This window comes from Heterocephalus glaber, unplaced genomic scaffold (genome assembly GCF_053883595.1).
Source record: "Heterocephalus glaber isolate CG9 unplaced genomic scaffold, H.glaber_assembly_v1.0 deba00001757, whole genome shotgun sequence".
Lineage (NCBI taxonomy): Eukaryota > Metazoa > Chordata > Mammalia > Rodentia > Bathyergidae > Heterocephalus > Heterocephalus glaber.
This window is the reverse complement of record NW_028258454.1, coordinates 1,188,098-1,332,276: the sequence shown is the minus strand read 5'-3', so window position 1 is coordinate 1,332,276 and position 144,179 is coordinate 1,188,098. Positions and strand designations below refer to the sequence as shown.

General features: G+C 40.7%; 1 protein-coding gene and 1 pseudogene across 2 annotated transcripts; one reads left to right on the top strand and one right to left on the bottom strand.

Annotated features, from left to right (window-relative positions):
• The first annotated feature begins 32,531 nt into the window (after positions 1 to 32,531).
• On the top strand, positions 32,532 to 143,712 carry Jmy (junction mediating and regulatory protein, p53 cofactor). 2 transcript variants are annotated; one of them, XM_021248539.2, is made up of 11 exons: positions 32,532 to 33,626; positions 62,446 to 62,619; positions 84,337 to 84,487; positions 88,545 to 88,714; positions 108,190 to 108,355; positions 108,833 to 109,020; positions 113,414 to 113,500; positions 130,214 to 130,309; positions 132,360 to 132,954; positions 134,242 to 134,552; positions 138,436 to 143,712. In XM_021248539.2, exons 1-10 carry the CDS (start codon positions 32,841 to 32,843, stop codon positions 134,547 to 134,549), a joined length of 2,721 nt encoding a protein of 906 aa, XP_021104198.2. In that variant the 5' UTR covers positions 32,532 to 32,840; the 3' UTR covers positions 134,550 to 134,552; positions 138,436 to 143,712. The 2 variants fall into 2 exon arrangements, with proteins under 2 accessions (XP_021104198.2, XP_004870281.2); XM_004870224.4 differs by having other exon boundaries at positions 134,242 to 134,559.
• On the bottom strand, positions 47,375 to 48,624 carry LOC101723962 (galectin-8 pseudogene; annotated as a pseudogene).
• Positions 143,713 to 144,179: the final 467 nt, after the last annotated feature.

The following is a 144,179-nucleotide window of genomic DNA, read 5'->3' as shown; positions in this document are numbered from 1 at the left end:
GCCCAGCCCTGTAGAACCCACTGTGATATTTATAACTAACTTATCTGTCTACAATACCAAGAGCCCCCAGTAACCTTCCAGCAAATCCCCTGGCTTAGGTTGGTCTGTCCCTTTCTGTGCATACAGCCAGGAAGTCTAATTGATGTGGTGCTGTGGTTTGTTTCACCTTTGTCCTGGCCTTCTCGAGGACTTAGCCCTATCTGACTGCCTATAATATTTCTGCCTAGCTCATCTATCTATAATACTATGACATTCTTCACAAGATGCTACAGTCATTCAATGTACTGTTTCCCTGAGGTTACATAAGTGAGCCACTTGTAATCATGGCACAATCCATGATTGGTTATGTGGAAAAGTACGTAAAATCTCAAAATCCAAAAAAAAAAAAAAAAAGAAGACTGAAGATGTTACTCAGTGTGCAGAGCCCTGAGTCCACCCTCAGCAACACCCCCACCCCCCGCCACACACACATGCTGGATAGATAACGTGCCCTTTAAACAAACTGTACTACACGTTCTTTCTGTCTCCTTAGATTTTGAAAAGTTCAAAATTTTCAAATGTTGAAACTCCAAGCCTATTTATTCTTCAGCTAGATAGAATCTAGTGTTTGGGTTTATACTGATGAGATAGAAAATACATCAGTCTTGGCAATACGGCAAGTAGGTGGTGAGACTGACATCCTGTTAGGCAGGTTGAAAAACCTGCCCACAGCTCTCTGCTCTGAGGGAAGGTGGATTGCAGAACATCTAGGCCAGGGTCAGAATTTTCCTTCAAGAAACACCTTTGCCTTCATTCTAGTAACTGCTAGAAACCATGAAGTCTCTTGAATTTCAAGGGACTCATTTCCAAGGATCAAACTTTCACAGCACCTGGTGGACATAAGCTTGACATGGAAAACTTTCAAGCAGGTCACTGCAGTTTTGACCCTCAGCCATAGAAAACAGCCTGGCCCTGCTCCTGAGGAATGTCTGACTCTGACCAGCATTGATTCCTGATGTGCCTGCTGGAGGGAATTAACCAAAGGATGCAGCCAGCCCATAGATTTCCCTCCAATTTAGGGTGGCTGCTGTATATAATAGCTACCTTCTTTCCAACACGCCCCTACCCCCACCAAAAGAGTAACCTGACGCTTGCTCTCCTCCTGGCAACTAGTGACATCACAGGCTCCTCCAGTCCCTAGCCACTACCTCACTTAACCCCACCTCAGCTCCTAAAAGCCCCTATAAAAGGCACTTGTTGCCCCAGCCATATTGCTTTTGTCTCTCCTTTGTTCAGAGACAGCCCAGCAGATCTGTTCCCCTAATAAAGGCTTGTTGTGGCCTGGTCTGGTCTTGGTTTTCGGCCTTTTACCTGACACCAGGCACCTGCAAAACATGACCTGCTGCATGGAGTTACTAAACCCTGGTAGATACCCAGGGAAGCAGAAACTGACATGTAGGCCATCCTTCCTGGCAGACATTAGGTATACTTGAATGATTGCTTGAAGAGTCATATAACATTAAAATGGTACCATAATCACAGCTCCTCAGGAAGCCAAAGCAAGCAGATCACACATTCAAGGCCACGCTGGCCAATTTAGCAAGACCTTGTCTCAAAAGAGAAAATAAAAAGAACTAGGAATTGTCAGTAAAAGGGCTGAAGATCAAGACCAGACCAGGCCACAACAAGCCTTTATTAGGGGAATAGATCTGCTGGGCTGTCTCTGAACAAAGGAGAGACAAAAGCGATCTGGCTGGGGCAGGGAGAGTCTTTTATAGAGACTGGGGTGGGGTTTGTAGGGGCTGAGGTGGGGTTGAGTGAGGTAGTGACTAGGGAATGGAGGAGCTGGTGATGTCACTAGGTGGTAGGAGGTGAGTGAGTATTAGGTTACTCTCTAGGCGGGAACAGGTGCATGCTGGGAAGAAGGGTTTATTCTTTGGTGGGAGCAACCATTTTGGCATGACATCACACAGGGGAAGGGGCAAGGCACCATAGGAAGAGGGCAGCTACTATACATAATAGCTGCTGAGGTAGCGGGAGACCTATCAGGAATGTACTTCAGTGGCACAATACCTCTGAGTTCAAGCCTCAGTATTGCAAGAAACAAACAAATGTACAAAAAGTTGGGGTGGGAGATTTAGCTCAGTGGCACCGCACCTGCCTTGCAAGTCCAAGGTCCGGAGTTCAATCCTCAGCACCACCAAAAAAACCCAAAACTGTACAAACAAATGTTAAAAACACCAGAACTAACCATAAGCATATAGAGGCAGCCCTATGTGATTCACTTTTATTGTAGATAGGTAAGTTAATTAGATATCTTGTAGGCAGTTACTCATGGCCAGCCCACGAAGAGCCAACATGGAGGACAGTGAAGACACATTTACTGAAAGGCAGCATAGTAAAAGGAGAGGAAGCTACCACACCCAAGTAGGATAAATAGCAGTTATTGATATTCTAAATTGATATCAATCACCTGGGTGGCAGACCAAGATCTCTGACCCAGTCTTTACCCAAAATCCTCCTCAGTTCCTTGTACACTTGCTGTGTGACTTGCTTCCTCATTGGATCCCCATTTAATCAATATTACCTAAACAACTGAACTTGTAATCTTACCAGTTGACTATAGTTTTGTCCCACCTTGAACTCCCCTCGTAGCTTTATTCCATAAAACACCTTTGAGAAGTTGGGTGAGCAGGTAAACCATTTTCCGGTCTCCCTTCTGTCTCTCTCAGACAGAAGCTATCTTTCTCTCAATAAATTCTTCTTACTCTTAACCTCTGTTGTCCCTAGAATTCATTCTTTGATTTTAGAGAACATGAACTCACTTTTTGGATATTAGCAGGTTTGGGAGTTATATCTATTCCCCCTATATCACTTTGACAAAAGGGCTTGCAGTTCAGCTATCTAAAAGTGACCTCCAGGCCAGGGATTTAGCTCCGTGGTTCCACCTTCTGCCTCAAAAGGGCAAGGACTAGAGTTGGATCCCCGGCAACAACAACAACAACAAAAAGTAACCTCCAGAAACCAGAAGTGGAATGACAGAGGGGTAGGTCCCGGAGTAGCTGGGCCTCTTTGAATAACAAGTAATATGCAAAAAAAAAACCAAAAAAGTGGCCTCCCATGAAAGAAGCATAAGTAGATAAAACACAGTTCCGTGGTTTGGTTTGGTTTCGTGACCCTGTAGCAGTAACTTTGCTTCCTCAATTAACTAAACACAAAACACAAAAGGAATTCCCTTTCCTCCACACAAATAGGATAGGTGGCTGCTGCATCTCCACAACTCGTTTCTGACACAGAGTCCCACAGATCATTCATCCATAGTTTCCCTTGTTTCTTCTCCCTTCACTGTTCAGAGAGTGGGAGTTGGTTGTTGCACTGTTCTTACAGTTGCTGTTTATAAAGATTTGTTCTATCATCCCAGGATACTTGAGAAGCTGAGGCAGGAGAAAGTTCAAGGCCAGCCTAGGCAATGTAGTGACGTAGTGAGATCCTGCTCACAAAATAAAGAGTAAGGGCAGGGGATGTAGCTCAGCATGAAGGCCCTGGGTTCAATCCCCAGTACTAAGTAAATAAATAAAAATAAAAACCATAGCACACACATTTTTTTCTGCCTTATGACCTTTTTTTTCTTTTTTTGAAATGGGATCTCAAAATATGATCCTCCTGCTTTAAGGCTAGGATTACAGGCACGCCCCACCACACCTTGCTCTGCATTAGACTCTTTAACAATACATCTGTGTAGCCATTTTATATTAGCCCAAATCTGCTTTTTTAAATTAGGTAAGGTGGTGCCCAAGCCCCTCAAGCCTAGTAGGTAAATGCCGTATCACTGAGTTATACTCTCAGCTCCACTTCATTCATTTTAAAAGTTTCCTGCATTTCCTCTCACATCTGGACCATCATTAGTCAGTCCAAACTGGTGAACATTTCGTTTTCTTCCTTTGCTGTTCCTTGCTACCTAGGAGGCAGCCAATCACCAGGAGGGGCTGTTGAGAAGGGATTGTCTGCTAGGTGGTTGGAAAGCAGTCACATTCAGAGATTAGGAAAGGACAGAATCCTAATTTAAATTAGATTAATTTTTTTTCTCTTTTTCTTTCTTTCTTTCTTTTTTTTTTTTTGGTACCAGGGATCAAACTGGGGTCCTTTTGCTTGCTCAGCAGGCAGTGAAACCACTGAGCTAAATCCCCAGCCCTTTCTCTTTTTCTTTTAGTGCTGGGAAAGGAGAACAATGCATGACAAGGGCTCTACCACTGGGCTGTATCCTAGCCCCAGACTAACAAGCAATCTGCAATCTGTTCCAATTTGGATCCCATGTTTGCAACAGTTCAGCAAGTCATTGCTGAGACAGAGGATGGGAGTCTGAAGGTGGCTCTCTGGTAACAGGGGAGTTATCTAAGTCTTTGGGGAAGGGTGGTTCTTTGAAAGAAACTAGGATTAAGAGCACAATGAGTGGGAGGATTTCTTTTCCCCTCACTGTTTTCCAGGATCAGAGGGCTCAGGTAACACTCAGTGGTGAACTGGAGTCCAAGCATTTTAACGTGGCTATCTAATTTAACCCTCTCCACCTCAATCTGTATGTACAGTAGAGTGATTAAGGGAGTGGCAAAAACAAATCTGGGCAACCACTTCCATTAAATAAACCTGTCATTATTGCTTACTTTGATTTAAAAAAAAAATAGGTGAGCTGGGGATTTAGCTCAGTGGTTTCCCTGCCTGCTGCGCAAGCGCAAGGACCTGAGTTTGATCCCCAGTACCAAAAAAAAAAAAAAAAAAAGAAAGAGAAAAAAATGGGTGAATAATTGTTGTGAGGGTTAAACAAGCTATTACACAGGAAGTGCTTATAGGTAGCTCTGGGGTGTAGTAAGCATCCAGGGTGTGATTCTAGGGAGGGAACCTTATTATACCTGATTTTCTAATGTAGGCCTAGAGGCACTGGGAGGGATAAATAATTTACCCAAGTAAGTAAAAATTCAGACCTTCTCAGAGCCTAAACTGGTGGCACCCACCTGTAACCTAGCACTCTGGATGCTGGGAGGCGAGAGAATTGTGAGTTGGAGCCCAGCTGAGGTTACACAGCAAGGTCAAGGCCAGCCTGGGCTACCTTGGAGAGAACTTCCCTCAAAAAATAAAATAAGATCAAAAGATCTACTCAAATGCAGGCTTTTCCCCTCTCTCTCCTATTGCACCCCCAAGGGTGGGGGTGGAGGGTAATTGGTAGCACTTCCTATGATTAAAGAAAAAAAGGAAGAAACTGCATCCTTTTAAAAATTCTTCTCAAACCTTAAGGTCATCTTGGGAGTTGCAGAAAGAAAACGTTCTTTCTGCTGTCAAAAGACAAAATTACAATAAATTTGGTTCAGGGTCTTGGTCAGCCTTTGCCAGCAGTTCTGGAGTCAGGCGATGTGTCCTGATGAGCTTGGCAGAGGTTGGTTTCATCAACAGAAAGGAGCTGAGAGGAGCTAGAATAGAGAACACACAAACAGCTGTTCATTTCAAAGTGACCTCACTGGTAAAGAGGAAGCAGGGAGAACCTCACTGTCACGCTGGCTAAAACGGATCTGCTGAGGACAGGCTATTCTTCTGAGGCCTTGGAAGATCTGGTAATCTGCTTCATCTCAGCTCAGGGTGGTGGAACCTTAGTGGGGTGACTCCATTTTGATTTATAGCTAGGCTGTTGGAGCCTTGTACAGCTGAGTTCAAAGCAATGGCCTCCAGTACTTTTTATTTAATAGTGGTAAAACTGGGCCAGGGATTTAGCTCAGTGGCTTCACAGCCTGCTGCACAAGCTCAAGAACCCAAGTTCGATTCCCAGTACCAAAAAAAAAAATTTTTTTCTTTTCTTTTTTCCTGTGCTGCTGATCAAACTTAGGTCCTTGTGCATGCTAGGCAAGTGCTCAAATACTAGCTACAACCCCAGCCTTCCAGATAATATTTTTTAGAAAAAAAGAGTTCTAAAATTGAAAACATCAGCATAGTGGAAGGGTAAAATAGGAGGATCGAAAATTTAAGCTCAACTCAGCCTTGGCAAGTTAGCAAGACCCTGCATCAAAAAATGGGATGGGGATGTAGCTCAGTGTGGAAGCTGTAGGTTCAATCTGCAGTACTAAAATGGAAAGAGGGAGAGAGAGACAGAGAAGACAGGAAGCAGGAAAGAAAATATCAGTATTGACCCTTTTTTGGGTTCTTTGAGACAAGGTTTCTTGAAGTAGTCTAAACGGACCTTGAACTTGCTGTGTAACCCAGGCTGCCTCAAACTCAAGAACTTCCTACAGCAACCTCCTGAATGGAGCTGGGATTACAAGCACATGCCACACAGCTGGCTCAGGATTGGCTTTATTTTTTGACTTGAATTTACTTCCAACTCTGCCAGTAAATCCTCTCATAATGGGCTTCTTTTATACTATTTTTTCCCCAGCACTTGGGATTGCATTGAACTATATCTCCAGCCCCCTTTTTTAATGCTTATACGCCATTTGATTTTCACCTTTGTAGGGGCCAGTGGGCTGAAGGGAGGCCCAGTCAGGTGAGGTTTCCAAAGAAAAGAACACCTATGGAGCAGACATTACAAAGCAGGAACCAAACTTTAAATGTACAGCATACCACTTATAGTGGCCGTTGTCAGTTTTTCTGAGACACAGCAAGACAGAACAGCTGTGGTTGTCCATGCTGATTGATTATTATTATAACGAAGTCCAGGGTGCACCTGAGCTAAATGACAGAGTTGTGTTTTCAGGTGCCCTCAAGAGCCCTCAGACAGGCTTTGACATATCTCACAGCAGCCCCCTACAACCTTTTAAAAATTTTTTATTGGTATGTTACAGATATATATAATGATCATATTCATCATAGGGAATTTGTACCTATACATGATATATCTTGCTTCTTCTTTTTTTCCTGTTCCACTCCCCTCCTTTCAACCCTTCTTCCCCTCCTTGTTTACAAAAGTTTTGTTTCCATTTTTTTCTTTGTCCCTTTTTTCCTTTTCCCCTTCCCTCTCCCTTGTTTCTCTTCCCACTTAAATATTTTCTTCCTATTTCACAGTATCTATTAAACATTTTGGGCCTTATTTACACTTTCAGCTTCTCACACCAGAGAAATACTGTGGTATTTAAACATGTGTGTCCAATCCTAGGCCTTTTTTTCCCCTTAGGATCTCCCTATGTAGTTCAGGCTGGCTTTGAACTCATTATATGCCAGGCATAGTGGCCCAGGCCTAGAATCCCAGCACTCAGGAGGCTGAGACAGGAGGATCACCACAAATTCAAGGCCAGAGTGAACTACATAGCAAGATCTTGTTTCAAAGAACCAAAAACAAAGAAAAAAAGAAAGAAAGAAAAAATTATTTTGAGATAAGGGCTTACTGAGTCACTATGTTGCCCTAGCTGGGCTCTAACTTGGGATTCTCCTGCCTCAGCCTCCCAGAAACAATTTTGCAGGGAAATAGATTTTTGCAAATGAGAAGGGGACCAAGAGATGGAGGGAAGGGGAGAGAATAGAAGGGTAAGTGTCATACAAAGCATTAAGATGTGTTATTGTTATGTACATGCATCAACTCCTCACAATTAATGTAATCATTATACACTGCAAACATGTACTAATAAAAATAAAAGAGAGGGTTTTGCTTTGTTGCCTAAATTCCTGGGGGCAAGCAATTCTCTTGTCTCAGCTTCTCGAGTAATTAGGACTTCAGGCACACATTACTGCCACTGTTTCTGACACATTTCTCATCTTTAACCTGATATTTCTTTTTTTCTTTTTTGAGACAGGGTCCTGCTATACAGTTCAGGCTGGTCTTGAACTCATTACATAGCCCAGGCTGGCCTCAAACTCATGGAGATCTTCCTGCTTCAGCCTCTTGAGTCATGGAATTACAGGAAAACTGATATTTTCTATGCTTTAAATAAAAATGAGTCTGTAGGCAAGCAACTGCATCATTTCTAGGTAGGAAAAGAGAAGTCAAGAAGACAGAAACATGTACAATAGTAAAACATTTCCTTTCTAAGAATTAAGTTCTTGGCTTTAGGAGAGACAGACTTGTTAGCTATATTATTTGTATGTCTAATTTCTCTAATTTGCTAGATTTCATAATGAAAGTCTATGGTCCTTCCTTCAAAAAACTTGAATACTGGGCTGGGGATTTAGCTCAGTGGTGCTGCCGGCTGCCTTGCAAGCGCAAGGTCCCAAGTTTGAACCCCAGTACCAAAAAAAAACAAACAAAAAAACTTGAATACTAAAAAAGATAATTATTGCTATAGGGAGGATTTCTGGAGCCCATCCTGGAATTGGAGAACGGCCTAGGCAACGTGGTGGGACCCACCTCCAAAGTAAGAAAAATCACTCAGCTATCAGTATGTTGAAAGATTTTGTTTGGATAAAACTGAAGTGATGACTTTTATTTTTAAAAATTAATTCCTTTATCTTGGTGGTGTGATGGCTTGAACTTAAGAGCTTAAGCACGTGAGGCAAACACTCTACCACTGAGCAGCACCCCAGCTGTGAAGATCTGTATCACTGGATATTTTATACAGTCCAGTCATGAAAGATAGCATTCTCAGTGTAGCAGACTACATTTCCAAACAGTAATTAAGAAAAAAGTGAATGTAACATTGGTCTTTTTGATTTTTTATACCTATTTTAAATTCTGTTAGTTGTTTACTTCATTGTAAATATTTTTGAGGGTACCCTTGCATTTGCTTTTGACTTTGGTTCTATTATTTGGATGTCGACAACTTTCCTAAAAAGCACCAGTATGTGAAGTTCTAATGTCATGATCCCAATATGTTATTCATCTTTAACCCTGGTTTCAGTTTCTATGTGTACAGCAATATTTTTAATAATTACAGAGAAAATTTGTCTTTTTTTACAGAGGGTATCTGTTCATATAACAAAATATTTGTCTTATAATAGGGTTTTTAAAGGTTATATACTGCCTTTGTGTTTTGACAAATTTTTGTTTGGGGATGAATTGTTCACAGATTTACTCATTAATATATCAGATGTTTGTTAAATGCCTAAAAAAGAAAAAGTGAGCCAGTCATGGTGGTGCACACCTGTAATCCCTCACTAAGGAGGCTGAGGTAAGCAACCTGGGCTACATAGTGAAGTCAAGGCCAGCCTGAACTACACAGGGAGAGTCAATCTGAAAAAAACAAAAAAGCAACAACAACAAAAATCCAAGGGAAAAAAAAATGTGTCTAGAGCAGCGTGCACCAAAGTGGATACTGGTGAACATATTCTGCAAAAAAGACACAGGGTCCCCCAAAAGAGGCACAAGGTCAAACAGGGTTAGATATCCTGAAGATGCTACATTTCCCCTGGAGCATGCAGTATGCTTTGTATGTTAAAGGGTCTAGGAAGTCCTGAAGTATAGAAATGTCTTTCATGCTTTCTAGCACACTGTTTTCCAAATGTATTTTCTTCTGTCATAATAATGATTTCCTGCTCAACCAGATTTGAGAAATATCATGCTGGCAGGCCAGGCATAGTGGTGCATGCCTATAATCTTAAAACTAGGCAGGCTGAGGCAAGAGGATCTCAGTGAGTTCCAGGCCCGAGGGGGTTATATAGTGAGTTCAAGGCCAGCCTGATCTACAAAGCAAAACGGTCTCAAAAACAAAAAGAAAAGAAAGGAGAATATCATGCTTGAAAACACTAATTCAGAGAGTGACTAGGGTACTATGGGTGTCTAAGGAATGAAGGAACTGGGACTGGGAAAAAATGTGGACCTTGGACTCAGACCTGTTTTCTGTAGCTTTTGCTTTTTGTTTGTTTGTTTGTTTTTCTTTTGCTGGAGGCACTACTGGGTTAGAACCCAGAACCATGCACATGCCAGGCAAACCCTCTGCTCACGAGCTACACCTCCACCCAAGACTTGTTTTCTATGCCCAGCTCAGCCACTTGGGAGTTTTGTGACCTTCCTCATCTAGAAAATGGAAATGAAAACACTGGTCTCATAAAGCTTTTTTTCTTTTTTGGCAGTAATGAGGACTGACTCAAGCACCTGGCTCTACCACTGAGCTGTCCCCCCAGCCCTTCATAATGTTTTGGGCCCGGTGTCTGGTTCCTAGTGGGCCAACACAACATGAGGCCTGTCTTTTATTATTGTTGTTAAGTACCTCACCAGGATAAAAGAAAGCTGAAAGAAAGAGGAAGGATAATATTGAGAAAGGGGAAATTGACTACTCTAAGTCTGACCAAATGGCAGAAAAAGAATTGCTGGAGACATGCTCACTCCCAATTATGATGCCTTGTGTTTGGAGAACAGCAGAAGCAGGAAGGTCTCTCTGACCCTCTCATCACCCTGCTCCCCTAAGCAGGTCATAAAATCTTTATTCCAGAGGGGCCTCCCTAATTTGGCAGGAAGTGAACATGCTTATCCTCAAAGGCATGAGGACAAGAACGCTAAGAAGAATCTGCCCAGACGGGCTGGCTGAGTTCTCTCCATTTTATTGTGGTTGGATGATCCTCCCTCTGCACAATCAGGCGACTGTGAGACTGCCAGCTCCGCGTCAAACCCATAAAAACACAGGTGGCCCTGTTCTTTTGAGTCTTAATTGCTGAGGCCCCCATGGCACATGAAACTGGTATTAAATACATTTATATGTTTTTTCTTCTGTTAACCTCTTTTGTCATAAGTGCCTCAGGCATGAATCTTGGAATAAATAAGGAACAATATTACTTTTTTTCTCGTACAGATCCAATGAGCAGATGTAAAAATGTATCTCTGCCCACAGGAAAGAGCACAGTAATCATTAATGAGGCAAAAAGTAGCAATAATGCCAAATCAAATATCGAACTCCTTTATCAAGGCTGGGTTTAAAGGACTAGAAAGGTACATGGTGAGAATGTTAAATTCAGGTGTAAATCAGGATCTTATAATGATGGAAGAGCCTTTGTAAATCTCAGGCTTGGGATTCTAAGATCACTGAGCTTTCTCCTCTCCACACATCCACATTTCAGAGGCTTTCTGGCTGGAAAAATCAAGAAATACTGGGTACTAAGCCTTCACCCAAAGAGCCCCTCCCTGTCTCCCAGGTTGGAAAGAGATACCATTTATTGACAATGTTTAGCAAGGATGAAGATTTGGAGAACTGATCCAACCACTCATTTCTTGTGTTAAAAACACTCACATATGCAGCTTTTTTTTTTCCTTTGTGGTACTTGGGGTAAAATCCAAAGCCTGAGAGCTACATCCTGAGACTTTTTTTTGGCGGGTGTGTGTGAGTGTGTGAGTGCTGGATTACAGGTGTGTACTGCTTCAATAAGCCCCAGACATGCACCTTGAATGATTCAACCTCTCCTCCACATCTGTTCTTTCCTTTCACCCACTTTGGGTCCTAGAGTTCAAAGCCCATTTCTGTTTCTGAACCTTCTCCAATGCTGCACTGTAGGTATAGGGCAGTGGTGGTATAGGGGGCCACTGTGAGATGTGTCAAAGCCTGGGTGTTTGAGGACACCTAAGGACACAATCACATCACTTAGAGCAGGCACACCATGGTGCTTCATTGTATAATAATGAATCAGCATAGACAACCACAAATGCGTGCGTATGGCCTGCAAGGTCATCCAGAATGTTTTGTCTTACTATGTCTTAGTAGGCTGATAAAAACTACTATAAGTGCTTTCCTGGAAAATAAAGATGGGTTCCTGCTTTTTTGTGATGTCTGCTCCATGTGTGTTATTTTCTTTGGGACTCTCGCCTGACAAGGCCTCCCTTCAGCCCTCTGGCCCCGACAGGGGGTGAATCTATGCCACTTGTGCCACAGCAAGCATGCACAGGCCTCTCTGTTGGCACCTGAGCCAAGTCACCCCAGCATCCCCCGCCCCGGCAGCCAAGTATCAGATAATAGCACTTTTAGGGGCACTGTTGACACTTGGCTATAAATAAGTGAGTTTTGGGCACTCAGTCTCACCATTACTGCACTAGAACATTCACATCTTTCCCTAACTTAGCTACCTAAACTTCTGTTAGCCCATTTCCTCCACTACTTTTAAATAAAATCATCAAGAAATCACTTTTTGGTTTTGTTTTATTTTTTGGTAATCCAGGCTGGCCTTGAACTCACTATGTAGCCCAGGCTTCCCTTGAACTCCTGGTGATTCACGTGCCTCAGCCTCCTGAGAGCTGAGATTACAGGCATGCGCTGCTGTGCCTGGCTCTAATTCTACCTTAGTAAACAGGCTGTATCTCACTGACTTTGAAGTAGCATTTGTTTGCCTGCTTGCTTGCTTGTTTGTTTGTTTGTTTATTGTAGTGTTGGAAACAAATCCAAGGTTGTGCATATTATAGGCAGCTAAATTAGATAGAAATTAATAGGCAGACAAGGCTAGGCCCTCAAGGCAATCAGTGCAGAAGATAAGACACATCAAAACTGTGACTGGAGATGCATCTGAAGAAGGCAAGACCTCGGAGATTAAAGTCACAATGGCCAGATTTACATACTTCCCTAAAGGATGAATAGAAACTTGAGATTATACTGTAATTGGTGTCACCCTTTGGGATTTCCCATAGAAATAGACTCATCTCACTGAGGGTGGGCCACCCTCTCTCACTCACTAAGACTAAAGACAACACCAAGACTATAGATTATCAAATTCCACAGATTTCCCCCTCCCAAAACACGTAAAAGATCCCCAGTTCCCCAACTGTGTGTGCCTCATTCCTCTTGAACGTGTCCTCTCTCTTTTTTCTTCTTTTTTTTTTTGGTACCAGGGATTGAACTCGGATCCTTGCGCTTGCACAGCAGGTGGTGAAACCACTGAGCTAAAAATCCCCAGCCCTCCTATATCTCTCTTAATAAATCCTACTCTTCACATCCATTGTTCCTTGGAATTTATTCTTTGATTTCAGGGAACATGCACCTGACACACCTGATATCTAGCAGGTTGGATGTTAGATCTCTCCTAAGTCATGCTTACCGGGCAAGCACTCTACACTGAACTGTGCCTTAGCCCTGAGGGTTTCAGGATAAAGCTGGTGTATGGTGTGTGCCTGTAGTGCCAGCCACATAATCACAACCTTCTCACCATATAATTTTCCAGCCACTTAAAGGTGACCCATGATGAAGGGGCCCAATGTTTCAACTGGCATCTTTTCCACATTTGGCCTCCCTAATCACTATAAAGATACTGGAGAGGCTAAGGCAGGAGGATTATGTAAGCTCCTGAGTTCAAGATCAGCCTGAATCCTGTCAGGATCACCTTGTGCAAGCAGTAGATGGGTAACAGTACCAGGTGTCTCCCATTTCTCTGCATCCATTCCCAACCCATGCACTCTCCATCCCAGCAGGCCAACCTCAGAAAGGCATGTCAGCAGCTCTCTGCCCTCTGGTTTTGTGTTGCCCTTGGCCAGCAGGAAGTGTGATAGCCAACCCAACTCCATCTTGTGCCTCAATGCCATTTTGTACCTGTGCTTGAACAAAGTGCTTGCACATGAAAAAAGCCCCCAAAGCCCCCACATCCTGCTTGGCAGTAAACTTGCTGCAGTTGCAGGATGTTTTGTAGCTCACCTAGTGTGTGTGAAACTTCCTTGGGCCCGCCACTAACCTGGCATGGTTCTGCTTCTGTAAGATTCCGCTTGCTGCCCCCTGAACTCTCCCCAACTGAAAGCATGATTTAAAAGGAGAAATCAAACTGTTTCCCATTGCCTAGGAAACTTCTGGATGCTAGCCCCTCCTCGGCCACCAGCTATAATAAAGGGGCTCAAATCTGGCACAGAATGTGGCATATCTCTATTCTTCAAACTCGCTTGTCCATAACAAAAGCACTGGTCAGAGATGGTCCAGGAGCAGGTTCCTTCCTGTGGAGGCACCAAGGACGGGTGTCTGCCCCTGATCTCAGCTGCTTGGAGGCAGTTCTCTCTGGCTCTAGGTCCTGTGTTGAGGTGGGTGACAGCCTCTGCATGTTGACCCCACACTTGCCTCATGGCTCTGCATCTGGTCCCCTTATTCACACTCCCCGAACCAGCATGTTTAAATATGCAGCCTCCTTCATGTCCAAAGCCTGATTCATATCATACAAACGTCTCAATAGGGATTTAGCCCAGTGGTTCTGCTGCCTGCCCCGAAAGCACAAGGTCCCAAGTTCAATTCCCAGTACAAAAAAAATGTCTCACACTGAGTACCTTCAAGGGTTTGGGCTGTGGTTCTCAAGCAGCTTGAATCTTGTGTCATGGGACACTGAGTGGGACACATGACAGAATAGAGGATGTAAGAGAATGTGTACAAACCTGCAATCTCAGCTCCTCCAGAGGCTGAAGCCGGAGGTCTGTGAGTTCAAGGCTACCCTGGGCAACTTAGCAAGACACCATCTCAAAATAAAATTTAAAAGTCTGGGAATTTGCTCAGTGGTAAGACACTGTGCAAGGCCCAGGTTCAATCCCTAACATGATCAAAACCAAACAAACAAAAATAGTGTCTAGCAAAAGCTGAGCATAATCTTGCTGGAATATAGACAAATTTGGCCTCTTGAGTTTGAGTGAACAGAGAGGGAACACTAAGTTGTGTTGCTCAAACAGCAGCACAGAGCAGGCAGGAGGCTGAGGTAGGAACAAAACAAGTTCAAGGCCAGCCTGGGCTACATAGCAAATTCAAGCCTGGTCTGGACTCCACAGGGAGACTCAGTCTAAAAAACAGAAAAAAAGGGGCCAGTAGTTTGGGGCCAAAGGTAACCAAAGAAAGGAGTAGCATGTGTGTTGGGAGAAACATTCATGGACAGGCTATACTAAGGAGCAATTGGGTTATAATCATTTTTAGCTTGCTTAGTGTTCATTTAGTCTTTTAACTGCTTTAAGCACACCACCATGTTATAATACTTGAAATAATGTCTTCAACTCAAAAACATCAATAATCTCCAGGCTCCATGTTTAAACCCTGGACATTAGTTATTACTTTAAATCTTAGAAATTTGAACAAAAATACAAATATATTGGGAAAAAGTAATACTAATGGATTAATATCACAAGATAGTAATTCTTACATTTAAGAGTGCACAAGAGGGCCGGGGATTTAGCTCAGTGGTTCCGACCCCTGCCTCACAAGCACAAGGTCCAGAGTTCGATCCCCGGTACCAAAAAAACAAAATGCACAAGAATCACCCTGGATGTTTGTTAACAATATAAATTGTTGGCTCTTCCTCCAAAGAGGTTTTCATTCAGATGGGACCTTGGAATTGCATGTTAAGTAAGCTCTCCAGAGGATTCGGATACAGATCATATGCATTAAGTATCTGCATATTAAGTATGTGCATAAGTTGCTGCATAACAGATTACCCAGTTTTATCAACTTCAAAGAGCACACATTCAATGTCTTGCACAATTCCAGTGGGTCAGGAATGTGGCAGGGCTCAGCTGGATGACACCAACTCAGGGTCTCTCATGAGGTTGTGACTATGCATTTATGCTATTTGCAGAGCTCAGTTTGTCTCCAGGCTCTAGAGAATCATTTGACTTCCAAGTTCCTGTTCATACTTGTTGCCCAGAGCCTGTAGCCTCTGCCGTGTGGGCCTCTCCACACAGCAGCACGCCTGCTTCCGTCCAAGTGGTCACGGATGGATAGAGAAAGATGGGAGGTGAGTGGTAAGAGAGAAGGTCTAAGACTTTGAAAATTTAACCTTGGAAAGGACATGTTGTGACTCTGGCCATATCTGCTAGTCGAACCGCCATTCTTCACACAGTTTGAGGGGGAACTGGACAAGAGGATAAATAAGAGAAGTAGGATCATGGGGTCATCTTAAAGCCTGGTTTCCACATCACATTTTGAGTAATTTTAGGAAAGAAATGATTATCATCAGCTCATACTAAGAGCTGCTTCCTTTTACAAAAGAGGGTAGACAGGATCAATGATCTAAGAAGGAAATAGAAATGATACAGAGGGAATAGATGTAACTGCCAAACCTACTAGATGTCAGATGTGCCAAGTTTGTGTTCCCTGAATTCAAAGAATGAATTCTCAGGAACAATGGAGGTTAAGAAACTGAAAGTGGAAATAAAGATTAAAATGTATAACAGGTGGGAAATGGGAAAAAAATGCTCAAATGGGGAACAAGGGAGGAGAGAGGGAGAAAGGAAGGAAGGGACAAGAAAAAAAGTGAAAATAGAAGCAAAAAATGGAAACAAAGCTTTTGTACACGGGGGGGGAACCTAATGGGAGGGGGGATGGGATAAAATAAAATTTATTAATAAAAAGAGTAGGCAAATTTATTGGGGAATAGCAATAGCTCCTGAGAGATGGGAGGGGTCCCAAATGGTTTGCCAATGAGCCCACTTATCAAAGGAAGTTTACTTATTTATTTATTCCAATAAATTTTATTTTGCCCCTCAAACCCCTTCCCCTCCCTATATACAAAAGCTTTGTTTCCATTTTTTCCTTCTATTTTCTTTTTTTTTCTCATCCCTTCATCAAAGGAAGTTTTATAGAGCAAAATCACAAGGGGTGGGTACAATGTGAGTAAAAACTATAATCAAGCAATATGATTACAATTACAGTTGCAGGGTCAGGGATTTAGCTCAGTGGCACCATGCCTGCCTCATAAGTTCGATCCTGGTACTGGAAGAAAAAAAAGTAATGGACAAGTACAGTCACTTAGGTAATATTGACCCATTAGTAACAAGGGATATGTGGATATATAAGGGATATATGGATGACATCATTAACTTTGGGCGATAATCTGTAGTCTTAGTCTTCAATCTTCTTAGTCTTAGTGGTTCTAGACTTAGTGGTCTTAGTGGGCGGAGAAGGATGGCCCAAACCCAATGAGATAATGGTCTAACTATATGAAAAAGTCCAAACGGGTGGTACCAATAATCTCAAGCTTCTATTCATACGGAATTGTGGCCATTGTGACTTTCATCTTCTTCAGATGAGCCTCCAGCCACAGCTTCCAAGTCTGACTTCCTGCAATGTTTCTACCTAATTTAGCTGTCTATATCAGAGGGACCCTGAGATTGGAAGAGGGGAAGGGCTCTGGAAGGACACACAAGAGCACCCTAGCACTCTTCCCACTTCCTCCTTCTGCCTGGATAGAGCTCCAGACTGAACTGTGTCCCTGACAGCTAATACAAACATCAAGTGTGCTACATAATAGGAGGATAGATTTGAGCATGAACAGCAGAGCTAGAGCTATACACGGTTATTCATTTGGCAACTTGGGAAACTCAGCTTGTGTTCTTTTTTTATCACTTATAAGATAAAGATTTTGGGTCAGTATAAGATGGCTGGGGGATTTAGCTCGGTGGTTCTGGTGCCTGCCTTGGAAGTGCAAGGTCCCAAGTTCGATCCCTGGTACCAAAAAAAAAGATGGCTGGGGCACCATGATGAAACCCAGAAATGGGAGGGTAAGCATCATTCACCCTTCTGGCATTACTGATCAAAGGGAGGATAAAGGCTTCTACTTGGGCAGACTCTTCAGGAACTGCTGGCCTCTGGCTTCCTTGTTCCTCTACTCCAGCAAGCTGGGTGTGGTGACACAGGCCTGTAATCCCAGCAGACAGGAGGCTGAGGCAGAAGGATCACTGAGAGTTTGAGGCTAGCCTGGGCTACATAGCGAGACCCTGTCTCAAAAAAGAAAACCTACCAACCAATAACATAGCTATACCAGTCTCCCTTTTTTTGTACTGGGGATCGAACTCGGGACCTTGCGCTTGCGCGGAAGGCAGTGGAACCACTGAGCTAAATCCTGGCCACTTCCCACTTTTTAATAACATAAAACTTTCTTTTTAATTAACTAAGAGAAGCTAGCAGTATAAAGGAAACAAATTAGCATATACCCTGAAATATTTTTGAAACAATAGAATAAATAATTTGGGGAATTATTTTAACTTCTCCCTACTGCCTATTTCTCTATCTTCCATTTTGAACCCTCTTCATATTTGTACATTGAGTTTCTCATATAACAGAAACCAGCAACACCCAAGTTTATGTGTCTGATCATTTCACTCAACACTGTGGTCTCAAGCTGCATCCATCTGACTACAAATCTCAAGTCTCTCCTACTGTATGTCACAGTAGTGTGCCACCATGTGTAAATACTACTTTTTGTTTATCCATGCATCTAGGTGTCTTCCCAAAAGAGTTAAGGCCATCACCTTACAGGGATACATGCATGCCTATGTTTGTAGCAGCACAACTTATAGAGCAAATCTTGGAAACCAGTCTCCTGGGGGGGATCTACTCTGAGCAAAGTTGAGCAAAGCTACAGGCCCAGCTCACCAGTATCCTTTGTGGGCTGAGTCCTGGTACCATCCAAGATTATGTTTGCCCTGTATTGGGGATGGAAGGGGAGCTCTCGGAAGGCCGTCCACCCTCTGTGTCCATAGATTCAACCAAGCTTGGATTTAAAATATTAAAAACAAAGAGGGTGGGAAGGGGGGAAAGGAGAAAATTTAAAAAATTAAAATGTATTACCCACATGTACCAACTCCCCATGATGGATGTGATCATTATGTACTGCAAATATGTACTAATACAATAATTTTTTTTTTTGTACCAGTGATCGAACTCAGGACCTTGCACTTGCGAGGCAGGCAGCAGAACTACTGAGCTAAATCCCTGGCCTGTCAAACATGTACTAATACAATAAAAATGTGGCCAGGTGTCATGGTACACATCTACAATTCCAGCACTCAAGAGACTGACGCAAGAGGATCACTGCCAGTTCAAGGCCAGTCTTCCCTACATAGTGAGTTCAAGGCCAGCCTGAACTACATAGCCAGACCCTGTTTTAAAAAACAAAACAACCCCTGCCCCCAAAGCCGGAGTGTGGGCCTTAAGAAGGGCGGGGGTTATAGTCTGGAGCTGAGAATATTTACAAATTTCTGAGTGTTTGGTTTTGTTTTGTTTTTGAGACTGGGTCTCACTAGGTAGTTCAGGTTGGCCTTGAACTCACTATGTAGTCCAGGCTGTGCTAGAACTCTCAGTGATCTTCCTGACTCAGCCTCCTGAGTGCTGGGACTACAGGCGTACCCTACCATCCTTGGCTATGTACATGTGTTTGGCAGTGGAAACATGTGGTATTTGTGAATTACAGGATGTTCCTCCCTGGTATTGGATTGTAGAAGAAAAGGAATGGCACATGAAAAAGATGATGACCCATTTTATAAGAGAGAAAGGCAAGGCCCAGAATTTTTTTAAAGATGTATGCTACATGATCTAAGATGTTTTGCCTAAAAACATTCTTTGAAGTCTCTCAATCTGTTCCTTTAACATTTTAACACGTCATTTTTGTTTGTTTGGTTGGTTGGTTTTTTGAAATAAGGTCTCCCTTGTAGTGCTGGCTGGCCTTGAACTATGCAGCTCATGAACCTCTTGCCTCAGCCTCCCAAGTGCTGGGATTACACTGAGAGCCAAAAGAGCTGAGGGTGAGGGTGGGGATTGAAGATGTGATCAAAGATGTAGCTCTAAGGCTGTAAGCAATGACAATTTAAAAGTTGTCTTGAAGGGATAAGTAAATTATTGTCAAAAAGCTCAATGGAGAGCTGGGTATGGAGGCTGAGGCAGGAGGATTACTGTGGGTTTCAGGCCAGCCTGGGCTACATAGTGAGTTTAAGAACAGCTTGAACTACATAGCAATACTTTGTCTCAGAAAACAAACACACACAGACACATACAGATACACACACACACACACACACACACACACACACATGCACACAAAGATTTCCTCAAAAGGATCTTTAACCAGGTACTTGAACACCTACTTGCTGGGTGCTGAGAATACTCAAATATTTCAAGGACTGTTGGAGACAGTCCCTGGCAACATACCAACAACCTGAAACTTCATTATGGGCTGTATTGGGATGGAAACATATAAGGACCAGGTGAAAAATGGACTGTAGGCCAAAGTACAAGTCTAAGAGGCCTGTGAAGTCACCTGGTGCCATTTTTCTGTCCTCTAACACAGAGTTGGTATAAGACACATACGGCAGATAGTTCAAGTTCCCAGCACATTGGACATGTTGGTGAGAGTCACCATGGTAGGAAGAGTCAGGTGGAAGCCTCCAAAACGGCCTCCTCCTCACCTGCCAAGATGCTGGACAGACTGCAGAGATCAGTACCCTTCCTAAAGAGTCCCTCTCAGATCACGAGAAATCTATCCAGCAGCTGCTAGATGATGCAAAGAAGAATAACATAAGACTGATAGGAGTCCACAAAAAAACAGGAGAAAGCACAATTGACATAAAAAACCTGTTCAGTGTAGTAATAGTAGAAAACTTCCCAGACAGAGGTGAAGAATTGGACATACAGATAAGTGAGGCATATAGAACTCCACCCAGCCATGATCAAAAAAAATCTACACCTAAACATGTAATAGTCAAGATCCCAGAAACCCAACAGAAAAACAAAATCCTACAAGCACTTAGAGGAAAGAAACAAATCATCTACAGAGGAAAGCCGATCAGAATCACAGCAGACTTCTCAACACAAACTCTCAAATCAAGGAGAGCCTGGAGTGAAGTATTTCAAGCCCTAAAAGAAAATAACTTCCAACCTAGACTGCTGTATCCTGAAAAATTATCTTTCAAAATCAATGGGCAAATTAGATACTTCCACAACACAGAACACCTGAGAAATTTCATGAACACCAAACCAGCACTCCAAACAATTATAAGCAATACCCTAGAAAAAGACAGTGAAGGTCACAACTCCATGAGGCCCACTAGAGGTAAGCCACCAGGCAAGGTAAGAAACTAAAGGAAAACGGGGGGGAAAAAAAAAAGAAATGAAAGCACCAACAACAGCAAAACATCATGACAAGGATGAGTCAGTATCTATCAATTATAACTCAATGTCAATGTCCTCGATTCACCAATCAAAAGAAATAGACTGGCAGAATGGATTAAGAAGCAAAACCCAGCAATATGCTGTATACAAGAAACACACCTAACTCAAAAGGAAATTCATAGACTGAAAGTAAAAGGATGGAAAACAGTTCTCCATGCCACAGGAACCCAGAAGAAAGCAGGGGTAGCAATCTTATTTGCAGACAAAGTAGATTACAAACCAAAACTAATTTAGAGAGACAAAGATGTTCACTACATCCTTGTGAAGGGAACAATCCAAGAGGAAGAGATGACAATCCTAAATATATATGCACCAAATACGAATGCCCCCAACTATACAAAACAAATATTAATAGACATGAAAAACCAAATAAACACTAACACAATTGTAGTGGGGGACCTCAATACCCCACTATCACAAATACACAGATCATCTAGACAAAAAGTTAACAAGGAAATTCTAGAACTGAACCAAGCGATTGAACAAATGGACTTAATAGATGTTTACGGAGTGTTCCACCCCACAAAATCGGAATACACATTCTTTTCGGCTGCACACGGGTCATTCTCCAGAATAGACCACATGCTAGCTCATAGGACATGTCTAAGTAAATGGAAAAGAACTGAAATTATCCCCTGTATATTATCAGACCATAGTGCAATAAAATTGGAGATCAATAACATAAGAAACTGCAAAACCCCATCAAACACATGGAAACTGAATAACATCCTCTTGAACAACCAATGGGTCACAGAAGTAATTAAAGAAGAAATTTAACAGTTTCTACAAGTAAATGAAAATGTCAGTGCAACACACAAGAATCTATGGGACACAATGAAAGCAGTTCTATGCAGGAAATTCATAGCAGTGAAGGCCCATATTAGGAAAACAGAGAAAACTCAGATAAATAACCTAATGCAGAACCTCAAGCTCCTAGAAAAAGAAGAGCATAATGAATCCAAAGCTCGGACAAGAGAGGAAATTATAAAGATCAGGGCAGAAATCAATGCAATGGAGACTAAGAGAACAATACAAAAAAATCAATGAATCAAAGAGTTGGTTTTTTGAAAGAATAAATAAAATCGATAAACCTTTAGCCAACCTTATCAAAAAAAGGAAAGAAAAGGCTCAAATCCATGCAATTAAGAATGAAAAAGGGGAAGTCACAACAGATCCAACAGAAATCCAGAGGATCATCAATACCTACTTCTAGAACCTCTACTCCAACAAAATGGAAAACACAGAAGAAATGGGCAGATTACAAGATACATACGAATTGCCAAAGTCAAATGAAGAAGATATAGAAATTCTAAACACCCCAATTACAATGAGTGAAACTGAAAATGTAATAAAATATTTATCAACGAAGAAAAGCCCAGGTCTGGATGGCTTCACTGCTGAATTTTACAAGACATTTAAAGAAGAACTAATGCCATTACTCTTTAAACTCATCAAGGAAATTGAAAGGGAGGCAATACTTCCAAATTCATTCCTGGAAGCAAGTGTTACTTTGATTCCAAAACCAGGGAAAGACCCAACCCAAAAAGAGAACTACAGACCAATCTCCCTAATGGACATAGATGCAAAAATAATCAACAAGATACTGGCAAACAGAATACAGAGGGTCATCAAGAAGATCATACACCCTAACCAAGTTGGATTTATCCCAGGGATGCAAGGATGGTTCAACATTCATAAATCAGTAACAGTAATACACCATATTAACAGAGTCAAGGACAAAAACCATATGATCATCTCAAGAGATGCAGAAAAAGCATTCGACAAAATCCAGCAGCCATTCATGATAAAAACCCTACAGAAAATTGGAATAGAAGGTCTTTATCTTAACCTGATTAAGGCTATCTGTGAAAAACCAACAGCCAACATCATACTAAATGGTCAAAAACTGAAAACTTTCACACTAAAATCAGGAACAAGACAAGGATGCCCACTATCACCACTCCTGTTCAATATTGTTCTGGAAACATTAGCCACAGCAATTAGAAAAGAGAAAGAAATAAAAGGAATAAAGATAGGAAAAGAAGAAGTTAAACTGTCATTATTTGCTGACAATATGATACTTTACATAGAAGACCCAAAAACCTCTGCCAGAAGACTTCTAGACTTAATTGACAGATTCAGAAGAGTAGCTGGATACAAGGTCAACACTCAAAAAACAATAGCCTTCTTGTACACAAATAACAGACTCACTGAGAGAGAAATTAGGAAACAATTCCTTTTACAATAGCATCCAAAACAATGAAATATCTAGGAATCAATCTAACAAAGGAAACAAAAGACCTCTACACTGAAAACTATAGCACTCTGAAAAAGGAGATCAAGGAGGATATAAGAAAATGGAAAGACATCCCCTCTTCCTGGGTAGGAAGAATCAACATAGTGAAAATGGCCATACTTCCAAAACTGCTGTATAGATTCAATGCAATGCCAATTGAAATGCCAACAATATACTTCACAGAACTAGACAAAACAGTCCAAAAATTCATTTGGAACTAGAAGAGACCTAGAATAACAAAAGCAATTCTAAGCAACAGAGACATGGCTGAGGGTATCACAATCCCCAACTTGAAATGATACTACAAAGCTACTGTGATAAAAACAGCATGGTACTGGCAAAGAAACAGACTCGAGGATCAGTGGAATAGATTAGAAGATGCAGAAACAACTCCAGACATACTCAGCCACCTCATCTTTGACAAAGGAGCCAACCACTCTCATTGGAGGAAAGATAGCCTATATAATAAATGGTGTTGGAAAAACTGGATTTCAACCTGCCAAAGATTAAAACTAGACCCATACCTATCATCATGCACTAAACTAAGACTGAAGTGGATTAAAGATCTAAATATCAAGACAGAAACACTAAACTTGCTGGAAGATAAGTTAGGTAGAATTCTTGAAGACATTGCAATAGGAAAAGGCTCTATGAACTTTATGAACTTTAATTCCCTCAGTAGCATGGGAACTAGCAGAAAGAATCAACAACTGGAATCTCATCTTATTAAAAAGCTTCTGCACTGCAAGAGAGACCATCAACAGAGCTAAGAGACAATCTACAATGTGGGAAAAAAATTTTAACAACTGTACCTCAGACAAAGGACTACTATCTAGAATATATAAAGAACTGAAAAAAATTAGACACCCTCAAATTCAAAGACCTAGTTCAAAAATGGGCATCTGAAATGAACAGACACTTCTCAGACAAAGAAGTATAAGCAGCAAATAAATATATAAAAAAATGTTCAGCATCAGTGGTCATTCGAGAGATGCAGATGAAAACAACACTGAGATTCCACCTCACCCCACAAAGAATGGATGCTATCAAGAAATCAACCAATAACAAATGCTGGCGGGGCTGTGGGGAGAAAGGAACCCTTCTCCATTGTTGGTGGGAGTGCAGACTGGTGCAACCACTGTGGAAATCAGTATGGACATACTTCAAACAACTAGGATTAGAGGTCCCATTTGGCCCAGCTATTCTCCTGCTGAGTATCTTCCCAAAAGAATTAAAAGAATCATACCACAGTGATATATGGTCACCCATGTTTATAGCGGCACAGTTTGTAATAGCTAAAGCTTGGAAACAGCCCAAGTGCCCATCAACTGGAAACTGGATAAAGAAGATGTGGGTTTTTTTTAAAATAAAATGGAGTACTACTCAGCCACAAAGGAGAAACTAGAGTCATTTATAGCTAAATGGATGCATATTGAGGCCATACTCTTTTTTTTTTTGTACCGGGGATCGAACTTGGGTCCTTGCGCTTGCGCAGCAGGCAGTGAAACCACTGAGCTAAATCCTCGGCCCAAGGCCATACTCTTAAGTGAAATAAATAGGACACACATGTGTAAATACCGAATTATTTCTCTAGTGTGAGAAACTGAAAGTGTAAATAAGGATTAAAAGGATTAAAATGAATAATTGATATTTTGAAATAGGATGAAGAGGTCCAAAGGCATAGGGGAAGTCTGAGGGGAAGGGGAAAGGAAAGAAGGGAAAGGAAAAATTATGAGAAAAGAAAAAAAAATGGAAAAGAAGTCTTTGTAAATAGGGAAGGGGGGGAAGGGCACACAGGTAATGGTGGACAAAAAAGAACCAAGATACATCATGTACAGGTACAAGCACCCAATGATAAATGTAAACGTATTGTATACTTAAAATGTACCAATCAAAGAATTTAAGGAGGAAAAAAAAAAGGAGTCTCTGTCATGTCTCTGTTTAATTTGCTGGTCTACGCCTTTGCAGAACCAGATGGATCCTCCAGACAATTGCTAGCTCAACCCAAAACAGCCTGAACCCAGCTGCACAGCCAGCTGTTGTCTCTTTGCTAGGGCAAATAATATAATCTCTGGGTATGCAGACTGAAGCCATTGATTTGGCAAATTGTTTGTGTCTATCTCAGCCAGGAAAGAAGATTGCAAACAGTTTGCTTCTCTGGCCATTTGTCACAACATTGCCCACGGCATCTGGGCTATCACTGCAGAAGATCATGCTGATTCAATGCATCCACAACATCATGCTGATCCAGGACAAGTGACAGGGTGCTAATGTGCCGAGTCCTTGGGAAGGCTCATGAGTTCCAGAGGGAGAGCTGAATTCTACACACATTACATTCGGGCACTTCCCCTGCAGTACGTTCTGCATATTCTGAGGTCAGGCAAACACCCAGACATTCACTTAAAAATCAAAGACAACTGCTGCATCTCGTACCCACTACTAGATGGAAGCAAGCAGAGAGGCCTGGAGGCTTCTTTGGGCTTTGGATGCAACACATTCCACACCTAGAACTTCTCTAGCTTGTATGTCAGGTGATACAAGGCTTTGAGTGGGACCCAAAATAGACGGCTCTGCAGCAGCCCCGGCTACAGGGCATTGCAACCTTGCTTCTTAGGACAAGGGATCCCCACACTCTAGTTATTCCAGATGCCAGGAGCAGGAAAAGTGATGATGTGAAGTTCATGATGATCCCCAGGAGAAGAATCAAACACCAAGACCCCAGGGTTGTAGAGAAAGGTCACACCCTCTACCACAGATCATTACACATCTTCTGTGAAACAAAACCTTAGTGGGTCCAGATAGGACTGGAACTCCTGATCTTGGGGTACCAAGCAACCATAAATCTGCAATTGACCATCCATGAATTGGGGAAAAGGCGCCAAGTCAAGTGGGCCCAGGGGCAAGCCAGCATGAGTTGGAGATGGCATCTGGAATGGAACATGGACAGGAGGAAGTGACACACACACCTGTGGCACAAGCAATGAGTCCAGAGTGCCTGACACCCACAGGGCGACATCACAATATCTGCTATGGAACAGTGTCCCTCTTCAGCTCACACCCACTAGGGGAAAGTTGGACACATGAAAGTGGGTAAAAGGTGTGAAGGTTTTTTGCTTTGTCTTGCCCCCCCCACCCCCCACCCCATACCAGGAATCAAACTCAAGACCTTGTGCTTGCCAGGCAGGCACTGTGCCACTGAACAAAATCCCTGGGCCTGGTTTGGGTTTTTTTGAGGCAGAGTCTTGCTATGCAGTTTGGGCTGATGTTGAACTCACCTATGTAGCCCAGGCTGGCTTTAAAGCTTGATGTCACCATGTAACCAAGGCTGCCCTCAAACCCTCCAAGATCCTCCTGCCTCAAACTCCCCAGTGCTGGGACTACAGGTGTGTGCCACCACTCATGGCACTGAGTTTTTTTTGTTTTATTTATTTATTTATTTATTTATTTATTTTGGTACCGGAGATTGAACTCAGGACCTTGTGCTTTTGAGGCAGGTGGCGGAACCACTGAGCTAAATCCCCAGCCCCTGTCACTGAGTTTTTAAAATGTAACACAGCACTGGGCCACAGAGGCCCCCTGCCCAATGTCCTCTCCTATGTGAAGGATTAATCTGCTCTAAGGCGACACTGTCCAATAAACCTAAATTAATTAAAATAAATAAATTAAATGTAAGAGATCTCAGACCATGTAACATGGCATGGGAACAGGTCACATGATCAGTACCAAATTAAAAAAAATTTTTTTTTTTTTTGCAATACAATACTGGAGATTGAACCCAGGGCATTTTCACTGAGCTACATTCCCAGCCCTTTTTTTTTTGAGGCAGAATCTCACCAAATCACCAAATTGCCCAGGGCGGGCTCAAACTTGCCTCAGCCTCCCCAATGTTTTTTGTTTTTTGAACCCAGGGTCTTTCACTGAATTATATTTCAGCCCCTCCTATTTTGGCAGTACTAGGATTAAACCCAGGGTCTTCACATCGAGTTACATCTTCAGCCCTTTTCAATTTTTTTTATGCTGATATTACAAGCATATGTCATCACCTCCAGCTCCAGTCCTTTATATGTTTTATTTTGAGATGAGATCTTTTTATTTTATTTATTTATTTATTTATTTATTTATTTATTTATTTTGGTACTGGGGATTGAACTCGGGACCTTGCGCTTTCAAGGCAGGCGCCAGAACCACTGAGCTAAATCCCCGGCCCTGAGATGAGATCTTTTTTAGAAAAAAAAAAAATTAATTTTAGCCCCAGGTGGTGGTGCACACCTGCAATCCCAGCACTGGGGAGGTTGAAGCAGGAGGATTGCACTGAGTTCAAGGCCAGCCTGGACTACATAGCAAGACCCTGTGTCAAAAAAATTTTTTTTAATTTTTTTTTTTTAGATTTTTTTTTTTTTTTTTTTTTTTTGGTCCTGGGGATCGGGACCTTGAGCCTTTGAGGCAGGCGCTGGAAACACTGAGCTAAATCCCCGGCCCTATTTTTTTAGATTTTTGAAATGGTCTCACTATGTAGTTCAAACTGGCCTTGAACTCACTCACTATATAGCCTGAAACTCACAGTGATCCTCCTGCCTCAGCCTCCCAAGTGCTGGGATCACAGGTGTGCACCACCACACCTGATTTGAGATAGGATCTTGCTCAATTGTCCAGGTTGGCCTTGAATTTATGATCTTCCTGCCTCATCCTCCCAAGCAGATTACAGGTGTGTACCAGTGTACCTGGCTTGTGAATGTATTTTAGTCACGTTAATGTCCATCAGAAAGCCCTATGGCATGGGTCCCAAACACCCAAATGAATGAAATAACTTGACCCAATGATGGGTATCAGAACTGAGAGAAGACAGGGCCTCAGGGGCAGAGCTGGAGGCTGAGCAGGGGTCGACGAACATGGATTCCTATTACCAAGGCCAATCTAGCAGTTCCTGGCTTTCGAAGGTTCCAGTGGCTGGCATTAGATGACAGTGGTGAGCCTCTAGCACAGCACTAGTCCTTGAGAAGATGTTCACTCCTCAGTCACAAGTGGACTGCTACACAGGGCACCTTCCTTTCCTCCTGCAAGAGCCGATGTTTTCCTCACAGGAACAGATGTTTCCTCTGGGTCTGGTTTGCCTTCCCATCTGCAGGGCTCAGCTGGCATCGTGAAGCCATGAGAAAATGTTCAGTCTGCGGACTTGCAACGAGGTGGTTCCCACTGTGGAAGGGAAGAGCTCCTTCACAGACCTCGGCTGTGCCACACGCCACCTTCTGTAGAAGCTGCCGGCTGGACCCCAGCCACACAGAATTCCCAACAGGAAGAACACAAGACCTGGCCATAAACGGAGCACACAGGAGTGGCCGAAGTCAATGCACTCTTAGTGACTCCCCTGCCCGGGGCTCCCTCGGGGTCAGACCCTGAAGATGAGAGCTCCTGATCCCCAAGCTGAGTGCATTCTCACCAGGAGACACAGAAAAGTTCCCATGGATGGGCTGCTTCCACCTGGGCATGTGGGGCTCTCCAGTCATCATCTCGGCAGGGTTCACTGACCCTCATCAGGATTGCTACTGAATGAGGGGAGCAGAGAGGGTGTGCACAGAACTCACCGAGGGTAACAAGTGCAGTGCTGCAGTCACAGAGGCCAGATTCCTTACTTTGCACAGAAGTAAGTGGTGGGTTGGACTGCATTTTACTCCTGGGGAAATGCACACCTTGGGCTAAAAGGCACATACAAAGCCAGGTGTGGTGGTACATACCTCTCAGTACTCTGGGAGTCTGAGGCAGGGGGATTACAAGTTTGAGCCCAGCCTGGACAAGTGAATGATTTAGTGGGGGTGGGGGGGAGGGAAGAGAGAGAGAGAGAGAGAGAAAAGAGTGAAAAGGTCCTGGGTTCAATTCTGAGTACTGAAAGGAAATTAAAAAGTCCTCTTTCAACAAAGTCCTCAGTCCTCAGCACTGTAAGTAGGGTGGTAATTGACAGTTCCTAGCTGTTAGTGTCTAAATCAGCTCAGATTTTCATCTTATCTTTTCTCAGGGTGGTCCCCAGCCCATGACCGGGCAAGACCCACCTATTTCCATCCACTGGGGAACTCATTTAAGCAGGACCCTCTTTGTAGGTTCAGTCTGTTGATCCTGCTAATGTGTCTTTTCTGTCACGGATGTCCCCACTCACAATAAACTTCTCTATTCCTTCTTTTCCATGTCTACTGCTAGGACCATCTACTCAGCACAGCAGTATTTGGAATCAGACTTCTGAACTGAACTCGTCATTCTCTGCTCCTAATCTTGGGATGTATAACCTAATGAATCAGAACTGCTATTTTCTCCTATAAAAAAAAATTGTTTTTGGCAGGGTTGAGACAGGGTCTCCTTACATAGTCCAGGCTAGCCTCAAATTCGCAGCAATCCTGCTTCAGCCTCCCAAGTGCTGGGACTACAGGTATGTGCTGTCATGCCCAGCCTCATATATGAAATTTCTTTTTTCTTTCGTACCGGGGATCAAACTCAGGACCTTGGGCTTGCAAGGCAGGCGGTGGAACCACTGAGCTAAATACCCTGCCCTCTCACATATAAAATTAAAGATACTTATTCTTTTCATACATTACATGGTCACTCTGAGGATAACACGAACATATTCAGGAAATTGTTATGCAATTTAAAAATCACTATATGATTTTTATTAAAAGGCCTAATGTTTTTGTTAAAAAGTTTTATTAAAAAGTCATAAATGCTGGGTGTGGTGGTGCATGCCTGTAATCCCAGCACTCGGGAGGCTGAGGTAGGAGGATCGCTGAGAGTTGGAGGCCAACCTGGGCTAAGTGAAATTCTGTCTTGAAACAAACAAACAGTCGTAAAGCATTTCCCAGATTACCAAACAATCCTCAACAGTTTAAAAAAACTTCAAACAGACGATAGTTTTCAAGCCTTTTTCTTTTCTTTCTTTTTTTTTTTTTTTGTACCGGGGATTGAACTCGGATCCTTCCGCTTGCAAGGCAGGCGGCGGAACCACTGTTTTCTTTTCTTTTTTGCTAAGCCCTTTCAAAGCTAGTACAGTGTTTGTGGGTCTTTTGTAGCTTTATTTATTCCCAGACAGTAATTTATACACTTAGATATCTTACTTGACAGTCAGATAAAGACCTAAAGAATTGTAGAGTACCACAGTAACCTGCCCTGGAAAAATGTTGGTTTGTTTCTTTTCATTTCAAGGATGTTACTAAAGTAGAGGAAACAAGAAACATTGAAACATTTTTTTTGAGAAAACACAGTGGCTAGAGTATTGGGGGAAATACTTAGCATCCTGTTACCATGAAACCTTTCGCGTGTGTGTGTGTGTGTGTGTGTGTGTGTGTGTGTGCGCGCGCGCGCGCGCGCCAGCGTGAGTCAGGTAAAAAGGAACTTTGTATACATGGATAAATATTATAATTTTAATTACATGTACATAAAACCCATTTTTTTTTTTTTTTGTACCAGGGATTGAATTCCAGACCTTACGCTTGCGAGGCAGGTAGTGGAACCACTGAGCTAAATCCCCGGCCCCAGTAAAACATTTCTTAAAAACATTTTTAGCACTTGTTCTCTGGGTGCATACTTACATGTGTATTGAAGAGAGCTAGTGATTGATTAGGTCAATGCTTTTTGTCAGAAAAACTTTTAGCAGTTACTTTTTCACAAAAAAGAAAGTAATTTTTTTCTATAATCTGCTGTTTGCTTGGCTGGTAATTCCAAATTACAGTCAGTTTTCTCTCTTCCAGTCCCCCCCCCCCACCCGCCCCTTTTCCCCCCCAGGTACTGGGGATTCAACCCAGGGCCTTCGCACTGACCTGTATCCGTAGCTTCTTTTAAAATTTTTAAATTTTGAAACAGGATCTCCCTAGGTTGTTAAATTGCCCAGGCTGGGCTGAAACTTGTGATCTTCCTGCCTCAGCCTTCCAGGGTGCTGGGATTACAGGCAGGAACCACACTCAGCTTTTCTGTCTTTTAAAAGGCATATCTCTGATTCGAATTTGAAAGTGACACATGTTCAGTTATAAGTTTTGAGAAATTGTAGTTTCATATAAACAACTGTAAGAAGGCTACTGACCAAAGTCCATTTGCTTTTTTGCTCATGCTGCCCAAAGCGCTTTTTCAGAAGAAGGCATGGTGCGTCAAAGCAGATCTATAGGCCTAAAATGCCCAGCTGAGTGGCAGGGCTAAAATTTTTCCCTATTTATTCAGATGTCAGAACAATATTAACTGTGGCTGAAAAGGCAGGGTTAATCTAAATAGTTTTACACATTTTTTTTTTTTTTGGAGGCAGCGTCTCACTGTGTAGTTCAGGTCTCACTGTGTAGTTCAGGCTGGCCTTGAGCTCACAGTGATACTCTCGTCTCAGCCTCCTGAGTGCTGGAATTACAGCTGAGGAGGCTGAGGCAGGAGGACAGCTGCGAGTTCGAGGACAGCCTGGACTATAGTGAGATCCTGTCTTTAAAAAAAAGTTTCATCCTAGTTTAGCATGCCTAGCAGAGTTTTGATTGATTTGACTTCCTGGAAGCTCTACAATTGAACAGAACTTGAAACAGGCTGAAGCCCGGTGACATCCCTCCAGACAAAGTTCCCTAAACAGTACACAATGACGAAACTCAGGCAATAAAACCCTGAAGAACAGGAATATAAACGGTAGTGTTCCTAGGATATTGCTGAGTTTTCATTTCGCTGTTTTAGAGTTCCACTGAGCTTCTTTTTTTAAATCTTATTCTCAACCTCTATTTTTAAATTTATTTATATATATATTTATTGGTACATTTTAGGTATAAAATACATTTACATTTATCATTGAGTGTTTGTACCAGAACATCATGTATCTTAGTTTTTATTTTTTCTCCCATTACCCGTGCACTCTTTACCCCCTCCACCCTTCCCTATTTACACAGAGTTTGATTCCATTTTTTTTTCTTTCTCATAATTTTTCCTTTCCCTTCTTCCCTTTCCCCTTCCCCTCCCACCATCCCCTAACCCTTGGGCCTTTTCTAATTTCAAATTATCAATTATTCATTTTAATCGTTTTCATCCTTATTTACACTTTCAATTTCTCACACTAGAGAAACTATTCGGTATTCAACCTCTATTTTTATGTTGCATATTGGCTGCATACGATTCCTTCGGTGGGGCAGCTGGAGTAGGCACAGAATCCTTTTCTCTCTAGTTTTCTCAAGGCCGCCAGGAGAACCCACTGTGTGTACAGCCCAGCACATCTGAGCACAGTTTGCCCACAGACACTGTCGCTCGAGACCAAGGGAACACGGTCTCAGGTGAAGGTGCCCTGAGAGTCTGGAGTTCCAGCAGCCCAAGATCCTCCTTCCCCCGAGCCCGCCGCCTGCGCTGAACTCACACCTGCGTTCTAGGGCCCAGCAGACAGCCGGCGGGGGCGTCAGGGGGCGGGGCTTGCGTGGGGCGGAGGCTCCAGGGCGGGGCTTGCGTGGGGCGGAGCGGCGGGTGCGTCACCGGCGTGCGGCACGTGCCCGTGTTTACGTCCCTCGTGGAGCGCCGACGTCAGCGGGCTATGGCAACATTGTAGCGAGGCTGAGGCTCAGAGTGGAGTGGCGGTATCCGCGTATTAGGCAGCTCAACTTGGGAGGGCCTCAGGGCCAGTGCGCAGAGTACTGGCCCGCGCAGGCACTGGCCTTGTTCCGGGCGGGTTCGGCGGGAAGCGGGCGAAGTGAGAGGCCCCGCGGCGCGCGCATTGTCTCCGAGCCGCGCCACTTGGCGGAGTGGGGAGGGGGAGCGGCCAAGATGGCTGCGGGCGCCCGGCACGGCTGACGGGGCGGCGCGACACCATGGCCTTCGCTTTGGAGGAGACGCTCGAGGCCGACTGGGTGGCCGTACGGCCCCATGTGTTCGACGAACGCGAGAAGCACAAGTTCGTCTTTATCGTGGCCTGGAACGAGATTGAGGGCAAGTTCGCCATCACCTGCCACAACCGGACGGCGCAGCGGCAGCGCAGCGGCTCCCGGGAGCAGGCGGGGGCGTCAGGCCCGGCCCGGCCCGAGGCCTCGGCTCCCGCCACGCCGGTCGTCAGTCCGGGACCCCGCAGGAGCGCGGCCGGCGGAGGGGCGGGCCGCCCCGGGGACAGCCCGGCGCGCAGGGCCCCGGATCCTGGAGATGCCCGGCCGGCGGCCTCCGCGCGCGTGCTGAGCGCCTGCGGGGCGGCCGCCGAGGAGATCGAGGTACTTGACGCGGGCGCGGAGCCCGAGCCGCCGGGCGAGGAGTGCAGCTGGGCCGGGCTTTTCTCCTTCCAGGACCTTCGCGCCGTACACCAGCAGCTGTGCTCCGTGAACTCTCAGCTGGAACCCTGCCTGCCCGTGTTCCCCGAGGAGCCCTCCGGCATGTGGACCGTGCTGTTCGGGGGCGCCCCCGAGATGACGGAGCAGGAGGTGGATGCGCTGTGCTACCAGCTGCAGGTCTACCTGGGCCACGGCCTGGACACCTGCGGCTGGAAGATACTGTCCCAGGTACTCTTTACCGAGCCCGATGACCCGGAGGAGTACTACGAGAGCCTCAGCGAGCTGCGCCAGAAGGGCTACGAGGAGGTGCTGCAGCGGGCCCGGAAGCGCATCCAAGAGGTGAGGACCAGACCGGCGCCGGCACGGCTTCCGGTTCTTCTGCCTGCCGCAGTCTAAGCGCGGCAGAGGGCTGGGTTCCTGGTCGTGTCTCGGCTTTTCTCTTTTCAGTGGTTTTTTTACTTGCTCTATGAGAATAGGTTCTGTGCAGCAAGTACATTCTGTTTACTACTTAGCATTGGTAACGAGATTGCTCAAAAAAGGAAGAAAAAGAAAAGATATCCTGTAAACGTAGGCTAAATGAGCATTACTCTTGTCCCTGAAGGTTTTTCCACAGTAACCGCTGAGATACCAACTCTTATTGCCTGGTGTCGCTTTTATTGACTCAAAATAGTTTGCCTTATGGAGCCAGGTTGATTGTGTTTATTTTCTTTATGCATTCTGGCAACGTGGGCACATTTAAAATTCTTGTTATTTAGTTTGGATTTGGGGAATGGGTACTGCTGGAGGTGGAACCCAGAACAACGAGACTGCTGAGCAGGTGGTTTACTCCTGAGCTTCAGCTCTTAAATCCCTTTTTTGGAGGCAGGGTCTCTGTATAGTTCAGTGTGCACTTGAACTCACTTTGTTGTTGGTTTGTTTTTGGTTTTTGGTTTTTTTAAGCCAGGATTTCGCTCACTAGTTAAAACTGGCTATGTATCCCGGGGAGGCCTGGAACTCGTGGCGACCCTGTTGCCCAGCTGTGCTGGGATCACAGTTGTGAGCCACCAAACCTGGCTTTGAACTCACTTTGTACCCCAGGGTGGGTACAAACTTCCTGTCTCAGCCTCTGGAGTTCTGGGATAGTTGGCGAGCACCTCCACGCTCGGCCCTAAATTCATTTGTGTGTGGGGGGGGTGCGGTACTGGGGATTGAACTCAGGACCTTGCTGCCTGCAGCCCCGGTGCCACTGAGCTAAATCCCCAGCCCCCTAAATTCATTTTTAAATGAGTGGTCTCTGCGAATGAAAAAGAAGGGACTCAAAATTGGATGCACATGTACTTTTAGGATATCTCAAGTCTGTGCATCCATTTCAGGTTTCAGTCCTTCAAGTTTTAAGGAGAAAAACGTCTAGGGCAGGAATGCGCATTTTACTTTTGTACTTGGTGTAAGAGTGAAAGGAGCATAAAAACTTTGTCTCTCTCTCTCTATATATACAAATATATTAAGTATATAAATATATATAAAATTTAATTTTTGAGACAGGTTCTCCTAGAGTTGCCCAGGCTTGCCTTGAGCTGGAGATCTTTCAGCAGTCTCCAGAGTAGATGGGATTACAGGTGTGTAATACCACACCTGGCTATACATAATACTTTTTTATGAGACAGGGTCTCACTATATAGTTCCACCTGGCTTGTTTTGGTTGTTCTCTTCTGTTCTTTTCCTTTTTTTTGGTACCAGGGATCGAACCTCAGAACCTTGTGCTTGTGAGGCAGGTGAGCACCAGCCCTAGGCTGGCTTTGAAAATCCTCTGGCCTCAGCCTCTCTAGTGCTGGGATTATAGGTGTGTACCACCACACCTAGCAATACCAAAATACTTATATATCTTCTGTTATCCATATTTTGGTTTACAGTACTTTATCCTAAATGTTACCCATCATAAAGTGATCCTAGAGTTCCAGGGATCTCTTTTAACCCCGCCCCCTTTTTACAGTAGGGATTGAACCCAGGGCTTTCATACTCATCATCGACACCCCAACCGTTTTTAATTTTTGAGACAGTCACGCCAAGTTGCAAAATTGCCCAGGCTGGCTTGAATTTGCCATCCTTCTGCCTCAGCCTTCCAGAGTGTTGGGATTACAGGCATACACCATCATTTATTTCCTTCTGGAGTCTTTCTGAAATTCTTTTTGGAAGAATGTGACAGAATTCACAGGTATTCCTTATAGTGTTTTGTGAAAATTGACTGTTCTTTCCTTTGTTTATATATATATATATGTGTGTGTGTGTATATATATATGTATATATATATGTGTGTATATATATGTGTGTATATATATATGTGTATATATATATATATATTTTTTTGTACGGGAATCGAACTCATGACCTTGCACTTTAGAGGCAGGCAGTGGAACCACTGAGCTAAATCCCTGGCCCTCCTTTGTTTATATTTTTGAGCCAAGGTCTCACCGTGTAGGTTGACCTTGAACTCCCAGTCCTGCCTCTGCTTCCAGAGTGCTGGGATTACAAGCATTCACCACCATGCCTGGTTACTGTGCAGTATTTTAAACTGCAGGAACAAAATTAGTGATTCTTTAACTTAATACAGATTACATATATGGAAACTAGCTTTTTACACAGTAGCAATATTTTCATCCGTTAATGAGTAGAACTTTTATTTTTTTAACTTTAGTGATACCCAGAAAAAGTGACTGTCTCTGGTATTTCAATTCAAATGGGGCAAAAGCGGGGGAAAAAAGTGAGATACTGGTTCAATCCCCATTATCACAAACATAACAAAACTGCCAAAAAATAGAGCTTGCTAATGAAGGAGATATGTTTTGTGTGTGTGTGTGTGTGTGTGTGTGTGTGTGCGCGCGCGCGCTAGGGACTGAACCCAGGGTCTTGCATGTGCTAGGTAAGTACCGCACCACGGAGGTACATTCTCAGCCCATTTTTAAATTTTGAGACAGAGTCTCATTAAATTGCCCATGCTGGCCTGAAGCTTGTGATCCTCTTGCCTCAGCCTGCAGAGTAGCTAGGATTATGTAGAGGTGTGCACCACCACACGTAGCGGGAGGGGGAGTTTACAGTTTTTATTTATTTATTTATTTTTGTGCTGGGGATCAAACTCGGTCCTTGCACCTTGCGCAGCAGGTGGCAAAACCACCTGAACTAAATCCCCAGCCGGAGTTTACAGTTTTTGAAACAATAACCTTTCCTAATTAAAGTTCTTTTGATCATATTCGATATTCTTTGAGAGAAAAAAGTTAAATTTTAAATTGTATTTTGTATTTAGGAAACAACTCAATGTTTACTATAAATGTGTTAAACAATAAATTATATTTTTTTGTCTTTTATTATAATTGACTTGAATATTTGAAAAACAGTCATCAAAGACATCAGATAAGTTTGCTTATAATCCCTGTCCTGTTTAGTGGTAGTGGGGATTGAACCCAGTGTCTTCCCACTGAGCGACAGGGTCTCTAGTTCAGGCTTGCCTCTGTGGAGCCCAGGCTGGCCTTGAATTTACTATGAGCCTATCTTCCTGCCTACCCTTGTTTGTACTGTATTGGGAGACGATATGAGAAGTTGAGAGACTGTGGAAAGTGTGATGTGATGAGGAATGGTGTCCTCTATGGGCAGGCAAGAAGATGGACACACATAGGGAACCACCATGTATTTGTGTTCTCTAGCTCCATACATTTTTTGTTGTCTCAGTAGTTTCCAGTAACTGTTTTTGCAGGGCTGGGGATGGAACTGGGGTCCTTGGATGTTGCTGCCATTAGGAGTTTGAACAGAGTGCTGAGTTACACCCCCAGATCCTCCCTCCTTTTAAAAATTTTATTTTGAAACAGGATCTTTCTTTTTGAGACAAGGTCTCACTATGTAGTTCAGGCTGGCTTTGAACTTCTGGTGATCCTCTTGACTCAGCCTCCCAAGCTCTGGGATCACAGGCATGCACCACCATGCCCAGCTGAAAGGTCTTGGAGTATCAGGATAGGTTTGAATTTGAGATCCTTGTGCCTCATACAACAGCTTGTCAATCTAGATATATCTGGTAATCAAAGACATTTTAACAGATAATATTAGAAAATTTAGCTGGGCGTGGTGGCACATGGCTGTAATCCCAGCACTAGGGAGCCTGAGGCAGGAGGATCTCAGTGAGTTTGAGGACAGCCTGGGCTACATAGTGAGACCCTGTCTCAAAGAAAAGAAAAATTTAGTCCTGTGATCATTTTTAAAAAAAATTTCTGTGGTTCTATTTTTTAGTCTTTTGTTCTATAGGATTCCTTTATCTATGGAATTCAGACCTATGGGGGTTGGGTTTTTTTTTTTTCCCCAAAAGTGGTCAATAATTGTTGAAAGAATTAAAAAATAAAACTGACTGTACAACTAGATTGTTAAGGTCATTGGCCTTGACAGTATCTTGGAATTCTCTTTATCACTCCTAGTTCAGAACCACACATTTTACAAGCTCTCTTTAATATTAGTATATATAAAGAACACCAGAGGTTTTTTGTTTTGTTTTTCTACAACAAGAGTTTAAAGGGTATGGAAGATGTTTTATTTATTTTTGTAGTGCTGGGGATTGAACCCAGGGCCTCATATTTACTCAGCCAAGTGCTTTACCACTGAACTACATTCCCAGCCCAAGATGTATACTTTTAAGGTATAGTTGTTCTTAAATACAGTTTTTACAAATTGATAAATGTAAATTCTTCAAGGGAATCCTGCTTTAAAAAGTAGGAGAAAATCTCCTGTAATTGTTACTAACTTTATTTATTTATTTTTTGCGACAAGGTCTCACTATGTAGTCCAGGCTGGCCTTGGACGAACTCGAAGCAGTCCTTCTGCCTAGCCTCCCAAGTGCTGGGATTACAGGCATGCTACACCACACCTGGCCAATAACTTTAAATTAAAGTGGCCTTTTTCAGGGTGGTGAGTTCCTTGTAAGAAAGGCTATGGTTGGGTTTTCATGGGGTTCCTTAAGTAGCATGCAAAGTTTTATATGTGGGCATATTTAGAGAAAAAGGCTTTCATCAAGCTTTTAAAGATGTTTCTCAAAAAAGAGTTTTAAGGCCGGGGATTTAGCTCAGTGGTTCCGCTGCCTGCCTCACAAGTGCAAAGACCTGACTTCGATCCCCGATACCAAAAAAAAAAAGTTTTAAAATTGCCATTGTGAATTATCTTTGTGAGGTTATAGGACCTCTGTTAGTGTTTAATTTTTGTAATATACTTAAGATTTAATGTGAAATCATAAAATTACTCCCATATTTTTTTCTTCTTAAAGTTTGTGTTAATACTTCACTGTCCGGGCATGGTAGTACATGGCACATGCCTATAATTCCAGCACTCTGAGAGGCTGAGGCAGGAGGATCGATAATTCAGGCCCAGCCTGGGCAAATTATCGAGACCCTGTGTCAAAATGCAAAATAAAAGAAGTAGGATGTAGTTCAGTGCCAAAATCCTGGGTTCAGTCACCAGTACTACAAAAGTAAAAGATTCACAGCTTCGCTCAACTCGCTGAGAATTATTTAATCTTGTAAGGACTTAATAATATCAACAAATTATATTTAGGTAATAGAAGAATTGTAAGGTTATATATTACTGAAAGCCTCAAAGGAAATCTGAAATTTGTTACTGGCAGGTTTGCCTTGGACTTTTATGAGGGTTTAATGTAGGAAGTGCCATTTATGAAGCAGGCACTTGATCCTGTATGAATGAATGCAAGTGCCATCAGAGCCTCTTTATTTTTTATTTATTTTTGGTTTTGTTTTTGAGACAGGAAAACAGGGCCTCACTATGTAGTTCAGACTGGCTTTGAATTCACTTAGTAGCCCAGGTTGGCCTTGAACTCACAGGAGTCCTGTGGCCTAAGCCTTCTGAATGCTGGGATTGTAAGTAGGCCTTGGTTATTGGTTAGAGCAAGGTTTACATCACAGTATGTGTGCATAGATGTTCCATACTGAGGCTTACCTTTGAGGCTTACCTCTGTTGACTTGGATTTTGTAAATAATGGTTTATGTATAAGGACAGCTATTCTTGAAATGATTAGTTATGGTACTTTAGAGAGTAAATTTTAATAATGGTGGTAGGTCAGTACTACTTTGGAATTAATTATGTTTACAAAAATGTGTTCAATTCCATTTTCTTTCCCTTTTAAACCACTGTTTCAGAGTAGTGTGTGCTTTCAAAAAGGCATGCTGTACACGTTACCCAAGCATTTGAAATCAGAAAGACCTGGATTTGAAGATTCATTTCTGATAATCTGCTCAGTTATTTAATCTTTTTAAAATAGGAAAATGATGGCTGGGGATTTAGCTCAGTGGTTCCGGAGCCTGCCTCGAAAGCGCAAGGTGCTGAGTTCGATCACCAGTACCAAAAAGAAAATAGCAAAAATACCAGAAGACTTTCATCTTTTTTTTTTTTTTTTGAGACAAGGTCTCACTATGTAGCAGTCTAGGTTGGCCTTGAACTTGAAGTGATTCTCCTGCTTCAGCCTCCTGAGTTCTGGGGTTACAGGCCTGTGTCACCATGCCTGGCCAAAAAAGGCTTTTATCTTAAGAATTAAGTAAGACCATGAAAAAGTACCTAGCAAAGTGCCTGGCATTTACAAAAGAGCCTTTGTGAAAATATTATTTTTCTATTTCATATAATTAGGATTCTCTAGAGTTTTTCATTCAACCCTTCTTTTGGAGGTTTTAACTTGTATTTATTGGCACCCCTTAGGTATTGGTCTCTTCATGTTACCTTTGTTTATCTTCACCACTGTCTTCCAAGATAAGTAGACAAGCTGTTTTGTTTTGTTGTTTGTTTGCAATAGGGTCTGGCTGTGTAGCCCAGGCTTGCCTTGGCACTTCCTCAGCCTCCTCATGCTGGGATCACAGGTGTGTGTCCTATAGAAACTTGGTGGTTCTGTGTGTGTGTGTTGCCCTGCTGGGAAAGGATCCCAGGGCCTCAGACATGTCAGTTAAACACTACCACTGAGCTACATCTCCAGCACAAATGGGTGTTTGATGCCTGTTTTACTGAAGCAGAAGTTGAGATGTCAAGAGGATATAGTGACCAAACTCAGTCAAGCCTAGATTTGTCTTAATTCCGATTTGTTCCTTTTCTGTCAGGCCTTGCCACCTGTTGAGTGTCTTAATGCAGAGGATCCAGAGGCCTATTATTCTTTCCTTTGAAGACATTAGAAGACATGTCAGTCTCTATTTCAAGTCAAGTAGGGGTATAGCTTGATGGTAGAGCACTTGCTTGGTATGAGAAGTCCTGGGCTTGACCCCCAGCATTGGGGAAAAGGAAAGAAAAATTACTTTTGCACTTTTTTTTTGTATCGGGTATCGAACTCAGGTCCTTGCACTTGCGGGGCAGGTGGCAGCACCACTGAGCTAAATCCCTGGCCCTAGAAAAATTATTATTTTTTTTTTTTGGTACTGGGGATGAACTCGGGTCCTTGGGCTTGCTCAGCAGGCAGCGAAACCACTGAGCTAAATCCCCAGCCCTAGAAAAATTACTTTTAGGTAACTCATTTCACATTAATGACAAGGTGGGGAGCAGTCTGCATGTTGTGTTTTAGAAGAAAGAGGTTTTCTGGAGATGGAAGGATAGGTTTTTATTAGAGTGCCCAGTCAGTTTGTTGGTGGTCCTCCTTCTCTTTAGTGGTGGCTAGGAACCTGTCCTAGGCTTGGTATACTGTATGTTAGGCAAACACTACTGCTGAGTGATACTCCTGGCTGTTGGTCACATTTTATATTTTCAAATGACTCAGCGAGGCTGGGCATGTTGGCACTTGTAGTCCCAGCTACCCTAGAGGCTGAGGTAGGTGGATTGCAAGTTTGAGGCTATGCTGGGCAATTTAGCGAAACCCTGAGGTTGTGGCTCAGTGATAGAGTTTAATCCTCATACCTCTAACAAAAAAAAGCACTGCCAGAAACAGCTCCTAACTTTGGAGGTTATTTAACAGAAACAACAAGGTGCTGTTAGAGCACTATTTGCCAACTAATCCTTTTCCCAATTCTGACTTTCTTGATTTCCTTAGAAATCTAAGATTAGTTTTGCAGGTCTGGTGCCCTGTTGAAACTACAACTACTGTATATACATCTAAGGTATTGTTAGCAGTTGATGGGTGCCCCGGGGTATTTTTTCCAGGTTCTTCGTATCCTGAACAGAGAATTGGACAAGACATATAGAAAAGGTAATTGGGATGTGCATTTATTGAAGGTGGCAAAGAAGTACACAATTCAGGGTAAGAGCAAGCCTTGAGGATAAAGGAGAGGGATCTGTTGTGTCTGGAGTTGTTTATCTAGACTAGCTTCTCCCTCTTGTAGAGAAGGCATTGGTATGCTTGTCCTATTGAAAACCCACTTAGCTTGTTGCCAAATTTAGTGTCCTCTGCTTGGTTTTGCACCAGCCCTAATTTCCTGTCTCTATGACAGAATTTTATTTTGTTTAGAGAAACATTTATTTGTACATTTTATATGATACCTAATAGCATTCATAGTAAGGAATTTGCACCTGTACATGATATATACCCCCCCCCCATTTCTGTGACAATTGTAGAAGGCCTAGGATGCTGTTGCACTGGGCAAACAAGCCATGACCCATGATTAGGTATAAACAAGTAGTAGAAGCAGGCTCAGGGTGTGACACACTGGTTACAATGCAGAGAGCTGTCCTATCTGACAACTTTTGTCTAGAGACATCAAAAGTCAGGGCAGGGGGCCAGGGGTTTAGCTCAGTGGTTCCACCGCCTGCCCTGCAAGCACAAGGACCCGAGTTCGATCCCCAGTACCAAAAAAAAAAAAAAGTCAGGGCATTACATGTTGAGGAGTGAGGGAGTTGCAGCCTTGTAGGACCTAGGTATTGTAGCTTGACCCCTTGTCTGATCATATAGCCCGATGAAAACAGGGCAAACTGCTGTGACTGTGAAGCAGTAATAAAGCAAAGTGAATTTTTTAAGATTATTAACTAATGATGAAAGGTTTATGTTGGAAGCTACTAAGATAATGATTTTGATGCTAATTATTTTCTTCATTCTTTTGTCCAAGTGAATGTTTGGCCATTTTTCAATATCTCTGACAAAAGAGTAAGTGTAGGAAAAAAGGTGAATGTATGCTTTTAGGTTAGCACTTCAGTAAAGTGGAAACATGGAGGCTAATGGCAGGGTGGTGGCCTTCCTGATAACTAATTTATGTGGTGGTTTAACATCACATGATGTCCAGTCCACCAGGTATTTCAGACATCAAATCTGGCCATATTTCTTCCTTGCTAAAACAGGTCAACTTGAACAAACACTTTTATATTGTGATTATTGGTGTGTGTGTGTGTGTTGGGAGAGGGCAGATAGGTGAGAGGAGTGATTTTCAAACATAGCAGCTGAGGTGGGCATGGTGTTGCACACATGCCTATAATCCCAACATTCTGCATTCTGAGAAACTGAGGCAGGAACGTAAATTCAAGCCCAGCCTGATGAGACCCTGTCTAATAAATTTAAAAAGTCTTTGAAGGCCCTTGTTTCATTCACCAGTACCACCACAAAACAATTATTTATTTGAAATTAGCTGCCATCACTTATATAACTTTAAGTAATTAATTAGTCTGTTCCTGTTCTCTGTTGGGTAGCCCAGGCTGGCCTTGAATTCTCAGTGCTCCTCTGTCAGCCTCCTGAGTGCTGGGATCACAAGCGTGTGCCGTCAAACTTGGCTTGTTCTCTTTTGTTTTTATTTGGCCCTTTGGTTGGCTATAAAATACTGTATTATTGCCTTGGAAGTACAAGGATGGGCAGTTCCTTGATGGTTAAATATATGTGTGTGTGTGTGTGTATGTATATGTATTTTTTTTTTTCTCTTTTTTTTTTTCTTTTTTTTTTTGGTCTTTTGAGACAGTCTCACTATGTAGTTCAGGCTGGCCTTGAATTTGGGTCAATCCTCCTGTCTCAGTATCCCAAGTGCTGGGATTACAAGTGTGCACCACCATGCCTGGCAGCCTTGATTGTTAAATTGTATTTTTTATTTTATTTTGTTTTGTTTTGTTTTGTTTTGTTACTAAGGAGTCTTTTCCTGTGGCTCTTTTAACTTTGACAGGCAGGCATCTGCTCTCTGAATCTGCCCAGTACCCTCAGTTGTTGATGGTGGAAAAATTAATTTGCATAAGTTAGAGGCATAGGCATTGAAGACTAATGGTTCTTGGTGCTTTTAGTTTTTGATGGAGATAGTGAAGCTGATTTGACTTTTCAGGGTTCTTGTAAGATAGTAACTAAAATAGCACACACAGGGCCCAAGAAGTATTTGTTCACCAATAAGCTTAGAAGTAAGTATTTGTTCACCTATAAGCTTAGAACCAATAAACTTTTCCTTTTTTTTTTTTTTTTTGGTACCGGGGATCGAACTTGGGACCTTTTGCTTGTGAGGCAGGCGTTGAAACCACTGAGCTAAATCCCCAGCCCGCAATAAGATTTGAAGGTTTTTTTGGTTCTGTTTTTGTGTTGCTGGAGCTCATGCGTGGTAGGCAAGTGCTGTATCCTTGACCTAGGCCCCCAGGCCCTGAAATGTTTTCTTACATGTGGAGAATTACCTTTCTATGCTTATCCTTGAGGTTATTTTGTTTTAAATTTTTAAAAAAATTTTGGGTTGTTTTGTTTTGTTTTGTTTTGAGACAGAATCTTACTATGCAGGCCAGGCTGGTGTTGAACTCACTAATGGAGCCCAGGATGGCCTTGAACTTGTGATCCTGCTTCAGCCTTTTGAGGGCTTAGCCCTGGGATTAGGGATGTGCATGCCTAGCTTGTCCTTGAATTTTAAACTATGTATGATTATAATTTCATGTAGTAGACTTTTCAGACTGTAGTAAAGTTTTCTAAAATAGGCCTGATGGAATAGACGTATCATAGAAGAGTATTATCTATATGACTCTGTCAATTGCTGTTAAATTGAAATATCTGTGGTCAGTGTCTACCAGTAAAAGTACTTGGCTGATGACTGTGGCTTTTGGAAAGCTTTGATCATGTACATATATTGTAATTGTCTATTTTGTCTGGGTTTAGAGATTATTGTAATTCCAAAGGCTACTTTGAATTTGTGCCTCCTTATGTGATTCATAAAGCTCTGAATCAGAATGCATATTCCTTTCCTATATGTAAAACTCATTTTTAAGAATATAATTCTTTGTGCCTAGCATGACTGAAGCTCTGGGTTTGGCCCCCACCACTGCAGACAATATATGTGAAATTTTCTTTAACCACAGGATGAACTCATCATACAGATTGAGTATTCTAAGCTCTATTCTCTATCAGCTTGGTAAAGCTGCTGTGGTAATTCTGAAAAGATGTCTTGGGTTGTGCCATTTGAAGGGGATTTATCTTTTCATATTAGCATTGGCTGATCTCTCCCCTTCTCCAGGAGAATTTAGGGATTTGGTATATTCTAAACTGATGTCTAAAATCTACCTCCTTCCTGCTATCAGTTATGCCCATTTAAATAATTACTCCATAGCACTGAGTACAATCTTATACTGTGCTTCCCTTCTTTTTGTTTTGTTTTGTTTGGTTTGGTTTTTTGAGACAGGGTCTCACTATGTAGTCCAGGCTAGTGTCTAACTTGCGATCCTTGTGCTTCAGTCTCCCAGGTGCTGGCGTTAAAAGGTGTGTGCCACCATGCCTGGCTTCCCTTCTTAATTGTAAACATTCTTTACTGGCTAGGCCATAAAGGGGAGAGGGAGAATAAAGGTGTTAACTTTTCCTGGGTTTTTTTGTGTTTTCTTTTTTGTTTTTTTGTTTTTGAGATGGTCTCATCATATATATTTTTTTCCTTCAGTACCAAGTATTGAACTTGGGACCTTGCGCTTGCAAGGCAGGTGGTAGCACCACTGAGCTAAATCTCCGGCCCTGGTTATATGGTTCAGGCTAGCCTTGAACTCACTGTGTATTCCAGGCTGGCCTTGAACTCATGGTGATCCTCCTGCCTCAGCCTCCCGAGTGCTGTGATTATAGGGGTGCACCACCACACCTGGCTCTAACTTCTCCTGTTTTATTTTTAGTTTGGAAATCCTGTTTTTTTGTTTTGTTTTTCTGTTAATTGAATGGATTTTGGTATTGGGATTGCTAAGGGAAAATGAAAGGTTATGACATAGAAGGTTAATGAAGAGTTAATAGAGATAGTGTATGAATTAATTTACAGTAGCAGTATTTAAGCTGGAAAATTTCATGGGAATGAGTAGTATTATTTTACTGAAACACAATTATGTGCCAGCTCACAGTAAAGCCAGCCATGATGCTTGCTTTTGTAAACAATATGTTATAAAGTCCTGGTTCCCTGGAATTTTTTGGAGTTGAATCATGTGCATGTGTTATAATGGGGATTGAATTTGGGGCCTTCATCACTAAGCTACAGCCCCAGTCCTTTTTGTTTTTATTTGTTTAGTAATATATTTTTTGATCTTGAGACAAGGTCTCTCACTATGTCACCCAGGCTTGCCTTGAACTTGGGATTCTCTTGCTCTCCTCCTAAATAGCTGAAATTATGGGGCTGCACCATTTCTGGGATGCACTACCTTTTTCTTTGAGTCCTGAGTTTTAAAAATTTTATATACATAAAAATTGTGTTTAAGGCCCCCCGCACCACTGCCCTTTAGATTTTTTTTTTCCCCCTCCAATACTGGGGATTAAACCCAGGGCCTTGAGCATGCTTGGAAAGTTCTCTGACATTGAACTACAACCCCAGCCGTACGTGTTTTTCTTTTTTGCATTACTAGGGATTGAACCCAGGGTCTTTGAACTGAGTTACATTCCCTGGCCCTTTTTAAATTTTTTATTTTGAGGTAGTGTTTGCTAATGTGCCTGGGTGAGGCTCTAACTTGGCAGTCTTCCTGCTGCCTAATTTCCCTGAGCGCTGGAATTTACAAGTGTGAACCACCATGCTTGGCTTCAAGATTTTAAATTTTTCTTTGTTGTTGTTAAAGCTAAGATATAACACACACATTAGCTTGGGGCTACACAGGATCAGGATCATCACAGTCATTGTTTTCCTCAGCTATATTTTGTCCCACAGAGGCTCTTAAGAAGGAATAACATGGATGGAGCAATCATACCCTATAATAAGTGTCTTCTTCTGGAATATTGCTTTAGGACTTATATGAGGCTGTTTCACAGTTACCTTTTGTTATTTTAATAAGTAGAAGGAGCACACTGTGAACTAATCAGAGAAAGTGCAGTATAGTATAGCAATATGTAAACCTGTTATCTAGTATGTACTGTACATATTGGAGTGTTGTACTTTTAGACAGCTGGCAGCACAGTAGGTTTCTTTGCACCAGCATCATCACAAAGAGTACTGATGTGTTGCATTATTTTACATTTTTGCTATGACTTCATGAGGCAATAGGAGTTTTTCAGCAATCTTACAGTTTTTTTTTTTTTTCCAACATGATGGGTTTATTGTTTGCTTTGGGGTTGTTTTTTGGTTGGTTGGTTGGTTTTGGGGGTGGGGGTGTTTGCTTTTGGCCTTAACTTTTCTGCTGAGCTCAGGTGTCATATTCATGATAATTATTTGGTAAAGCTTATAGCAAGGAGAGCAGTATGTTTATTGTGCTACAGATTCACTGGCAAATGAAAGTTGACAACAGTCCTCTTGACTGGGATACCGTAGATGCTCATTGTGAAAGGAGTCTCTGGGGAAGGAGTAGTGTCTTCTGGAAATTAGTATTTTATGTGACTGAATAGCTGCATGACCCTTAATCCAATGGACCCAACAAGGCAGGCAGTGTACACGGGCAGAACACCAAAGTCCAAGCCCCAGAGAAGAGGGGACACTGGCTCCGAACCACCATGTGTGTGCATCTACTATCACTGCTGATGAAAATGTGCTCAATGCCAGTTAGTGGCTGTGTTACAGTAGGCACTTAATAAATAAATACTTCTTGAGTGTGGTTCTAAAAGAGGCTATATGGGGAGAAAGCCGTCGCCTCAGATTCCCCTCTCAGGGCAGTGGGACAACAGTGGGACTTAATGCTACTGAAGTGCAATTTAAACAAGGCAGGAACAGTGAGGTGTGCTTTGACACAGCCAGGATCACACAGCCATTCTGTATTTGGGTTTGTGGCACTCCTGGTGGTTACCAGTTCCTTACTTGCAGTAAGTGGATATCACCATTGATGGCCACTGTGTCGGTGCTGCCCAGGTCCAAAAATCTGTGCTTGTACTCCAGGCTGTGTGCTCCATTGATTGCAACCTTGAAATCTCTAGCATCACAATAAATTACCATCTCAAAGTACATCCCAGGACTGAATGGGAAGAAGGTAATATTTCTCTCTTCTTCTCCCCAGGCATCATTAAGAAAAGAATTTCTTACAAATGCTTTAATATTCAGGCGTGGGTTCAAGTGTAGAGCAATATCCTTTCATTTTCCTGCTATTAGATCAATGTTAAAGCTTTTGGCCTTCGTATTCACTTCTCCTTTAATGACAACAGTTCGTCCAGGGCCCATGGGGGAATTCAGCTTTGCTTCGAAGGGCAGGGTAAACTGAAATGCCAGACTTTTGTACATTTTCTCTATTTATGTTTGTCAGTCCTAGAGTAGATGCTTGGGTACTTTGTAAATCTGAGCTGAATCTAAAGCCAACTGAGTGAACATTCACGTGGTCATAAATGCCCAGTGTGTCTTATTTCCTCTAGCTTAATCCTGTGGGCATAGAGCAGAGTATGTTTTCCATTCACAGCCACCTGGAATTTGTCCTTCAGCACCGTGATCACGATTTCAAAAGATTTTTCCTTTTGGAAGGGCATGTCATAGGTAATCTCTTCCCATCCCCACCTTTCATTTGTCAAGAGTGTTGCAGACAATGTAGTTGGCCCACTTGAAGTGGGGGTTGAAGTGAAAGGCCACATCGGCCCGGGGCTTCATGCTGCTGCCACACTGCAGGTCCACCTGGAATCGCTCAGCATGACTAGGAATGTGGCCATTGATGACAATCAAGAATCCAGGTTCCAACTGCTCAGAAATGGTGCCAACATAGGGGATGGTCGGGTTATGGATGACATTTTGAAGGTTGTTTAAGGATAGCATAATTCTTTTCCAATTTAGTGTAGATTTTGTTGATTGGAATCTCTTTTCAGTAAGATTTTAACTATGTTCCATTTAAAGGTTATCCAGATTATTTGCCCTGGACTGAGATCGTAGGCGCTCCAGCAATCTTATAATCTCAAGGGATCACCCTCATATATGGCCTATAACTGACTGAAAGACTGTCTGTGGCAGATGACTATAAGGGTTTTTTTGTTTGTTTTTTTTATTACTGGGATTGAACCCAGCCCTTTTTATTTTATTCTGAGAGAGGGTCTCACTAGTTGCCCGGGCAGCCTGGAACTTTTTTTTTTTGGTACCAGAGATCAAACTCAGGACCTTGTGCTTTTGAGGCAAGTGTCGGAACCACTGAACTAAATCCCTGGCCCCTGGAACTTTTTATATCATACCTCAGCCCCCTGAATAGCTGGGATTACAGAAGTGTGCCACCACACCAGGCACATAGTGTGCATTTCCGTTGGTCTGGTTTCTTGAGACAGGGTCTCATTACATAGATCAGGCTGGCCTTAAATTCATTATTTAGCCCAGGCTGACCTGAAATTCAAAGTGATCCTCCTGTCTTCATTTCCTGAGTGATGGGATTACAGGCGTGTGCCACCATGCCTGGTGGATTTCTATGTATAGGAATAATATTGGATTTTGTAAATTTTTATTCCAGGAAAGGCCAAAGTGTGAGTGTAGCTTTTGCTTCATCCCATTCCTGAATTGCATGTATAAATATAGGTAAACTAACTGAACCAGTCTCCTAATGCTTTGAAATGTGAAGCCATTATAGAAGAGTATGTGCCAAATTTAAGAGTCTCATTACCGACAGAGAACGCTGCAGTGCTTTTAAGAGCAAGTATAATTTTTCTGCCATCCAGACTACGTATATATGTATGTATATACAGAGCCTGCCAAAAAATGTATACACACTTCAGGAAAAGAAAAACTTGTGTAAATATTTTAATATTAAATTTATTGAGACATGAGATTAATACAAGTTACCTTTGGCCTCTACAATTGCTAGAGGTGTTCAGAGTGATGGCCATTATCTTCCAGACATTTATTAATATGGCAAACTGCTGCTTGGGTAACCTTGGTCATTGAGATTACTCCATATTCATTTTCTTTCATTCTTTTTTTTTTTTTTTTTTGCACGTTCATTTTTGATTTCTTTTCTAAGGGCTGGTAGCGTAGTGGGTTTTCTTTGATTATACTGCATCTTCTAGGGTCTCCCATACAAGGGTAACAGCATCTGGTGAAAAAAATAACATACTGTTTTCCTTTTTCTGAAGTATGTATACTTTGTTTTGGTGGTTTCTGTGTATGTGTATGTGCATATATATGTATATATATACAGTGGTGCCTCGGTTCACAAACTTAATTCTTTCCACGATTCTGGTTATAAACCGAATTGAACAAGTACTGAATCAAATTCAGTGGTTAGGTTCATTGTTGACCATATGGGGAAATTTGTATATAGTTTGACTTTTCTTAAGCTGCTGAGTTTTGTCAGTGTGAAAGTTTGATACTTCTTCAGTGAAATTTTTTTCTTAACTTAAATTTCAGTCTCCTCCTGCTCTGTGCCAAGGGAAAGTTGGAAATACAGAACTAGAGCTCTGTCATACGCAAAGGTCTAGTTCTGTATTTCCAACTTTCCCTTGGCACCGGGATGGTCCTGCCTTTTTCTCTTTTCTAGCTTTGCTTACCCCAGAGCATGTCCTCCACCTGCCACTTCTGACTTGGCCTGTGGCTCTTTGTGGAGCAGCCGCCTTTAGTCTGAGTCTCCTGTTTCCCTAGAATTTTCCTGATCACACTCATTCCTAGAATTACTTAATTCTTCCAAATGTGGTATTGATTCTGAGAAGTTATTCATTATGATCCAGGATTGGTTTTACAGTAGATTTATTTTTAGTGTGGAGTAAACAGTGTTTTATGTGCACATTGATTTGTGAATGCACACTGACTCAGAAATGTTAATTGTGAAGTTTAGAACTGAAGGGACATGGAATAGCTCACATTTTGCCTTGTTGCCTGTGTACTCACCCTAGTCTCATCTCTCACGATGGGGACTCTGGACTGGTTTTACTTTTCCTCTAATATCTTTGCATTGTAACCTTTGTGTACCTAGCTCTCTAACCACTTTGCATAGGTTATTACCCACTTCTCCAGCTCTAGCAAATATGCACCAGCAACAGACAGCCTTTCTCTGACAGATCTTGTCTTGTAGACAGAGTCCAAACCAGGCTGTAAGCCCAAACCAGATCGTGGTTAGCCTACTGGTCTCATTCTCACTCTGTTCTCAACACAAGTATACTGTTCCACCCATCACCCACATGCGCTTGCTTTCCCTCCATTGTTTGAGGTGCCCCCTCTCCAATCCTTGGGGTAGGGGTGTCCATGTTCTACCCTTCTTTCCAGGCCAGATCAAGTCGAGTGCCTCTGATAAGTCATTTCTAACCAGTGGGAGAAGCTGGGAATTCCTTTTAGAATTTCTAAAATCAAATTTCTTTTAGAAATCAGAGAGGCCTTATGTTAGAACTCATATTGTTTGTGACTGCTGTCTTAGATTTTCACTTTTTATAGACTCTTCCTTTAAAATATAAGTCTCTAGAGACAGATTCTGTTGTTTTCAAACACCTCAATCCAGTTTACTAAGTATGGATTAAGTAAATGTTCTTTGATCAGTTTTTTTTGGTGCTGGGGATCGAACTAGGGACCTTGTACTTACAAGGCAGATGCCGGAACAACTGATCTAAATCCCCAGCCCCCCTTTGATCAATTTTAAAGTTGGTTTCTGTACATGACATTTTATAATAGAACAAATTTGTATCTTTTCATGGAAGGTATGTATTTTTCCAGCAGTAAAATGTAAAATTTATCACTTACCTTTAAAGTTTAGAATCTGAAAATCATTTTGAGATATCAGTTTGGGTCATTAGTATCAAGGCCAGCCTGGCTGGGCAACATAGCAAGACCCTGTCTCAAAAATAAAATGAAAGGAGCTGGGGATGTAGTTTAGTGGTAGAGCAACATTGGGCTTAATGCCCAGCATCGTGTGCAAAAAAAAAAAGAAAGACCAATCTGGATACATTAGAGAAACAAAGTTATGAAACTACGTATAAAAGATTGTAGCTTCAAGTTTATATTAGGACCTTTGAAAACTTACTCCAGGATCTCTAAGGATAGTGCTGTGGTTTGGATCTTAAGTATCCAAGAAGCCCTACATGGTGCATGCTTGCTTGCGAAATGCTGTTGAGAAATGGAGGAGCCTTTGGAATGTAGGAGGTGGAAAGTGAGTCACCAATGCTGCTCCTACAGGGTGTACTGGGATACTGACCCTTGCTCACTCTGTGGGGCAAGCAGTTTTGTCCCCTGAACACTCTCTACCATGATGTTCTACCTCAACCTTGGCCAAAACAGTGGAGCAGCTGACTGTGGCCTGAAACCATGAGTCAAATATATTTTTTCTCCTTTAAGTTAATTTTCCCAGGTATTTTGTCACAGTAATGGAGAGCCAATACAATAGTAACAGTTTTTTTGTTTGTTTGCCTGTTTTTAGTAATAACAGTTTTTAAATCCAAAAATGAGGTGATGACTCTAGCACCATCTCCCAAGGAGTTACTGGTATAGGTCACTCAGTGGTCTTCTCTTTTGCTGTGATTTTTAGGGAGTTTAAAAAAATTTTTATTGAAAGATGCTAATTGTAGATGTTTGTATGATTCTATGTAATATTTTGGTTCATTTAAACATTGTATATTCTTTTTTTTTGGTACCAGGAATTGAACTCGGGTCCTTGCGCTTGCAAGGCAGGCAGTAGAACCACTAGCTAAATCCCTGGCCCTCATTTAAACATTGTATATTGATCTCTACTTAGAATACTTAGGTTATTTATCTCAAACATTTATCATTTCTTTGTGATAAGAATTTTCGAAAGTCCTCTCTTCTAGCTGTTTTGAGTTTATAATACAATGTTGTTTACTGGAAGCACCTTCTTGTCTGGCTATGACTTTGTATTCTTTCTTTTTTATGACTTTGTATTCTTTAAGCAGTTTCTTCCCATCCCCTTTTCCCCCTCCCCAGCTGTGGTAGCTACCCAATATTCTGCTCACTGGTTTTAAGAACTAAGCTAGAAAGAAGATTTTTCAAGTTGTTGTCATTTCCTTGAGAACCTGGTGAAAATTGTGAGTCCTTATGCTGTAGAACTTTGTGCAGTAAGCAGAATTTTGTTTTAGATATCAGGTAGTGGATATCTTTTAGGTTAAGGGCCCATTCTTTCTAGAATTTGATTGGGATGGGAAACAAAAAGGTATCAATTAGGGAAAGTAAAAAGGAGAAGAAATTTTACTTCATGTCTTTTGTGTGATTCAGTAGAGCAAACTAATTTTCACAAATTGCACAAGAGACTTTATTTTTTTGAGACAGTCTCATTATATGTAGTTCAGATTGCCCCTGAACTCACTATGTAGCCTACACTGGCCTTGAGCTCATGGCAGTCCTCCTGCTTCAGCCTCCCAAGTGCTGGGATTACAGCACAAGAAATTTTAAAGGCAAAATAATCCAAGACTTTCTTGGTGTGGTGGCCCATGCCTGTAATTCCAGCATTCCGGAGTTTGAGGCAGGAGGATCGCTGTGAGTTTTAGGCCAGCCTAGGCTACAGAGTTGAGTTCAGGGTCAGCCTGAACTACAAAGACCTTGTCTCAAAAAACAAAAACAAAAGCAAAAAGACCAGGAAAAAAAAAAAAGACCAAAAAACCCCCAAAACTTTGCTTTGCAGGTCTCCACTCCTCATCTGTCCTTTCTCCTGTACATTCTGTTGGGAGAGTCTCTATGTTGTGTGGGTTGCTCTTGAGCCCTTCTGAACCTTTTGCAGGCATGTTGTATTTTGTTCCTTCTCAGTGTCTCAGGGAATCCTCTCAAAACTAACAGATCTACATCTTCTTTGTTTAAACCCCATCTCCTCCTCCTCCTCCTCCTCCACCTCCCCCCCCTCCCCCCTCCCCCCCCTTCTCTTCCCCCTCCTTTGTCTTGTGATGTAGTCCAGCTGGGCTTGAAATAACTGTGTAGCCTAGAGTGTCCTCAAAATTGCCATGATCCTCTTGCCTCAGCCTCCCAAAGTGCTGGGATTACAGGCATGTCCTACCATTCCTGGCTGCCTGTTCCACATTTTAACCTTCAGAGCATAACGCTGGGTTCCACAAACCCATCCCTTACTTTTCTACTGAAAATTTTTACTTTAGTGTTATAGTAGCCGGCTGTGCATCTCTGTACCTTTGCCTGAGGGATACAGGAAACAATGTTTGTGTTTACTCACTTAGTACAATGCAACGCAAAGTATGTGCATATGTGCAAAAGTGTCAAACCAGAATTTACACCCCCCCCTTACACTCCACCTGACAGGTTTTGTTTATGTTTACCTGAGCAGCACAGAGGATATAATACACCCACATCACTCTAAGATTTTTTTTTTGTATGGGGGATTGAGCTCAGGACCTTGCGCATGTGAGGCAGGTGGCGGCAGCACTGAGCTAAATCCCTGGCCCTCTAAGATTTGTTTTTTTAAAGTTTTCTTTTAATTTTTCTGGCAGAAGTAGTCCAATTCAGTACAATGACACATGAAAAACCAGATTTGCAAGTTTTGGGGGAGGTCAAATGAATCATCAGATTACTCATGCATAGATGATGAAGATGATCCTTTATGGTAAAATACATGTTTTCATAACAGAAGAGTGGTGTGGGTGTATGATGATGGTGACTTTGACATTGGCTTTTTGAGCCAAAGTTCCTGTGACAGTGAAATGGAACAAGAATCAGCTGATACAGACACAGGGAATTAAGACCTCCATGATTCAGATAATAAAGAAAATACCAATTTGAGTACATATTTGACTAGCCGAAATGTTGCAAAATGGTCTTGCAACCAAAAGGAACAATCCAGTGTTAGAACTAGGTCCGAAAATATAGTGAAGGTCTTGGCAGGGGCGAAACCTATGGGACAGAATGACGGTACTGCCATTCAATGTTGGAAGTTGTAACAGCTACAAGATGCAACTGGGTGTGGTGCTGCACTTGGGAGGCTGAGGCAGGAGGATCACCACAAGTTTGAGGCCAGCCTGAACTACATAGTAAGACCCTGTCTCAAAAAAACAAAACAAGAAATGCTGCAAGATCCTGTGAAATGCACAGATTCTGAAATACAATTAAAACATTTTATATGCACCAGTAGCCATATTCAAAAATGTATTTATTATGACACCTCACTAGCTGAAGGGAAAGCATTTATAAGTTTGCTGTACTTAGCAGGGATTTCTCATGGTAATCACAGGAATGTAAAAGACTTATGGAAAAGTGATGGGTCAAAATATGGCATAAAAATTTATGCCCTTGTAGATGCAAAGACTTTTTTTTTGAGGCGATAAAACAGTTTTAATGTCCATTAATATGTTATACAAAAAAGCCCCTAGAAATACAATTTTTTTTAGTTTAGAAATTCTGAAACTCAGCCATCAAGTCCTTATTTGTATAATAAGCTGAGTGATGTTGCGAACAGACTTACTGCTCCCATCTCCCAAATTAATCGGAATGTGACATTCAACAACCAGTTTCCAATTGATATTACCTTTGCTAACAGCAGAAGTTGAAGCGTAGGAACTTACTCAGGAACGAAGCAGAAATTCCAAAGGAAATCTTGCAATTTCAAGACAGAGAATTGTATAGTACAATCTTTGGATTTCAGAAAGATTTACGCTGGCCTTGTATATGGCAAAGAATAACAAACTGGTACTGCTGATGTCAACACTACACCATGGTGGAAATATTGATAGGAAAACCTTGGCAAAATGGAAGCCTGAGACAGAAACTTTCCTCAACAAAACCAAAGGTGGAGTAGATGTTGTTGATGAGTTATGCAGCAATTACGATGTCACTCGAAACACAAAGCATTGGCTAATGATTGTGTTTTACTCAATCCTAAACATGTAGCATAGTTTGATAGTTTATAAAGAAAATAACAAGTGCAAAATACCATGGAGAAATTTTCATAGAAGATTGGGACTGGAACTCATGAGATCGTTCACAGCAGAGGAAAAACAAAATGTTTCTGCCCAGGGAATCATGCAAAAAAAAAAAAATTGTGGAGCACACTCGTGAGCTAACAGGTGAACAGGCAGGCATAGCATCCCAAAGACCTACTACAACAACAGGAAAACCAAAAAGATGTCAACTTTGCCTTACAAGAAAGGACAGGAAATCAAAATGTGCTATCAGTGTAAACTATACTTGTATATGGACCATGCAGTTTTCATGTGTGAAAACTGTGTGGGTGTGACAGCTATTTCTGTGGTAGACTTTTATGTTTATAGAGTAATTCACGTAGGGTTGTTGTTGTTTTCTTATTTAGTTACTGGGGATTGAACTCTGGACCTTTTGATTGGGAGGCAGGCGGAACCACTGAGCTAAATCCCCAGCCCACACATACATTTTTATTTCTGATGTTATCTCTTAGGTTTTGTAAGCGGGTAAACAGCTAATGTGAAAACGTTGATGTCTATTCTAAACACACAATACATATTAATAGTTTAATGCTTTATTTTATTGATATTTTTCTTGTTATCTATACATTGCATCATACAATAAGAACCCCCTGACAAAACCGTAAGACAAGCAAGATGTTAAGTATGTCCTACAAAAAGACCAGGAAAGTAAAACACGTGCTGTCAGTATAAGCGATAAGTGTGTATGGAACGTGCTGTTGCTATGTGTGAAGACTACCTTAGGTGTGATAATTGAAGTAAAAAATTTTTTTTGGTACAGTGCTATTGGTATTTTCATTGTAGTTCATATAGGAATTTATTTCTGTTGATATTTTTCAGACTTTGTACACCAAAAAAGTCAGTGTTGAAAATTTTGATGCTTTTTTATAAACAATAAATATTAAAAATTCAATACTTTATTTTTGTGATTTTTTTTTTGTTAAGTACTCATTGTTTAATGTAATAAAACTCAAAATTAAAATTGACTCATCAATAGAAATAGTCTAAAGAATAAACATGGTGTGACACACCCATGTTACCCATGTTTATGCAAAACTCTCTATGACAAAATTTGTGTTATGCTGCATGGGAGTAGGCTGTTCTCCATCTCTGTGAACCTGAATAATCCAATTATTATTATAATTTCTTTCTGCCTTTTTTTTTTTTTTTGGTACCGGGGATCGAACTCAGGTCCTTGCGCTTGCGCAGCAGGTGGCAAAACCACTGAGCTAAATCCCCGGCTCCTCTTTCTGCCTTTTTTTAAAAACTAGATTTCACTTTGTAGTTCATGCTGGCCTTGAACTCATTATATAGCCTGAAGTCACTGATCCTCCTGCCTCAACCTCTGGAGTGCCAGGATTACAGGTGTGTGCCACCATGCTTGGCTTCTGCTCTTTTGGGAGCTTTATTTATAGCATCTTGCACATTTCATAGTTCAGAACTTTTGAATGTCCAAAGCTCAGTTTATTCCCTGTACTTTGTCAGCATTTGCTTAGCAAAATAGAAAATTAAATTATGTAATTATAGCAGGTTAGTGATTCTTTCCCTTGTTAAACCACCCCCCCCCCTTTCCTTTTTGCAGTGATGGGCATCAAACCCAAGGCCTCTCGCATTCTAGGCAAGCACTCTACCACTAAGCCATACACCCAGACCTCCTGTTGAAGAATTTTACAGTTAATTGTAGGAAATAACTTAATGGTAATTTAGTAACTGCATCTTTTGAAATGTAGCTTTAAAGTACGTTTCATCTAAGATTATTTTCAGATACTTAGTGATAGGTCTCCCACCACCTCAGCAGCTATTATGTATAGTAGCTGCCCTCTTCCTATGGTGCCTTGCCCCCTCCCCTGTGTGACATCATGCCAAGATGGTTGCTCCCACCAAAGAACAAACCCTTCTTCCCAGCATGCCCCTGTTCCCACCTAGACAGTAACCTAATACTTGCTCACCTCCTACCACCTAGTGACATCACCGGCTCCTCCATTCCCTAGTCACTACCTCACTCAACCCCGCCTCAGCCCCTACAAGCCCCACCCCAGTCTCTATAAAAGACTCTCCCTGCCCCAGCCGTATTGCTTTTGTCTCTCCTTTGTTCAGAGACAGCCCGGCAGATCTATTCCCCTAATAAAGGCTTGTTGTGGCCTGGTCTGGTCTTGGTCTTCGGCCCTTTTACCTGACATTTAGATTAAAATAGATGGGCCAAATGAAGTTATGATTGCTTTAGAAATAATCTAGTATTGAAAAAACATGAAACTATAGCAAAGACAGGTTAATAAATTAGCAGTGGTAGGTGAGATGTCCTGAGCTTCCAGTATTAAGTTTAGTTGGTGCACAATAGCTTTGTTCAGTACTATTCTGTCTGAGGATAAAAGGCATGTGGGAAATAACAGGTTAATATTTGAAAACAGCTGATTTTCTTGTTGCACATATTTGTGTAGAGTTTATTGTGATTAATAAGCATATGGTGACTTGATATTTTGTTTTGGCAGGAAATAGCATCAGTTGTCTATATTACATTTACTTTAGTGCCTCTGAAAGAAGAGCTTCAAGAGGTATCAGAGAGTTTTTCATTTTTTTCCCCCTGAGGGTGGGGTGTTTTTTTTATTTTGTACTGGGGATCGAACTCGGGTCCTTGCCCTTTCAGGGCAGGCTGCAGAAGCACTGAGCTAAATCCCTGGCTCGCCTAAGGGTTTCTTTTTAATTGTGGCATTTGATTACTTCTAAATGACTCAGGGGAAGTTTATATTGGGACATGTTACTAGCTTTTTGTTGTTATTCTTTTAACAGTTTAAGAAAATGAAAGTTTCATTATTCAAGTAGAATAAAAGGTAAAGGACTTCTGTGAATATACTTTTTCTTGCAAAGAGAGAATTACTGACTTTAAAACTGTGAAAAGGTAGTTTATGATTCATTGTAAAGATTCATTTTTGTATTACACATTAATGTGTTTTTTTAGTTTTCTTGTCCTGTTTTGGGGTTTTGTTTTGTGGTACTGGGGATTGCTGACCTCTAGGGCCTTCCACCTATTCTGCAAATGCTCTACCAGTGAGCTACAGCCCCCCTCCCCCCTTTTCATTTTGGGACTATGTCTTGCCAAGTTGCCCAGGCTGGCCTCCTTAGATCTTCCTGCCTCGACCTCCCCAACAGCTTGTTACATGCATGAGTCAGCACACTGCTCTATTTGTCCTTCATATATTTGCTCTACTTTTGATGTGCTGTGTGTGGCCTTGAGGTGATCAGCCCTGGTGGAGGTGAGCACCCTGACTTCCAGTTGTGATAGGTCTCCCACCACCTCAGCAGCTATTATGTATAGTAGCTGCCCTCTTCCTATCCTGCCTTGCCCCCTCCCCTGTGTGACATCATGCCAAGATGGTTGCTCCCACCAAAGAATAAACCCTTCTTCCCAGCATGCCCCTGTTCCCGCCTAGAGAGTAACCTAATACTCGCTCACCTCCTACCACCTAGTGACATCACCGGCTCCTCCATTCCCTAGTCACTACCTCACTCAACCCCACCTCAGCCCCTACAAACCCCACCCCAGTCTCTATAAAAGACTCTCCCTGCCCCGGCCATATTGCTTTTGTCTCTCCTTTGTTCAGAGACAGCCCGGCAGATCTATTCCCCTAATAAAGGCTTGTTGTGGCCTGGTCTGGTCTTGGTCTTCGGCCCTTTTACCTGACAAGTTGGAACTGATTTCTGGGACCAGAGAAAAGCTTTGTGATTTGAAAGTGATCACTTCACAGTAGGCACTACCTTCAAGACTCCACATCTGACTTTAGCCACTTCTGAATAATAGTGGTATAATCCTATCACTTTTGATAACAGGGAAAGTTCTAAAATTTTCAGACTTCTCATAGCTCATCTTTTGGAAAAGTTGTTAGATATTATAGTGAAGGGGATAATTTAATTTCTTTTTTTTTTTTGATGTGTAAACAAGAATACCTTTGGATTGGGGAAGTGGAGAAGAAATGGAGTATAAAACTTTTCTTTTTAAAAATGTATATGTGTTTACTGGATGGGTGATGATATAAAAAGTGTAGGTGAGCCAGGTGTGGTGGTACACTCCTATAATCCTGTTACTCTAGAGGCTGGGGCAGGAGGAATCCAAGTTCAGGGCAGCCTAGACAACAGTATATAGCAAGCTTGAAGCCATCCTGGGCTATATTTTTAAGTTTTAGGCCAGCCTAGATTACAGACTGAGACCCTGTCTCAAAACAAACAAAACTAGAGAGAGAGGATAAGTGTAATATATCTATCTTCATCCCCTCTTTGGTTCCTTTGTTCTTTTTTTTTTTTTTCCTTTGTTCTTGTGTTCTCCTTAAAGGCAGCCATTCATAACAGTGGGTGTCGTTGCTCTCTCTTGAGGGAGACCTGGAACCCCGGAAAGCACCGACTTTTAAAGAAAGAAAAGGAGACAGCCTGGGGGAGGAACAGCAGTTTAATTCCTCTGGCACTATTCAACAATCACAAAGGAAAGAAGCAAGGCTTTTATACATGCAGGAAAGCAGTTTAGTTATTCTGGCTATTGTCTTTCTGATTTTCACCAGTGGGGAATTTTAATCTTTCAGATGAAGTCACAAATACAGAGATCTATAGATAAAACTTTTTTTTTTTTTGAGACAGGGACTCACTATGTAGTTGAGGCTAGCCTTGAACTCACTAAGTAACCCAGGCTGGCCTTGAAGTTGCCATCCTCTTGCCTCATTCTCCCCAGTGCTGGGATTACAGGTGCCCGGCACTGTGTCTGGTATTATTGTTTGTTTATTTTTGGTACTGGGGATTGAACACTGTGCTACATTCTCCAGTCCTTTTTTTATTTTTTATTTTGAGGCAGGAGTTTGCTAGATACTCAGTTCCCCAGCCTGGGCTCAAACTTTAATCCTCTCTCACCCTCTTAGTGTGCTAGGATTACAGACATGTGCCACCAGGCCTTGCGTGTGCTACTGTTTTTAACTTTATCTGTTCAATCAGTTAAGGAAAAGAAAAGTTATGCTCATTTTGTTCCTTTTGTAGCATTTTTTCATGTAGGTCCAAGTTTCAGGCCTAAATTATTTTTTCTTTTAAAAAATTTTATATTTTGAAATGGGTTGAACCACAAGTTGGGTATTTTTCTTCTATCAAAATTTTTATTTCATCCATTTGCAGTGGTAGTACTGAGCATTGAATTCAGGATCTTTTGTTCTTTGTATTCTGAGTCAGGGTCTTGTTATGAGATAGGGCCTCAGCCTCCTAAGTGCCTTCTGCTTCAGCTGAGTGCTGGGATTGCAGCATTTGCCACCACACCTGGCTGAATCCAGGATCATCTTTAAACATGCCAGGCGGGGGGTGAGGGGGGATTTAGCTCAGTGGTTATACCGCCTGCCTCGCAAGCGCAAGGTTCCTAGTTCGGTCCCCTGTACAAAAAAAAAAACATGCCAGGCAAGCGCTCAACCATTGTGCTACATCTCCACCCTTTTAAAAATTAACTGCTTTTAGATTTTGAAATTGGTTCTTACCAAGTTGCCCAGGCCAGACTCAACTTTTTTTTTTTGGTACCAGAGATTGAACTCTGGAGCTTGTGCTTGCGAGGCAGGTGGGAAAACCACTGAGCTGAATTCCCATCCCCAGACTCAACTTTTGATCCTCCTACCCCAGCTTCCCCAGTAGCTAGATTACTGGTTCACCACTATGCCCAAGAAAAAACATTTTTAACATGTCTTGGAAAGCAAGCCTACTGGCAACAAATCCTCTCAATTTATATTTATCTGAGAAAATCTTAATTTTACTTTAATTTTGAAGATAATTTCATTGAATATAGAATTCTAGGTTGGGCATTTATTTTTTTTTGAATACTATTTTCATTTCCTTGCCTGGATTCTGAGAAGAATCCTGTTTTTGTTTTTGTTTTTTTTAATCTTTGCTGTTCTATAGACAAAGTGACTTTTTCCCTTCTAACCTTAGGTGTGGGTAGTTTTTTTCTTTGAAGCAAAATATTTATGTGGGTTTTTTAAAAGGGTTATCCTGCTTGATGTTCTGTCCTGGATTTGTGGTTTGTTGCTCAGAGGCTCAGGCTGCACTTGAATTTGGGATCTTCAACCTGCCTCTGCATCCAGAGTAGAATCCTCCTGGGGTTAGAGGTATGTGCTGCTGTACCTTGGTTTTTTGTTTGTTTAATTTTTTTTAAAGACAGTGTTACAATGTTACTAGGTTTTAGGGTGCCGAAATCTCCTTCTGGAGGTGGTTTCTAGGCTCTTTCCATCCTGAGCAAAGAATTGGTTGAGACAAGCACAAACAGCAAAGTTTTATTTAAAGGTAGAAAAAGAAACAGGCTTTGCAGAGCTAGTTTGGGCCAAGTACATAAAAGTAGGAAAAGAAGTACACCCTGCAGGGTGAGAGCGGGCCACCATGAAAGAGAGAACGTAGTGGCCTCAAAATATTTTCTTAAAACTGAAAATAAAGCTGGGTATGGTGGCGCACACCTGTAATCCCAGTGCTTGGGAGGCTGAAGCAAACGGATCTTCACAAGTTTGACACCACCCTGTGCCACAAAGTGAGATCAAGGCCACCTTGAACTACACAGCAAGACTGTCTCCCAAAAAACGAGCAAACAAAAAAACTGAAGGGTTCACACCTTACCTTTAAATACAAGAGTCTTTGTGTGTCAATCACCTCTTGAGGGAGGTGATGCACATAAATTGAAGAAAGTTATCAAAGGAAAGTTCCAAATTGGCATGAAGAAAGAGTGACACGAATTTGGGAATTATTAAAGTAGTATTAGGAAGGAAGAGCTGATGCGTTACTTTGAATTAGTAATGAAATGGTTTGTTAAGTTGTTGTTTTCCATATGTTTGGAACAGTGTTTGTTATAGGGTTAAACTTGGCCAGGAGAATGGAGCATCCTCACGTTCAAATGAATCAGGCTGGGATCTTTAGTGAGATGCTCAGAGCGTGGGAATTAGTGGTAAAAGCAGTCAGTGCTTTTAGTTCCTTCTGCTTCTGTGTATTAAGAGCCCAAGGGCCTAAAATGACCGCAGGGAAGTTCAAAGCAAGTGCAGTATTTTATCAGTTATAAAATTCGGTTTGTTAATATTGAAACATTTTTTTTTTCAGCTCTTGGATAAGCACAAGAATACCGAAAGCATGGTGGAGCTTCTGGACTTGTATCACCTGGAGGATGAGGCTTACAGTAGCCTTGCTGAAGCCACAACTGAGCTCTACCAGTACTTACTGCAGCCGTTCAGAGACATGAGGGAACTTGCCATGCTGCGGCGACAGCAGATTAAGGTCAGATTTTCTTAAAGCCTAGGTAGTAGGCTGCTAACTTCATAGTTTTAGGCCTGGCTGGCCATGCATCTTAATTACTAAAGGAGCTTTACAACCCTTGAACAGATACCTACCTGGTCCTTATGCCTCAAAGGGCCTAGTTGGGGATAGCCTTAGCACCTCATTTTAAAGCATCCCCAAAAGTGATTGTGCTAAGTAGCTGAAATTGAGAACAGCCTAGAAAGTAACTGTTCTGTTTAGCACAAAATTGTAAATACTTGGAAGATCCCCATTTTCCCTTACTTCTACTTGTGTCTCCTTTTTAATGTTTGGGCCTCTGAGTACTTCTAGACTTTATCAAAAATTTGGGAACATTTCTTTTGGGAAGAGCTTGGCATGAAAGCTACAGTGGTTTAATGGTAGAGCTTTAAAATTCACATTTAGTTTTCATTTATGAAGAAGTATGTATTACATTTCCTGAGACAAGCCTTTTAGGGTTGGGTTTTATAGCTGGCCTTATCAGTGTTTCTCTGTTTCATCCACATGGAAGTGTTAATGAACTGGGACATTAACTTTGTTTTTGCCTAATGAGTTAAATTGGGACATAATGTAAGAATGTGTATTTGAGAAAATTTGTGATTACTGAGTTGTGATTGGAGGCAAGGTGAGTGGTATATTTGAAAAAGGAAGGTGGATGTATATGTCTATGCCAGCACAGAGGAGGCTGAGGCAGGAGGATTGTGAGTTTGAGGCCAGACTAGGCTGCATATAACCTGGAGTTATAAGGCAAGACATTGTCTCAAAAAGCAAAAGGAAGGAAGGATGAACAGAGGCTAAAGCATGTCTTTGTGTTCTTTCCAGTTTTTTTTTTTTTTGGTACCGGGGATCAAACTTGGGTCCTTCCGCTGAAACCACCTGCTTCGCAAGCCCAAGGTCCTGGAGTTCGATCCCCAGTACCAAAAAAAAAAAAAAAAAAATCCCCAGCCCTCCATTTCTTGATCCCCTTACCATTTGAGAAAGAACTGTCTCCCTACTTTCTATCTTTTATTTTTCTCTTTATTAATATTTTGAGTTTCTCAATAAGAGGAACTATGCAATATTTCAGCTTGTGTGTCTGGTTTACTTCACTTAACATCATTATTTATACTTTTGCTAACATTAATGTCGCAATTTATTCTAGTGGCATGTTATTTTCTTATGTCCAGGGGAAAAAAGGTTTGTGTTGAATTGATAGTGTGTAAAACATTTTCTGAGTACTATTTTGCAGTGATTTTAATCCAAATTGCTGCTGCTTCTCCATCTTGGAAATGTTTGCTGTATGTATAGCCTAAGTATAGGAGGACTTTATTTTTTAGAATGATTTCCTTGGTTTTGAGTTTTCTTTTTCATATTCCTCTTGCTGCTTTTTCCTGTCTCCACCTGTTGGGGGAAGGGAACAGCTTAGGCCCATAAAGCTCAATCTGAACCTTTTACTAGACATCAAAGGGCGGAGCTACAGTTGTGCAGCAGGGGAGTTTAAGGCTCTAAGTGCTTGTATCAGAAGAAAGGTCCAAAATCATTGATCTAAGCATCTACCATAAAAACCTAGAAAAAGAATAAATTAAACCGAATTTAAATAGAAGTTTAAAAAATGAGAGTAGAAATCAATGAAAGAATAGGTGAAAAGGGAAACTCATAGAGTAGATTAAAAACAATAAAACCAAAACCTGATTATTTGAAAAACATATTTTGATATATTTTAGAAGCCTAGTTAAATTGATTAAATCAGTATATTTCAGCATGTTGCAAAAGGTATTTAAATGGAATGTAAATAAGTTTATGCCAACAAATTTTGTAACATAGATGAGATGGACACAGTTCCTAAAAAAATACAAATTATCAAAATGGAGTCATGAAGACAAGTGTTGGTAGCTCTGTGTCAGACTGCAAATGAAGACTTGGGAGTAGAATAACTTGATGCCTGCAACCAATGAAATTCAACCCTCTTCTTTTTTTTTTTTTCTTGTGGTACCGGGAATCAAACTCAGGTCCTTGCGCTTGCGAGGCAGTCGGTGAAACCACTGAGCTAAATCCCCAGCCCGGTTAGCTCAAGGTCTACAATTGAATTCACAATTTAAAATCTTTTCATAAAGAAAGTAAATGACTGGCCAGGGAATTTAGCTCAGTGGTTTCGCCATCTGCTGTGCAAGCGTGATCCTCGGTACCAAAAAAGAAAAACAAAAGAAAGCAAATGACGTCATTGGAGGATTCTGTCCAACATTAGAGGACAAAACAATACCAGTCTACACAAACTGAGAAAATAAGGGAATAAAAGCTGCAGTGGTAGGATGTACAGTGGCAGAGCACTTCAGTTACTTGGCAGAGCACATGTGAGACCCTGGTTTAATTCTCTCAGAACTGAGGGAAAAAAGGAAGAAGAAAGAAATATGAAAGGATGAAAGAATGCTTCCTATTTCATTTTATGAGGCCAGCATTTATCCTGATTTTAAATTAAAGTGAAGATGTTACTGAAAAAGAAAATTAGCAAAGGATCTCCTCATGAATTTTAGTCCTTAACATAATACAAGGAAATAGAATCCAGTAGTATATAAAAAGGATGATATGCTGTGGTCCAGTGGGGTTTATCTTAGAAATACAAGGTTGGTTTAATATTCAGACATAAATCAGTGTGCTAGATACAGCAGTAAAAAAGTATAAAACTTCATTGAAATTATAAGGTGCCTAAATAGAGATGTGGAGCATATTAATAATAGTTGGGAAGATCAATAATGTTTATATGTCAATGTGTTTGTTTTTGTTACTGTAATGGAATGGCCAGGGCAGGCTAACTTTATAAAGAAAGCGGATTTATTTAGTTTACAGTTTTAAAGGTTCATAGTCTTAAAAAGCATGGCGCAGGGTATGGTGAAGAGCCCCCTATGGTTATGTCACCTTATGGCAGGTACAGTAGAGGGAGCCCTCTGATGAGGAAGAGTTTAGGAAACCAGAAAGAATAGACTGCAGTGATGGCAAACCTTTTAGAGCTTTCAATGAAACAAACAGCCTGCTGTGGCATGGGTGCCATAGATTCTTCACCAGGGGATTAGAGTTTCACAGAGCTTTGGAAGGCACACCCCAAACTGAACTAAGGAGCTCCTGCTAGGCCCCACCCTACCCATCCTCTCCCTTCCCTTATCTCTTCTCTCTCCTCTCCTCCTCCTCCTTTCATTTCTTAGGTGGGAGCAGGGTCTTTGTTGTCAGCCTGGCTTGTGAACTTGCAGGCCTGCCTCAGCCACCCCCCAGTGCTGGTATTTTACACCCAATAGTCCCCGCCTCTTAAAGGACCCATCAGCTCTCAGTATCAGCACCCTGGAATCTAGACATCCAACACATAGTGTTGGGTGAATGCACTTAAACCATTTCCAAGTAATTGTACTCAGCTCTCAGTTGTCCTGTAGATTAACATTCCAGAGAGTTTTTAACATTTATATAATTTTTAATTGACATCATATATATTTATCATTTTCTTGTGAGAATGCTTCAAATTTGCTGTTAGTGACTTTCAAGAATATAGTATAACAGGGCCAGGGATTTAGCTCAGTTGTTCTCCCGCCTGCCTCGCAAGCACAAGGTCCCAAGTTTGATCCCCGGTGCCAAACAAAAAAAAAAGAATATAGTATAACAGTTACCACGTTGTAGTAAATCTTTTAAATTTATTCCTCCCATCTGCAAATTTTGTATCCTTTAACCAAACATCTTCCTGAGGCCATACACCACCCACTCTGCCCCCTCCAACCCTAATACCCCCCTTTTTGTAGGAATTTTCTGCTTTTATGAGTTTCACATTTTAGATTCCAAATGAGATTGTGTTTATTTATTTATTTATCTATTTATTTTTAGTTCTTTTATTGGTACATTTTAGGTATTCAATTTGTTTACATTTATCATTGGGTGTTTGTACCTGTACATGATATATCTTGGTTCTTATTTTTTTTCCCATTACCTGAGCGCCCTTCACCCCCTCCACCCTTCCCTATTTACATAGATTTCATATCCATTTTTTTTTTCTTTTCTTGTAGATTTTCCTTTCCCTCTTTTCCTTTCACCTTCCCCTCCCTTCACTCCTTCATCTTTGGACCTTTTTTCCTATTTCAAATTATCAATTATTCATTTTAATCATTTTAACCCTTGTATACACTATCAGTTTCTCACTCTAGAGAAACTATTCGGTGTTTACACATGTGTGTCCTATTTATTTCACTTAAGAGTATGGCCTCAATATGCATCCATTTAGCTATAAATGACTCTAGGTTTTCGTTCTTTATGGCTGAGTAGTACTCCATTTTATTAAAAAAAACCACATTTTCTTTATCTAGTTTCCAGTTGATGGGCACTTGGGCTGCTTCCAAGCTTTAGGTATTACAAACTGTGCAGCTATGAACATGGGTGCACATATATCACTGTGGTATGATTCTTTTAATTCTTTGGGGAAGAGACCCAGCAGGGGAATACGTGGGTCAAATGGGATCTCTAGTTCTAGTTCTTTGAGGAATCTCCATACTGACTTCCACAGTGGTTGCACCAGTCTGCACTCCCACCAACAGTGGACAAGGATTCCTTTCTCCCCACAACCCTGCCAGCATTTGTTGATTTCTTGATAGCAGCCATTCTTTGTGGGGTGAGGTGGAATCTCAGTGCTGTTTTCATCTGCATCTCTCGAATGACAAGTGATGTTGAACATTTTTTCATATGTTTGTTTGCTGCTTTTACCTCTTTGTCTGAGAAGTGTCTGTTCATTTCAGATGCCCATTTTTGAATTGGGTCTTTGAATTTGGGGAGTCTGATGTTTTTCAATTCTTTATATGTTCTAGATAGCAGTCCTTTGTCTGAGGTACAGCTGCTAAAATTTTTTTCCCATATTGTAGGTTGTCTGTTAGCTCTGTTGGTTTCTTTTGCAGTGCAGAAGCTTTTTAATAAGATGAGATGCCCCCCCCCCAAAAAAAGATGAGACCCCAGTTGTTGGTTCTTTCTGCTAGTTCCCGTGCTGCTGAAGTTTTCTTCATAAAGTCTTTTCCTATGCCAATATCTTCAAGAGTTCAACCTAACTTTTCTTCCAGCAGTTTTAGTGTTTCTGTCTTAATATTTAGATCTTTAATCCACTTCGATCTTAGTTTAGTGCATGGTGATAGGTATGGGTCTCTAGTTTTAATCTTTGGCAGGTTGAAATCCAGTTTTTCCAACACCATTTATTAAATAGGCTATCTTCCCTCCAATGAGGGTGGTTGGCTCCTTTGTCAAAGATGAGGTGGCTGAGTATGTCTGGAGTTGTTTCTGCATCTTCTAATCTATTCCATTGATCCTCGAGTCTGTTTCTTTGCCAGTAGTACCATGCTGTTTTTATCACAGTAGCATTGTAGTATTTTTTCAAGTTGGGGATTGTGATACCCCCAGCCATGTCTCTGTTGCTTAGAATTGCTTTAGCTATTGTAGGTCTCTTATGGTTCCAAATGAATTTTTGGATTGTTTTCTCTAGTTCTGTGAAGTATATTGTTGGAATTTCAATTGGCATTGCATTGAATCTATATAGTAGTTTTGGAAGTATGGCCATTTTCACCATATTGGTTCTTCCTACCCAGGAGCAAGGGATGTCTTTCCATTTTCTTGTATCCTCTTCGATCTCTAGAGTGCTGTAGTTTTCAGTGTAGAGGTCTTTTGCTTCCTTTGTTACATTGATTCCTAGATATTTCATATTTTTGGATGCTATTGTAAAAGGAATTGTTTCCCTAATTTCTCTCTCAGTGAGTCTGTTATTTGTGTACAAGAAGGCTATTGTTTTTTGAGTGTTGACCTTGTATCCTCCTACTCTTCTGAATCTGTCAATTAAGTCTAGACGTCTTCTGACAGAGGTTTTTGGGTCTTCTATGTAAAGTATCATATCGTCAGCAAATAATGACAGTTTAACTTCTTCTTTTCCTATCTTTATTCCTTTTATTTCTTTCTCTTTTCTAATTGCTATGGCTAATGTTTCCAGAACAGTATTGAACAGGAGTAGTGATAGTGGGCATCCTTGTCTTGTTCCTGACTTTAGCGTGAAAGTTGTCAATTTTTGACCATTTAGTATGATGTTGGCTGTTGGTTTTTCATAGATAACCTTAATCATCTTGAGATAAAGACCTTCTATTCCAATTTTCTGTAGGGTTTTTATCATGAATGGCTGCTGCATTTTGTCGAATGCTTTTTCTGCGTCTCTTGAGATGATCATATGGTTTTTGTCCTTGACTCTGTTAATATGGTGTAGTACTGTTATTGATTTATGAATGTTGAACCATCCTTGCATCCCTGGGATAAATCCGACTTGGTTAGGGTGTATGATCTTCTTGATGACCCTCTGTATTCTGTTTGCCAGTATCTTGTTGATTATTTTTGCATCTATGTCCATTAGGGAGATTGGTCTGTAGTTCTCTTTTTGGGTTGGGTCTTTCCCTGGTTTTGGAATCAAAGTAACACTTGCTTCCAGGAATGAATTTGGAAGTATTGCCTCCCTTTCAATTTCCTTGATGAGTTTAAAGAGTAATGGCATTAGTTCTTCTTTAAATGTCTTGTAGAATTCAGCAGTGAAGCCATCCAGACCTGGGCTTTTCTTTGTTGATAAATATTTTATTACATTTTCAGTTTCACTCATTGTAATTGGGGTGTTTAGAATTTCTATATCTTCTTCATTAAGTTTGGCAATTCGTATGTATCTTGGAATCTGCCCATTTCTTCTGTGTTTTCCATTTTGTTGGAGTAGAGGTTCTAGAAGTAGGTATTGATAATCCTCTGGATTTCTGTTGGATCTGTTGTGACTTCCCCTTTTTCATTCTTAATTGCATGGATTTGAGCCTTTTCTTTCCTTTTTTTGATAAGGTTGGCTAAAGGTTTATCGATTTTATTTATTCTTTCAAAAAACCAACTCTTTGATTCATTGATTTTTTTGTATTGTTCTCTTAGTCTCCATTGCATTGATTTCTGCCCTGATCTTTATAATTTCCTCTCTTGTCCGAGCTTTGGATTCATTATGCTCTTCTTTTTCTAGGAGCTTGAGGTTCTGCATTAGGTTATTTATCTGAGTTTTCTCTGTTTTCCTAATATGGGCCTTCACTGCTATGAATTTCCTGCATAGAACTGCTTTCATTGTGTCCCATAGATTCTTGTGTGTTGCACTGACATTTTCATTTACTTGTAGAAACTGTTAAATTTCTTCTTTAATTACTTCTGTGACCCATTGGTTGTTCAAGAGGATGTTATTCAGTTTCCATGTGTTTGATGGGGTTTTGCGGTTTCTTATGTTATTGATCTCCAATTTTATTGCACTATGGTCTGATAATATACAGGGGATAATTTCAGTTCTTTTCCATTTACTTAGACATGTCCTATGAGCTAGCATGTGGTCTATTCTGGAGAATGACCCGTGTGCATCCGAAAAGAATGTGTATTCCGATTTTGTGGGGTGGAACACTCCGTAAACATCTATTAAGTCCATTTGTTCAATCGCTTGGTTCAGTTCTAGAATTTCCTTGTTAACTTTTTGTCTAGATGATCTGTGTATTTGTGATAGTGGGGTATTGAGGTCCCCCACTACAATTGTGTTAGTGTTTATTTGGTTTTTCATGTCTATTAATATTTGTTTTGTATAGTTGGGGGCATTCGTATTTGGTGCATATATATTTAGGATTGTCATCTCTTCCTCTTGGATTGTTCCCTTCACAAGGATGTAGTGACCAACTTTGTCTCTCTAAATTAGTTTTGGTTTGTAATCTACTTTGTCTGCAAATAAGATTGCTACCCCTGCTTTCTTCTGGGTTCCTGTGGCATGGAGAACTGTTTTCCATCCTTTTACTTTCTGTCTATGAGTTTCTTTTTGAGTTAGGTGTGTTTCTTGTATACAGCATATTGTTGCATATTCCTTTTTAATCCATTCTGCCAGTCTATTTCTTTTGATTGGTGAATTGAGGACACTGACATTGAGTTATAATTGATAGATACTGACTCATCCTTGTCATGATGTTTTGCTGTTGTTGGCGCTTTCATTTCTTTTTTTTTCCCCCCCGTTTTCCTTTAGTTTCTTACCTTGCCTGGTGGCTTCCCTCTGTTGGACCTCAAGGAGTTGTGGCCTTCATTGCTTTTTTCTAGGATATTGTTTAGAATTGCTTGTAGTGCTGGTTTGGTGTTCATGAAATTTCTCAGGTGTTCTTTGTCGTGGAAGTATCTAATTTGCCCATTGATTTTGAAAGATAATTTTTCAGGATACAGCAGTCTAGGTTGGAAGTTATTTTCTTTTAGGGCTTGAAATACTTCACTCCAGGCTCTCCTTGATTTGAGAGTTTGTATTGAGAAGTCTGCTGTGATTCTGATGGGCTTTCCTTTGTAGGTGATTTGTTTCTTTTCTCTAAGTGCTTGTAGGATTTTGTTTTTCTGTTGGGTTTCTGGGATCTTGACTATTATATGTCTAGATGTAGATTTTTTTTTTTTTTTGTACCAGGGATCGAACTCGGGTCCTTGCGCTTGTGCAACAGGTGGCAAAACCACTGAGCTAAATCCCCGTCCCATAGATGTAGATTTTTTTTGATCATGGCTAGTTGGAGTTCTGCATGCCTCACTTATCTGTCTGTCCAATTCTCTATCTCTGTCTGGGAAGTTTTCCACTATTACTTTTGTGAACAGTTTTTTTAATGTCAATTGTGCTTTCTCCTGTTTTTTCATGGACTCCTATCAGTCTTATATTAGTTATTCTTTGCATCATCTAGCAGTTGTTGGATTGATTTCTTGTGGTCCCTTACTATTTTTAAGAAATCTCTATTTTCATGGTCTCTAACCATGATCCTGCCTTCTGTATCTGACATTCTATCTTCAGATTCCCTTAATCTGCTGTGAATACTTTCAGTGAAGTTTTTGATCTCCTGAATATCTGTTTGAATCTGTTTCATGGATTCCATTTCTTTCTTATGTTGGGCGATCATGGTTTCCATTTCTTTCTTATGCTGGGTATTCATGGCTTCCAGCATGTTTCTGAGCTCATCTATTTTTTTTATCTGTTTCTGTTCTAGATCCTCTAATCATATCTTTCACTCTGCTCACCATCTCTGTAGATATCTGGGAGATTATTGCTGCTTTGAATTTTTCTAGAGCCTCATTTCATCTATTTTGTTACTTCCTGTGCTACCAGTTCAGGGTATCCAGGTGGTTGGTTATGGGACTTTTCCATCTCATTTCCCCCAGGATTTACCCTTGGTGGGGTGGAAGTCTGAGTTTGTGCCTTACTTAAGTGTCTTCTCATTTTTGTTTTTGGTACTGTCCTTGGTTTAACTCATGGGTTGATAGTTTGAAATTGCTTATTGTAGGTATCTTTGTTGCTTGTAATTAGAACCCTTATGGAATGATTGCTTCTCAGAGGTGTCTTCCAGATATAGCTGGTCTTTAAGTTTTGAGTCTCTAATGACTGTAAGGCTATCTCATTTTCCTTATACTAGGAAGGTTCATTGACTAGATCAGTAACAACACCTTAGCCCAAGTGATACAATCAGCAACACCATTGCATCAAGTACATCTTCGAAAATGACATTTTGTGATAGTTATTAATCTGTCACCTTTAGCTGTGTGAATTAAATCAAGATTGAGGACCAACCCAACATATAGTGAATAAACTCTTCCATATATCAACTTTACCCTTTGGGATGGGGAGTTAGAAGGGGTTGGGGAGGGAGGGACAGATGGGAAGAAGGCTAGGGGAAGGTTAGCAGTGTGGCCAGAGGACACAGGTGAGAAGGAAAAAGAGAATAAAAGTAAAATAAAGAAGAACTCTGAATGAGGACCAAAACAGGGACAGAAAGGGAAGATGAACAATTTGGGAGGGCAAGAGAGTGAGTATAAGAGAGAGAGAAAGGAAAGAGAAAAGAAGAAAAGAAAAGAAAAAAGAAGAGAAAAACAAATATTTGCAAAGAGTAGGAAAAAAGTTAAAGATAAGAGGAGCAAAGGTAAAGAAAAAAAACTAATAATACTAATTTTGGGAATAAAAAATAACAATGAAGATGAAGGGCCTCTTTCAGAGACTGTCTCTGCTGTCACAATAGACCATGTGGGTAGCAGTGTGCAGGTATAAGTCAATGAGTCTCAGCAAGCTAGTCGCAGACCCGTGAGATTCAGGCAGATTTCTGGCTGCAAGTCCCAAGTTGAGCTCCCTGTCCTCCTGTAGGGTTGAACTCTGCAGAGTTGTATTGCAGGTTCCAGCTGCCCTTCCCCTTAAGATAGTCCCCGACCTGATGGGAGGTGAAGATGACTCCAACTTACCCAGTACAGTGCTCTGGTGGTCCAATGTCCTCTGTGTCTTTGTAATGTGGAACCAGGTGGCTGTACCGAGAAGAGGCCAGAGGAGCGGGGTGGGGGTGAGGGGTGGGGGGTGTCCAGTGGATTGCTGCCGAGGAGCAGGCTGATTTGGTGTGCGTGACTCACGACCTTGCTACGGCATCTGCAGACCTGCCTGTCTGCAGTGGGCTCCAAATGAGATTATGTATTATCTCTTTTATGTGCCTGGTTTATTTCCCTTGTAATGTCCTTCAGATTAATTCATATTGCCACAAGTGAGAGGATTTCCTCCTTTTAAGACGGGCCAGATGGCATTCCACTGTGTACAAAAGCACCTTTTCTTTTGCAGTTCATCTGTCTGCAAGCACTTACATCAATCCTATCTCTTTGCTGTTATGAACCCTCAACAGTGAACCTGAGAATGCAGATCTGTCATGTGCTGATTTTGAGTTGTTTGGATATGTACCTCAGAAGTGGAATTCCTGAATCACATGGGGAGTTTTATATTTAATTTTCTGAAGAACTTCAACACTGTTTTCCTTTCTTGCTGTACCAGTCTGCATCACAATGTACAAAGATCCCCTCCTTTCCAGTAGTTTGTGTGTTTGATGGTAGCCATTCTAGGTGTGATAACTCCCTGTGCTTTTAACTTGTTTTTCTCTGATGATTAGTGATGTTGAACATGTTTTCATATATTCGCTGACCATTTGCATATTTTGTCTGCTCAAGTCCTTTGTTCTTTTTAATTGGGTCCTGCTATTGAGTCCTTTTGTATTTTGGTATTAAACTCTTATCAAATATATGGCTTGTGCATATTTTTCCGGTTCCATAGATTGTGTCTTCACTCTCTTGGTAGATTCCTTTGCTGTGCAGAGCCTTTTGGTTTTGTCTATTTTCCCTTTAGTTATCATGTTCAAAATGATTTCCCAGACTGGTATCATTAGATGTTTTTCTCTTGTATTTTCTTCTGGAATATTACAGTTTCAGAATCTTTAATCCGTTTTGAGTTGATTTTTCTTTATGGTGTGAGATAATGTAATTTCATCCTTCTGTATATGGATATCCAGTCTTACTTATACCATTTATTGAAGAGGCTGATCTTACCCACTGTGTGTACTTGGCACTTTTGTTGAAAATCAGTGGGTGATTAATGTGTGGATTTATTTTGGGGTTCTCTGTTTTTCTGTTGGTCTCTGTCTGTTTTTATGCCGGTACCATAGTGTTTTGATCACTGTGCCTTTTTTTGGTATATTTAGAAATCACATGGTGTGATGCTTCCAGAGTCCTTGTTCTTCAGGATTATGTGGCCATTTGGGGACTTTGTGGTTCTACTTTCGATTATCTGATTCATTTATTGTTTTGTTGTTGTTTTCGTAGTTGTTCTTTTTTTTTTCCTTGAGACAAGGTCTCGCTTTGTAGTTCAGGCTGCCTCTGAATTCACTGTGTAACCCAGGCTGGCCTCTACTCATGCCAGTCCTCCTGCCTCAGCCTCCCGAGTGCTGGGATTACAGGCATCCACCATCATGCCCAGCTTAGTTCCATATTAATTTTACCATAGTATTTTCTACTTCTGTGAAAGTATCAATTGGAATGTTTGATAGGGACTATACTGAATCTAGATCTCATTGGGTAGTATAAACTACCCCTCTCCTCCCAGTGATACAGGGGATTGAACCCAGGGCCTTCACACTGAGCTACATCCCCAGGCCTTTTAAATTTTTTCATTTTCTTTCTTTCTTTTTTTTTTTTGGTACTGGGTATCAAACTCGGGACCTTGCGCTTGTGAGGCAGGCACCGGAACCACTGAGCTAAATCCCTGGCCCTAAAATTTCTCATTTTGAGACAGTGTCTGGCTGAGTTGCTTGGGGTGGACTCAAACTTATGACCCTCCTACCTCAGCCTCACAGAATGTTAGGATTACAAGTGTACATCACCACATCTGGCCTAGCATGAGCATTTTAATTATCTTCTCCTTTTCTTGTGTCACTTGGCAGGGCCAAAGAGGTCCTCTCAAAGTGGACATGGGGAACCTTGACGTACTCCACCCATGGGACAGGCTGCAGGGGTGCTGACTTTCATTCCAGAAAAGGGATTTTCAGTGCAAGACAATGAGAGGCACACATGGGTTTATTAGGCAGAATTTTAAAAGCACACACTCAGCGTGTGGGCCCTAGAGAGAGAGTGCACGGGGTGCACAGTATTCTGGAGCTGGGGATATTTTTGTGTTTGGGGGATGAAATCTGGAATTTGTAAGTCTGTAGGAACTTTGGCTTGGTCTATAGGAAAATGTGATAGCCCATTCACAGGTAGAAAGATAATGGCCCATTTTACAGGGTAAAAGGAGGGCCCAGTCCTTCTGTCTTGTTTCGTTGTATTTTTTAAGTTAAGTGATCTAAGATGTCTTCTCTAAGAAAATTTTTTGACTGTTTCTCTATTGTAACACCATGTTTCTGCCCTCTATCAACTAAGCTAATTTATGGACTTAAAAATATCTTTAAGGGAATTTGGAGTGTAATGGGCCTGGAATAAAGACAGCACAAATAAACCTAGGGAGTACAGATATGGATAACATTGGGTAACTTCTGTTGTGTCCCAGAGTTGCAGTATTCAAAGTACCCCCCCCCACACACACAAGGTTTTGCTATGTCCTTCAGCCTGACCTTGAACTCACTGTGTAGCTCAGGATGGCCTTGAACTCAGGATGGCAATCCTCCTCCAGAGGGCAACCTCTGGAGTGCTGGGACTACAGGTGTGTGCCACCATGCCTGGCTGAGACTGGGGTATTTATAAGGGGTTGAAGATGTGGACCAATGGTCTAGCAGCAAATGTGATTATCCAAGAATGTCTTCCTCGATCACTTAGAAACTTCTAGATGCAGGGAGCATCAGCATTGTTTGTTTTGTTTTGTTTTTTTTGGTACTAGGACTTGAACTCGGGTCCTTGCACTTGAGGACAGGCAGTGGAACCACTGAGTTAAATCCCTGGCCCCCAGCATTGTGTTTATATACAAAAGGCATTTAGCTCTAGGTAAGGAGGTTATAAGGAGGTGTACACATGTTTATCTTTTAGAGAAAATAAGTCCTACTCATTGGGAGGAATTAATGAGTTTTACATCAAAAGGCTCATTGGTACCCAGAACAGAATGGCTTTCTTGGAGTTCTGCTGTGAAGAACCAGAAGCACAGCCTGTTATTCAGTAAGTCTTTCCCCTGTCAAACATTACCCCCCAACACGCACACACACTAGGGATTGAACTCAGGATCTTGTGCTTGCAAGGCAGACACGGCACCACTGAGCTAAATTCCCGGCCCTGGCCAAACCACCTTTTATGTCAAGAATAGCCCTGGATTGGTGGGTGAGGAGGAGTTCTAGTTTTTGTCCCACAGTTTTGTAGCTTCTTTTAGCACAGCTGAGCTGTAGCTGCTGTTGCTCTCAGGAAAGGTAGCCATCCAGCAGCCACCTTGGCCTAACTTGTTTGAAAAGTATGCCGCTGGATGGGGTTCCAGCTTTTGGAACCCAAGACACCCAAAGAAATTCCTCTCTTTTCCCACACCTAGAGGAGGAGCAGTTTTCTTAATTCGGGTATTCCTAGTGCTGGAGCCTGAGTGAGGTCATGCTTTATTTCTTGAAAAGTGTTAGTCGCTTTTGTCCATTCTAAGGACTCAGATTCATGTAGAGGCTTGGCTTTGCCATTAGTTCAAAATTGAGCACCCAGATTCAGCAGAAGTTGGGCTTTCCTCAGGAAGAAATGAAGCTGTTGCTTGGTGGCAGGCGATCTGAGATCACAGCCTGGCACAGCCTGTTCCTAGACAGTTGTCATTCCCTTAGTGTAAGAATGTATTCCAAGTATTGGACTCTGAAGGGGTACCTGAGCCTTTTCCTGTGAGACTTTACATTTTCTTGTAGCTTTTGTGCAAGGTGCAGCTCACAATTATGTCATGTGATTGCTATGTTTTAAGACTTATCTCTTCCCTGAGTTGTATTTTCTTTGGCTTTCTTGCTTTTAGACTTCTCTCACATTTTCTTGCAGGTCTGAGGATCAAAGTCAGGACCTTATGCATAGTAGGCAAATGGTTTTACCACTGAGGCATACCTCCGGGCCCCTCATTTTTGGAGGGAGAGGGGTCTGAGGCCTCACTATATTGCCCAGGCTGGCCTTGAACTCTTACTCTTCCTCAGCCTCAGTAGCTGAGATCATAGGCACAGCCATGCCCAGTTCCCTTTTTTTTGAGACAGGGTGTCATTATGTAGTTCAGGCTGGCCTTGAACTCACTATGTAGCCCAGATTGGCCTGGAACTCACAGTGATCCTCCTACCTCAGCCTCCGGACTGCTGGGATTACAGGTGTGTGCCACCTCACCCAGTTCTAGTCACTAGTCTGAAAAAAAATACATTATTTTACTCTCTTGCCTGAATATCAAGAAACTCAATATTTGCTTATCATTGAAGAGTTACCATCAGTTATCTCTAGGCCTGGAAAATTAGCATTATGGATGCTACTGCATTGATATATTCACAGATTTATCTTGGCAAGTTAGGTTTCTTCCACTCTTGTATCCCACAACAGGTAGAAATAGCTTCTCATATAAAACCCAGTATCCCAGCAAGTGATACACTTTATAATAAATAATTTCACATCGAAAAATTTGTGTTTATAAACTAGTTTCACTCTCCTAACTACCTGAATTGACACACACTCTTTTCCATTTTAAAAACAGGCACTGTTTTCTTTCTAGCCCAGAAATTCAAAATAGAGGTGTCATGAGTTTTATTAGCACATGATCCAGCTGACCAGTGCTGTACATCTTTAAATTTGCCAAGTTAGGAAAAGAATTTAAGAGTACCCGTGCTTAATATCTTAGGTACAATAAACTGTTAAAACAAGATTCTTAACAGTTGGCTACAACATTATGGCTAAGCTTTAAAATCCAGTTAAAAAAAACAGCACGGAGAAATAAAGCATAGAAAACATGTCGTGTTCTATGTATTTGTGAAAATATAATCCAGTAATCTTCAAATGTAATCTTCAGGGGGCCAGGGGTTTAGCTCAGTGGTTCTGCCACCTGCCTCCCAAGCGCAAGGTCCCAAGTTCAATCCCCGGTACCAAAAAAAGAGAAAGTAACTCTTTAAGTTACCTCAGAGGAAGCAACTGTGAAAGAGCCACCATTTTGAGGGATGGGGAAACAAAGAGAAAGGTTTGAAATTCTTACAGTCTTAAGTATGGAGGGACAGGCCTGTAGAGCTGCCCTCCACTGAAGAGGATATTAGACCCAAATTTCTGGGGATGGAGTGCTTGTGTGGTGTTGCTCATGTTCCATAGAGGGAAGAGGTGAGAGTTGAAAAAACTGCAAACTGGATTGTTACTGCCTGGGAGGGAACAGCTGGTGCTGGCTGAAGAAGAATCTTGGATGATGCAGGAACAGCAAAGTCAAGGGACCCAGAAAGAAAACCAAGTCTTTTCTTCCTCCAGCCCTTCAGTTGGCTAAACAAAGGATTTGCAGACCCTAAGCCCTAGCATGACAAGGCAGAAGGATGACTTGGCAATGATGGATACAAATTCATGTACAGCTCTAGGCTCAATAGATGATACAGACGCTGAGTTTGAAAAGCAGCTTGAAAGAAAAGCATCCTGATTGCTTCAGGTTCTGTGCATTTTAATGTGTAAAGGTAGTGAAGTATAAATTGATTTCAAATAATTGAGGGGTCCCGACATAATACGACTTATTTCCACTTCTCCTTCTTTTCCAGTGTGAGTAAAAGAAAGTCACTTTGTTGAAAGACTCTTATCATAATTCCTCTTAAGTTAAAATTCTGACTGGAAGCATAATTAAACTTCTATTCCATAACTGTAAGTGCTGCTCTTCTGCAGTGGACCCTTGACTTAGGAACTCAATTCGTTCGTGAGGGCTGATTGTATCTCAAGTTGGCCAGTCTCCTCTACACAGCCTTCAAAGGCACTCTCCTATATAATTTTAGGCCACACTTTCTTCCAGGCAGATCTCAGTGTCCATAAAGAGATATTGGCCCAGGATTTACCCCACACAGGAAAGGGTGTTGGTAATGTTCTTCCAGAACCCTTTAAGGGTTAAATCTGTATTTGAGACCATCTGGAAGCACAGGTGGTGAGCATTCAGGTCAAAAATCAAGACTTTGGTCGTAAATTAAAACTAAAATTCTGGTTGTAACCCAACTTGTTCTTTGTCAGGACAGTCATAACTCGAGGGTCCACTGTGCTTTTAACATGTGTTTTTAATTCAGAGGTAATTACAACAAAAGAAAGAACAAATTTTGAGCTTGTTACAGCAGAAAAGTACTCTAGAACCCTAAATCTAAGATCAGTTCTAAATATGTCATCTACTACTGGGAACCTCACACTGGTTTCCTGTTGTCTGTCTGTTTAGCATCTGTTTGGACCTACCATGTGGTTTTAAAACCTGTTCTTTCTCCCTCTCCCTCTCTCCCTCTCTCCCTCTCTCCCTCTCTCCCTCTCTCCCTCTCTTCCTCTCTCCCTCTCTTCCTCTCTTCCTCCCTCCCTCTCTCCTCTCTACTCTCTCCCCTCTCCTCTCCCCTCTCTCCCCTCTCCCCTCTCACCTCTCCCCCCCTCCTCTCCTTTCCCCTCCTCTCCTCTCCTCTCTCCTCTCTCCTCTCTCTCCCTCCCTTCTTCGGCAGGGTTTCCCTATGTAGCCCAGAACTGATTGGCCTCGAACTTGGGGCAGTCCTCCTGCCTCAGCCTCCCACACCCGGCCTTTATTTTTTTGTACAGCACCTTGTTTATACAGTACTGTAATTTTTGCTGATTGTACTGTACAGTACAGTACTGTAGTTTTATGTTGTTATACATTACAGTACTGGATGTAAGAGTTTATGCAAATAGAAGCAAAGTCATCAAGTTGGGAGTTTCCTTTGACCATTTCTTTGTTCTGAATATTGCAATGTACATACTATGTATAATTCCTCATTTAGGGACCAATTCAATTAACAACCTAGCTGTAGGAAGAACAAGAAGTGTGTGGTATACTCTCTTCTCCCTAACGTTTAAAGACCTCAGGTGATCATAGCCTGTTCTCTTGTCTTACCTCCCCTTACTTGTACCTGTTTCACTTAAACTCCAGTCCAGCTGGACTTCCTAACATGGACTGCACACCTGCCTCTAGGCTTTTTGATGTTGATCTTTGCTTCCCCCATGCCTTTTTTTGGCAATCTATCCCCATGTTCTCTATACGTACCTGTCAAATCTTACACCCTTTAAAAAGCCATCTCCATTTATGAACCTCAGTCCAATCTGTCCTGATCTAAATGTGATCTTTTCCTCCTATATACTTTTTGTTTCAGTGGCCTTAAGATGCCTTTATTTTTTTACCCAGAGACATACCTCACCATCTTCTATATGTGGCTGAAATTTTTACTTATTCTCTTTGAATCCATTCTATAAGACCATTCCCTTAGAAGTTCTGTCTAGACTTTGTGAACCACCCCCTACTTCTGGTGTTGTCTTGGTATCTTAGGCACGCTCTTACAATGTTTTTTCATACTCTATTGCAATTACTTTGTAGATTAAGTGTACTTTGAGTCCTCAATTAGGTGATCTTGCTATCTCCAGGGTCTAGTACAATACTAGCACTGAGCAAATAGCTTAATACATCTGTGTGTTGAATGAATAATTAAGTAATTTGTCAAAGCTTTCACTGTAAGTAGTAGAGCCATGTCTTCTAATTTCAAAAGATTTCTGTATCTCAGATTTCTTTGCTACCTCCCCCCACTTAGATTATACATTTTTAGGAGGACAATATTTTTAATTATACATACCCTCGAAGCACCCAGTACACTGCTGTCTTTATTAAGATTATACAAGTTGTTGGGCATGGGAAAGTCTAAAAGGGAGAAAAGGAATCAACCATATCCATTGCATATATATGTTTAACTATTGAAGTTGGAGATCTTGTGAGAATTTTAAAAGAATTACAACAATAGAAACCCCAGCCCACGTGAAAAGGGAATTAACTATCAAGGACCCAAGGCCCCTAGCTGCCATTTCTAGCTTATAAATTCCTTTGCTTGGCACTGTGTTTATAGTCACAGATATGGAATTCATATAATTCCATTTTCTAACTATTGAGGGAGAGATTTAGGCTCTGATTGTATCTCCACTTCCTCTCCCTGCCCTGTACCCTGGAAAAAAAGAGGTAAGACTTAGCTTTACCTCTTGCAGGGCCTCACAGATGAAAACATGAGCTCATTGTTTGCTTGCCCAGAAACAGGAAACCCCTGGGAGAATGTGCCTTCAGGCTCTGTAGTTGGTATGGCTTGTGAACTGAAGAGAAAAAATTATTTTTTTCTGTGATTTTTTTTTTCCTGGAAATCTTTTTGTAATTAAAATTATATGTATGGTTTTGACCTGTCTCTACCTCTCATATCATAGCACAGTTTCCCATGACATTAAAAACTCTTCATAAACAATGCAAAGAATTATATTTTAGGAGAATATTAAATATATAACTTTTCAGATTTGGGGAATCAATTTTTTCCCTATATTTCTTTTTTCCCCCCTCTATTTCACACAACTTTATACTATGAACATCTCTAAGCTATTGTCATTCAAAGGTATTTTCTTAGGACCTTCCTCTAATCAGCCTCATCTCTTTCTTGGAGCTTCAGATTCTGCCACTGTTGGATACTTCTTTCTTATCATTTCTTTCTTACTCATTCTACTGTAGCATATCCCATTAAGATAGTACCAAAAAAAAAACCCAGACTAAAACAATTATTAAGAAGGCCCACCTGTAATCCCATATTTTTGCCCAAGAATACCCTTTTCTCTCTGTCATCCACATAATCATATTTCTCAGAGCTTTTTTTTTTTTTTTGTACCAGAGATGGAATTCAAGACCTTGCATTTGCAAGGCAGGCGTGGTGCCACTGAGCTAAATCCCCAGCCTCTCAGAGCATTTTTATATGGTTATGTTTTTCTGTGCATTACAAAAATATATGGAAGTGAGTTTTTAAAATTCATGTCAATCATTTAGGAAATATTTTATAATTTCCTGCTCATTCTAGGCAGTGTGTTAGTGGAAAACATGCCATGAAGCCTTTTCACTGAGGAGAAGCAGTCAGTATTTACTAGGTCACAAAATAATGTAATGTATGATTGTGATAAAAGCTATGAAGGGAAGGTGCAGGTAGTGCATGAGGAACTTCTTGTGGAAAGTCCAGAAACATTCATGATCAGTAATTGAGCTGAGATCTGAAAATGTGATGGAAATGACCAGGTAGGGGAGTTGCTTATCACCTGGTAACACTGTTGCCAAGGTCAGTGATGTTCATGCTGTTAGGTCCATGGACATGGACCACCACACAATACTACAGAGTGCATGGGCAGTTTCTCCTCCTGTGAGTCCTGTTGCTTCTTAGATTTCCTGTATCTCTGTCTTGCTTTCTATAGGCTCTTTTTCACCCAACTCAGAAGGTCAAAACTCCTCAGGGTTGTCATGAGCCTTTATTCTTCGGACTTTCTTTTACACCCACCCCCAACCCCTGTATTGGGAACTGAATGAACCCAGTGCCATCTCACTGAGTTACACCCCCAACCTGTGTTGTCTTGCTGTCTAGTTAAGGCTGGCTGTGAATTTACTAGGTAGCCCAGGCTGGCCTCAAACTCATGGTAATCCTCCTATCTCAGCCACCAGAGTGCTTGGACCTTAGCCATGTGCCACCACAGCTGACTTCTTTGTGTTATTTTGCATTGAAACTGGGTCTTCCTAGCTTGCTAAATTGCTAAGGCTGGGCTCTACTGCCTACCTCCCAGAGTGCTGGGATTACAGGTATGTGACACCAGGCCCAGCCTTTTCTCTGTTACTTTAATCAAGAGGGGCTGGGGTTGTAGCTCAGTGTTAGAGCATTTGCCAGGCATGTACAAAGTCCTGGGTTTGATCCCAAGAACAGGGCCAAAAGGGAGTATTTTTATCCAGAGGTTTTTTTTTTTTTTTTTGTACTGGGGATCGAACTCGGGACCTTGAGCTTGTGAGCCAGGCGATGGAACCACTGAGCTAAATCCCCAGCTATCCAGAGTTTTTTTAAGTGCACATACAGGCTGATTTTATATATTATCAATCTTTTTAAAAATAAAGTTTATTTTATCCTATTCCCCCCCTCAAGCCCCATCCCCTCCCCATGTACAAAAGCGTTGTTTCCATTTATTCCTTCTATTTTTACGTTTTTTCTTGTCCCTTCCTTCCTCCCTCCTCCCTCATTCCCCTTCCCATTTCCCAACACCCATTATACATTTCAGTCCTTATTTCCACATTTAGTTTCTCATGCCAGAGAAACAATGTGGTATTTAAACATGTGTGTCCGATTTATTTCACTTAAAAGTATGGTCTCAAAGGCCATCCATTTAGCTATAAATATCTGAAGCTCAACCTTCATTATGGCAGAGTAGTACTCCATTGTATAAAAAAACCACATCTTTATCTACTTCAATCTTTTTTTTTTTTTTAAGCAAAACATTTATTGGTAGATAAAAAACATTTTTTGGTAGAAAAAAAACAAAACATTTATTTTAGATATACATAATGATCACATTCATCATAGGGTATTTGTACCTGTGCACGGCATATCTTGCTGCTGCTTTTTCCCCTCATTCTCCCCTCCATCGACCCATCTTCCCCTCATTTACAAAAGTTTTGTTTCCATTTTCTCTTCCTATATTATCAGTTTTAACTCAGTTTACTGGGTGCCCCCAGAGCATCAGACCTTGTCAAACACTGCACACACAAGCCCTCATCCCCATAGTGATACCTGAGATGGTAGTACTGCTGAGATACTTAGATACAGGGTCACTACTGAGGTTTGGGTAAGTGTCCCCAAGGATCTGTGTGTTGAAGGCTTGGTCTGTAGACTGTGGCACTATTGGGATGTGATGGAACCTTTGGGACGTAGGAGCCAGTGAGAAGAATTCTTCAGGTCACTGGGGGCAAGACCTTGAAGAAAATGTTGGGACCTAGCTCTTCTTTCTCTCTCTTTGATCCTCTACTGCCATGAAGTAATCCACTTCTTCCTCCGTGCACTCCCACCACAATGTGCTTGCCACATAGGGCCAATGCAACAAGGTCAAGTGACCATGGACTGAAATCTCTGAAACCATGAGCCATATTAAATCTTTTTGACTTAAAAAAAAGAAAGAATGAAAGAAAACCAAGTTTCCCAACACCATTTGTTAAAAATGCTGTCTTCAACATATGTTTTGGTCCCTATGTCCAACCCTTGTTGAAATTGTATTTTTGAGACAAGGTCTTACTACATTGCCTAGGCTGACTCAAACTTGATCTTCCTGCCTCACATTCCCAAGTAGCTGTGCTTAAAAGCATGTGCCACGATACCCAGCTTAGAAATAAACTTACTTTTTACATTTTCTCTCTTAAAGATATCCATGGAGAATGATTATCTGGGACCCCGAAGAATTGAGAGTCTACAAAAAGAAGATGCTGATTGGCAGCGGAAAGCTCACATGGCTGTATTGTCTATTCAGGACCTTACTGTCAAATATTTTGAAATAACAGCAAAAGCTCAAAAAGGTAAGTTTTCCACTAAAATTTTTCTTGTTAGGCATTTTTGACACTGAATGCGGAAGTACTTTATGGTCAGAATTATACAGAAAAATACGTAAGGATCAATCATCCCAGCAGTTAGAAAAGACCACTGTTAGCAAATAAAGATATGTCCCTTTAGTCCTTTCTAGGCATGTATGTATACATGTACTCTTAAGTCAGTGGAAGAGAATGGAGGGCATGTAAATAGATACAAATTAGTCATTTAATCTTCGATAAACCAAGTTAAGGAGAAATAATAAATGCTATTCAGACAGTTGGCCATCTGTATGCAGAAAAATGAACCTTAACCTAAATGTCAAATCTTCGCAATCAAAATAGATCATAGATCCAAATATATAATGTAAAACTATAAAACTTCAGATGAAAATCTGTTCCCTGGAGTTATATAAATTTATATAATCATTTATATATAGATTTATATAATTTATATTTAGGCAGAGAAGTCTTAGTAATGATACAAAGAAGAAAACCCATAAAAATGATAAAGAGCACAGACTATAAGAAGTTTAATAAAAATGGATTTTATCAGAGTTTATTCTGCCAGACAGTGTCAAGAGGAAATGAAAAGATAAAGAGAGAATATTTGCAAATCGCATATCTGACAAAAGGAAAAAACCTTGTAACAAGGATATATAAAGAAATCCAAACTGAACAGTGATGACAATCCAATTAACAGATAGGATGACAGCAAGTAAGGATAGGAAAAGAAGTTCAACATCATTGCTCATTGTGGAAATGCAGATTGAAACCTTAATGAGCTAGGCACGTAGTAAAGTGGCTAAAACAAACACCGACAGTCCCAGGGGATAGTGAAGATGGCAGAGTAACTGCGACCCTTCCTACCTTGCTGATGAGAATGCAGAATGGTATAGTCACCCTAAAAAATGATTCTGTGGAGTGTAACGGTGCACTCTCATGTGACCCTGCAATCCTGGTGGTTTACCATAGAGCTGCATGAAAACTTTAAAAATAAAACATAAAAGGGCCGGGGATTTAGCTCAGTGGTTCCACCACCTGCCTCGCAAAGTGCAAGGTTCCGAGTTCCATCCCCAGTACAAAAAAGAAAATACTGTATTATATAAAGAATCACACCTTTTAAGCAACTTTAAATATGTTTTGATCTACTGTAGACTGCCTTTGTGATAGCTATAGAGTCTGCTTTTTAGATATATTCTCTTACTTTAAAAAAGTCTTTGGGGCTGGGGATTTAGCTCACTGGTTTCGTCGCCTGCTGTGCAAGTGCCAGGACCCAAGTTCAATCCTCGGTACCAAAAAAAATAAAAAATAAAAAAAAGTCTTTGTATTATGAGTACAAAATATTATAGAAAAAATTAAATATTACTAGGAAAAACTTCACTTCTTTTGTCTGTCAGGCCTTTTCCACATGGGGTTTATTGCATAAGTGCAATGATTCTATCTTTATTCATATATAATTCATAGTTGGTTCTGATTTTGTTTAAACAGTTTAGACTGTTGGTCTTATTTATAACTTGCTTCTCCAGTTTCAGGTAAAATGTTTTTCTATGTGATGAGTATCATTCTAGGACTCTACGTTTCATCAAATTCGTTTTAGAATTTGATATCTCAGTTCTGGTTATTTTATCCTACCAAAAAGCCTTTGGTCCTGAACAAGAAGAGATAACTTATTTGACTTTTTTGCTTCCCTTTTCTGAGCTTGTCCTTGTCCTCTCATGCTGGAGAAACATAATGGAGGGTCTCTGCAAGACTTTAAACTTGGGAGAGTAATGCCCTTCCTGTATGTCTCAGTCAGAGGGCAACATTTATTTGTTTCAGCTCTTTAGAGGAGGAGAAAAACAGGCCTCTGTATTTTTCTTCTTCTACAAAGCTAGAAATAACCTAATTTTGGTATGTTAAGCTTACCTGTTAAAAACACCCACCTTAGGCAGGCATGCTGGTGCACAAATGTAATCCAAGCACTAGGGAGGCTAAGGCAGGAGGATCACTTGGAGTTTGAGCCCAGCCTGGGCTACGTAGTGAATTGAAGCCCAGCTGGAACTACATAGGGAGACCTTGTCTCAGAACCAAACCAAACCATGGTCAGGGATTTAGCTCAGTGGTTCTGCCGCGCGAGGTCCTGAGTTTGAATCCCAGTACCAAAAAAAAAAAAAGAACCAAACCAAACCACACCACATCACATCACGCCACCTTAAATGGGCCTGTTTCTGACAAGATGTGTGATAGAGCATTATGTTTTAAAAATAGATTTAACCTGCTACCTTGTAAACACCAGGATTCTGTCATCTTCAGAGCTTTTGAAAAACATAGTTATAATAATTATATAAGAATATTATTACAGGGGTCGGGGTTTAGCTCAGTGGTTTTGGCACCTGCTTTGCAAGCGCAAGGTCCCGAGTTCAATCCCTGGTACCAAAACAGACAAACAAACAAATTAATAGGGCATTTGAACATTTGAGTACTACTGTGCATGTGTAACCTTGTTTTAAGTTACCAGAACTCCTCAGTTTCTCATTTCGGGACAGCAGGTGTTGATAATACATATTTTGCCTATTCTCTGGGGTTGCTGGGCAAATTGATAGATTAAAAATCTGAAAAAGTGCTTTGAAATAATACCAATATTGATGGTTGTGATAGGCTACATGAGAGAGCAAAAGAAAAAAAAACATCCTTTCTTGGATTAATGTTGCTAGACAAAGTGGGAGAGACAATTTAGTTACTTACTCTTATTAAACCATATTATTTAGCCCTCTGGTTAGGTACTAACACCTCACCCCACCCCACCCCCACCCCCGGGTGTTGAGCCCAAGAATAGTTAAGTTTCTTGACAAAAGATACATGCTAGCTATGGGTAGGCCTAGAATTTTAATGGAAATCTGTGTATTAGGGCCCAAGCTGTTTTTCCCTTACAGAGCACTACTGTGTTGGTCTTAGGGTTTTAAAAGATGTACAGAAATTTAAAAACTGAGAAATTTTATCTTATGTTCACCAAACATGGGTAGATTTTGTTAGAGACCTTGAAATTGGAGTTCAGAGAGATCGTGAATTGGAAACATTGCTTCCTGTTAGCGTTCATGTGGCCACCAAAAACAATAGGAGCAGCAAAATTCAGAGAACCAAAAAAAGGTGATGTATCTGATGAAGATTCTAAGCAAGCAGATTCCTCATCTGTCATATAGGAATAGATAATTCTTTTTATTTTTATTAGTATGTGTTTCTAGTACATAATGATTACATTCATCATGAATAAAATGATTTGTAAAGACTATAAATCAAGAAATAGCAATATTCCTCTATGAACGTGGCTAAAATTTAGTTGCATTTGGGCAGTGGTGCTAGAGATGGGAGAGAGCTGAGCACAGGAACTAGTTGTACAGTTTCAATTTTTAACCATGTATATGCATTATTTTTTAAAAAGGAGGCATTTTATAAAAGGTTCCTGAATTGTACTGTCTTATAAAAGATACTCAGGGCATAGTACAAAACAAATTATTACTTTTGAAAATATAAATCACCAGTGAATATGTCCCCACGATTACATTTGGTACTAATTTAGTTCTCTATTTCTTTTATTCATTGAAGTGTCTTATCAGTTATTAAAGTGTAGTTAGGCATGATGATGATGAGGGCCATGGTGGTTATCTGATTTATTTCCCTCCACATCATGTTATTACATTGAGGGACACAGTGATAACACCTGGAATGTGGATTTGAGTGTTTTTAATCTTGACTGAATTCAATTAACATACCTAGAAGAAAGGATAAAGTCTTCACAGAATAAATTGTTATAAACATTTGGAAAGTTAAAAACACTATGTGCAAGTATTTCTTAAGTTATTTGAATAATTAAGTTTCATCTATAGAACATTATTTCTGAGGATGAACTGGGATATGCTATCTTTGAATAACATTTTAGAGATGTTTTATAGGTGATTTATCGTGGAGGTAAAATTCATGTGTGTCTAGTGAAATCTAAGATTTTTCAGTTCTTTAGCATCAAGTTATTTTATGTTTTAATGTCTCTTTAAAAATTATTATTTAATAGCTGTCTATGATCGAATGAGAGCTGATCAGAAGAAATTTGGTAAAGCATCATGGGCAGCAGCCGCTGAACGAATGGAAAAACTCCAGTATGCAGTTTCCAAAGAGACTTTACAGATGATGAGAGCTAAAGAGATCTGTTTGGAACAAAGGAAACATGCACTAAAAGAAGAGGTAATGAAAACCACCAGAAAATTTTATAAAATAAAAAGAGCTAAGACTTAACCATTTTGCCTTTGTACAAAACAATGCCTTTTGGATTGTATGGGCTTGTTAATTTGTACTTTCTCCATAAGATAAACATTTATGATAAGGTCAGTGACTTGATTGCCATTACTAGAAGAGCTAGGCACACCAGTATTCCATACCCACTCTGTGATGCTTGACATCAGCATGCTGTTGAAACAGAAAGAGGCCTAGGTCAGAATTTTGTTGCCTTTAAAGTTTTGTATGTATGTGCGTTTCATTTTTTACTGTAAAAGTTTACAGCACTTTAGCACTTAAAGCCTCACTGCCCAGAGAAGTTTTTTTTGTTTTTTTTTTCAGGGAAGTTTAATAAAAATCCTCAGGCAGTAGCATTGTGTTTAAATTGACTGAAAAGTGTTCGTACCTTTACCTGTTGGAACTCTGTTTTAGTCCCACTGAACCTAAATAGGGTTAATAAAGACTGGTTTTTTGCCTATGCTTCATTAAGTAAATGTCTCCATGGAGGCAGAACTTAAGAAAGATGTTTTGTTCCTATGAGACCTTATTTGAACTAGGAATAGTCTTAAAAATCCTTGAAGAGTGGCTGATTTTTTTATTCAAAATATACCTAAGTGGTATTTTAAAATTTTTAACCACTTTTTTCCTTATCTACTTGTTCATCCTTTCAGTGTTTCTCATTGTGCAAAGTACAGCACTGAATGTACCACTGGTGCTGGAATTGTGCTTCAGAGCATTGAGTTACTGAAGTGGGACACAACTGTCTTTTTGTTCATCTCCTATGTTACTATTTCCAAATTCTGTATTTCACTATAATGAAACTGGGCCAGAACAAATTGGTCTTACTGAAAAGGCAAATAAATATATATAATTTAGTCATCTGCTGATAGTTTTTTAAGTATTACTAGAAGCAGCAAATGTTAGAGACCAGAAGTACAATATTTTTGGAAATGAAGATGTATCATAACTTTAGTAGTGTGAAGATTGAAGGTCGTGTGAGAGATGACCTTCAAAGGGAGATCAAGGTGGCATATAGTAAGACTTTATTGTTCAGATTCAACTATTCAGGACACACCTTTTATTTTTTAAATTTTATTGGTACATTTTAGGTATACAATACGTTTACATTTATCATTGGGTGCTTGTACCTGTACATGATGTATCTTGGTTCTTATTTTTTTCCCATTACCTGTGCACCCTACACCCCCTCAACCCTTCCCTATTTATATAGATTACGTTTCCATTTTTTTTCTTTTCTCATAATTTTTCCTTTCCCTTCTTTCCTTTCCCCTTCCCCTCCCACCAACCCTACACCTTTGGACCTTTTCCTATTTCAAATTATCAGTTATTCTTTTTAATCATTTTAATCCTTATTTACACTTTCAGTTTCTCACACTAGAGAAACTATTTGGTATTTACACATGTGTTTCCTTTTTTTTTTTTTTTTGGTACCGGGTATCGAACTCGGGTACTTGTGCTTGCACAGCAGGTGGAGACACATGTGTGTCCTATTGATTTCACTTAAGAGTATGGCCTCAATATGCATCCATTTAGCTATAAATATCTCTAGTTTCTCATTCTTTATGGCTGAGTAGTACTCCATTTTATTTAAAAACCACGTCTTCTTTGTCCAGTTTCCAGTTGATGGGCACTTGGGCTGTTTCCAAGCTTTAGATATTACAAACTGTGCCGCTGTAAACATGGGTGCACATATATCTCTGTGGTATGATTCTTTTAATTCTTTTGGGAAAATTCTCAGTAGGGGAATAGCTGGGTCAAATGGGACCTCTAGCCCTAGTTCTTTGAGGTATCTCCATACTGATTTCCACAGTGGTTGGACCAGTCTGCACTCCCACCTACAATGGAAAAGGGTTCCTTTCTCCCCACAACCCCACCAGCATTTGTTATTAGTTGATTTCTTGATAGCAGCCATTCTTTGTGGGGTGAGGTGGAATCTCAGTGTGGTTTTCATCTGCATCTCTCAAATGACCACTGATGCTGAACATTTTTTCATATATTTATTTGCTGCTTTTACCTTTTTTTGTCTGAGAAGTGTCTGTTCATTTCAGATGCCCATTTTTGAATTGGTTCTTTGAATTTGGGGGCTCTGATGGTTTTCAGTTCTTTATGTATTTAGTCCTTTGTCTGAGGTACAGCTGCTAAAAATTTTTTCGCACATTGTAGGTTGTCTCTTAGCTCTGTTGGTTCTTTTTCTCTCAGTGCAAAAGCTTTTTAATAAGATGAGATCCCAGTTGTTGATTCTTTGTGCTAGTTCCCGTGCTACTGAGGTTTTGTTCATAAAGTCTTTTCCTACACCAGTGTCTTCAAGAGTTCTACCTAATTTATCTTCCAGGAAGTTTAGTGTTTCTATCTTAATATTTAGATCTTTAATCCACTTAGATCTTAGTTTAGTGCATGGTGATAGGTATGGGTCTAGTTTTAATCTTTGGCAGATTGAAATCCAGTTTTTCCAACACCATTTGTTAAATAGGCTATCTTTTTAATAGGTGGTTGGCTCCTTTGTCAAAGATGAGGTGGCTGAGTATGTCTGGAGTTGTTTCTGCATCTTCTAATCTATTCCACTGATCTTTAGGTCTGTTTCTTTGCCAGTACCATGCTGTTTTTATCACAGTAGCTTTGAAATATAGTTTCAAGTTGGGGATTGTAATACCCCTAGCCAGGTCTCTGTTGCCTAGAATTGCTTTTGCTATTCTAGGTCTCTTCTAGTTCCAAATGAATTTTTGGATTGTTTTCTCTAGTTCTATGAAGTATATTGTTGGAATTTCAATCGACATTGCATTAAATCCATATAGTAGTTTGTGGAAGTATGGTCATTTTCACTATATTAGTTCTTTCTACCCGGGAACAAGGGATGTCTTTCCATTTTCTTATATCCACCTCAATCTCCTTTATCAGAGTGCTATAGTTTTCAGTGTAGAGGTCTTTCACTTCCTTTGTTAGGTTGATTCCTAGATATTTCATTTTTTTGGATGCTATTGTGAAAGGAATTGTTTCCCTAATTTCTCTCTCAGTGAGTCTGCTATTTGTGTATAAGAAGGCTATTGTTTTTTGAGTGTTGACCTTATATCCAGCTACTCTACTGAATCTGTCAATTAAGTCTAGAAGTCTTTTGGCAGAATTTTTTGGATCTTCTATGTAAAGTATCATATCGTCAGCAAATAATGACAGTTTAACTTCTTCCTTTCCTGTCTTTATTCCTTTTATTTCTTTCTCTTTTCTAATTGCTGTGGCTAATGTTTCCAGAACAATATTGAACAGGAGTAGTGATAGTGGGCATCCTTGTCTTGTTCCTGATTTTAGTGTGAAAGTTTTCAGGTTTTGACCATTTAGTATGATGTTGCCAGTTGGTTTTTCATAAATAGCCTTAATCGGGTTGAGATAAAGACCTTGTATTCCAATTTTCTGCAGGGTTTTTATCATGAATGGGTGTTGGATTTTGTCAAATGCCTTTTCTGCATATATTGAGCTGATCATATGGTTTTTGTCCTTGACTCTGTTAATATAGTGTATTACATTTATTGATTTACGAATGTTGAACCATCCTTGCATCCCTGGGATAAATCAGACTTGGTTAGGGTGTATGATCTTGATGACCCTCTGTATTCTGTTTGCCAGTATCTTGTTGAGGATTTTTGCATCTATGTTCATTAGGGAGATTGGTCTGTAGTTCTCTTTTTGGGTTGTGTCTTTCCCTGGTTTTGGAATCAAAGTAACACTTGCTTCTAGGAATGAATTTGGAAGCCTTTCTTCCTTTTCAATTTCCTTGATGAGCTGAAAGAGTAATGGCATTAGTTCTTCTTTAAATGTCTTGTAGAATTCAGCAGTGAACCCATCAGGACCTTGGTTTTTCTTTGTTGGTAAATTTTTTATTACATTTTCAATTGCACTCATTGTAATTGGGGCGTTTAGAATTTCTATATCTTCTTCATTTAACTTTGGTAATTCATATGTAGCTAGGAATCTGTCCGTTTCTTCTGTGTTTTCCGTTTTATTAGAGTACAGGTTCTCAAAGTATGTATTGATGATCCTCTGGATTTCTGCTGGGTCTGTTGTGACTTCACCTTTTTTGTTTTTAATTGCATGGATTTGAGCCTTTTCTTTCCTTTTTTTGATAAGTTTGGCTAAAAGTTTTATCAATTTTATTTATTTATTTATTTATTTATTTATTTATTTATTTGGTACTGGGGATCGAACTCGGGTCCTTGCACTTGCTAGGCAGGCACTGGAACCACTGAGCTAAATCCCTGGCCCTGATTTTATTTATTCTTTCAAAAAACCAACTCTTTGATTCATTAATTTGTTTGTGTTGTTCTCTTAGTCTCGATTGCATTGATTTCTGCTCTGATCTTTATAATTTCCTTCCTTGTACGAGCTTTGGGTTTCTTACGCTCTTTTTCTGGGAGCTTAAGGTTCTACATTAGATTATTTATCTGAGTTCTCTCTGTTTTCCTAATATGGGCATTCACTGCTATGAATTTCCTGTGTAGAACTGCTTTCGTTGTGTCCCATAGATTCCTGTATGTTTTACTGGCATTATCATTTACTTGTAGAAATTGTGTAATTTCTTCTTTAATTTCCTCTGTGACCCATTGGTTTTTCAGGTGGGTGTTATTCAATTTCCACGTGTTTGTGGGAGTTTTGCAGTTTCTTATATTATTGACCTCCAATTTTATTGTACTACGGTCTGATAATATCCAGGGGGTAACTTGAATTCTTTTACATTTACTTAGACATGTTCTATGAGCTAGTGTGTGGTCTATTTTGGAGAATGACCCGAGGACACACCTTTTTTTTTTTTTTGTACTGGGGATTGAACTCGGGTCCTGGCACTTGTGCAGTAGGTGGGGAAATCACTGAGCTAAATCCCCGATCCAGGAACACATACCTTTTAAACTCACTATTTCAAAGACCAAAAGTATGTAAGTTATGAAATTTTGGATTTCTTCTTTTGTTTTCCATGTTGATGTAATTTATTGTAGCATTCATTATCTTTTATGCTTTTTAAAAATGCTTTTATTGGTCTGAGTTGAGTGAATGGGTCAGGTGACTGAATTTATGTTAGTCATTTTAAAAGAGCATTTATACCTCAAAGGTTAAGTAAAATAGAATTATTTGATTTATCATTTATATTTTTTGTTTGTAGTCTAAGATGGTTTTTTAAAAATACTACATTGGGGGCCAGGGATTTAGCCTTATGGTTCTGCTGCTTGCCTTGCAAGCACAAGGTCCCAAGTTCAATCCCGGTACCCCCCCCCCCCAAAATAAAAAACAAACTACATTGGGCTGAGGGTGTTGCTCAAGGCTAGCATGCACAAGGCTCTTGGTTCAGTCCCCAGTACTGCAAATAATAATAATAATAATAAAATAAAAAATACGCACAACTGTGAAAGTTTGTAGCTCAAATGTGCATAAGTGGGGCTTTACTGTAATGTCAAGTAAAACTCCTTTGAAATGTTCACATACTGTTCATTTTATCCATCTAGAGCAGTGATGGCGAACCTTTTCAGTGGTAACAAACAGCCAGCTGTGGTATGTGTGCCATACGTTCACCTTCACTGATCCAGAGAGTACAGTTCGATGTTTTTTTTTAGTAAACTAACAGAATCAGATAACTGTCACCACAGCATTAACAAAACCCTGTGTCTTGAGCAGTCATTTTCCACTTTCATCTTCCAAACACCTCCTCTCTTGCAGGCCTTAAGTAACCACTGCTATCTCTAGATTTGTTATTCTGGACATTTCATATAAAAGCGAGCATACAGCACATAATCATTTTGATTAGGTTTTTTTTCCACCATTCTGATTAGGTTTTCAGATTTTATCCATGTTGTAACATCAGTACTTAATTTAGTTGTATTCCCCAAAGATACTCTACTGTATAATTATCAGTTCATCAGATAATAAAATTTGAATTGTTTATGCTTTTGGAGCTATTAAAAATAATGATGCTATGAACATTCATTTACTAGTCTTAACATGGATATGTGTTTTTGTATAACTGTAGAACTCTTTTTCCAAAGCAGGTGCCCCATTTTACATTTCCACTAGTACCATATGAGGGCTAGAATTTTTACCATATCTATCTTCAGTATCTTCACCATCTCCCTTTTCCTCTCCCTTTATTGTGGATTGAACTTATGATCACCACACAGAGCTACATCCACAGCCCTATATATTTTTTACTTTGAGACAAAATCTTGCTAAGTTGGCTAGGTGGGATTCAAACTTGTGATCCTCCTTCCTCAGTCTCCCACATCCTGGAATCACAAACATGCACCACTGTGCCTGGCCTTACTGTCTTTCATTATAGCTTCCCTGGTAGATGTGAAATGATCTGTCGTTGTGGTTTTGATTTGCATTTCCCTGTTAACTTTTTGTATGCTCACTGACTATTTGTATGTCTTTCCTTGGAGAAATGTTTCTTCTGATCCTTAGCTCATTTTTGTGACCAAGTTAGTTTATATGTGTGAGAATTCTTTATATATTCTAGATTCAAGTTTGTTATCCAATATGTGATTTGCAAATATTTCTTCCCATTCTGTGGGCTGTTCATATTAGCTTTAAAATATTAAATACGTATTTGTAAATGTAGTACATGTTACTCCCCAGGAGAAGAACTGCCGTGTTCACATTTTTTAATACAGAGTTGTATAAAATATATTGCTTTATGAAACTTTGGTTTTAGGTATTATACCAAGATAATCCTCAGTGACATTTTTAAAGCACCTTAGGCTTATCTACTCTTGTTTGAAAAATAATATGTGAGGTAACCTGTAAGGTATACTTGTGATCTAGAAAGGAATATTTCTAAAGATTTTTTTTTTTTTTTTTTTTTTGGTACCGGAGATCAAACTTGGGTCCTTGTGCGAAACCACTGAGCTAAATCCCCGGCCCTATTTTTAATAGATTTTAAATTGTGATTTAATTTTACCATTTTCATTTTCTTATTTGCTGCTATTAAAAGATAAAATTAAAACTTGTCCTGGAGCACCGGGGATTTAGCTCAGTGGTTCTGCCGCCTGCCTCACAAGTGCAAGGACCCGAGTTTGATCCCCGTTACCAAAAAAAAAACTTGTCCTGGAAACTTTCCACATTTTATACTGTGAATCTCTTTGAAGGAACTCAGTCCCATCTTGTGTTCCCCTGGGACATTTCTACAAGTTTCCCTTTCTTTCTTTTTTTTTTTTTCCATACCAGGGATAGAACTAGGGTCCTTGTGCTTGTGCAGCAGGCGGGGAAGCCACTGAGCTCTAAATCCCAGGCCCCAAGTTTCCCTTTCTAAGAGCTTGTTCCTTTTTGTGCAAGGCATGGGGAAGTTTTCTAAATTGCAGAACTTTTGTTCATTTAAAAAAAAAAAAAAAAGAAATCCCAACCTTGTATTGCCTGTGAGAGTACTGGGTTTGTCTTTGTCACATTGGATAGCTTTGCTGTTGTGACCTTGCTGACATTGAGTTGTTCTGGCAATCTGAGGTGCATAACAGAGCTGCCAAGTTCTGATTACTTGATAAAGCAAGAGGATTATACACATTGTAAGGTGGCCTAGGTCTTAGGATGATAGAGGAAGGAAGGTACTGAAATGAACCCTGTCTTAGTTACTTTTCTCATTGCTGAGACAAAATACCCAACACCCACAGGTTAAGGAATGAAAAGTTTATTTGCCTGACAGTTTGTAGGGGTTTCAGTCCATAGTCGCCTGGCTCCATGGGAGGGTGGCATGGCAGACAAGCATCACAGAGGGGAAGCAGTTCATGGTGAGGAGAAGATAACACAGCAACAAGGGAATACTACAGCTCTTTCTCCCCCTTTTATCTTATCCAGACTACTCAGGGCAAGTAGCACTCACACCCTTAATCCTAGTGCCCTTGGCCCTAGCCCCACCACGCATCATTCATGCATGCTAGATTCAGCCATCTCCAAAATAGCCTCACCTCATTCGCATGAAGCTTTGGGGGGACTTCTAGACACAAGCCATAACACTCAACCTCTAGTTCCCCAAAGACCATGTGCATGCCTTTATGCAAAAGGCAGTTAGTCAATCTCCAAGAGTTATCAAAGTCCTAACAGTTTCAGCATTGCTGAAAGTTAAAGTCTCCTCTGCGATTTAAGGCAAACTCTTAGCTGCAAGCCCCTGTACAAATGAAAAGAATGTTAAGCACTTCTAACATAAACTGGCACAAGATAGACATTTTCATTCCAAAAGGTACAAAGGGGATAGGAAGGAATGGGAACAAGCAAGTTCAGAATCCAGCAGGGCAAACATTAAATCACACAGTTCCACTTGCAGCATCCCTGGCAATCTGTGGCAAGTTGTGAACTCCGAAGGGCTTGGGTGGCTCCGCCCTCTCTGCACTTCCAGTGATTCTAGCTCCCATGGCTTCTCTCTGGTACCAGCTCTTCTCCCTCCTTGCAGTTATCCTCAGAAAGCCCATGTTCCTGACTTCTCCAAACTTCTGGGATCTCCACTGCATGTTCAGCTTCACACTCACAGCTTCACACATTGCCCTCTCGAGCACACTGCCTAGCCTCCCAGGCCTCCTTTGAAATGTGGGTAGAAGCCTTCCTGACCCCACAACTCTTGCATTCTGTATGCACCTAAAAATAGCACCACATGGATGACACCAAGGTCTGCTGCCAGCTGGAGCAGTAGCCCGGCTTCCTTTCTCTCTTGGCCATAGGGGTCCAGTGCCTGTGAACAAAATCCTGAAGAACAACTTCCCTAGGCCACTGCTATTCTGGAACATGGTGCTCCGAGACTCTTTTCTCAAAGCAAAGTCTTTCACTTTTGTAATTTTGAGGCTGCAAAAGGATGAAGGCCTGCTGCTTCTTGCGATGTCCTCAGGCCATTTTTTCTATTCTGCTCCTTCTCACCAATCAAGATCTCCTCTGCTCTATCTTTGCAGTTCACAGCTTTACTGGAGCTTCTTTTCTGGCTAAACAAAAAACGTTTTAAATCATTCTGCTGGGCTCTTTGCTCTTGATTTTCAGCATAAATCTGGCTAAAAGCCGCCAACAGCTGCCGTGCCACGCCCCAACATTAGACTGCTTTGAAATTTCTTCTGCAAGATTTAATTAGTCCACTGCCCTTAATCTCAGTCTCAGGCGAAGTCTGTGGACATGAGCAAATGCAGGCAAACTTTGCCCAAGGCGTGATATGCATCGTCTGGAGTCCAACAGCCAGTGCAGTCCTTTCCAGCAGAAATCTCCTGAATTTGGTCTTAGAATTTCTATCAGCCTTCTGGTCTTCTGAGCTCTGATCAGAATCTCCCAAGTACAGCTTCTTCAGGCACTGCAGCTCTTCCGTTTCAGCTGGCATCTCCAAACCTTTCCTAACTTTTCTCTTTCCCACAAGCCAGCTCCAAAGGCTCCTAAACCACATGGTCAAGTGCAGTCACAGCAACAACCCCACTTCTCTGGTAGCAAATTCTTAGTTACTTTTCTCATTGCTGAGACAAAATACCCAACACCCACAAGATAAGGAAGGAAAGGTCTATTTGGCTCAGAGTTTGTAGAGGTTTCAGACCATAATTGGCTGGCTGTAGGGCAAGGTGACGTGGCAGACAGGCATCACAGAAGAGAAACAGTTCATGACAGGCAGAACATAGCAGAGCAACAAGGGAATGCTACAGCTCTTTCTTGCCCTTTTATCCAGGCTACTTAGGGTGGGTAGCACTCACACTCTTAATCCTAGTGCCCTTGATTCTAGCATTACACCATGAATCAATCCCAGCATCACACATTCTAAATCCAGCGACCTCTGAAAAAGCCCCACCTATGAGTGCATGAGGCTTTGTGGGGACAACTAGACACAAGCCATAACAGGCCCTGTATTAGAGATGATTATCTATGTGGTCATTTTCTCTGGGTCCTGTCCCATTACTGTAATAGTCTATTTTCAAAGTTCTGGGCTTTGTTTGAATTCTTCAAAGGATTTTTTTTAGTTATTCTTGGTAGGTTTATGCTTGTTGTGTATATAATATAGGTATTATGCTGTTTGTGTGTTTGTGTGATGATGTGCTAAGCCAGTTTATTAGCATTAATTTAAGGTGCCCACATTAGTCATGAAAAACAGAGCAAATGTAAATTATTAAGCTCATCCCAAACAAATACTTTGCCAGCAGAGCCTTTCCTTTTTTAATAATACAGTACTACCCTGTAATTTAAATTACAGAGAGATTTTTGTTCTTTAAAAATGTCGATATGAAGGGCTGGGGATTTAGCTCAGTGGTTCCACTGCCGTCATCACAAGTGCAAGTTCCCAAGTTCATTCTCCAGTACCAAAAAAAAAGTCTATATGGCTAGATATAGTGGTACATGCCTGTAATCCCAGCACTCAGGAGGCAGAGGCAGAAGGATTGCTGTGAGTAGGCTGCATAATAAGTTCAAGGTCAGCTTGAACCTCAAAATGACACCCAGTCTCCAAAAAAATAAAACAAATAAAAATGTCAATATGCTTTGTTTCCTTAGGATTTTGTTTTTTTTTTTTTTTGGGTACCAGGGATCGAACTCGGGTCCTTGCGCTTGCAAGGCAGGCAGCGGAACCGCTGAGCTAAATCCCCAGCCCAGGACTTTTTTTTTTTTTATTAGTGCATATTTATACTACAATATAGTAATGTTGATTTTGGGAAACTGGTGCATGCTTGTAACCTATCTTGATTGTACACACACACACAATTGCTTTCCTCTCCACCCAACTTCCTTCCCAATCTCCAAGAGTCTACGACTATTTTATTCATTTATTTATATTTCTTATTTTTCATGTAAGAGAAAGCATATGATATTTTAATTTTACCATCTGACTTATTTTGCTTAGAATGGTCTTGAGCTTCATCTATTTTCTTGCAAATGATTTCATTCTTCTTTATGGCTGAATAAAATGCTGTGTACGTATCTACCACATTTTCTTCATTCACTCATCTGTTGATGGGCAGCTTGGCTAGTTCCAGAGCTTAACTGTTGTGAATTGTGCTGCTACAGATGTGGGTATGCAAGTATCACTATAGTATGGTGTCTCTGATTCTTTTAGAATATACCTAGGAGAGATTTAGCTAGGTATGTCTTTTTTTGAGGGCTCTACATAGTGATTTCCATAATGGTTGCACTAGTTTGCATTCCTTCCAATAACGTAGGAGGGTCCCTCTCGTCCCCCCAACCCCCATCCTTACCAGCATTCATTTCTTTTTGTGTTCTTGAGGATAGAAACCATTCTGACTAAGGTAAGTTGAGATCTCAAACTTGTTTTGATTTGCATTTCCCTAATGGCTAAAGATGTCGAACAGTTCTTCATGTACTTATTGACCATTTGTACTTTTGAAGGGTAGTTTTTAGTTTTTAGTTCTTTATATATTCTAGGTATCAGTCCTTTATCAGAAGAGTATAGCTAGTAAAGATTTTCTCCCATTCTGTTGGTTATGTCTTTACTCTATTGGTTTTTTCATTTGCTGTGCAGAAGCTTTTTAAAATTTGATGTAGCTGGTGGCGCACACCTGTAATCCCAGGACTTGGGAAGCCATGAGTTCCAGGCCAGCCTGAACTATGTAGTGAGACCCTGCCTCAAGAAAAAAAAAAAAAAGTTAAAATTTGATGTAATGTCATGTTATTCATGCTATTGGAGTTGTATTCAGGGAGTCTTTGCCTGTTCCCTGGGCCTTAAATGTTTCCCCTGTGTTACCTTCCAGCAGTTTCAAATTTTTTGTTTTTATTTCTGGTTCTTTGAACCATTTTGATTTGATTTTAGTACAGGGTGAGAGATGGGAATTTCGTTTTAATCCTCTGCAAGTGGATGTCCCGTTTTCCCAGCACCATTCATTAAAGGGCTATCCTTTCTCTAAAGTATGGCCCTTTTGTCAAAAATTAGATGGCTGTACCATGCCTGCCTTGCAAGTGCAAGGTCCTGAGTTCAATCCCTGGTACCCCCCCCCCCAAATTAAATGGCTGTAGGAGTGTTACTGTGGGTGATAGTCCTGGATGGGTTTCTAGGTTCTTTTGCACCACAAACAAAGAATTGGACTTGGCATCCAGCAGTAAGGAAAAAGCAGCACAGTTCTAACAGGCAACAATATTCTTGAAGTAAGGGGGCTCCTTCAGGCAGAAAAGAAAATGCCACCAGTGCTGAAGCCCTTGGGTTTAAGAATTTAAAATGTGCTGGGTCTAGGGTGCCATCCATTGGGTCTTCTACAGCATGATAGACAACTCAGTTGATAGAGTGCTGTGTCTACCAGCTATGTCTACTGTACATATCCTTTCCCATAATTCACTGGTATAATTGGGTGCATGAAATGCAGTTCATATACATGAACTCCAAGGATAGGCAGGTTATTGCAGGTCATCATTCATGGGTCCTGGTTTGCGATTTCAGAATTTTCCAGGACAGGCTTAGGGTCTTTATTTTTCTTATCTCTGCCTCGGGGTAGTAGGCTTTAGGACAGGGGCCCAGGGAGGGTGATCTTGGGGTGTTGCTCAGGTTCAGTGAGTGAGGGGAGTGGTTCCACAATTATTCGTTCATTCTCTCTCTCACTCGCTCTCTCTCTCTCTCTCTCTCTCTCTCTCTCTCTCGCTTTTTTTGTTTTTGTTTTTTTTGTTTTTTGAGACAAAGTCTCACTATGTAGCTCAGATTGGCCTTGAACTCACTGTGTAGTCCAGGCTGGCCTTGAATGTGTTAATGCTCCTGCCTCAGCCTGGAGTGTTGGGATTACAGGCACGCGCCACCATATGCCCAGCTACCTTTATTGTTTTAGGTGCATAAAGTTGTTTCTGTGTCTTCTGTTTCATTGCTTTACATGTCTGTTTTTGTGCCAGTACCATGTTGTTTTTGTTATTGTAGCTTTATGTAGTATAATTTGAAATCCAGTATTGTGATAGCCTACAGGTTTTCTGCTTTTGCTCAAGGTTACTTTGGCTAGTCTGGGTGTTTTCTGATTTCATATGAGTTTTAGAGGGTTTTTTTTTTCCTTCTTGTTCTATGAAGAATATTGTTGCTATTTTAATAGGGAATGCAGGGCCTTTTGCTGTGCTGCTGAGCTACATTCCTGGCCCTTAACTATTAATTTTGCCAATCCAGGAACAAGGATATGTTTCTGTTGCCTTCTTAAATTTCTTCAGAGTTCTATAATTTTCATTATAGAGATCTTTCCACCTCCTTGGTTGGTTAGGTTGATTCTTAGGTATTTAATTTTTTATTTTTTAAGCTATTGTAAATGGATTTTCCTGATTTCTTTCTTAGTGAGTTCATTATTGGTGTACAGGAATGCGGTTGTTTTTTGTGTCCTTAAGTCATTTTAAAACCCTTTCCTGACATGACAAAAAGAAAACAGTTAAAAATAATGAAAACATGTTAAAATTAAATTAGACTAAAAGGTGTTAATAGATAATGTGAAATAGGAAGAAAAGGGGCAAAGGGGAAGGGGAAGTGGGAGGGGTAGGGGAAAGGAAAGAAAGGAGTGGAATTAATATGAGAAAATGGAAGAATGGAAACAAAGTCTTTGTAAATAGGGAGGGATGGAGGGGTTGAAGGGAGGGCAGGGGAAGGGGGAAAAATAAGAACCAAGAGAGATTATATAAATGCAAATTTCCAATGATGAATGTCATTATATTGTATACCTAAAATGTACCAATGATTAGAATGAATAATTGATAATATGAAATAGGAACAAAGAGGTCCCAAGGGGTAGGGGAAGTGGGAGGGGCAGGGGAAAGGAAAGAAGGGAAATTAAAAATGATGAGAAATGCAAAAAATGGAAACAAAGTCTTTGTAAATAGGGAAGGGTGGAGGGCGTGAAGGGAGGGCTAGGAATGGGGAAAAAATAAGAACCAAGATGCATCATGTAAAGGTATAAGTTCCCAATGAGAAATGTAAATGTGTTGTATACCTAACCAATAAAAGAATTTTTAAAAAAATTAGGAATGTTTGCCATAAATGTAAGGCTGAACTTGAATTTAATTTCCTAAATTAGCACTGAAACACTAAAAATTACCCAGATAAGCAGTATTCTACTACTTATGTCTAAATTTTCTTTACTCTCAAGAGTACTCTGTGTGTTTCAGAGTCTTGATCACTATCAGTCTTACTTTTTTTTTTTTTTTTTGGTACCGGGGATCAAACTCAGCTCCTTGCACTTTCTAGGCAGGCAGCAGAACCACTGAGCTAAATCCCTAGCCCTCAGTCTTACTCTTTGAAGGACATAAAGTCCTGCTTCCTTAAGTATTTGAAAGATAGCAATTGTTCAGAGAGAAAGGTATATAAAATTACGATTTTATACATAATTTTAGTAAGGTCCCAAATCATGAGCCTCTGATCTTAGATTGAGTCCTGGTGTTCAGATTTCCCTCATTACAACTGCTGAAAGATACTAGTACCTGTTCTATTCAAAACCCTTCAAAGAATCCAGTGCAAATTTGACTGTAGCTACTTTATTCCACTATTTCAGTATTAAACTCCCCACCCCATCCAGATTCAAAATAAGATTGGAATTTAACTTGTGCAACTAAATCTTTCATTCTGTAACCCACATCACATGTGATATAGTATACTTGTTTTGTTTTTCACTTTAAACCATGGACAAAATTAAAGTACCTTTAAACGCTATTAGGAGTAGAGAGAATACATTAGAAGTGTTAGTAAAATAAAGATTGATTTTGAAATAAGTATTTTCTTTGTGGAAAGAAATCTTCAGAATGGAAGATACTAAAATTAAGATGCCATCATGAAATCATAGAAAGCACAGTTACATCTCAATTAGTTGGTGGACTTTTTGCTTCTGGTTAACAGAAAATTATTAAGAATATCAGGAAAGGGATTCCACCTTTGAAAGTCTTTTCAAATGTATCCATATACTTGCACTTTCACTGACAAATGATCCTAACCATTCCTGGTCCTTTTGTGATTTCTTGTTCATGTCTGTGAACGTCAATAAATTGCTAGCATATTGAGCTGAATATGATATGCCAATCCTGAGGCTGAGGCTACCACCTATATTCATAATTCTGTATTTCTCCTAAAGGCACATGCCAAATTAGGTTAAACTAAGCTTATGTTTTCATTTCCATTTGTCAAGAATTAAGCATTTATTATAGATGTGGCAGTTAGGATCTAGACAGTGCTGTCCATCAGAACATCCCACAGTAAAAGAAATATCTTATATTACACTGTCCAGCAGGTAGTTTCTAGCTACATGTGGCTGATGAGCTCTTGATATGAGGCTTATATAACAGATGAACAGCATTTTAAATTTAAATGCACATGTGACTAGTGGCTGCCATATTGAACAGGACAGCATGTAGATCTCAATTCTGCAAGTGTACTCCTTATGTAACCTTAAGTGAGTTACTTAACTTCTCTGGAAAATATAAACATATACCTTCCCCTGGCTTTCTGCTCCATATCAACATAGTGCCTGACATAAAGTAAGAACTAACTAAATATTAGCTAATATTACCCTAATTCTTTAAATGTTTTGTAAGTATCATGAGGGGAATACAAAGGAAAGATACATTTCCCTTGCTTAACATGTTTGCTTGCCTTAGCAGACACTTCAGGGTCTACTTTCTCTGTAGCTCAAACTATGGGGGAGGTGTTTACTATTTGTTGACCGAATTATGTCTCATCTGTAGGTGGTTCTGCTTTTTCACAGCTCCTCTTAAGTCAGGGATCTTTTGCACAGTAGGGTGAAAGGTAGAGCGGTGGTATCATTCCTTTGTATAAATTGCTTTCTGCCTATTTTTGGGATATAGTAAAGGCAGCCCATGGGAAAACTGACCAAATCTTGATTTCCATGTGCATGTTGAGAACGACTGTGGGGTCAGTGATACGTGTTGTACCTCTGTGAATGTGAGGCTGTGAACTGCTTCTTCATTTCCTGCCCCAAATCACTCTGAAAACACTTTCCTTTGTTTCTTTTTCCATAATTTTTGAATGGTGCTGTCTAATTTAATGTAGTTAGAAGCACTTTTGTAGAGTGCCTAGCTCCAGCTTTCTCATTCCTTACCCAGGTCACATTAGGAAATAAGTAACAGTTTGCTTTGGGGTCTTGATATCTAAAGTATGTTTGTTTAGGAGGGTGAACGCTGATCTGTGTGACATTTTAAGGTAGCTGTGTTTTTATTTGAGTATTTGAACTACTTCCTGGGCTTCCTTCTTGCCTAAGGAAGCTCTGCCCCCAAGAGTAACAAAGATGGTGACACCTGCCTGTTATGTGCTGTTCATTCCCTTTCCCTCTGTCTCAAGTTCATTCCCTTTCCACTCTGGATTCCCTTTGCTTTAGTCCTGTGCCTAACAACTGAGAATAGGAGAAATCAGCCTGGACATTGCAGGTGTTTCAGGGAGATTTGGAGCAGGACACCCATGCCGCCTCATACTGAGGATTTGGCCTCCATTGGAAGTTCAGACAAACTTCAGAGCACCATTTTGGCCTTCTAACTTTCCCTGACTCATGCTGTCCCTTTCCTTTTCGATTATCCCATAAAAATATGTATACTCTGACCTATATAATCTGTCAGCTTTTTCCGGGGCCTAGCACTACACCATTGTTTATTTTCTCATTTCTTGGACTTAATGGGTTCTAGTCTGCCCGTCTGCCTCTAATGAGGTTTTGTCCTAGAATCCATCCTTTGGAAAATCTACTCTGGACTCTTGCTTTAGATAGAACTTAATGAACCAGAAAATTGGTGCTGAGGCACTGCTTATAAGAGAAGAACTGTACCTACTTCCCTTCTCAGCTTGGTGTTTGATTTGGCTATGTACTGGCAGTAGCATGCCTCTTAACTTAAGTGTTTTAAGATACATTGGTTGGTAAGAGTCCTGCAGTGGAGGCAGCTAATAGTATAGACGATTGTTGAAACAGGGCTTTTCAGGCTGCCTGCCAGAGGATGGGACAGGAGAGAGTGTTAGGGGGAAGACACAGCATTGGAAATGTGGCGCATAAGTGGTCACTGCCAGCCGCAGAGAACCTGTGTGGGGAAAATGGAACTGACAGCCTAGACCTGAGATGGCCATAGGAAACTTATCTTAGATGAAAATCTTTACACTGACTATCACTAAGGTTCTATTTAACTTAGAGAATAAAACCTTCTAACCTTAGGTATTTCACCTGTCTGTATGCTGTGCTACCCACCCTATGGGTGGGCACAGGGGAAGATACATCCTGGGGCTGATCAGATGTATGAAAAGGGATATGTAACACTGGGCGTCTCGTGCAGAAACAATTGTTCTGTTCCTGTTTTATTACTTAGGACAAACAGCAGAGGATTTATATTGCCAGCACTCCTCGCACTAGCTGGTAACTGAACTCATTTTGGGTTTGTTATTTATTGCTTGTCACTTATAAAATATTTCCTCATGAAACAGGATCACTCACTGGCTTACAACTTAGATTATGTATTGAGTATTTATTTATAAGACCTAAGAAACAGATTTAACTATATTTAATTCTTCTTGTTATTTTTAAATTTAAATGTGCAAACCCTTGCACATTTAGACCAGAGCCTAACTACTGCTTTTCACTAAGAATTCTTGGTAAAGAAACTTGAAATTACATGTTAAGAAAACATATTCAGCCTTGGGCCAGGGATTTAGCTCAGTGGTTTCGCTGCCTGCTGCACAAGCCCAAGGACCTGAGTTCGATCCCCGATACCAGAAAAAAAAAAGAAAACATATTCAGCCTGGCATATAGTGGTGAACATCTATTAATCTAAGAATTGCAAGTACAAGGCCAGTCTGGGCTATATAGTAAGACCCTATATAAACAGACATATACATGCATGCATACATATACATACATTCATTCATTCTTTCTAGTCACTGGGTAACTCTGTATAGGTAGTATAGATTGTAAAACTGTGTCGGCACATCCCTGTAATCCCAGCACTCTAGAAAACTGAAGGAGAAAGAGGGCAAATTTGCCATCCTGAGCAACTTAGCAAGACTTCATCTCAAGAGAAAAAATAGAAGAAAGAGACCTGTACCAGTCATGTACCTCTCTCCCTGGTGTTGTGGTCCCCAGGTGATGCTTCATACAGCTTATAAACATTTCTCCAATTTTCCTTCCTTCCTGTTTGCTTTTAGTAGTCACTCACAGTGAAGCCACTTGAGGCCAGAACCTCCTCACCAATGCTCTCAGGACCGCTAGGGCATGCTGTTGCCTGTGCCAGAGGCTCCCAGGGGCTTCCAAGAATGAACCTATAAGCTGCCTAAATAGTACTGCAGAATTCTGAGAAAATGACCTATGAAGAGTCCTTATCCCCTCCACCAGAAATCTGGTGGATCTCACATCTCCCAGTCTTAAAGAACCTGCCTTTCAGCTGCTGCTTGCAGCTGCCTTCTGTATGGGGATAAATAGGAATCCATAGAAATACCAGGACTAGGAACCAATCTAAGAAGCATAAAATTTCCTTAGTGGTTTGTTGCAGATGCTTGGCAACAAAAATTCCCCTCTTCAGGGCCAAAAGCTTTACGGAAGACCACGTACTGCTTCTTGAGCATGCCCAGAAATTTCTGAACCCCACTTTAGGGTTAACCTAGGCCCCTAACTGCACATAATTAAAGATGATAGTGGTCATCATTGAGAGATTAGAAGGGTTTTTTTTCCATCCAAAGTATTTACATATTTTATGGGCTCTACCACACGCTTTCACTTCTAGTCAGCAGATCCCAGAAGGCAGACTGACCTTTTTCCTGGGATGAAAGTCCCAGGTGTGTGGATGAATCAGCTTTGCCCACTCTGCTATCAATGACTAAATATGGCTCAGTCTTTTCTGTGTGTCTTATATGAAAAGGATAAATGCATAACTTAGCATCCCCTTTTGACATTGAGAAGGAACATTATTGATATTTATGTCAGGACAATAAAAATATACTGTCACTCTAAATATGAATGAGTTGTGATACAAATATTTAAGACCTTATAGTTTACAATATTTGTGTTCTTCTGAAACCATAATATGATATGATTTATTGGTGGCTGTTTATTTATTTGGTACTGGGGATCGAACCTTAGTGCCACTGAGCTAAATCCCCAGCCCAAATGGCTTTATATTTATTAAAAGTTTGGGTTTTTTTCTTTTTCTGAGATAAAGGTCTTGCTATTGCTATGTTGGCCAGGCTGACTTTATTTTTATTTTTTGGTACTGGGGATTGAACTCAGGACCTTGCACTTGTGAGGTAGGCAGTGGAACCCACTGAGCTAAAATCCCCAGCCCCCAGGCTGACTTTAATCTTCTGGGTTCAGTGATCCTCTTGCCTGAGCCTCCTGAGTAGCTGGGGGTACAGACACACCACCACAATCAGCTCAGAAATCTGGATCTCCTGCTGACAAGTCTCTTTCTTAGAGCTATTGCTTCATAGATTTATCCTGTCTGATTAGTGTTAGTTTCTAATCATGCCTTCATTTTTTTCTTGTTTCCACCAACTGGAAATTTTTTTATTTTCAATATAGATGCAGAGTTTGCAAGGTGGCACAGAAGCCATAGCTCGACTGGATCAGTTAGAAGCTGATTATTACGATCTACAACTTCAGTTATATGAAGTCCAGTTTGAAATCTTGAAGTGTGAAGAGTTACTATTGACAGCACAGCTGGAAAGCATCAAAAGACTTATATCAGGTACATGGTCTACATAACCACATAGACCCACAGGAGATTGAAGACAAGGCAGAAAGACACACAGACTTCAGCTGTGTTTCTTTTTAAAACCTAAAAAAGTCTAAACCTAAAAGAAATGCTTTAAAGGAGCCCTTGAAGTCAACCAAGTGGTTTAATAGACTCAGGAGCACAGTTATAATTATTTTTTAAGGGCTACTTTGGCCAGCTTCTGAATTTTCAACAATTCTGAATTTTATAGCAGTGGAATGAGCAAGGGAAGTAAGGTCTTAAATCTGTGTGCCAGGCACTGCTGTACACACCCTGCACACATGCAGCCTGTGAGGCGCATTTTCGTACAATGACCACTTTACAGAGGAGCTCCAGAGAGGTTGGCTTTGCCTGAGGCACAGAGCTAGTCAGTGACTCCATCCCTGCTCTGTCTGGCTCCAGAGCCCATCCTCTAACCAGGACCCTCTCTCTGTTGCTGTTCTGTAACAGAAAAGAGAGATGAGGTGGTATACTACGACACTTACGAGAGCATGGAAGCCATGTTGGAGAAGGAGGAGATGGCAGCGTCCATGCATGCACAGAGGGAAGAGCTGCAGAAACTGCAGCAGAAGGCACGTCAGCTGGAAGCCAGGCGAGGCCGCGTCTCAGCTAAGAAAGCCTACCTCAGAAACAAAAAGGTATCCAAGTCTTGCTCTTATCCACTGTCTAATCCTTGACCCATGTCTAATAATTCTAATGTGTTTGCACTAACACTTGTGTATTCTTAAAACTTGAGTCAGCATTGCCTCATCTTTTCACTTCACTATATATTATATTCATAATATATATATTGTTCTTAAAACTAAGTCAGCATTGCCTTGTCTTCTCAGTTCATTTCTCTGATGATTGGCCTCTTCCATGCATTCAAACCACCAGTAATGATGTGCTGTTACTTCCAGCAACCCTGAGGTGGGCTCTGCTGAAGACCTGACTACAGGATCCCATGTGATGCAGTTCATCAGCAGCTAATTATGAGTGCTCTGTGAGCCTTGGTTTCGACATCAGTCTGCAGGAATTTAATAGATTGTTACTTGCTTATTTTTAACTTGAATCACATTTCAAAATTCTTGATCATTTGCAGAAATGTGATTCTTCCTATACCATAGAAAATGTTTTGCTTACTTAGCAGTAGGACCTATTTTTTGGTACTAGGAATCGAACTCAGGACCTTGTGCTTGCGAGGCAGGTGACAGAACCACTGAGCTAAATCCCTGGCTCTAGCAGTAGGATTTAATGGTTTCTGGTGAAGGAGAGAGGAGAAGCTGTTCTCTATTAGCTCTCAGGCTTCTGAGTAGGCATTTGTGTGAATAGTGATGCCACCGATTGAAGTGGAAAACGCATAGAGCTTAGAGGTAATGAACCACGTTTCAGACTTGCATATGAGAGGTCTTGGGGTACCTGGAGATAGTTATGAGCTCTGGGCCATTGTGTCCCACAAGCAGGTACTAAGTAGTTGATTCTTAGCAGTGATAGAGATTGTAAGCTGATAGAAAAGATCAAGGATAAGGTGGTAGAGCATAGGAGAAAACAGTTCGAGGAAAAAACAAGTTATTGCACTTAATATTTTTATAATTCAGAAAGCAAAGATCAGCAAACATTCTTAGCTGGGGAGTAAGAAGACATTGTACAGACTTATGAAAGATTGAACAAGGCCTGACATTTATGAGGACAAGAGGCCCTTAGGAAAGAGGCCAGGGTAACATCTGAGAGTATGTAAAAAAGAAAAGATGCAGTTCAGACAGAGAAATTTGAGTTCAAAAAAGCAGGAAAACGTTAAGTCACAGAAGTAGAGAAAGGATTCCATGCAGCAGGGTGGTCACCAGTATCAGGTGCTCAAGGGAGGAGACCAAAGGAGACAAGAAGGGGGTGGGGCTTCTGTGACATTTGGTCACAGGGGTCCTGGAAGGATGTCAGCAGAGGGAGCTGGCTGCACACAGGGACATGATCAAGGGGACCTTTGGTGACCAGGACAGACAGACAAGAGTCTGAATCTGACTGAACTGGCTCCTCTCCTCTTCCCTCTTTGCAGTGCATTAGTGCGTTATCAATCTAATCAGTATTCTTCTTTGTGCCTTCTTATATTAATCTAAATCTGAGGTGGAAGAACTGACACCTTTTACATTGCACCTTGCCCCCTAAGCCTGCCCATTGAGGTGTTAGGGCCATACTTCAGGGAGTGAAGAGTAACATAAGACTGAAGAGAAGGGAACCTGAAATACTAAGTTCTAAAAAGAAAGAAACCTTTGAAAAGATAAAACATACGATGAAAAAATTAAAATATGCCTCCCTGGGTCACACCGTCTTGTATGACCTCATCTGCATATTAGTGGGCCTGGGGGCATTGGTTTCTGGCTGACTGTGTGATTTATATAGCACCCACAGTAGGATTTGCATATTCCAGAGTATAGTTCCTGCCTATAAGCAAACTACATCCTGGCTCTTGGCTGTGCCCTGAGGATTTGAAGTCCATGTTTTGTGATAAAGTACTTCAAGAAGAGTAATGGAAATAATACTTTTCTCTGTGTTCTCTTTATGTTTCCAGTAGCCAAATGGCATAATCCCTTGCTCGAAATCTAGAAAGCTTGGACATCAGCAGTGTTTTCATACTTTATTGGTGGCAGAAACCAGACCTGAACTGACACAAAGTTATTCATTGTTTTAATCTCACTTACTTTGTATATTTGTACATCTCACTGCAAAAATAGTGTCTCACGGGATTCTGCTTCCGCTCTTGCCCAGGTTATTAGGTAATATATGGTATGTGCAACATTCCACCATTCTGAAATACAAAAAAATAAGAATTTTAGGACACACCTGACACTGGCTCTGGTGACACACACCTGTAGTCCCAGCATTCAGGAGGCTAAGTTGCACGAGGTTTGCCTTGAGTTCAAGGCCAGCCTGGGCTACACGTTGAGTTCAAAGCTAGCCTGAACTACATAGCAAGACCTTGTCTTAAAAAAAAAAATTAACCTCTGTCCTATGTAATGGGTGGTAGATTCATAGCTTCTTTTTTTTTTTTTTTCTGGAACTGGGGATTGAACTCAGGACCTTGTGCTTGCCAGGCAGGTGCTGGTACCACTGAGCTAAACCTCCAGACCATATCTTCATTTTCTAAGCAAGGAAACCAAGGCTTCTAGTAGTTAAACCACTCAAGGATAAGCTGCCAGGATGGGGCAGAAGTGTAGGGTGCTATGTAAGTCTATCATTATATCATTACATTATATAATGGTGTCTTTGTTTTCTAAATATACTGGACAGAATCTTGTTGGGCAGGAACGTATGACAGTGGGTGAAGAAAATGACGTAAACATTTGCTTTCAAATACAGTTTACTGCCATTACCCATGGGACTGAGGCATGAACATTGCAAATTAAGAGGCTAGCCTCGGTCCCAGAATGAGTTCAAGATCAGCCTGACCTACCTAGCAAGACACTGTCCTTTAAAAAAATCTTTATTGGGCCAGGGATTTAGCGATTGAACTGGCAACCTTGCAACTTGGAAGGCCGGCCTGTCTTGCCACTTTCTGCAGCAGTTCTAGAAGTTCTCTTTCCTGAGAGTCTTTACTTGCAGTGTCATAGCTCTCTTGTGTTCTGACTCATGGTCATTTTGACTTGAGAAGAGCTAGAAGTTGCAGGGTGCCCACATCCTGTGAATAAGGTAGATGAGGACACACGGTAATGTTTTTATGAAGCTGCCTTTCCATTGGATGCCACAGACCAGCAGCATTCCCCACATTTTTTATCATTCTTTGTATAAAGAATGAACTTCAGAAAGTGGCAAGAATAATGGGATAAGTGTGTTCACATGGCGGGGGGTTGAGGGCAATTAATGGCAAGGTGTCTTTTACTGTAATAATTGGGGGGGGAGTGGTACCAGGGATTGAATTTAGGACCTTGTGCTTGTGAGGCAGCCGCAGTGCCACTGAGCTAAATCCCCGGCCCTACTGCAATAAGTTTTAAAAATTTAAATATCCACTCTATATTTTGATCATTCCTTAAACTCTTACCTAGAAGACTTCTCTTAAGAATAGTTACATAGGGCTGGGGATTTAGCTCAGTGGTTTCACCTCCTGCTGCGCAAGCGCAAGGACCTGAGTTTGATCCCCGGTACCAAAAAAAAGGAATAGTTACATAGGGCTGAGGATTTAGCTCAGTGGTTCCGGCACCTTCTTCAAGAGTGCAAGGCCCTGAGTTCGATCCCTGGTACCAAAAATAAAAAAGTAAGAATAGTTACATAAAGAATATAGGGTAAATTAAGATTGTTTGGTGTTGCAAAAGGTTGCTAATCAAAGTATAGATTATTTTATTAAGAAGCACATAACTGTTGCTGCTCTGTGCCATCCAGTAGAAAGGCAGGCTCATAAAAAAAAATCAGTGTGTCCTCATTCATCATAATCACTCGAAGTGGTACCCTGTGACTTCTAGCAAAGATCTCTTATAAGGTGATTAGGATATACATAAATTTGGGATAATTTTTAAATAAAGTTGTAAAATAATTCTGACTTTTTAGTAGTCTTTAGCAGTCTCTTAGCGCTGATGCTGATAATTATGACCAGAATATTGAAATTGTATGATATTGTTTATATTAGTTTAGACAAAATCATGATTTTTAATTCATTGGCGAGGACTCAAGAATACAGACTATGTCAACAGTTGTATATTCTTCTTTGCCTAGATTTATTTAAAGAATATGTGTGAGACCAGAATCTTCTGGCCAGACTTCATAGCTGAAGCAGAGACTTTTGAGATTATCTAAAAACTTCCCCTCCACTTGACCACATGCCTCCTTCTCTGAAAGAGGCAGTAGGAGATCCAGAGAAATTAATAGTTTCATAGAAAAGTCTTTTGTAAGACCCTGGTTATTTGGTTTATACTTCTGCAACAGTTCTGATGAGAAATAGCAGGTGGATTTTACTTGGTACTTTGCTGTGTAGGTACATCTTAAGGTCACCTACACATTTATCAAATAAATTTTGGAGTGATCTTTTTAACTTTCACTTGTATTAAAACATACTTTTTGTATTTATAGGAAATCTGTATTGCAAAACACAATGAAAAATTCCAGCAGCGTTTTCGGAGTGAAGATGAATATAGAATCCATCACACAGTACAACTAGTAAGTTTGGACTCCTGCAAAGCTCTTTTTTTTTGCTACTGGTGATCGAACTCGGGTCCTTGCACTTGCGCAGCAGGCAGTGAAACCACTGAGCTAAATCCCCAGCCCTAAAGTTCATTTTTTACATGTCTCAAAGTGGGTAAAATCTGTAGAGAATTTTTATACCTAAATGAATTATTACACGGTAAGATACAGAAGAGTTTTACTCCCCTAAACATCACTTTTTTCCACTTGTTCATCACTCCCTGTCCCCAACCCCTGTGCAATCACTGATTATTTTACTGTCTCCATAGTGTAGCCTTTCCTGCCATTTGTAGGAATAGTACAGTGTGTAGCCTATTCGTATTGGGTTCCTTCACAAAGTAATAATGGGTTTAAGATTTCTCTGTCTTTTTTTTTTTTTTTAATTCTTTTATTGGTACATTTTAGGTATACAGTACGTTTGCATTTATCATTGGGTGCTTGTACCTGTACATGATGTATCTTAGTTCTTATTTTTTTTTCCCCATTACCTTTGCGCCCTTCACCCCCTCCACCCTTCCCTATTTACATAGATTTCGTTTCCTTTTTTTTTTTTTTTTTTTTTACTTTTCTCATAATTTTTCCTTTCCCTTCCCTTTCCCCTTATGGCCCACTTACATTTAGTGCTGAATAACATCCTCTTATGTAGTTACACCACAGTTTGTTTGAGGGACATCTTGATTCCTTCCAAGCCGTAGCAATTATAAATAAAGCTTCTATAAACATCCATGTAAAGTTTTTAGTGCACACATTTAAACTCATTAGGATAAATACCAAGGACATTGATTTAATTTTGTGAGAAGCTACCAAACTGCCCTCCAAAGTGACTAACGCTTTGCATTTCCACCAGCATAAAAGGGAGTAGGGGTTCTTCATACCTATCTAGCAGTCAAGGTTTTGAATTTTTTCTGCTTTTAGAAGTATGTAGTGGTGTCTTATCTAGCTTACAATTCTTTAGTGACATATGATGTTGAGTATCCTTTCATATGCTCACTTGCCACCTGTGCATCTTTTTTAGCAAGTTGTTCAGGTCATTTCCTTGGTTATTGAGCTTTTGTTTTCTTACTGAGTTTTAGGAGCTCTTTGTATATTTTGGGTAGCAGTTCTTTGGCATGTGTCTTTTGCCTATATTTTCTCCCAATCTGTGGCTTCCTTCCTGGAAGGAAGTTTTACTTTTTGGCCCGGGGATTTAGCTCAGTGGTTTCACCGCCTGCTGCGCAAGCTCAAGGACCCTAGTTTGATCCCCGGTACCCCCCCAAAAAAAAGAAAGAAAGAAAGAAAGAAAAGGAAGTTTTACTTTTAGCATAGTCTTAACTTACCAGTTCTTCCCGTCATACTTTGGTATTATATCTTGCCAAATCCTAGATTATTTTCTCCTGTGTTCTCTTATAGGAGTTTATGTTTTCCCATTTTATATTTAGGTATTATGGGGGGTTTTTTGGTACTGGGGATTGAACTCGAGTCCTTGTGCATGAGAGGCAGGTGGCGGAACCACTGAGCTAAATCCCCAGCCCTAGGTATTATTGGTTTTGAGTTAATATTTTGAAGACTATAAGGTCTTTGTCTAGGTGTTTTTGTTGTTGTTGTTGTTTTGTTTTGGTGGGGGGTTTTTTTGGGTTTTTTTTTTGTTTTTTTTTTGTATAGTAGTCCTAGCACTGTTGTCATTGTTTAAAGACTATCAGGTAGCTCCATTGAAATATCTTTGCCTCATAGTAAAAGATCTATCTGTATGGGTCTGTTGTTATTGTTATAGTGCATACTAGGCTTAAAATCAAGTGTCTAGCCCAGGCTGCCTCAAACTGACCTCAGCCTACTGAGTACACTAGCATGCCCAGCTAGTGTGTGTGCTCTCTGTTCTGTTCTGTTGATTTACGTCTTTTGCCTATCTAAGCTTTAGAGTCAGCTTGTTGATACCCACAAAATAACTTGCTGACATTTTGATTGAACTTGACCTCTTAATACTGTTTTTCTGTCCACAAACAAGGGCTATCCTCTGTCATTTATTTAACTCTTCTTTTGTTTCATTCATCAGTTTTCTTAGATATATGTGTGTGTGTGTGTGTGTGTGTGTGTAAAATTCTCTATTTGTTTTGGTTTGGGGATTGGCGGTAATATAAGAGTATTATGTTTCCAGTTTTCAAACTCTAGTTGGTTCATTGCTTGTATGTATATTAGAAATAATTGACTCATATATATCAACCTTGTTGGAATGGCTTATTTCAGGATTATTTTTATGTCTTTTTCTTTTGGATTTCTACATAGACAGTTATATTGTCCACAATTAAAACATTCTTTCAGGGCTGTGCAGTGGCACTGAGACCCAGTGGCCGTGACCCCATGGCTTGCTGAGGCCAAGCGCGGCGGCTGCAGACCCGGAGTCCCCGCTCACCCAGGCTGCCCGCTAGGCCGGCGCACCCCGCACGGCCCGCAGGCCCAGCCCGCAGCATGGAGCATTCCGGGTGACCCCGGGGCCGCGCGCCACCACTGCCCCTCCTTCTGCGCTCTCCTGCGCCTTGCTGCTGGCCTTGCTGGGAGGAGGAGGCGGCGGTGACGAGGTCACGGCGCTGCCCCCCGGGCTGCAAGCAGGGGGAGGGGGTGGCGACAGGGTGGAGGTACCCGCCGAGGCCAAGGTGGTGTGCAGCAGCCTGGAGCTCACGCAGGTCCTGCCCCCGGACACGCTGCCCAACCACACAGTCACCCTGGACTGGAGTCATGGCTGAGAGGGGGTCAACGAATGCCAGCCACACACCAAAAGGTACCGGCCCCCTTACAAACACACCGGCTACAGTGGGAGTCCATGGTGCTCCTGCCACCACACACAGGTGCTCAGGCCTCAGTGTCCATCGGCCACTGGGCTCGGCTCTGAGGCACAGCTACAACTTCTGCTGTGATATTGAAGAAAACTTGTGAGAAGAGAAATCTTTGCCATATTTCTGATCTCAGCAAGAAAGCTTTGCGCCTCTCATCATGCACAGCAGCAATGGTATCCATCAGTGTCTTGTAGATATTCTTTCAAGGGATGCTACTGAGAATGTCCATTAATGGAATGTTGCTTCAAGAATGATGCAGGCAGGGTCAGCTGATGAAACTACGATGCAACCAGACTCATGGTCCCTAATATTGAAGATATTTGAAGTCTTTATATTCTGAGATGGTTCGTTATGCAGTGATAATTGAACCAGGATGCTGATTTCTGTGATGACATCAGGATCTGGTAGTGAGGGGAGGACAAGGAGCTGTGCTGCCTCCTCTTGGACATCAGAGAACCACTGTGATGGAGGTGCGGAAGCCACACCAGCCCTGTTTACAGGAGCTTGCTATGTAGTTCAGGCTAGCCTTGAACACAGTATGTAGCTGAGGCTGACTTCAAATGCATATCCTCAGTCTCCTGGTGCTGGGATTACAAGCATCCTCCACCACATCTGGAAGCATTTAACAATTTGCTGGCAACACATGAGCTGATACTCTCTTCCTGATAAACGCCCCTGCTCCCAGCCGGCTGCACAGTCATGAAGAGTAAACAAGTGGTGCTCCAAAGGGGACTGTCCTGTACAAGCTGTCTTCTTCAGGTTCACCTCTTTGCAGATCCTGAAATAAAGATTTCAATAGCTCAACGTTGCTGCTATCAGGTTGACCCTTGGGTAGAAGAAATTTTGCTATGCAACTTTCTAGAGTAGGCCCAGGGACACCATAGCCACATAAAATCCTCAGATGCACTTCACAATGCAAAACAGCAAAAAACTGGAAGAGCAGAGCCCCCCCACCCCCACCCCCCGTGCCAAGGAGGTGAGCTGCGCGGGTGCCAGCAGCACCACTCTCTACCCCACCCCAGTGGCTGCACTGAGACAGTATTTGGATCCAGAGCACAGAGTCATAGGGGGTCATAAAGGACATTATTCTGAGCTCCAGAAGATAGAGCAGAAGTGAACAACAGAAAGAGGACTTCTCTCAGGCTCCTTGATGAAAAGGGAAGCCCATTGGAAAAGTGAAGAAAATCTCTGCAATAAAGGCACACCAGGCTACTGTAGTTGCACACTAAATCAGGCAGGATGGTATGTGACTGCAGTCTCAGCACTCTGGACAGCTGAGATAAGAAGGTCACATGGGGGAGTCCAGCCGGACCAATTTGGTGAGTTAGTGAGACCCTTAGTGGGTATGTGAAGTAAAATTCCTGAGGATATAGTTCATTGAGGAGATGCAGAGTACAAGTCCCAGTAATGCAAAAGTGAAAAACTAACATGAGAAATAGAAAAAAATTTCATAGATACTTAGATAAAAATAACAAAATAAGTGGCCACTGATTTATTTAGTATGAAGAAAAAATGGCTGTCACAGGCAGAGACGGGGGAAGAGTCCACACAGTCCCAAGCCTCACTCTCCCAATGACGCAGAAGGTTGTGGAAGAATCAGAGACCGAAAGTGTAAAAGCACAGTTGTACTTTTATTCACCAAGGATGCAAGAGTACAGCTGCCTTCTCGCAGAGGAGAGACAGGTTAGGGGTGCCTGAAACAGAGCCACCATTGCAGGGGGGCCCAAGATGCTGGTGTTCTAGTAGTTGAGGCCTATTCTGCCTCTGGGCTGAGGGTGCCCCTACTTGATTGGTTAATGATTAACTTAGCTTATTACTAGGGATAACAGGGAAGGGTCTTTTCAGGGGCTATTTACATCTTAGGGCCAAGGTTCTTTTTCCTTTTGATCTTAGCAAACCAAGCTTTGCAGGGTACAGCTTGAAGAGGAGGTGCAGCCTCAGCAGACTGTCAGCTTTTTATGGATGGCTAAGCCTGTTCTGCCAGCTGGCTGAACTCCTTTGGGGAGGGGCTCATCTCTCCCTTCCTAGGGGTCTCTATCCCTACAGGGCTATAGGCTTTTCTGTTACATGGAGACTCAGGTTATGGAACTCCCAAGACATGAGCTCACTTCCTTGGCAACATCTCCAAACAGAACTCGGAACCCTTGTTAATGGGTGTCACAATCTAGTAACAACCGTGTTCCAAGCTCACTTGGCCAGAGACAGTCCACAGTGAACATGCTGAGCTGCTTCTCCACTTTGAGAGGCCGCAGCCTCAGGACCCTAGGCAGAGAAAGTATCTGTGAAAGATTTGGAAGACGGCTGACTCCATCCAGATGCCACAGGCCACACTGCAGCAGCCACATGACTGTCACAGACACCCCAGGGACGGTCTCCCCGGGAGTGACCACCAGTGACCTACCAAAATCACGATACCCCAGTGAAGTCTCCCTAAGCCCAAATACCAACAGCACAGAAACTGGGAAGAGCGTGGGGCAAGTATCACCAGGCCCAGAAACACCCAGTAGCTCTGGGCAGGCCTCCCCAGAGCCAGGCACAGAAAACCTAGAGAGTCAAAAGTCCAGCGGGGGAGACCAAAGTCACAGCCACCAGCCCCCGAGAGACACTGAGAAGCCTGGTGTACATCCATCCAGGCCTGGCCGCCACTATTGGAAACAACTTCACAAAGAGCCTTGCAGAATTCTGGCCAGTGTGGTCCCTGCAGGCAGTCAGGCCGCTCTCGTTCTCTGAGCCCTGACTGCCTGTTTCCCTGGGCGGCCAAACCATCTATGATCCCTTCTTCCCGGGCACCTCCACCACCCACACCTCTACCTGATCGGCTCTGATTTTGGGAAGAGACATCATGACAAGGGCTCTTGAGAATTCCATCCGATTTGAGGGCCTGTGTGATAAAGATAGAGACGTGTTGTGTTTGGACAATAAACAGCTTTTCACCACACACTGGGTAGAGGAGGAAGGAGACTCGTATACTGTGTCACCTCAGTTGTAGTTAGAAGAGGCCATTAGGCTTTGAGCTAAAGAAAGATTCTGAGCTCTTAATTCGTTCATCACCTTGTATACCAGAACATCCTAAAGTACCTTGACAAGGAGAAGAGAAATCCGTCCACCACAGAGCTGCAGGCTGCTGGAGAAAGCTGTATTATGTGAATGGCCACACTTTTCAGGCCAAACGCTTCAGCAGATGAGCTCACTGTGCTGTCTGCACAGACCGTGTAGGGGGACTTGGCTGCCAGGTGTATAAGTGCACCAACTGTAAACTCTCGGTTCACAAGAAGTACCACAAACTTGTCACAATTGAATGTGGGCAGCGTTCTTTACCATCAGAGCCCATGGTGCCAGTTGATCCATCATCCATGGCTTCAGACCCTGCACACACAGCGATCACACATAACCTTTCAATTCATGAGGCTTTAGAACAAGTTGATGAAGAGAGTGAGGCAGGGAACACTAGGGAAGGTGGCAAAGCTTCATCTGGTCTAGGTCCTAAGGACTTTGACTTGCTCCGAGTGATTGGCAGAGGAAGTTATGGGAAAGTACTGTTAGTCCAACAGAAAGAATCAAATCGTATGTATGCAATGAAAGCAGTGAAAAAAGAGCATGTCAGCGTTGATCGGATACAGAGAGAGAAGCGCATTCTAGAGTAGGCATTCAATTGTCCTTTTCTAGTTGGACTGCATACTTGCTTCCAGACAGAAAGCAGACTGTTCCTTGTTCTAGACTACGTCAATGGGGGAGATCTACTGTTCCATGTGCAGCAACAAACACGGCTTCCTAAGAACATGCCAGGTTTTACTCTGCAGAAATCAGTTTAGCAGTCAACTACCTTCATGAGCAAGGAATACTTTACAGAATTTTAAAATTAGAAAATGTATTACTTGACTCAGACGGGCACATTAAACTCATCGATTTTTGCTTATGTAAGGAAGGCTTGCAGCCAGGAGACATAGCCTGCACTTTCTGTGGCACTCTTAATTTCATGGCTCCAGAAATTATAAGAAGGGAAGATTACAGTTTCAGTGTGGACTGGTGGAATCTTGCAGTCGTAATATATATCATGATGATCGGAGAGTCCCCATTCGATCTTGATGAGAGCTCTGATAACCCTTATGAAAACTCAATCGAGCATGTCTTGCAAGTAATTTTGGAAAGAGACATTGTTATACCTCGTTTTCTGTCTGTACAAGCTGCAAGTGTCCTAGAGGGTTTTCTGCACGGAGACCCAGAAGAACAGCTGGGTTGTCTTCCTAACAGGGGCTTTGCTGATGTTCAGGAGCATCCATTCTTTCAAAATGTGGACCGGGACATGATGGAAGAAAAGCAGGTGGTGCCTCCATTTAAACCAAATATCTCTGAGGGATTTGGTTTGGACAACTTGGATCCTGAATTTACTAATGAACCTGTCTGGCTCACCCCAGATGATAATGACGTCATGAGGGAGCTTGATGGATATGAATTTGCAGGTTTTGAGTATATCAATCATCTTACACTGTATGAAGAAGAAGGGGTCTGATCCCCAGTTTTCAACTATGCATTTTGCTTATGTTCCCATTTAATGCTTGGAAAAACTTGTTACCAGCCTAGATAGAATTAACCATTTCAGAGATGTCTGGAAGCTAATTTTAATTTATTGTTTTGAAGCTATATTTAGATGTAATACTTGACTCTTACAGTCTATAGTAGAGAATATGGAATTTTTTGTTCATAGATTAGATTTTTATGAACTGATTTAAATAACAATGAGGCAATCGCTTGTTAACCACACTTGTATATACATTCCATTTGTTGAGTGGGACATAATGCCTAATATTTTTTCTTTTTACTTATGATACAAGAAAACAGTTTGTCTTTTCAGTAAAATATCTTACCTATGCTAGTTTATCCAACCACCTTTTGGGGTCAGTTTATATACTCTTCAGGAAAATCCAAAAAATACCAACAATTGTGAATAAAAACACATATACTTGTATCTTTTTTATATGAAGAAAATACATTATATGACTGCAGGCTTTGGAAAGATAATGGTTCTCATGAAATCGGGCATCTGAAAGGGATTAAAGGATAATTTATTAAATGTTTATAAATTTTGAATTGTTCTGAATTTGAAACTAGAGCATTAACTAAAATTGAATTAAACTAAGATTGTACCATTATAACTTATTTACATTTAGATGATAATGGTTACCTTTCACATCCTTGGCATAAAAATGATACTAAAACAAGGATGATATATAGCATCCTAATTTTATTTAATGATCTAGTTTTGGATTCGGAATGATTTAGAATTTGTAAACATTTGGGAAATTGTCTTTTGACCATTTTTAGATGCCCCATTTCATGAGAAGTGTTACTTTTCCAAAGCTTGTACTCGTGTATTGTCTTTTCTTCATATAATTTAGTTTGAAACTAATGAAAACATCAAAGGAAAATGTTTATAGACATTCTCCTGTTCATTTCCGAGGCATGCACGTTTCTCTTAATGCCTGGAACTTGTTTTAAAACAAGCAGTATTCACAACATAAGCTTATAGAGAATTCTAACATGTCAGAAATATGTTTAGGATCTCGCTTTTAACTGTTGCTCTTTTCCGTAGGGCATTTCAGAGTGTTGAATAATCACCCAGGGTGTGTGTTTACCATGTTTATTACTGAGCCCATACTAGAACTGTTTTGGACTTTTGAAGAACCTCATTTTGAGAAACACTTTCTTCAAGATATTCTTTTGTCCTCCAGTTAAATAGTAGAAAGTGTGTTCATGGTATAATATTTTAAGATGTTACAAGCAGAAATTTACAACTTTATGAACATTTTTGAACAAATTTTAATGAATGACTTCATTAGATACCGTCCTTGTTCCCCTCAACCAGATCTTATCAGTTTTCTGCCAATGATATCCAAATGATGAGCATTTTTCTTTGATGAGGTTCACCATTTTTCAGGGTGGTCTTTAGCGTTTCAATTTTTTAAGTAATAAGATTTAACTATTTTATAGAGAATTGCATTACAAATATGTTTTCAACTATTTTTGTAGTATTTAAGTGTTATGTCAGTTCATGTCATACAGAAATTGTCTCAAAATACTCTGTAGGGGAATAAGTCACTTTATAGTCAGAATGGTTGACATTCTGGTGTTCTAAAAAAATTTATTTTGCATAATCCTGTAGTCAGATCATCTTATGCATATGCAGCTTGGGTTAAATTTCAAGTACTGTGTTCAGCACTGGTATATTTACTGTATACATTTGTTTTGTTTTGATTTCTGTCATATAGAACACTGCCTTGGTAATCATAATGTAATCTGTGTTGTGTTCTTCATTTTTCATGTTACAGCCTTTAAAAAAAACATTTAATATAAATTCAAAACAAAAAGAAAAAAACCAAATCCTTAACTTATATTTTGACCTTAACATGTAACAAGTACATACATTTGGAAACTTTTGATCATTATAAGGTCCATATTTTACCATGTATGAAATCTTGATGTAATGCAATTATTATTATATTAAAAAAACAGTATTGTAAAAAAAATTCTTTCTCTCTTAATCTGCTTGTCTTTATTTCCTTTTCTTGTCTTATTAGCTACTCCATCTTGTGTTGAGTAAAAGAGGCGAGAGGGGGCACATATACCTTCTTCTTGATGTTAGCGGAAGGCTGTGTGTTCTTACATTAAGTGTGATGTTACGTAGTAAATATTCTTTATAAAGCTATGAAGTTTCCCCTCATGTCCTAGATTCTGTTAGTTCACTTTGTATAAATTACATTAGAACCTTACTTTCATCCTGGTATTGCTCTTACCTTATCATGCCTCCAGTGTGTTATCCAAATAGGTTTTAAAAATATATATATATATATGCCTTAGTTAGCATAAGTGATTTGTAGTTAAATATCACAAGTGCCGGGGTGGGGATGTAGCTTAGTGGCACTGTGCCTGCCTGGCAAGCACAAGGTCCTGAGTTCGATCCCAGGTACCAAACAAACAAATACACAAGTGCCAGCATGGCCATATCTCTGTATTTGCTTATATTAAAAATGTTCTTGGGCCAGGAATTTAGCTCAGCGGTTATGCCACTTGCCTTGCAAGTGGAAGGACCTGAGTTGAATCCCCAGTACCGCCAAAGAATGTTCTTGGGCTGAGGATTTAGCTCAGTGGTGCTGCCACCTGCCTCATGAGCACAGGGTCCTGAGTTTGATCCCTGGCACAAAAAAAAAAAAAAAAAAAGTTCTTTCTTTAGCACTCACACTTAAGGCCAAATGTCTTGAATTTATCCTTTAAAATGATTTTGGCACATTTTAGCTAAAGCTGCTACTTACTCTTAAACATATAAAATTAGCCAAACTATCTATCCATCAACTGTAAGATTTGTTTTAGAAGCTAGAAACATAACTTAATCTCCCCCTCCCCATTTCTGTTTCCATGGGTTAATAACTACTTTGTGAGATTAGACAAGGGAAAAGCAAGAGAGTTCAGTGAGTAAAGATGCTTCTCCTGTTTTTACCTGGGTTATCAGCTTAATTCCTGAGATTCCATGCTTAGAATTTGTTTCTTTTTACATGAAGACTTTGGTTTCTGGTGAAATGCCAATACTTTGGTGGATGAAGTGGCTAATAAATTTACCAAAGAGTGTTGGTGGGGGGAGAGCAAGTAAAAGTGGGAAAATTGATACTTACTGGAATCTCAGAGATGAATATCATCTTATAATTTGGCCAAATAGCAGCATCAGGTGGAATACCTGATTGTCAGAATGAATCATTCACAAGGTCACTCTTACCTGCATAAAATAAAATGAAAGTTAAATTAGGTCAAAATAGATTATCTTTCAAAGCTAGTTTTAAACCACCTTTTAAAGAATTTCTTGGGAAGAAAACATGAAACCTTGTTTATTACGACTGCCTTTTTTTCTCCTTCAGAGACAAATTGAATATGAGAAGAAAACTATGTCCAGGAAACAAGTCAGTTTTCCTCATTAGAAACAATACATCCTTTGGCTGGGGATGTAGATCAGGTTAGAGGACTTGCCTGGCACAGTGAGTTAATCCCCAGAACTGCAAAAAGTTAGGTAAAATTTAAATTTTTAAAATTCTATTTTTGTTTGTTTGTTTATTTATTTATTTATTTTGGGTACCTGGGATCAAACTTTCACTTGCAAGGCAGGCGCTGGAACCACTGAGCTTAATCCCTGGCCCTTGTTTTATTTAACTACATTCAATTCATGGATTTCACTTCAAGAAAGTATACATGGAATATTTTAAGCTATAGTTTGTGGAAACTGTAATCCATACATCTTATCTTATTTACAATAGCTTCTTTCAATATTGCCTGCTTCCTCTGTTCACTGTGCCCAATCAGTGTTCTTTCTTAAAAATAATACATTAAGAAAATGTTTTAAACCAGGCGTGGTGGCACACGCCTACAATCCTAGCACTTGGGAGGTAGAGGCAGGAAGATGGCTGCAAGTTAAGACTCGGGTCTCAAAAAAAAAAGAAAAAAATGTTTTACTGAAGGGTGCAGTAGAGAAAAGTGTAACACGAATTTCCCAAGGTAAGCATACCTGCATAACTAACTCCCTGGTCATTAAGCAATGTTAGCAGAAACCTGGAGCCTCTTAGGTTGCCTCCAGCTGCTCTCTCCCCACACTCAGAGGTAAATTAACTTCTTTTTGGGGAATCATTCAATGGCTTAACTGAAGTTAACCAAGGTAAAGGGGGAAACTGATATTCAGTCCAGTCCTGCCAGTTACTAGCTGTACTCTTAGGCATGATGGTACCATATTATGCTCCACTGTGTGAAGTTTCTATTTTCTCACACCATCTCATCAGTTCATTCCTCAAGAGCTAAACCGTTCTCTCCATTTGGAGTCTTCTAGATTATAATACAACTTGATTTTCAGTATACAGCTGACTGATCAGCAATGTGGTTATTTAGTGGTTACTTATCTCTGAGCACTGCACCAATCTGTTTCATACATTATGTTTGGAGATACCTTTTCACAGTTGAAAACTCAATCTAAGTATCTCTGGATAACAAGTGATTTTTTTCTCAGTGCCCCAGCACCAGCTTCTACTGGATAAAATACTTTTCTCTTAGTGTAGAAAAACCCACTCATCTCTGCAGTCATGCCCTCAGCCTTAGAAAGACTCTTTGCCCCCCATGGAAATCTGTGGTAAGTACTTGGCAGGGGGGAAATACAGGCTCACTCCCCCATCCTAGTAGTCTCCAGATGCACACTAGTTTGTAAGAGCTCAACTGCGTTGGGAGGGTTGTTCGTTCCTGCCATGTGAACAAAAGAGAATATGCAATGGGGTGAGGAGCTAGGGGATGCTTGCCTCATTATGTCCTTGAGCAATTCTGGGCTTTGATTTCAAAAGAAATACAGAACCTTTATGTCTGCTTTAAATGCAGAGCTCAGAGCTGGGTGTGGTAGTGCATGTCTATAATTTTAGCACCAGGGAGGCTGAGGCAGGAGAATTGCTATGAGCTCCAGGCCAGGCTGAGCTACATGTTAAGGCCCTGTCTCAAACCAAAAAATAAAAAATTCAGAGTTCAGGTCATATATTCTCTTCATTTTTCCCTCTGGAAATCTTTAGGATCATGTAGCAAGTCTTCTGGCATCTGAAGCTACTATTGAGAAATGGCTGGCCTTGTAGCAAGTAATAATTGATCATTGAGAATTATTATGACCCTCTCTTGGGGATCTAAATATAAAATGTCTTTGTAGCTTCTGTAAGAGGAAAAAGATGCAAGAATGCTTCCAACTCTCTCTCTCCCTTTCTCCCTCCCTCTCTTTTTCTCTCTCTTTTTCTTTCTTGCCATGTAGTTGAGGCTGACCTTGAACTCACTATGTGGCCATGGCTGGTCTGGAACTTGCCCTGGATCCTCTGGGCTCAGCCTCCCAAGGGCTGAGATTACAGACATGTGCCACCACACCCACCTAGGAAGAATGTTCTTTATTCACCATTAGTTCCTTGCTCCTGTTACCATAAATCCAGGGGACAGATCTTTATCCAAAGACTTTATTCAGAGACAACATGTAACTGGTCTCCATGCCACCATGTGAGTGTTCCATCCTTTTAGAAAACAGAGGAGCTCTTCTGACACTCATGCATCATCTTTCTCCTCCTTGGGAGAAAATATCTGATGCCCACAGTTTAAATCTCGTGGTTTTAGAGGTTTCAGTCCATTGCTGGCTGGTTGCAAGGGAGACATCATGGCAGAGGAATGCTGCTCACCTTGGGTGGCCAGAGACATCAACCTCAAAGTCATGCCTCCGTGACCACACACCCAGCAGTGTGCTTTACTATTTCCCCAGGGGCTCCCATGCCCTTGAAGCTCAGTTAAGCCTGACTGTCACCCCTAGTCAGCAGCTACCACCTGGCCTCCAGCCACACAGTTAATAAAACTCCCCCTACCCCCACCCCCACCCCGGCCGCCTTCTGCTAAGAGTTTCAGCCCTTGACAGTGTTCTCAGCTTAACTTCTCAGGATCTGCCTGTGTAGTTTCTCAGGTGTCTTTATGTGGGTTCAGCCTGGTACTCTGAAGAGTGTCTAGTGTCTTGAAACTCTGTTCTCCATGCATATCAAGTTGCACAGCTTAACACCTAATACCTCATTGTCCTCTCCACTCCTCAGCACCAAGCTTCCCTAAACTGGGTTAAGGGCACCACCAGCCACCCTTAATTGGCCAAGTTAGAAAACTTGAATTTCACTTTCTCCCCACATTGGTACTTGATAGCACTGGCTCATTCCTCCACTGCCCAGTATGCTATGAGGCTTCACAATGCAAAAATCATTACACAACTCTTGGCCATTTAATCATGGCTCTCAGTTTCTTAGATTTGGGGAGTTGAGTGCTTACCGGTAGTCCTCTTAGCAGCCTTTTGCTCTTCATTCATTCATTCATTTATTTTGGTACCAGGGATTGAACTCGGGACCTTGCACTTGCGAGGCAGGTGGCAGAACCACTGAGCTAAATCCCCGGCCCTCTCTGCATTTATTTTTGTCTCTGAAGTTGGTTGCATTTCATTGGTATACTGTTTGGAGAAAGTTTCGAGGTGGTTGTATTTTGAATTCTTGCCTGTCATGGGATGCCCATTTATTGTCTTTATGCATAAAGGATGATTTGGCTAGGTCATGTGGTCATTTTCTCTGATAAAATCTTGGAGACACCGCCATACTGTGTTGAATGCTCAGTGAAGGGAGCTGAGGCCCACTCCACTCCACAGCACTCTTGATTTTCCTGACTGACACCCATGAGAGTTTGTCCTTACTCTGGAAGTCTAAACATTTATCTGGTGATGATTGTGTATCAGGTTTTCTTGAACCATTTATGCATCAGTTAGGTTCTTTACTTAAGGAATACTACTGATACCCACTCCAAGTTCCTAGGTGAATATTGTCTTCTAGCTGATTTTCAGCTTTTTATTCTTTTGTGTGACATCTTCAAGCAGGTGTTACATTTCCATTGCAGCTGTCATGTAGATCCCATCCCACTTCCTTTTTTGATATTTCTCAGCATGGCATGGGGCCTGCACTGTCCTCTACTCAGAGGGCTCCTCTGTCCCTCTCCCAGCCACTCACGAGGCCTTTGTACCTTGTGAATTTTAGAAGGCCGCTCTGTTACAGGCCATCTCTGTTGGTATTTGGAGATTGTTGCACAGCCTCCTTCACACCTCGCACACAGCATTATTGAAAATAAAATACTGTATTATCTTGTTCCTCCTCCCTCATCCACATTGCACATTGATTGTTCTGTGGTAGGAATCATGTAGAAGCCTATTCCCAACTGATGAAAGTTGGATTTTTCAGGACTGCAGTGTTTACTTTTTAGAGAATTATTTCTTAGAGTGTGGATGTAAAGGAGACTTTCATACTGTTTCTTCTTCCAGTCAGAAGTTTATTTTACTGGGCAGTCAACATTACATATAGCTTGAGAATGTTTTATTTAATGGTGGCATTTTCTTTTCAAATTCTCTTTGTTTCCAGTTGGTTTTAAGAAAGGAACAAAAAATCTTGACTGCTTTAGTTTTTTTTTTTGTTACCAGGGATCGAACTCGGGTCCTTGCACTTGCGCAGCAGGCGACAAAAACACTGAGCTAAATCCCTGGCCCATGCTTTACTAGTTTTAATTACAAGGTTCCCTGCCAATACTTTATTGTCATCCAATTTAATAATTATTCTGGCGACAGTCACTGAAATGCTCTGAACAATGACAGGATCATTGCTTTGCACACATAGTTTCTGTTTTCAGTAATGTACGGGTTTGTTTCTTGTCTTATTTTATGCTTCCTTTTTGTACTCTGAGTAGATACTAATATACTTCAGGCTCTGAGATACTTTGTATTCTTATTTGTAAATAAGTATTATGTTATTAAATTATATTTTATTCCAAATAATTAGCCTATCAGACATAACTTTTTCAGTTTTTTCTCATCCATAGTTTATACATACACACACACACACACACACGTACGCACGCATGCACGCACGCTTTTTGGAGACAGGATCTCACTATGTAGTCCAGGCTGGCCTTGAACTCACAGTGATCCTCCTATCTCAGCCTCCCAAGTGCTGGGGTTACAGGAATGCATCACCTCCCTCCCACCTTTTAAGGAATCAAAGAAAAGCAGACGTTCTAATCTTCTTAGTTTTCCAGTCGCCCAGGGCAGATGTAGGAGTAGCTCTTGATGGACATAATGCTGTCCAGGGAAAAGCTGGAGGGAATGTGGGTCACGGCAGAGGGATAAGAGCAATGGTTAAATTTTGAAAGGAAGTTGGGAAAAGTTAATTTCTGTGTGAAATTACCAGGTTTAGTGGTTGTCTCTCAAGTTTTTGGAAAACAAAGTCATAGCCAATTTACTCCCTAGAAAATCATTGCCCATCTACCTATCATTTGTTTAACTAAGATGCATTCTGCCTAAATAAGATTAATACATATACTTTTTAGATGATTCAGTAACATGGGAAAAGCTTTAAATGTCTGGATAACTGCAAGCTATATAGTGTAATAATATTAAGCCAAACGATTCATGAATAATGTTTGGAGCATATTTTATTTTGTTTCATTTGAGGAAGGGTCTCACTATGTAGCCCAGGCTGGCCTCAAAATCATGCAGATCTTGCTGTCTCAGCCTCCTGAATGTGGGGATTATAGGCATGCACCACCATGCCCAGAGAAGCATATTTTCTCTACCTGCTGGTTATTTTGGTGGAAATGCGTATAATGTCTAAGTTTTTAACCAAGTGGTTTCTATTTTTATTTTTATTTTTTTTAATTTTTCCAGTACTGAGGATAGAATGCCAGGATCTTTTCACTGAGCTACATCCCCAGTCCTTTTTTATTTTATTTATTATTTTTGAAGCAAGGTTTCACTAATCACTGTGTTGCCCAGGCGGGGCTGGAACTTAGGATCCTCCTGTCTCAACCTCCCAGAATACTGGGATTACAGGCGTGTTCCACCCACACCTGGCTAAATTTTATTTTTAAAGTCAATTGTATTTGAGTTAGTAGAATAGGGCAGTTTAGAAATACTTTATTCTAACTCAAGATAAAAGCAGTTTATAGTTCAGGATTAATTTTAGTTCATCATAAAACTGATTTTTGTTAAAGCATCACATTTCCAGCCAGGTGTCATAGTACACACCTGTAATCCCAGCACTTTTGAGAGGCTGAGGTAGGAGGATTATCGAGAGTTTGGAGCCAGCCTGGGCCACATATCAAGACCTCATCTCAGAAAACAAAAGTAAAAACAACACAGTGTTTCATGTCATAAAGCATTGCGTTCAGTAAAACATTCAGTAAAACATTCTCCGGAATCATCCATGCTGCATTGTAAGAAAATTCTCACCCTTGCTGACATAACATAATGAAATTGTTGTTAATTATTTACCAGAAAAGAGAACGATTACACGATGAAGAGGAAAAAAAAAGTGCCTGGGTTAGTCAAGAGAGGCAGAGGACCCTGGATAGACTTCGAACATTTAAACAGGTAAAAGCATATGGCTGTTTGCTTCTCATTGCCTTTTTTATTTATTATTTTATTTTTGGTTCTATTTTTGTTTTTACTTTTTGTTTTGTTTTGTTTTGTTTTGTTTTTTGACATAGGCTCTTGCTATGCACCCCACTTGCCTTGAAAGTGCTGTGTAGTCCACACTAGCCACAAAACTCACAATCCTCCTGCCTCAGCCTCCCAGGTGCTGGTATTTCAAACATGTGCCACCATGCCTAGCTTTCATCACTTTTTTTTTTTTTTTTTTTTTTTGGTACCAGGGATTGAACTCAGGACCTTGCGCTTGCGAGGCAGGCAGCGGAACCACTGAGCTAAATCCCCGGCCGCTTTTCATCGCTTTTAAATAGATCTTCACATATATTTCTATTTGGAATATGTTATAACCATGACATCCCTTTTAAAAACTTTTCCTCACAGCTTTACTTTTTTTTTTAATTAAATAAATTTTTATTTAAGGAATGTCACATGTGATTCCTTCAGTAGACAGCTTTACTTTTTATTAGTACATATTTGCAGTACGTAATGATTACATTCCTCATGGGGAATTGGTGCATGTACAGAACACATCTCAATTCTTTATTCATCTTTCCCTCCTCTGTCCCTCCATCTCACGATCCCTTTCCTCTTTGAAAAAGATCTGTTTCCCTACTTTGTATTATTTATCTTTTATTTTTCTCTTTATTTATCTTTTGGGTTGCTTATATAAGAGAAACCATGTGATATTTAAGCTTGTATGTCTGATTTATTTCAAATAACATTATGGTCTCAAGGTGCATCCATTTTCCTACAAATGACTCAAGTGTATCCTTCTTTATGGCAGAGTAGTACTCCATTGTGTATAAACACCACATTTTACCTATTCATCTGTTGATGGACATATAGACCACTTTCAACATTTAGCTATTACGAGCTGTGTTATTATAAACATGCATGTATCACTGTAACCTGATGCCTTTAACTCTTTTGGGAAAATACCTAGAAGGAGAATAGCTGGTTAAATGGAATTTCTAGTTCTAGTCTTTTGAGGAATCTCCAATCCTGATTTCCTTAGTGGTTGTACTAGATTACACTCCCACCAACACTCTTGTGTCCCTTAGCACACAACTTCAGTAGTACAAGACGAACGATCGGGGCTGGTGGGAGGCCTGGACTGTTGCTGTGTTTCATGAAAATAGTTTACCCCAGCTTTCCAGCTCAAGCATCACCTTGCTATCAGTCCCACAAACATCACCTCTGAGGTGATAGCAAAGGTGACTACAGCAGGACCAGAGAGTGCTGGAACCATGTCCTCTCCCAGCAGACCTCTAGCTGTGGGTACCAACACCGCAGCCTCTGGACATCTCAGAACCATGCTTGAGCCTCTCTTCAGTTTTCTCTGGGCCAAGAGGTCCCCTCGTCGCAGGGCAGTGTGAGATTTTGAGCAAGCCCAAGTGTTGCTGTGAGAAGAGGGCTGGGAGGCATCGTTAACAAAGGTGGCTGTGTTCAGGAAGTGCCATCCAGCACTTGCAGCAGGCAGCGGCTTCCCACAGTGAGAGCTGGACAGCAATGCTGCTGCCTGTCAGCACTCCCTACATTGCATTCCCTTGTCTTCACTGTCACAACATGCTTATCAGAGTGCTGCTTAAAATGCCAAGTCACCTTTTATAAAAAACCAGTTTTTATTTTTTTAATCTGTAAGCATTTGAAAATAACAGTAGTAGATGTTCTAATATGTTGTATATTTTATCTAAATTTTTTTTCCATTTAAGTTTGTAGTTCCTTAAATTTTTATTAAGATTATCTAATTTTGGACAGTTGACTGCTTAGGTAGATAAGAGGGAACAAAGCCTCACCATACCTAATAAATAACAAAGGGGTTATGATAATTGCTTGAGAAGTATTAGGCATTGGTATTCTAGTTTCGTTATTTTCCTGAAAAATTAAGTCAGATCCAAAATAATCTTTTGAGTTGATAGAGGAAATAAGAATTTGTTTATACATCATGGTTTTAGTGTAACACAACCATTTGTAATCACTTTTTCTATTTTAGAAGTATCCTGGGCAAGTCATACTTAAGTCAACTAGATTACGACTGGCCCATGCAAGGAGAAGAAACACAGGAAGCCCAGTGCCGCAGGAGGACCATTGTGACTCTGCGCCAGAGCCGCTGCAGGTGGAGCCCACCGTGCAGGCTGGAGGCTGTGGCCAACTTAATCCCTCACCGACAGCATCCCAGGGCCTCCGGAGCCGTGCACAACTTGAAGACTCTTCACTAGCACAACTTGAAGCCGTGTCCTTACCTCTCAGTGGGGTCACCTCTGAACCACCTCCTGCTGCATCTCTTCAGATTTTAAATAATAATGACCTCAAACCACGTTCTATCACTGTAAATCCACCTCCATCACCAGTTCCTCCCACGCCCCCTCCACCACCGCCCCCTCCGCCACCCCCTCCCCCCCTGCCTGTTGCAAAGGACAGTGCTATTGACCCAGAGACCCTGGAGATAGGGCCGCCCAGGAAGGACGGGGAGAAGAGGATCCCGAAGTCAGCCAGCGCCCCTTCAGCACACCTTTTTGACAGCAGTCAGCTGCTCAGTGCCCGGAGGAAGCTCAGGAAGACAGCAGAAGGTTTGCAGAGGAGGAGAGGTAAGTTACAAAGGTGTTCGAGGTACCACGATGAAGAGATCTTACATTTCATCCAGGACATAATACTCAAGACAGTAATTGATAGCAAACAGGTTTTCAAGGTCACAGCAGAGGAGAATTCTTAACAGCCCACAGCAGCAAATATGTACATACAGAGGTGCATACCATCATGAGTTGTTAACATATTGAAGTCTTCTGACGTAATGACATTTGACCAATTTGGCAATGTAAAATTGTTCTCTGGAGAAAATCTTTTGTTCTGTGGAGAAAATCTGATTTTAAACCTAGTGAATAAACTACTTACGGGCTTGGGGTTTGGCTTAGCAGTGAAGCAGTTGGCTTGGCATGTGTGAGGTACATTCAGTCCCCAGAACAAGGAGAAAGGGGCACAGCAAGGAGGGGGAAAATACACAAGGAAGTGTCAGAGGAGCCAGGCAGGGTGGTGCACACCTGTAATCCTCATTTTCTGGGAGGCCAAGACAGGATAGCAACAAGTTTGAACCCAACCCAGTTTGAGTAACATAGTGAGACCCTGTTCCAAAATAGAAAATGTAAAAAGGGCTGGGGTTGCACCTCAGTGTGAAGGCCCTGTGTTCAATCCCTAGTACCGTGCATGGGGGGTGGGAATGGTAGACATTAGCAAGATCAGGTAACATTTGGTCACGTTTTTGGTATTAAGTACTTTATTATATTCTTTGTATAAAAAGGCAAAGAATGGAGAGTATATGTGCAATTTATTGCATATCAAATATACTTCAGTAAAGTTATTTCCAAAAATAACAGGGAAGGATCTCCTCACCTTTAAGAAGCTATCGGTTTAACCAGGACAAATTTATATAAAGCAGTTTGCATATTATGTTTTCATTGGAGAGAACATTCTATAAAATGTTTCTTACTAGGAATTTTACTAGTAAAATTTCAAAGCACAATCACCACAGTGAGTGAATGTTTAGTTTTTCTAGATGAAATGTCTAACCTAGTCACTGCACATGGAAGGTCTCCCACATCATGTTAAGACCACCTCCCAGCTCACAGTCTGCTTCTTGCTCTCCTCCGGGAAAATGGCAGGAGGACCAGCAGTGCCTGTCCTCTGATTCGCCAGGAGTTTTGAAACAAGGATAGAACAGGATCCCTTCTGCTCTGACACCCTTATGCCCACATTTCCTGGTTTGTTTTGTGGCTGGTGTTTCCACATCCAGGGTTATTGTAGTCCAGAATGCCAGTGGTCACAGAGTTTGACTTTAAGCATGTTCCTAACTGTAATTGCTCTGTTTCATTTTCCAAAAGTGAGCTCACCCATGGATGAGGTGCTAGCATCCTTGAAGCGTGGTAGTTTTCACCTGAAAAAGGTTGAACAACGAACTCTGCCTCCTTTTCCTGATGAAGATGATAGTAATAATATCTTGGCACAAATAAGGAAAGGGGTCAAATTGAAGAAGGTACAGAAGGAAGTTTTGAGAGAGTCTTTCACACTGCTGCCTGACATAGACCCGCTAACACGGAGCATCCATGAAGCTCTGAGAAGAATTAAAGAAGCATCCCCTGAGTCGGAAGATGAGGAGGAGGCCTTGGCCTGCACAGACTGGGAGAACTGACAAGTAAATGGTACACTCTCTTTGGTAGCATTCAGTAGTAGCTTTTATATTGATTGATGGAATCTTGGTATTTCTTCTTGACTCTGAGGCCCATTGGGTATTAAACAGCCTAACTATAGCATGAATTGTAGATTTGTAAATTTCAGATGTTAATTCTGTAGTTTACTGGAACTAATATAACACAAAAGCACTTTTTAAAGACTTTATATATGAATGATATTTTTTATATTTTGCTCATTAAGAATTTCTACAGTAGAGCTATATTCCAAGTAAAGAACAGTCTCACTCTTGCCTTAAACAAAAAAGGCCTTTTCTAACTGAAATCCTTCACTTACGCAATTTGAGTTTCGATGTCAGCTGCCTGCAAAGGAGTTTTCTAAAAATCAGTTTAGTAAAATTATTCCATTTTCTGATTATGTAGCTTTCTAAACCTTTAAAACTAGTGCATCATAGTTATGCATTGTCTACATACATTTGAGGCTGTTGTTCATAAATGTAGAAGACTTGCACACATGATCTTGAAGCCCTGTGGATGCTAATACTATCTTTGCTTGCATGCCTGGCATTCCTTTTAATAAGCTAGTTACACTATGTAAAGTGGCACAGATTATCAAGTCATTAGAGATACAAAAAGCTATAAATGAAATAGTATGTAGGATTGGTAATGATCACAGTTAAAATGCAGTGCTTTGTGCAAACATGTTCTCATTCTCCACAGCATTGGTCAAAAGGCATAGACCATAGTTCTGGAGGGAAGTAAAGCTAACTTACTGGTTCACACTGTGATTCTTAACAGTATTTACTCTTAAGAACTAAGCTGGAACTTGTTAAAAGTAAGGATTTCTGGCCTTGAGAGTCTAAGAAGATATGATAGGTATGCAGGTACACAACTGGATCTTGAAGACTTGAAACAAGACATGTAAACTGTGTCAGTTTTTAAGTACTAATTACATTCTGAACAATATTTGGTTATATCACGTGTTTATTTTGGGTGTGGGTCCATCAGGAAACTGTCCCTCTAGTACCTCTACACTTGCCCCATCCCATCAGCATCCACACCACTTTTTTTGTGGGGGGGGGGCGGCGACAAGAGTCTCGCTGTTTAGTTCAGGCTGGCCTCGAACTCATGGTGATCCTCCTGCCTCAGCTTCCTGAGTGCTAGGATTATAGGCATGAGCCACCATACCCACTTGCACCACTTTTAACACGGTAAAAATCACATTCTTCTTGATGTGTGTTACCATTACAATGATTCAGCCAGTGTTCAGTGATATTTCTGTCCCGCTTTCTTCTTGTTACGTATAGAAGCCCTAATTATAACCACTTATATGGCTTTTCTGTTTTTGGATCCCAAAATAATATGAAACTCTTTGCTTGTCCATATGACAGCATGCTTGGTAGAGGAGGTCGCACCTGTATGTATATGTGTCTGTTCTGTATGTAGATCGTTTCCCTCTTTACATTTCTTGCTATCTGTTGTGATATCTCTTGCTTGTAGCTTTTCAGGTTGTTACTTAAGCCTGTGCCTAAAGCTACTACTTTGCTACTGATTGGTTAATTCCACAGCTGGGCCTTCACATATACATGCACAGTATTCAGTTCTTTCATTGCCGCTGACCCACTGTGGCCTACACCTGGCACACCAGCCACTCAGACTGGCACAGCCATGCCTATCTTCTCCCACCAGATCCTGCCAGACACACAGACATTGCAAAGCAATGACATTCTGTTACTCACCTGGCAAAAACATATGGTTGCTGGCTTCATAGTTAGCATTAATCTCAAATATTAAGCACAGTGTGCATAGGGTGTATCATTTTGAAAGCCACTTAAAATTTTGTTGGAAGGTGTGGGGGGGATGTTATTAATGGCTGACATGTGTTGCAGTAGTGTATAAGATCAGGTGCCTGCAGATTCACTTTTTTTTCTTTTTTTTTGGTACCGGGGATCGAACTCAGGACCTTGCACTTGCCAGGCAGCTGCTGTGTTGCTGAGCTAAATCCCCGGCCCTGCGATTTCATTTTTTTGTGTGTGCTGGGGATCAAACTCGGCACCTTGCGCTTCCTGCAAATTCACTTCTAAAGACCAAGTGAACCACAGACTACTGTAGTTGTACCCAGCTAACTTAAGAGTGGTGGATCATTGCTTTGTGAGAATAATTGTCACACAGGCTCTTGACTTTTAGCAGTATTTTTTTTTCTATTCTTGAAGAGTTTAAACTTTTATGTGCTTTTCTTTTTGTTTTTTTTGTTTTTTTTTAACTTTTATGTGCTTTTAAGAAATTCAGTTTGTCAACTCCTGAAGTGATGAGTGAGGGTCCAGGCTGGGGGACTCCTGATGGAAGCTTTCCAGCACTGCAGAAAAGCAGAACAGGGAGCAGGGCCTCTGCCTCTCCCTTCCCAGAGATGGGCACAGTTAACAGTGTTCTGCTGGGGGATTTGTAAACATGAGGAGATGCATTTAGTTATAGAGACTTTAAAATCTTTCCACTTTGATTCCTGTGGGGATTTTCTTAAATTGTTAAGTAAACTAACAATGCTGTGCTTTAGAAATACAGTGTGAGTCACATATGCCATTTAGAATCTAATAATCACACTAAAGAAGCAAAAAAGGAACATGTGAAATTGATTTTGTTAATACTTTACTTGACATAGTGAAGCCAAAATAGTACCTTTTAACGTGTAACCAGCATAAAAACTTGTGTGCTGTTGTGTTTCTTCGTTACTCTCTAGTTCACATGTCTGTCTGTGAGTGGAGCCTGGGGCCTCACACACTCAGCAGTTGCTCTAACACTGAGCGACATCCCACCCCACCCAGCTTTGGGAGGAGTTAAGTCTTCAAAACCCAGGTCTTCTTCTAAGTGCAATCCTTTACATTTACTAGTAACACTTTTCAACTTGGATGTATTTCATGGTTAAAGTGAAATGTGCTATCAGAACAAGAATTTATTCGTTGGAAAGATATTTTATGTAGTTTTACATACTAAATTTAAATCAAATTTAAAATGTAATCTCTCATTACACCACATTTCAAGTGCTCAATAGCCATATGTAGCTAGTCTGTTTAAGTGTATGTCAGTTTCCGTCTGATGGGTAGGCCTTTTACATGTGTGTTCCTGTGCATGGGTAAGCTCACATATCCTAACACAGTAAAAAATCCTGACTTTTGATTTTTTTTAATTGATTGATATGATTGAGACACGGTCTTGCTCTGTATTTCAGGCTGGCCTTGAACTTAGAGCAACCCTCTACCTCAGCCTCCCAAGTGCTGGGATTATAGGCCCATGCCACTGGGTTTGGCTTAAAGTATTGATTTAAAGACCACTTTTTATCCTGTCCCCCAAAATGATATTAAAACAAAAACCGGCCAGGTGTGGTAGCACACACCTGTGATTCCAGCACTTGAGAGGCTGAGGCAGAAGGAGCACTGCACTATCAAGGCCAGCCTGGGCTACATAGTGAGTTCAAGCCCAGCCTGAACTGCATAGCAAGACCCTGTCTCAAACAAATTCTCTGTATTTAATTTTTAAAATATCATTTAATAGTTCTTACCTTGGTGACAGTTTATGAAATGCATATTTTTATTCCTCAATAAGTTTTGACATAATGTTAGGAAAAAGGAATGAAAATGAAAGTGACAAATTTTTTAAATGATCAAAATATGTATTAAAGGTTTTTTCCATTTTTTATTGCTTGAAGAATACAAACATGTCTTTTTTAAAAGGGCCTCCTGTATAACATACTGTATAAATGGGCATTTAAAGAAAGATCCCAGCATTTGCCCTGGATCTTGCAAAGGGTAGGGAGGGTACATATACAGACCCACTGTCTTTAAAAAAAGGTGTCTTTTTTTTTTTTAATATACTGTATTATTTTGTTTCACACAGGTGACTAGAGAGAAGAAAATTATTTACAGATGAAGATTGGTTCTGATTCTTTTGGATAACAGTAGTTTAAGCAATTTGTCCCACAGTTGGATTCCACTAGATCCCAAGTTTGTTGGCTCAAGTGGTGTGAAAACAAAAACGAAGCACAACTGGCAGTTCCTTTTCAGTCATTCCAACGGAGAGTGTCTGGCGTGAGTTTCAGATGTGCAGAGTTCCTGACCGCAGTGAAGAACAGGCCTTCTCTTCCCACCTACCCAGTAGATCCTTGTGATGGCCATTTAAGCTCAGGGTCATGATGAACCAGAAGAGCACTGGGTTGACTGAGTCTGCTGTGAGCTGTTTGGGGACCATTTTGCGATCATCTTTGAGTACACTGAAAAGATCTGCTGTGAAAATACAGAGCTTCTTCCATGTTAGCTATAGAAATAGTGCTGGAAAAGAGTTGTTGGGGATGCTAGAGGTCAGATGGAAATGCACTCAGAACTTACACATTACTCTTCTCCAAAAGGATTTTCATAATGATGCTCACCATCTGGAAGCCAATGGAATACACCTATTAATGTGTGTACCACGACATTCAACAAGGCATATTTTTAGAAGGCCACACAGTCTTACTTATACTTTGTAAGGGTTTGAAATTTAAATTTCCATGCTTTTAAATAGCTTTTCATAATTCTGAATTTATAATAGTTTGAATTTTATGTGTGTCCTTGTTTATGAGAAGCAATACTTCATGATTTGATAACATTTGAAATTATTTTTAGTCTTTTTGTTTGAACTATTGCTTTATGACTGTAACTCATGACTTTCCTATTAAGAATCAAAAATCGGGATTCAGTAATAGGGATACAGATCTTATCATGCACCACTTTGAAGTTTTTATTTTGCTCCACAGTGAAAAGTATGTGCTCCACAAAGATGCAGAAAAGCTTCTTTGGCTGCATTTCACTTTCTCTGAATGTCTGAATGGAACTTTGGAGAGACCTCTTATTGATGTCACAGAATTTTAAATATACACACATAGCTCTAGGTTTGCTGTAAGGAATTCTGAAGGGTACATCTGTGAATGGAGTCATCATGGATTGTCAGCAGGATTGCCATGGGCTTGCACAAAGGTAGATAAGATATGTTATATGTAATTTACGGCATTTTTATAAAGTGTAATTCTGCACTAGATAGGCCTTGGCCTTTATATGGGGGAGTTAGGATTCAAGTGTTAAGAAGAATTTTATTATCTTAGAAGGCAAAACTGGCCTGACCCCAGAAAGCAGAACTAAAGTCAAAGTTCCTCAGTGTATGTGAGTTGTGTTTCCTGGAGAAATGCTCACATTCTTGTCATTTTTGAAATTTTCTTTAAAATAGTTGAGGAGAAGTATTCTGACAACAGGTTATATAAGACAGTCTTTCTGCTTAAATGTCAGTCATGTAGGTGCTTCCTGCATAGCATCCTATGATACATTAATTTTAGTCCCAGCACAATTCATACATTTCTTCTGGGAAGATTAGAAATATAAATCTTCTGTTGTTGTTTGAGACAGGGCCTCACTGTGTAGTTCTGGCTGGCCTTGAACTCACTATGTAGTCCAGGCTGGCCTCAAACTTGTGATCTTTTATCTCAGACTCCCCAGTGCTGGGATTACAGGTGTGCACCTGACTAGAAATACAAATCTAGTACACAAACTTTTTCCCAAGATGGGAGGGTAAGTGGGTATCCTTTATAACTTCAGTAAGGCATTAAAGCGTGGTTTTTAACCAAAAGAACCATGTTAGAATGTTAATATATTTGGAAAATTTTAAAGTAAATGTAGAAACCTTTAGTAAAAATCATGTATCAATTTTATGCATTTGGTTTTGGATAAAACATATCCAGTTTTTTGGATGCTTGTTCATAACCCAAGTTTTATTCATTTATTTCAACTTTAGAAGAAAATACAGAATTAACAAAAAACCCTGGAACCTTCATAGGTTGAGAGGAATCGCTATTTATTGTTATCCTGGGATTTCATATAAAACAGGCTCACTTAGAAAAGATCCTGTGATGAGTCTTCCCACCCTAGCAGACTCAGAGGGGTGTAGGACACTGTCAGCCTTCAGAGGGTGGCGAGAGGGCTCCTTCCTCACTGCAGTGCAGGCCTTAGCTGCACCAGAGGGGGAAGACCTTCTCCAGCACGCCCACCTTCCTGCCTCATGATTCAGCTTTCTGGGCTGGAGTGCAGTGTCCTAGTCCCTAAGTGCAAAGTCCTGGGCTCAGTCCCCAGCACTTGGTGTGTGTGGGAGGGGGATCCAAGTTCCCCGTTCCACAAAATTACAAATTATGGTAGGACAGGCCTTTAGGGTTATTCACGAGTTACCATTAAAATTTTTAATGACTAAGGCCCACTTGTCTGTTAAGATGAGATTACTTATATTGATTTTTAAACCTTATATTAATACCACACAAAACCTGTGTGAGAGTGTTTAGACTTCTTTTTTCCCCCATGCCCCTGTGAGGATCTTTGGCTTTAATGTTAAATTTGTATATTTTTGGTTTCATGGTACTTTCAAATGAGCAGGTTTCCTTCCGTTTCCAAACTTGCCTGTACTTTTTGTATGGTTCAGAATATTTGACCGTTATATTTATGTTAAGGTATCATTTGTATATCCACAAACAGCTGCTTGCTTTTGCTGAGTCAACTTAGAAATTAATTTACCCTGGTCTTGATTGCATTATATATAAAGTGGGAAAACAAGTAAGATCATGACTTGAGGGTGTTTTGAGGTTAGTGTTACTGCTCACTTGAATGTCCATTTAAAATAGTCCCCTATTATTGCAACTGAATGTGTGTCTGTATAAGCAACAGCATGGGTAGGAAAAGGCCCCACTGGTTTATACCCCAAGTTGTCTGTCATACAGTAGAGTGAGGAAATGCTTGGCTGGTGAGGATTTTCAAGGATGAACAGTTGTTTCTCTGAAGTATAGTTACAGGCTTATTGAGTTTCTGAGCAGCATGAAAACAATTCTTTGGTTCTTCACTGTGGAACTGAAACATTCTCTAAAATGCAGTTTTATGGGTTCCGGTAGATGGCAGCTGTGGGCGAAGTGAAATGCAGAGCCTTCCCCATTACAAGAGTACTGTCATTTCCTCTCTGTTTGGGTTGGGCAGATCCTTGTTTCTATGAAGTTAAACTAGGATTTGGTGCCACATAGCACAGCCACATTATATCATAAAAATGTGTTAAATGGGAAAGCATACTTCAGCCTTTGTAGACACAAGCATTAAAATCTTAAATCTGAGAAAACAAACAAATGGGCAGCATCCTTTCTATATGAAATGGGATCAGTGTGCAATTAATACACTTAATTTTATACATTCCCTGTGACCAGTTTCAAATTACATTTACTGTTTATATTAATTTAAATCAAATGCTTTTAGCCTAAAGAAAGTCTTTTTATATAAACACTTGGGTTTTCAGCTTTGTTATCTAAGTATTATGCACTTAACACCAGATACCAACCTGTAAAGTAGTACTATTGGGTCCTTTACCAGACCTGTCAGGGAGTTGAAATTTCTTACACTCTATCAGGTTATTTGTTAAAAAAAAAAGAAAAAAATCAAAAACCAAACAACTGTAAAACATTTCAGAATACGGCAGACACCTTGTTAAAATGCAGCCATTTGATAATGAAAGCAGAGACCTTTAGTTTTACCTAATTGTTGCACTGAATATAAATAATATAAAGTGAATTGTAAACAGATTTTTATTTCCCATTTATTGCTTAGCATAGAAAAAAAGCTATGCTTAGTGTTAGAGGATTGAGCAAGCAGACTCACTGCAGATGAGGGTGAGAGGCAGAAGCACCTTAGCGTGAGCACTGTGCTTACACAGGCTGCTGAGCAGCAAGGGAGGCACTTTGATCCTGTCAGAGAACGTTAAGAGGAACTGCCTCATTGCTTTGTAAAATGAAGCAGTGGTATTTTTAATCCTATAAACATGGTGTAACTTTAAAAGTTTTTCCTGCAAGATGAGTTTATATTGTTGCCTAAACTATCATGTTTATAAGCAGAGTTTTTTAAAGGTGGAAGAGAGGAAAGTATGTGTGTGTACACATTACATGTTTGCCCATATAATTATTTCAAGAATGCGTTTATTCTAAAATTTGCTGTTTTGCCCAGAATTACATTTGCATTTGTAGGATGTAATTCCAAATGTATAGCTGTTTCCCCACTTCTGTCTTCTGTGAACAATTACTATGCCACTGTAAGGTGCATGTATGGAAAATATCTCTAAGATTGACAGTTAAAAGAGTTAATGGATGTTAGATCACAGTGAATCTCAAAGAAGTCATGTTTTGAGAGTTAGGGGAAGTTTGTTTTTGGTTTTTTAAAATTCATTTACAACAAACAGTGACTCAGTTGGAGAGGTTAGGGTGAATAGGAAAGATGAAAAGTGATGTTTAGATGTAAAAACGTATGGCATTGGGTTACAGAGTTCAGTTTTAACAGGGTCATTTTTTTTTTAAACTTGCATGTTCTATGGTTAACTATCAAAGAATGTAACTAATTATTCCAGCTTTCCCCAGCACTCATTATTTTTAAGAAGTCTCCATAATCACAAGGTGGCATTTTCAAGATGGGTTTCTGTGGCTATGTCAAAACCCCACTGGCTCATGGGATTTCTCACTGTGCTGTGTGTCTTGCCAAGCGTGAAGCCAGATGTAGTTCAATAAAAGTCAAAGGCCACAGGTCATTTTGCATGAATAAAGTCCCTTAGAGCTAACAAAACTGACATGTTTCTAGCCATTCTGGGTACACGAAAATTATGCTGGCAAACTGATTCACCATTTACTAGCTTTGTGCAATATTGTAAAGGTAGAAGCAGAAACACTAGCACATTGTGCTTGGCTTTACCGGTGGCTTTATCACCATGACATTAAATGGTCAGTGCGCGTAGTGGATTGTAAATGCATCTTCTGCAGATTTACAAGAAATACGCTCAGTTAACATTCTAAAGTATTAAAAGTACAAAGAAAACACTAAGCAAGCATTTATAGCAATACTAGGACATCTACAGTAATTGTTTTGACTGTAGCCTTTTGCTCATTAGCACAAATTTTCTGCATTGTATCATTGTATTGCTTTGTATTTCATGTTTTTTACACTCATGACTTCAGAGTTAAGTACTTGTACACCAAGTATTGCAATCACCTTTCTCTTATTGTACATGCAATGTAATAACATACAGTTTTGGTGCTTAACAATATTCCTTTTTTTCTTTAATAAAGGATATTTATTTGAATTAACCTAGTTGTGCTTATTTAAAATATTATTATTGGTAGATATTCTCATCTAAGTAGGAGGCACATAGCAGCTCTTGCTCTTTTGTAACACAATGAGGGATAGGACCCAGGGACTGTCACACCTGTACTTTGCCTCTTCCTGAGCACTGTTTTGTTTTTTTGTTTTCATTTTGGTACTGGGGATCAAACTTGGGACCTTGCACTTGGCGAGGCAGACGGCAGGACCACTGAGCTAAATCCCTGGCCCTGAGCACTGTTTTTTAATAAGTATTTTAATGGCAGCTTTATTTATGTTAGTAATGTCCTCTTTCATTGCTGTTTGTGTAAATATCCACAAAGTTTGGAAATGCTGATTTCCAAAATTGGCAAGATTTTCAAATACAGTAAAACTGGTTTGTGAGCAAATTCATTCTGGAAACATGCTTGTAATACAAAACACTTGTATATCAAAGCAAATCGCAGATGA

Bases quoted from the DNA above. Each gene is read 5' to 3' on its own strand.
- Jmy (XM_021248539.2), top strand. From the start codon at position 32,841: ATGGCCTTCGCTTTGGAGGAGACGCTCGAGGCCGACTGGGTGGCCGTA. The intron at 88,715-108,189 runs GTAATGAAAACC...TTTTCAATATAG, and splicing joins AACATGCACTAAAAGAAGAG to ATGCAGAGTTTGCAAGGTGG. The intron at 113,501-130,213 runs GTAAGTTTGGAC...ATTATTTACCAG, and splicing joins TCCATCACACAGTACAACTA to AAAAGAGAACGATTACACGA.